This window comes from Mytilus edulis, chromosome 3 (assembly GCF_963676685.1).
Source record: "Mytilus edulis chromosome 3, xbMytEdul2.2, whole genome shotgun sequence".
Taxonomy (NCBI): Eukaryota; Metazoa; Mollusca; class Bivalvia; order Mytilida; family Mytilidae; genus Mytilus; species Mytilus edulis.
This window is the reverse complement of record NC_092346.1, coordinates 1137397-1258723: the sequence shown is the minus strand read 5'-3', so window position 1 is coordinate 1258723 and position 121327 is coordinate 1137397. Positions and strand designations below refer to the sequence as shown.

The 121327-nt window shown below is 31.9% G+C and overlaps 7 protein-coding genes across 18 annotated transcripts; 4 read left to right on the top strand and 3 right to left on the bottom strand.

Annotated features, from left to right (window-relative positions):
• The first annotated feature begins 2419 nt into the window (after positions 1–2419).
• Positions 2420–9609, top strand: LOC139514757 (iron-sulfur cluster assembly 2 homolog, mitochondrial-like). Its single transcript, XM_071304397.1, has 4 exons — positions 2420–2553; positions 7856–7958; positions 8599–8717; positions 9367–9609. The coding sequence occupies exons 1-4, from the start codon at positions 2480–2482 to the stop codon at positions 9539–9541; spliced, it is 471 nt and encodes a 156-aa protein (XP_071160498.1). The 5' UTR covers positions 2420–2479; the 3' UTR covers positions 9542–9609.
• A 2694-nt stretch (positions 9610–12303) lies between these two features.
• LOC139515599 (centrosomal protein of 128 kDa-like) lies at positions 12304–44571 on the bottom strand. Of its 11 annotated transcripts, XM_071305205.1 has the most exons (32): positions 44501–44548; positions 44100–44212; positions 42430–42497; positions 38234–38320; positions 35514–35591; positions 34760–34774; positions 33173–33357; positions 32555–32627; positions 32004–32123; positions 30665–30754; positions 29704–29778; positions 29319–29436; positions 28560–28723; positions 27795–28060; positions 27280–27454; positions 25498–25617; positions 25081–25212; positions 24442–24516; positions 23335–23421; positions 22772–22918; positions 22205–22302; positions 21625–21691; positions 21052–21117; positions 19746–19774; positions 19246–19315; positions 18641–18718; positions 18224–18274; positions 17491–17662; positions 17020–17069; positions 16664–16780; positions 14855–14962; positions 12304–14506 (listed from the first exon to the last, which is right to left on the bottom strand). In XM_071305205.1, the coding sequence occupies exons 3-32, from the start codon at positions 42466–42468 to the stop codon at positions 14357–14359; spliced, it is 3102 nt and encodes a 1033-aa protein (XP_071161306.1). In that variant the 5' UTR covers positions 42469–42497; positions 44100–44212; positions 44501–44548; the 3' UTR covers positions 12304–14356. The 11 variants fall into 11 exon arrangements, with proteins under 11 accessions (XP_071161306.1, XP_071161305.1, XP_071161312.1 ...); XM_071305204.1 differs by lacking the exon at positions 44501–44548 and having other exon boundaries at positions 43960–44129; XM_071305211.1 differs by lacking the exons at positions 21052–21117; positions 34760–34774 and having other exon boundaries at positions 43960–44212; positions 44501–44571.
• A 5517-nt stretch (positions 44572–50088) lies between these two features.
• LOC139515584 (uncharacterized) lies at positions 50089–60050 on the top strand. Its single transcript, XM_071305164.1, has 6 exons — positions 50089–50190; positions 50661–50693; positions 53354–53384; positions 54149–54292; positions 55051–55293; positions 59846–60050. Exons 2-6 carry the CDS (start codon positions 50691–50693, stop codon positions 59872–59874), a joined length of 450 nt encoding a protein of 149 aa, XP_071161265.1. The 5' UTR covers positions 50089–50190; positions 50661–50690; the 3' UTR covers positions 59875–60050.
• Positions 60051–61693: 1643 nt separating this feature from the next.
• LOC139515583 (uncharacterized) lies at positions 61694–77071 on the bottom strand. Its single transcript, XM_071305163.1, has 11 exons — positions 77003–77071; positions 73019–73108; positions 72551–72638; positions 71826–71912; positions 69991–70082; positions 69304–69482; positions 67204–68754; positions 66687–66771; positions 64224–64272; positions 63430–63530; positions 61694–62970 (listed from the first exon to the last, which is right to left on the bottom strand). The coding sequence occupies exons 1-11, from the start codon at positions 77033–77035 to the stop codon at positions 62833–62835; spliced, it is 2493 nt and encodes an 830-aa protein (XP_071161264.1). The 5' UTR covers positions 77036–77071; the 3' UTR covers positions 61694–62832.
• A 73-nt stretch (positions 77072–77144) lies between these two features.
• Positions 77145–92606, top strand: LOC139515582 (molecular chaperone MKKS-like). The gene is made up of 7 exons (XM_071305161.1): positions 77145–77237; positions 82959–83063; positions 84320–84540; positions 85523–86495; positions 87147–87319; positions 89865–89975; positions 90377–92606. The coding sequence occupies exons 4-7, from the start codon at positions 85529–85531 to the stop codon at positions 90797–90799; spliced, it is 1674 nt and encodes a 557-aa protein (XP_071161262.1). The 5' UTR covers positions 77145–77237; positions 82959–83063; positions 84320–84540; positions 85523–85528; the 3' UTR covers positions 90800–92606.
• A 3551-nt stretch (positions 92607–96157) lies between these two features.
• LOC139515603 (DNA polymerase epsilon subunit 4-like) lies at positions 96158–96861 on the bottom strand. Its single transcript, XM_071305219.1, has one exon. The coding sequence runs from the start codon at positions 96831–96833 to the stop codon at positions 96297–96299; it is 537 nt and encodes a 178-aa protein (XP_071161320.1). The 5' UTR covers positions 96834–96861; the 3' UTR covers positions 96158–96296.
• Positions 96862–97064: 203 nt separating this feature from the next.
• LOC139515600 (lysophosphatidylserine lipase ABHD12-like) lies at positions 97065–110611 on the top strand. 2 transcript variants are annotated; one of them, XM_071305217.1, is made up of 12 exons: positions 97065–97127; positions 100330–100460; positions 101367–101472; positions 101793–101888; positions 104176–104252; positions 105187–105316; positions 105889–105926; positions 107651–107730; positions 108092–108171; positions 108608–108686; positions 108941–109065; positions 110300–110611. In XM_071305217.1, coding segments are annotated over exons 1-12 (978 nt in total). In that variant the 5' UTR covers positions 97065–97125; the 3' UTR covers positions 110334–110611. The 2 variants fall into 2 exon arrangements, with proteins under 2 accessions (XP_071161318.1, XP_071161317.1); XM_071305216.1 differs by lacking the exon at positions 101793–101888 and adding an exon at positions 101925–102023 and having other exon boundaries at positions 110300–110610.
• The last annotated feature ends 10716 nt before the right edge of the window (positions 110612–121327 follow it).

Genomic DNA, 121327 nt, shown 5'->3' with positions numbered 1-121327 from the left:
TTCCCAAATTACAGGGCGCATAAAGGGCATAAAATCCGATACAATTGATTTACATAATTGGTTAACAACAACAATAATAGAGGCATATACATATATATTTGGAATATAAGCAATTGGTCATAATCAAGCTAAAAACCACATATATATGGGAATAGAAGAATAATAAACTTATATTATATATGAATTTATTCTCAAATTATTTACTTAACTTAGTGTCAGTGTTCATACCTGATCTCTTTATCTTAAAAAAATAACTCATTTTTGCTCTTTTTTTTTTTCGTCCATTACTTACCATTATTCTCTATTGTGTACCAGTAACACTTGAAGATTGGGGACTAACAATTTATGATTTAAAATATTGCCTTTTAAATCTCAATATATATATATACTTTGCGATCCCCTGGTGCTGTTGAATATAATAGTACACGCACTATTCTCAATTAAAGGGTTCATATAGAGCATAATTATATCTACAAAGTTCATGCAATATACATCATCATCATGCACTAATATTTGCTGCATTTTATTCTCATTCATTGATGTATTTTCCTGCTCTGGACTAGAAAAAAGTGAATGTTTTAAAATCCCGTTTTAGAAGAATAATAAAATATTTCAACGATAATAGTTCTTGTAAAAAATATTACTTTATATTTTCCCTGACAGTCATAACTTTTAAATCTGACAAGACATACCATTTCATATTGAAAGTTATCGTGTTCTTATGGACGACATCAAAACATGCAAAAGATCGATGTAGGATAACAAACTTAAATCAAATAGTTTGGGGTGGGGGTTAACATTGCTGCAAGTTTTGTTAATTTAAAATCGATTTTACATATATCCATATAGGTAAATCAATTTTTCCCAAATTAAGTTAAGAGGGGGGTGGGGGCAGGGGGTCAGTGAAAAAACTATGTGAATTAAGTTTTTTTTTATCCTTCATTGAACTTTTGATGTCGTCCCTTAGCATACCAGAAAACTTACTTGCGGAAATTAAAATTTGAGCGGGACCTTAAATTAATTTATGACAATATGGCCCTTCCTTCGAGTACTATATGAAACGGTTTTCAACAACAAATATGTACAGAATAATCTTTTTAATAAAAATCTGCAACTTTAGTTTCAACATGTGCGTGTCGAGCTATCTGAAAAACCATTTCTTAAGCCTGGCAATCACAATCAATGGAAGCTTGGACCAATATGAATATTATCATGTATTAATGTATCATGTATTTAGTCCGAGATAGAACTGAGGAAAGTTAACAATACGAAAAGTACAATTCAGTATGCAATAATATTTAGTTTATGAAATTCCGATCGAAAAAAAAGCACAAAAAAAGAATCCAACATTGTTTTGCGACTTTGCCAGTCCAGAAAATTTAGTACATTTAGTGTTTTAATATAAAAAAAAAAGTAAAAACATAAAAATACTGAACTCTGAGGAAAATTCAAAAGGAAAATTCAAAATCAAAAGGCAAAATCAAAAGTCCAAACACATCAAACGAATGGATAACAACTGTCATATTGCTGACTTGGTACAGGCATTCTCTAATGTAGAAAATGGTGGATTGAACCTGGTTTTATAGCTAGAAGTTTGATGCAAAATTTAGAAATAGAAAGGTTACTTTTAAACTGTAAGTCTAGTGATAAGAGAATTAACACAACAAAGATGAGAATAATTTATTAAATAAAGTATTTATCATAATTAGTGCAGACCATAATTTATTGAAAGAAAAAGGAAAACATTTAAAAATACCTAGAAAAAGACTATGACCATCCTGCAATACATTGGAGGATGAAGCTCATTTCATTTTATACTGTAACAAAAATCTAAACTAAGAGATAACTTTTTAGGAAATGTAGTTAAACCTGGCACTATAATGTGTTATATATATATAGTAGTCTCAGGTTAAATACATGCCAGATTTTCATGATGTCCTCACGGTGTAGAAAATTGAATATTTTCCCCCATCAACTTCAAAACGGAATTTTAATATCCTTTTAAAACTTAAAACAGGTATTAGAATGAGGACATGAGCTCTTTGATTGATTTATCATAAAATATATATATGACTTAGTAGATCGTTAGATTTTTACTTGTGTATGTTTTTATTGGGATATGAAATATATCTGATATGACTTAGTAGATCCTGAGACTACTATAAAAATGTGTTATAGTACTCTCAGGTAGATCGTTAGATTTTTACTTGTGTATGTTTTAATAGGATATGGATTTCTATGGCTTTCATTTTAAAAATGTGTTTGGTGTTTGTTTGCATTCATGTAATTTGTCACAAACTTATATATGTTTAGAGTTAGTTAGTTTATATGACAAACTTTTTGAATAATTTGACTGATCATATATAAAATTTATGACCGTTATGTTCCTGTGTTGTATGCATCACTGTCTTTCGGTATTAAGCCTAAGTAAGAGCTAAAGGGATACAACTCTTGATGGAATGAAGTAAACAAAAACGAAATGACATCTCTTCTGAAAAAAGTGTCATATACGGCTTTCTGCGCAATTAGAAGACAAAATCTTACAAAATACAAGTATAAACAAGAACCTCATAACATCTTGAAGTTTAAAATGTTGCCTTGCTTTTATATATGACATTTTAGCTTATGCAACATTTTAAACTAACAATTTAACAATTTTCAACTTGAAAGACTTAGTAAACATGTTCCCTATGATTCAGTATGATATGATCTTTCTAATTTTAATGCCAAATAAGAGTTTTCCCCCAATTTCCTGGTCCACTGAACATAGAAAATGATAGTGTGAATGGGCCATCTGTGTACATGTACCATGAACGAATCCGGGTCCGTTCGCGCCCATTCACGTTCGCACCCACTCATGTTCGCCCCCTTTCACTTTCGCACCCAAAGTCCGTTCGCACCCTACATGTTCGCGCCCAATTTCAACTTTGTAATCAAGTAGTATTCTTATAAGTATTATTGTTTTCATTGTCTGAAAATAAAGTGATACAGCATTTTTTTGTGTTGAATAAATCTTAATCATGTTTTGGATAGTGTATTTAAAAAAAAAAAAATATTCCTTTCTATTTCTAAATAAAGTGGGATTCTGTCAACGTTTTATTTTGTGTTGAATAACTCTTTATCATGTTTTGGTTAGTGTATTACTATAACATGTATAACTTTGTTTCATATTGACTTGTTTCAAAATGAAGTGAGATTCTGACTACGTTTTTTTTTTTTTTTTGAGTCTTGAATAAATTTTATCATGTTTTGGTTATAATAGTGTATTGCTATATTTTATTGTTTCTTTGTTTCAGCATGTTCAGATCAAAGGGACCAAGCTGTTAAAAACAATTATCTTTTGTGTTTTTCATTTATAATCTTGAATCTTTTACTCATACCAAGCTATAAATACATTCATTATTTACACGAAAGCAATTAAAAACAACAATGATGATTTTCCAACTATTCAACTGGAATTTGAATTAAAATTGGGCGCGAACGTGTAGAGTGCGAACGTGCGAGGTGCAAACGTGTAGGGTGCGAAAGTATATTGGGCGTGAACGGACCTGATACCTACCATGAACACATTCTTATTCACCATGACGTCCATCTACATATTTTTTCTATAAAATTAGTTCTATGTCTAGATTATGTCTTCAAAAAAAATTTTTTTTTTTTAACTTGTACCTAAATGTTGCAGACCGTATGCATACTTTTTCAAAATACCCATATGGTCGGACCTTACGCATACGAAGAAAAGACATGAAAGTAAAAACATGGTATTCAGTTTGACTTTCACATTGGTATCACATCATCAATACATGGTATAAGTGTGAACCAATTGTCACTGGACATTAAGCCAGCAACAATCTATCAACCCACACTGGTATGAAGATATAAAAAAGAAGATGTAGTATCATTGCCAATGAGACAACTGTCCACAAGAGACCAAAATGACACAGAAATTAACAACTATAGGTCACCGTACAGCCTTCAACAATCATGACAATGAGAAAAGCCCATACCGCATAGTCAGCTATAAAAGGCCAGAAAAGATCTTTCAGTTATTACATGTGTGATTCTATGATGACTAGGCTCAGTTTAACAAACTTATACAATACAATACAATACAATATTTTTATTTTCAAATTTTAAAGGGCCCATTAAGAGCATAACATTAATTACAACTTATTACCTTAGAAAACTTGGCCTATAAGAAAGCTTAACCCCTTAAAATAAATAAGATTAACTTTGTTAGTTAGTGAGATGATGGTTGCATAATTTTAGATATTTCTTCTTCTTCTTCTTCCAAGTAAGGAACCGTATTCATCCTGAATGTTTTTGGTCCCGCGAAAAACTTGGCGCATTGCCGGGCAAGGCAGCAAGTCCTCTCAAAGTTATATACATTTAAAACATTCGCCAATTTACAATTAAAATTATGTACACTCTATGCTGTTCATTTCCTTCCAGAGCCTGCTTTCAGAGCAGCTCTGAAACCCTCTATCGAGTCGGCTGATGTTGTTTTAGCTGGTAGTTGATTCCAATCCCTGATGGTCTTTGGGAAGAATGACTGTCCATAGGTTTCAGATTTTGTTCTTTCTTGGTAAAAGCGGCCTATACCTCTGGTCCAGCTGTCATTGGATATTGTTGTCTATCTATATCAATAAGCCCATGCTGGATTTTAAATAGCATACATAGTCTGTTGGTTTTTCTACGTTCTTCCAGGCTTTTCCACTGTAATTGTTTAACCATGTGTGTTACACATCCAGGTGTTCGGTCTTAGTAGTTATTATGAACAAATCTTGCTGCTCTTTTTATACGACTGCAAAAATTTTAATTTTTCGTCGTATATTGCTATTACGTTGGCGTCGTCATCCTGCGTCGTCGTCCGAATACTTTTAGTTTTCGCACTCTAACTTTAGTAAAAGTGAATAGAAATCGATGAAATTTTCACGCAAGGTTTATGACCACAAAAGGAAGGTTGGGATTGATTTTGGGAGTTTTGGTCCCAACATTTTAAGAATTAGGGGCCAAAAAGGGCCCAAATAAGCATTTTCTTGGTTTTCGCACTATAACTTTAGTATAAGTAAATAGAAATCAGTGAAATTTAAACACAAGGTTTATGACCACAAAAGGAAGGTTGGGATTGATTTTGGGAGTTGAGGTCCCAACAGTTTAGGAATTAGGGGCCAAAAAGGGGCCCAAATAAGCATTATTCTTGGTTTTCGCACCATAACTTAAGTATAAGTAAATAGAAATCTATGAAATTTAAACACAAGGTTTATGACCATAAAAGTTTTGGTCCCAACAGTTTAGGAATAAGGGGCCCAAAAGGGTCCAAAATTGAACTTTGTTTGATTTCATCAAAAATTGAATAATTGGGGTTCTTTGATATACTAAATCTAACTGTGTATGTAGATTCTTAATTTTTGGTCCTGTTTTCAAATTGGTCTACATTAAAGTCCAAAGGGTCCAAAATTAAACTAAATTTGATTTTAACAAAAATTGAATTATTGGGCTTTTTTGATATGCTGAATCTAAACATGTACTTAGATTTTTGTTTATGGGCCCAGTTTTCAAGTTGTTTCAAATCAGGATCCAAAATTATTAGGGCCCCGCCAAAGGCGGGTCCCCTATAGTGATCAGTCTGTCCGTCCATAACACTTTGTGTCCGCTTCATATCTAGAGAACCATTATGATTTCATACTTTATACTTTACATGTTTATTAACCACCACCAGAGGGTGTGTCATGATATATGTACAACTTCCTAGGTCAAAGGTCAAGGTAAAAAAACTTTGGTTTCAGTTGACAACCCTTTGTCCTGTTGTGAAGATCATGTCCGCTCTATATATTGAAAACCGATATGATTTCAAAGTTTATACTTGACATGTATATGAACCAACACCAGAGGGTGTGTCATAATTTATGAACGACTGCCTAGGGCAAAGTTCAAGGATCAAAAACTTTGGTTTCAGTTGACAACCCCATGTCCTATGGTAAAGATTGTGTCCGCTCTAGATCTTGAGAGCCGTTATCATTTCAAAGTTTATACTTGACATGTATATAAACCAACACCAAAGGGTGTGTCATAGTTTATGTGCAACTTCCTAGGTCAAAGGTCAAGGTCAAAAACTTTGATTTCAGTTGACAACCCCATGTCCTATGGTAAAGATCGTGTCCGCTCTATATCTTGAGAACCGTTATCATTTCAAAGTTTCTACTTGACATGTTTATAAACCAACACCAAAGGGTGTGTCATAATTTATGTACAACTTCCTAGGTCAAAGGTCAAGGTCAAAAACTTTGATTTCAGTTGACAAACCCATGTCCTATGGTAAAGATACAATTTTTTAATGCACATTATTCACAGCGGGGCCCACAGAGATGACTCCCATCTCAATGATATCTAGTCATTTTAAGTATTGTGCAATAGCAAGAAATTTTCAATTGCACAGTATTCAGCAATAGCAAGAAATCTTCAATTGCACAGTACTGTGCAATAGCAAGAAATTTTCAATTGCTCAGTATTGTGCAATATCAAGAAATCTTCAATTGCACAGTATTGTGCAATAGCAAATATTTTCAATTGCACAGTATTGCGCAATAGCCAGAAATATCTAATTGCACAATATTGTGCAATAGCAAGAAATTTTCAATTGATTGGAGTTATCTTTCTTTGTCCAGCATAGTAGTTGAGTCAACTTAAATCATTGTTTTATACAATATAAAATTGAGAAAGGAAATGGTGAATATGTCAAAGCGACAACCACCCGACCATAGAGCAAACAACAGCCGAAGGCAACCAATGGGTCTTCAATGTAGCGAGAATTCCCGCACCCGTAGGTGTCCTTCAGCTGGCCCCTAAAATATGCATAATAGTACAGTGATAATAATATACAATGTATATTCACTTTTACTACCAACTGATAAATTAAAACAATCTTTACCATTCAGTGGGGGGGGGGGGGTTAAATTTTTCTCATTTCAGATTTCATAAAAAAAAGAAAATTTCTTCAAACATTTTTTTGAGAGGATTAATATTCAACAGCAAAGTGAATTGCTCAAAGGCAAAAAAAATATTTTAAGTTCATTAGACCACATTCATTCTGTGTCAGAAACCTATGCTTTGTCAACTATTTAATCACAATCCAAATTTAGAGCTGTATCCATCTTGAATGTTGTGTCCATACTTGCCCAACTGTTCAGGGTTCAACCTCTGCGGTCGTATAAAGCTGCGCCCTGCGGAGCATCTGGTTTGAACTTGTTCCAATGATTTAATCTTTTTTTGGCTTGATGGATCCCAAACTGTGCAGGCATATTCCACTGAAGGTCTTACCATGGCTGTATATGCTGCTGCTTTTACTGGTTTTGTGCAGTCTTTTAGATTTCTTCGGATAAATCCCAATGTTTTATTTTCTTTGCCCACAATATTGTCAATGTGTCTATTCCAAGATAGGTTGTTGCTGATTGTTACGCCTAAGTATTTGCTTTCATCAACATTGTCTTGTGTATGTCCGTCGAGTTTATATGATGTATCTCTCACTTCTTTGTTCTTCTGAGTTATTTTTATAACTATGCATTTTTTGGCGTTAAAACTCATTTGCCATTTATTCTCCCATTCTTCCAATGATGTTAAGTCTTTTTGTAAAAGGTCGCTAAGAATGAGTCATAAACTCTTTCTCTATACATCCATATCTTCATTTCTATACATTGTATTAGTTTGTTGATTTGCACAGGCACTTAGAATAAGAAAAACTTACGCAGAAAGTGTCTGTTGTTCTGTGAGAATATGGAAACATCACCTTTTTTACTTTGAAAGTTAAAAGGAATATGATTTGATTATTTTACTTATGGTATTTTCTCATTTTCAGAAATTTGTCTGGAATAAGATATGCATCAACTAAGAATCAGACTGAACAAGTTGAGAGTGAATCATCGAGTGAAGCCCTCCGTCTTAGCCAAAGTGCAATAAATGTGAGTTTTTGATAATTTAAATAAATTGCAAAAAGTTATTTTGTTGTGGAGATGTATTTTACTAGTAAAATTAATGTGAGTTATTGATTTGGTTTCACATCATTTATTCTGCAATGTGTTTTTGATATTTGGTACTGTGTATATATATCAGTTTTAGTGGATTGCCAAAGTCTGCATACAAACTGATTTAAATTTATGGTTAACCTGTACCCATAGTAACCATGAATAATAATGAATCCACAGTAATCATCAGTTTTTATTTGTGTGTTAACAGGAAAAGTATAAAACATTTATACATCTATAGACATGATAGAGCAGAACATTTTGCACTTTTCAGAATACCTTCTTATTCATCCAAGTTTTCTGGTAGATTATATATATTATTCTTTATTCATCCAAGTTTTCTGGTAGACTATATAGTTTATTCTTTATTCCTCCAAGTTTTCTGGTAGACTATATAGTTTATTCTTTATTCCTCCAAGTTTTCTGGTAGACTATATAGTTTATTCTTTATTCCTCCAAGTTTTCTGGTAGACTATATAGTTTATTCTTTATTCATCCAAGTTTTTTTATGGTAGACTATATAGTTTATTCATCCAAGTTTTCTGGTAGACTATATAGTTTATTCTTTATTCTCCAGAGACTGAAGAGAATCCGTGAAGATGATGGCACTTTTCTTAGAGTTGTGGTAGAAGGTGGTGGCTGTTCTGGTTTTCAGACAAAGTTTGAGTTCGATACAAAAGTAGATAAAGATGATATGTAAGTTTTATAGTTAATGAAGTTAAAAGTAAATAGTATATCTTGGATAAGAAAGAAAAAAAATGTCTTCATGTTCTATGTTTAGAAAGATATAAATAGTTCAGTCAGGGGAGGTAAATAAGTATTATTTTATACATGTTTAAAATCCAAATCAAGATATTGAATTATCTCCCTTACAAATTATGAATTTAATTTAAAAGATGCACAAACAGTCAAAGTGTTTGAATATAGATTATACTTATGGTTTGAAGCTCATTTTTTTTTAAATAATAACACTGAAGTATGTACATTGACAATGAAAAAGGCATGTTTGTACATTAATATTGGATTAAATAAATAGTTCATGGGTAAGTGACAAAATAAAATATATGAACAGATGAAAATTTGATGTACACTACAAGATTTTGTTCATATTTTGAGGAAAAATATTATTTAGATATGCTTGAATCTAGAACGTAAGGAAAGGGGGCCATAATTGTCCAACATGGTTAAAATACAGGTGAGCACAACAATTGTTTTAGACAATTTTTTTTTTTTCAGATCCAGGAGTTTGGGGGTTGGTACTCCCTTCAAGCCCATCTGAATCTGTCACTAGATTGTAGTACATGTACCAAACACTGATAAAATGGCATGCTATTTCTTTTTTCAGTTTAATAGAGAAAGATGGAGTTAAAGTAGCAATAGACAATGATTCGTTGGAATTTGTTCGAGGTTCCACTGTAGATTTCCAGGAAGAACTGATCAGGAGTGCATTCGCTATAGTGAACAATCCACAGGCTGAGCAAGGGTGCTCATGTGGTGCCTCATTTGCTTTAAAATTGTGATATTTTATTGTTTTATTTTAATGTTTGTCTATTACCTTGTTGTTAGAAATAAATAACTTATTAATTTTGTTTGTGTAGGAAATTAAGATCTTCAGGACATACATTAACATATGATACAATGAAACTCCATTTGAAATTCTGTTGTAGAAAGCTTGACATAGGAATCTGGCCGCGAAATTAACACAGCTTGATATTTTGGAAGGTAGAAGAACTATATCCTTCATACTTTGTGTATATATGCATTATGTTTTGAAGTTTCCATCCGTCATATTTCCATTGTCCTTGACCTTATTTTCCTGGTTCAGTAACTACTTGAAAAAAGTTAAGATTTTCAGTATTCATAATTTCTCCCTTATTATGAGTTATAGAATAAATATATTTTGTATGTGCATACCTTGTAAGGTCCTCATGTTGTCAGACAGTTTTCACCTGACCTCAACGTCAAACTGGCAGGTGTCATGTCAATTTGACCTCATTTTCTTGGTTCAATGGTTTTAAGTTTAGTTTTTATATGACAGCAAACATTTTTGGGTTTGATAATGCTAAGATGTCATCGTCATTGTCTGTGTTGTCCACAGACACATTTCATTTTCAAACAATAACTTACATGACTTCAAAGTTTTAGTGAATGGATCTTCAAGAAATATTACAAGATGGTTCAATATCACAAAAGGATTGTTGGGATTGATTTTTGGGATTATGGTACCAACAGTTTAGGAATTAAGGACCAAAAAGGGGCCAATACGAAGCATTTAACAATAACTTGTGTGTAATTGTCAAGATCTCTCTGACTTTGTATTAGATGTTCCATATCACAAAGGGAAGGCTGGGATTAAGTTTTAGGGTAATTGCTGGAATCATTCAGGAGAAAAGGGCCAAAAACAAGCTAGTGGTGTAGTTTCTAGACAATAATTTGTGTTTAAGTGTATGGATCTCTAAAACTGTACTACAAGGTACCATACTACAAAGGGAAGTCTGGGATTGAGTTTGGGGGTTATTGATCCAAAGGGGTTCAAAAAGTTTGGGGGTATTTTTTTAAAGGGTTTCAAGATTTTTCAAATTTCAAAAAAAAAAAGTTTAAGTATTGCGCAATAGATTTAAAAAAAAAATAATGTTAAAAATTTGATAACAATCCAAATTCAGACAGTATCAAGCTTGAATATTGTGTCCAAATTTGCCCCAACTTTTCAGGGATTGACCTCTGCCGTCGATCAAGCTGCGCTCAGCGAAACGTTTTATTTTTGTGTTTTGGTCAGTTTTTCTAATACTTTGTGCAATATATGTCAACTATAATTTACGACATGCATATCAGTCTTGCATGTATCATTTGACCCCTCCTCATTTTTATGGTTCGTTGGTCATTAAGTGGTTTTTAGTTTTTTGGTGGCTGTTTTTATGTTACTACAAAGAATAAGTCAACCATATTTGGTATATGGAATTATTGTAAGGTGTATAAATCGTTTTTGCAATTATCATCTGACCATGACTTCATTTCCATGGTTCATTTGTCAATCTTAATTTTTTTTCTCAGTCACTATATGCAATGGGTCAACTCAATTTAAAACAGGTAATGATGGTAAGGTGAACATATCTGTCTGGTAGGGTTCTTCTGACCTTGACCTGAATTTCCTGGTTCATTGATCAATGAAAAATTTTTCCTGGTTCAGTTTCTTTCTTTTCGATACTATGTGCAATAGGTCAACTATATTTAAAGCATATTTGAGGTGGGGAATGATTGTAAGGTGTACATATACATGTATTTCTAGTTTGGTTTATCTGACCTTGACCTCATTTTCTTTGATCATTTTAAGCTTATGTGATATTTGAGGTAGAGCTTTATATTTAAAACTATCAACATAAAATGATTGGTAATAAAAGAAGGCAACACATTTCAGCGTGTGCACTCATGTTTAAAAATTGCAACTACCCCAAGTTTAAAAGGTGGTGATTGTGGAAAGAAAAAAAAATAACATTAATACCAGACTCCAAGGAAAATTCAAAAACAAAAAGTCCTTCATCAAAGGACAAATGCATTAAACATTTTTGCGCCTGTCCCAAGTCAGGAGCCTTTGGCCTTTGTTAGTCTTGTATGATTTTTAATTTTAGTTTCTTGTGTATAATTTGGAGTTTAGTATGACGTCCATTATCATTGAACTAGTATATATATTTGTTTAGGGGCCAGCTGATGGACGCCTCTGGGTGCGGGAGTTTATCGCATTGAAGACCTATTGGTGACCTCTGCTGTTGTCTGTTTTATGGTCGGGTTGTTGTCTCTTTGGCACATTCCCCATTTCCATTCTCAATTTTATTTAACAAAAAAACATATTCCAGACTTTTTTTGTTGTTGTACTGGTTCCTAGATATGATCTCTATGTATCTTCTCAAAGTGACAGAACTTGGGAATGTCACCAGTGTAACATCCTGGTCGCCTTGAATTCTGAGGAATACAGAATGTGAAGGTAGTGGTAGTGGAGAATTTTCTTATAAGTTTAAACTCTTAGAAGTATTGGGCATATTAACAATGAAAATATGCTGCACAGCCCTATATTCTGAACTTTGAAAAAAATAATAGTGCATATGAGATTTCCATTTTAGGATATAGGTAATTTAATCGAAACTTCGTAGTAAAAGTGATACAGTTTTAGCAGTAAAATGAGTTCCTATGTTTACTAGTCCTTTCAGTATTTTTGGTCGTTGGATACTGTATCATTAATATATACCTCGTATCTTTTCATTCATTGCGTTGGTAACAAATACAGTTATTTTATTTCATTTTTATTTCTCAGACTTGTAAAACACTCTCACATGTAAACATTCATAACATTGTAAACTTTTGTTCCTGTATGTATAATTACAACCTTTAGATATAAAATTATTATGTTCAGCTCTTTAACAACAGATATAAAAGCTTAATTAAATTCTCAATAGTGTTTTAAAAAAATATATCAATACTACTGTATTCCAAGCTAACATTTGTTGCCTAGCTAAAATCTTTCCTTTAAAAAATAGTTTTTAAAACATTTTAATTTTGAAGCTGATGTCTCTGTTAAATGTTACTTTTAAAAAAACATTGTGATTAGAATTTATTCATTTGAACTGACAATTAATATTCCATTAAAAAAAAATGAAATTAAAATACATTTTATTTAATAAATTACAGAAATTACTTTAAAATATTCTCATAAATTGTACAGAAATATATGTTATGAACCATAAACACTTGGACAACATTCATCCACCCTGATAAATAAATTAAATGCTGTATCTACCGTAAAAAATATAAAATATCCAGCACTAGGGGACAAGGCAATGTATACTTAATGTCTAACATTTAAAATCTACCATAAATAAAATCAAATATTATAAATAGTTATACGGTATTTGTTTGATTTTGTTCTTCATGTATGTTATTTTAAAAATCTAAATCATAAAAATTGTGTTATATATATATATACAATATCTACATAAATACAAAAACAAATACTGGTATGGTTCTACATGTATATATCACAGATAATGTTGCTAGATGTTAATGCATGCCCCTAAATCTTGACATGTTTACGAAACGAGGGCTTGGCAAAATATACCATTTTATTCTTTGTAAGGTTGAAGAAGAGATCAGATTTCTACTCTTGTGTTGTCTTGAGGAGACTTGTTGGAATTCTGGCATTTATTAGAATTCTGAATTTGCAAACAAAATTTCATTTTGGTTCTTAACAGACCTGCCAATTTTTTCTATACATGTGGGACTTTCCCCTATTAAGATACTCTTAAAAATCTTGCTTAATAAAACTAATTTCCTAAAACCAGGCATTTAAATGATATTTAAGCACAAATTTATCCAGACAAAGCAATAGTATATTAGATTAAACAATTATGATATGTTTATAAAGTGATGCAACAGGTTCTCATGCTTAAAATCCCCCATCATTATATTAAGTAGTTTTAAGGTCTGGGTATACTTGCCCTTCGAAATTGTCAAGATATAGAGGATGCAAATTAACACTAGCCTTAAATAAAACCATGTATGACCTACCAGATATCCTATCATGATTGTTAGGAACATAACAAACATCCTTGACTCAATCCAAACAAACAAACAATTTTATCAAAATAACATTCATTTCTTAATTTCTGTTTGTCACTTAACTTCGGGAAAAGGGAGATAAAAACCCTCAAGGCAATAATAAACAATATAACAAAGTATGGAAAACTGTCAAGTAGAAGAAATTCATTAATTTTAAATGTTGGAATGTAGAAAAAATCAATGGAATGAGATTTCTATAAATATTAAACTTTACAAACATTTATTAAAAAAAATTTCAAATATAAAAAATGCACTAACAACCATTAATACTATAATCAAAGTTCAAAGTTCATTTGCTATTATTGGAATGATGGGATACATTATATATAACAACAGAAAAAATGGACGGAATTACAAGGTAAAGTCATTTGACCTTTGTCAGAAACTACATGTTCTTTAGATTTCATATGGTACATGTATTTATATGATTATTTTCTGCATTCCTTGCGTCAGATTTCATATGAAAATATTCGTCTTCTTGGTCATGTGATACTTCACAATATTGGATGTGACAATTGGTTATAAAGTTTGGTTTAAGTGTATGACAAAACTTAACAGTTCCATCAACGTTTATCCACTGCAACATAAATGCAAAGTTGAAACAACCATCTATTTTCATACAATTACTCATAGTAATTAGCCTAAAAAATAAATAATGGCAAATACTTGACAATAAACAAGCTGCCATGGTCTCTATCAAGTTATATTGCTATCAATAAATAATATCACTAGACTAACGGGGACTTTGGTCGTAGAGGTGACTTGGCTCGACTGAGTGGAGATTTTGATCGGCTACGAGACGTATCCTGTATTCTGACTCTTTTCTTCTTAGGTGTGGCTTTCCGTAAATTGTGCATATTATTTTCTATTTCTGTTATCTAAAATATATTAAAAAAAGAATGTTCAAATAAATTAAATGGAGGTTTAACAGTAATTTTCATACAGCATTGTACAGACAGATATGGTTAATATTATAATAATTTTTTATACATTTCCACATTACATAAAGTTGTTAATTCATTTCTTTTTTTTTATTCAAAAATATATTCATATGCTAAATTCAATAAAGCTACATGTATTTATTTTTATAATTTAGAAAATCTTAATTTCATAAACTTTCCCCAAAGAAGAGTTGCAGAGTTGAATTCAATTGAATAACAAAAAATGTGCAACGGATACACATTCAAAATAAAACAGCTGCATTACAGAGATACCCATTCTCATACCTTTGCACCACAGAAGTTAGCTGACTGAATTTCATCTTGTAGTGCTCTCATTGTATCCTGTAACTTGAGGTATCTGTTCTCAATCCGGGCCTTCTCTTCTTGTACATGCTGGGGAAAATAAGAAAAATATGAATATTGTATCATGCTCTCTGGGTATTCACATAATAATAGGTAAATAATTGTAAATTTTATAAAAAATACACTTTCAGTTGAAGAAAAAAACCTTTGTTACTCTGATAAAATAATAGTAACAAAATGATGGTGCATATATTAATGTTTATTTGAACACAACTAAATAGATATAGGAAGATTAAGTATGAGTGCCAATGAGACAACTCTCCATCCAAATAACAATTTATATAAGTAAACCATTATAGGTCACGCAGGCCGAAACCCGGTTGAAATAGAACAAAAGAATCGAAGCTCTTTGTTAGAGAGGGCGATAAATGCTTACTGTAATGTGAACTACAGTAACAAAAAAAATAAAAGTTAATAGAAACAAATAAAATTACAATTTTCTTCTCAATTATGAAGTGTTCTATTATAAAAACACCATTTGCATAAGGTTTCAATTTATCTATTACATAGTTTAGCAGAACAATTAGATATCAAGTCGACGACATGGGTATCTATCAAGTTGGAGGTGGTAAATGCATAACCTCCGATTTAAAAAAAAAATTACCACGGACGGATAACATATCAATCTAATAGTTCAGTAATTTTCGTGTCTGCCCTTCCATTATGTGACTCAAGAAAAAATTCTAAAAAACTGAGTAACAAATGTATCGAAAAGAGAAAATCGAGTGCACCTTTTTATGTTAGGGCATGTTTGAGTTGAATATTTTGTCTAGAAAAAGTACAAAGCAAGAATATTTGATACATCATCTCTCTTCAGATTCTATCATTTTTATATATCAAACCTACAGGTTGACTTTATTACATATAAAAATCACAGTACTAAAAGATGAAATATATGGGTCAAGTGAAATACCTATCGAATGAATCATAAAAACAGAGTTGGTGTGTTCGAATAGCTATTTTTTTTAACTAAAAGTACTTGACGACAGTCTTTCAAGTTGCATGTTGAAAATGCATATCTTCGAAAAAAATATTTTTTTGTGTGTGATAATTAAAGGTTTATAGTCTTCAACCACTAAAAAAATCTAGTCTGCCCTTCCACGGAATATTTAATTAGAATTTTTTTAAATGTTTATGAATTTTCAAAAATTCCACCTGACAACCGATTAGACAATAGTTTTAAGTTGAATCAATGCAGACATGATCATTAACTGATGCTCATTAGCTAGTAGATAAATTTGTCTTTTAAAATACAACTTACATATAAGGATCGTAATGGTGCTATGCAGACAAATTTATCGGTAATCAAGAGCAAAATTCAGCGCGTCATCCCTACAATGGCTTCCATTTTTACGATTGTATAAATGAACTGGCGTTATGGGGAGATAATTTTGACGAAGTAGAATCCTGACTGCACAGTACGGCCTTCAACACATATTCTATCAAATATTACATTTATGTGTCTATTAAAATACTTGAAAACAAATTTGAGGGTCATACTAAATTAATTTGTATTTCTCTGTGTACTTGATGGCTTGTGAAATGCCTTGATTAAAAAGTACTTTCAATCAGAAGCACTTTAATTCTAATCTGACTTGTAAGGTTTCTGATCAATTTTCAAAACATAAATTCCTAGAGAGCAGTTGTATGTGACCTTCCAACTGAGCTTTACCACCTAAAATATTCAAAATCTATGTCACACACAACGTTGCATTATAATTTATTACTTACCTTCAAATCGTCCATTTCATCAATGATGTGTTTTTTATCCATCACATGAGATCGTATAATTTCTTCTTCTCGTATTTTACGAAGTTCTATTTCATCTGTTAGATCTAATATATGATCCTGTAACAATGAAAAATATATCGTAAAAAATCAAACAACAAAACTCATATAATGGAGAATTCAATGAGGATTAAAAGTATTTTTAAACACTTTTGGTTTTAGAAGAATAAAAATCACTTCAATTGTTCAAATGAACAAAAAAAATATAAAAACAAACAACTTAAAAAAAGGAAAGTATTCCAGAATCCATGTAAAAAGCTGCTTTTCCTTTCAATATATTTTTTCTTTAGATTACATACCTTTAAGTTTTCTACAGCACTTTGACTATCAAATTCTCTCTTGGATAATTCTGTAAACATAAAAAAGCAGGTGTTAAATTTTCTGTGTATGTGAATTATACAAGGCAGTCCGTTATGAATGGGGAAAATCCAACAGATTCATGGTAAAAAAAAATATTATTTGAAGGTAAAACTTGAAAAGTCATAGCAAATAGATCTTCCTTGGTTTTTACAATTGTAAAGAAACCCTAAAAAACCTGTTATCAAATTTTTATTGAAATTATTTTCATCAAGTATTCATAGAAAATCTCTCCAATTATTTCAACTTAAATTTCAAGTAAAAGAAAAAAAATATTTAAACTTTAAAACCAATTGGTGTTGTAAAAAAAAAATCATCTTTTTTCATTTATAAAGGTTTCTGTGCATTTCTGACAAAATCATTAATCGGTATGCACATTTCAGTATGCACCTTTTGGGGTTAACTACACCTACCATGTTTGACTACAGATAATTCATCCAGGACATCTTCACGCTTGGCTAGTTCTGACAGTAAATACTGTCGATCATTCTCGTTAGCATTAATGGCCTCACGTAAATCATTCCGTAACTTTTGTTCTCTCGTTAATCTATTCCTCATGTCACTTCTTAACCATTTCATTTTAGTCTGAAAGTTAAATATATAGAAATCTGATCAATTTTAAAACATCTTATTAGGTTGCACATAGTGATTTTTTTTTTCAGGGCCAAATTCTCCTTTTGCCATCGACTTTCCACAGTACAAAAACACAAAGAACAAATAACAAAAAAAGGATTACTGATTTCAATCTATAAATACAATGAAGAAAATGCATGCACGGCATATCAACAACTGATCATAAGATAGAAGTGAATTACTTCCCCTTAATCTGTTATTACTTCGCAAATACTAAAATAACATTTAAAACAATTATGTGTCCATAGTACATGGATGCCCCACTTACAGTTTCATTTTCTGTGTTCAGTGGACAGAAAAATGGGGCAAAAGTTCTAATTTGGTAAAATCATATCATAGGAAACATGTGTACTAAGTTTCAAGTTGATTGGACTTCAACGTCATTAAAAACTACCTTGACATAAAACTTTAACCTGTAACAGGACAGACTGACAAAGGAACATACAGAAGGATAAACATGATGTCCCTAGCTATATCGTTTAGGCATAAAATTTGACCACATGTTTAACATACCTTTGCTTCAGCAATAGTTGCATTTGGTCCATCTGTTGATGTGGCTACAGGCTAAAAAATAAAAAGAATCAATTGTTAATCAAAGATGTGTTTTGCTTATGTTACTGAAAGAGTGATATATTAGTATTTTCTTGTTTCCTTATCTTTTTTGTTTCTGTTGTAAGTTTGTCATTTGTGCACATTTGCTAACTATTTTTAAACCGTCCCACCCCGTACACTGTATGTAGGCAAGACAAACAGTTATTGTTCAAATTTCAACAATTCTTCATTAAAAGGAAAGTAACTTTACAAAATTAAGAAGAAAAAAATCAATTGCTATAGTTTTCATCTTTGTTTTTACCCAAATCAAGCTGCCATTATGCTATAACCACTATAGGACACCAGCACATCAGAATCTATAAAGTAAACCTAACTCACCTGATATGGATTTCTAGTGCCAACAGCTGTAATCTCCATTAATGAATCAATTTCTGCCACCATGTCATGCAATAAACCCTGAAAACAAGGTCAAAAATCAATATTTGTATTTCACAAATGTACTACAAAACAAATACTTTAAACTAAAGTGAGCATTAAATAAAAGTAGATATGGTATGATCTTTAAAGACACAACTTTTCACCAGAGACTAAAGAACAAGAGTGTAAAGATTGTTAATCATCTATTAATTGTCCAAAGTACCGGAGACTATCCCCTGTTTTGGTTGGGTTCCTGAGACTATCCCCTGTTTTTGGTTGGGTTCCTGAGACTATCCCCTGTTTTGGTTGGGTTCCTGAGACTATCCCCTGTTTTGGTTGGGTTCCTGATGTTCTGTTTTTAGTTTTCTGTGTTGTGTTTTGTATTATGTTGTTTGTTTTTTTGTTTTTTTTTGGTCTTTTTCTTTTTTTGTCAATAGTTAGTTTGAATATCACTTTGATATCTTTCATTTCTCTTTGTCAGAAATTTTTTAATCAGTTTAAACTTTCATGAAAATAACATTTTTTTTTTTCAATTTTCATTTTTTGTCATTTAATATCATATTTACCTCGAAATTTGCCTGGAATCTCTTAGCATCATTCTGTACTGAAAACAATTCTTCCTCCACTCTTTTCACCCTGTATAAACAATATAAGTTTTCAAATAAGTTAATCATTTGTTATATAAATCATCATGTGTAAAATAATACAAATGTGCATGATGACATGTCTCACTTGATTTACTTATCATGATTGAGTTGTATGTTGAAAGTTTTAAAGTAAACAAAAGTTGTCCTTCAGGTAACACATAAACAAAACATTATAAATAAATCGTGAAACCAGAGATCAAGGTCAGATTTTTGAAACCTGTTGGATTATTATCTAAATCTTAATTTTAATAAATACTGTTTAATTTACCGTTTTTTGTTTGTCTTTTTTTTATTTTTTTATCAATGTTTAAGTATTCTTCGAAAAATAATCATAGAAAGTTGTATATCATGAGTTATGATACCTCTATTGTAAAATATTTTCTTTATATTTACTCTGAAATCAAATACAAGTAATTTACCTTGAAATGTCACTTTCTGCCATTTGAGTCTGAAAAGAAGAGAAACATAATTTTATATGGCTTTTAAAGAATATACATCAGTCTTAATCAAAAATGAAAAAAAGAAACAATATTTACAATTCAAAACATTTATGGATCTCAGACACAAGATAACATATAAATTTTAAGGGAAAACAAATCCCATCTTCTATTACTTACATATTCCACTGTTCTCAGTTTAATTATTTTAATTTACTTGAGGGTCTGGATGGCTTTACAGAATGAAGAATAGTGGGCAAAAATAAAAAATAAAGGGTGTTAAAATTGAAGAGAAGAGAATAATTGGCCATATACAGGAAGAAAAAATGGCAGAAAAAAATTTAGAATACAGAAATTTAGACCCCCATCCTCCATCCAAACCCTCTAAACATCCATTCAACTATTTTTGAACAGCCCTAATCATGGTGTTCATTATACAGCAGGAAAAATAAAAATTGAACAAACTGCATACCTATACCGTCTCAGCTTTAGCTGACTAACAAATATTTATGAAGTGTTGCCACACATGACCATTAACGAATGCATTTTCTATTCCACAATATTGAGCTAATCTTATGATAAAGTGTGTTGTCAAACATGTGCATGAACAAAGCATTTCCTTTCCCACAATTATGTGTGAACCTTGTACCATTTCTTTGCATAGCGTTTATATGGTTTCACACAATGAATTCTAAACTGAGATCATCATCGCTCATCCATATATGACAGACATTTTTTTCTAAATTCATAGAAGAAAAGGCTCTTCCAATTAAATGAATGTGGGAGTAAGATAAAAAAAAAAAGGACTTCCAAAATCCTCCCTCAGCCAACAAACCATCTTTCAGTGATTTCACATATATCAAATGGACATTCAACACCAAATGGCCCATGTCCAAAATAAACAGTCCATCCCTTCCCTCCCACATTCATTTAATGGACAAGTCTGAACTATAATTCTATTCTACATTAAAACTGACTTTACTAGCAACACTATTTATTCTTTTATCTGTAATTGCCACTACTTCCAAAATTCAATACACTGCTTTCTATTGGTGTATTGTTCTCTTTAACTTTTTATCAAATTAGATTAAAAAATAACAAACTACATGAACATGAATCACATGTCACATCAATCAGTCATGCAGACTCTAAACATGCAGTTATTTTGCCGCCATTTTATTTTATTTCTTCAATCGTTATTAGTAATGACTGTTGCTATGACAACAAGGATGATGGGATGATGATGCAACAAAGCAGACGACAGCACTAAAATATGGTTTATACTGACTAGGCATCCTCGTTTCCGCCGGGGACGGAGATGTGGCGACATTGTAAGTTTACCAGAATTACTTCCCTAAAATTCACAAAACTTAACTCATGTATATACTACTAAAGATAAGGCCAAGAAATCATTTTCCTTTAAACTCTAATGCATTTTGTTTTAAAGAATAAAGAAAATTTGATTTACATTAAATGCTTTTCAAAAATTGAAAGTTGAATGATAAAAATGACTATACACAACCTATAACAATGAAAATAACTGTTTCTTGCAGTTTTTTACATTTTCATTTATCATATCAATATTTTTTTTTAATTTAATATGTAATTAGGATGAAAATATAACTGAATAAAATAAAAAGACCAACATATCTTCCATTAATAAAAAAAAAATATTGTCACTTAAAAAAGATATTTATTGTCCAAAAACTCAATGCACAAACTGATGGAAAAAAACAATGAAAGGAAAAAGCAAACTAAGCAAGTTTTACATTTAATATTTCATTTTCACTTTATTTATTTTTTCCTAGCAATATGATAAGATGATATTGACTGGTATACACACACTATGATATAAACTTACCTGGGTTTCATATTCTTGACGAATCTTCTCTAATTTTCTCATCAATCGGCCATTCTCCTCTTCATATCTATTAAATATATATTAAAAAAATACTAAAATTTTATGACCACCAATCATTTCCTCTAATTTCTGAAATAACAGCTAATTCAAGATTTGTATTTAACACTTGTATAATACCCAAATTTTCTTATAAATTTATTCTAATATCTAGTTAATCAACTTTTACTTAATGATGCGATGATGATGATGTAGCCTGTTCTATTTAAGGGGATAAACCTTGGTTCAGGGAGATAACTCTCCAAATCAGTTATGCGTTTGTAAAATATAAGATTCATCAATGTATTTTCAACATTTACCTGAAACAGATTGGAAATAATCTGTATAGCCTGGAAGCTTAGAATATATTCATGAAAATGGTTGACACAAACGTACTGATGATTTTAAGAGTTGTTTTCTTAACATGGTATCCAGGGAAGGTACCTTGAAAATGAGGTAACCAGTCCCTGAGTTCCTCCAATACTATGTATGGAACAGCCCTAATTTGAATCCTAAACAATAGTGTGTATATTAGTATACTAACCTGACCATTTCTATGGTTAGTTTCTCACTTTCCAGACGATTCTTCTCTTCATTTCTCTTTGAGATTTTATGTGCAGATTTTTCTTCTGATAGCTCCATCTATCAAATAGTGAAAATTTGGTTCAACTTATGTATGGTCAAAATCATTTGTATATGGAAATATCTAATTCAGTCATATTCTGTTTTGCACATCCATTTTCTTTTTATGTTTTGTTATTAAAAGACCTTTTTTTTATTTTCTAATACTGTGGATTCAGCCTTATTTGTTACTATACATATACTCTATGTTGGTCACATGAAGCAAACTGGTTCACAAGACTAATACAATGTTTAGAAATTCCAACTGAACTGATCAGTTTTCAGAAAATTGACAATTTTCCAGCTAGCAAAAATTAGTTAGTTTTTAGTATTTCAAAATGATAACATTACTTTGTAGATCTTATTAAAATTTTCCCAAAACAAGAAGATTTGCACTCAAGTATACCTACCCCACTCATTACTAAACATTGAGGAAAAACTCAAGGTCAGTGGGTATAAAAAAACAAGCAAACCCCCTGATTTACTTTACCTTCAATGTTTGTATCGTAGCTTCATACTCAGCATGACCTCTCTTCATCTTCCTCTGAATATCCTGCATAACATGTGCTTCACGAACTTTAACCTCACTCAGTTCTTGTTTGACAGACTCTATTTGTTCTTGGTGATTTTCTCTTTCCTAGAAATAATAAATAAACAGTTGACACCAGAGACATGTCCTGTTGAAGTTTAAATAGTAACTCTTGATCTTTAACACATAAAATATGCAAAGATTCAAAGTCAGTGAACCATGACTGTAGGGCCATATTCCCTTCATGGAAACAAAATGTGCATATGTTGACAATATTGCTGCCACTTGTGGAAACAGCAAGCTAAAGTCATGCCTCAACAATTTGGTGTACATGAGCAAAAGCCTAATGCTTAAATATATTTACTTTTAATACATTTAAGTTTCACAAGTATGAAGTAACAGCTGAATCATATCGAAAATAAGTTACATGGATGTGAGGGTATGTCAAGGGGTTTAAATGCAACTTCACTTTACATGAACAAATATATATTATGATTTCCTTTCAACTCTTCCAATTGTTTTACCTCATGCAGTTGTCTCTGGTAAAGTTTAGCCTCGTCTCTGGCTGCCTTCTCTCTATGCTGCATCTCTATATAATTCTGTTTCAAATCCTATAAAAGTCAAGTTTATCTATGATTGTATGAACATGATAATTACCAATTGATTTTAAATTAAGATAACAAATATTAAAGTGATTTACTGTTAAATGATTGAAGTCGTGATTATGATAATATTATCATTTTATGAATAAGAGTTGATTTAATTTATAAAACAAAATTACTGAAAATGTGAATGTAAATTAATTAAATTTTATGAAATTATATATTTAGACAGCTTTTGAAAGAAAAAAAAAATCAAAATAATGTTTGTGTGATAACAAGAAATATAAACATAAGGAAAGAAAGCATATATAAAGAGTGGAGAAATAAAAAAATATAGTTTATGCACTTGAAAATTGAAGGATTTTTTCCCCTGAATACAGACATTGATAACACGAGCAAGCAACTCTACATGAAAAGAAAACAGTTTCAAAGAGTATATACTGTCCAAAACAAACAGATTTGTTAGTGAAAATTCAAAATAATGACATCATGCAAAGGTAATACCAAGAAATCTAAATAAAAACAACAGAAATAACGAATATTAGACGAAAATTCTGATTATAACAGGAATAAAACATGCAGGGTTTTCTACTATATACTAATTAGCATGCTAAAAAAAATAAGACAAGTCAAACTATATTGATTTCTTAACCATATAATCTGCTTTTTGTTCATGCTCTAAAATTTCCATGAATCATAGGCATGATTTGTCCAAAAGAAATTTTGGGTCTTGTGTAGGAGCTAAGAAATAATGAACTTCCTTGACCACCAAATATTCTAATTAATTGTTACATTGTGATATTGGATTGATTGATTAATTGATTTTTGTTGTTTTAACACCACTTTTTGGGCTATTTTGTGGTGGCCAGTTTTTATTGGTGGAGAAAGCAGAAGTACCAAGAGAAAAACACTGAATTTTGGAAAATTGATTGTGATATGGGAATAGCCATCTTTATTTTCTATGATGAATTTTTCAATACAGTTTGAACGTGTCTTGACTACGTATGCTGCGAGTTTTGCAGCACATACATGTAATTTTCCATTAGATTCTGACAACTTAGCCGCTATCTCTGCCTTTATAGAACTCAATTCTTTTATTTCATGCTGAAAATGAATCAGTTTTAATATTAAGCTTTCATTCTGAAAATTGTTAATTTTAATTGCTAGAAATGTGAAGACTGAACGTAAGCAATAACAAAACAAATGCCTTGAGTCTTTGTGAATTGTGAAAATGAATATGAAATTACAGATTATTCCCCTTCAATTTCTTTCAATTCACAAATTTTATTTAACAGTTGCCATGGAAATGTGAACAACTAACAGTGAAACAATACCACAACAATACTATGTGACTTTGTGAATTGTGAAAATGAAACTAGTTTTAACTCCATTATTTTCTGTTTCAATTTTTGTTTGAAATGTATCAAATGTTTAGTTTTATTTAGTCATGTGAAATGTGAAATATTTAGTCAAACAGTGAAAAAAAAATATCAATGTGTGTATTTGTGAATTCTGTTTGTGACCATGTTTTAAAAACTTTGAATTTAGCATGCCACCATTTACTCATTCTTTTTTTTTATTATAAATTTTGAGTGAAAAGTGATTGTGTAGACCTTCTAGCCAAATTCAAATCAAACAATGCTATTTCCATAGTAACAGACTATATACCTGTAGTTGATTGGCCTGATCCTGGGCCAATAAATGTGCTGCCTCTAGAGAAGACATTCTGTCTTCTATTCTATTTCTTTCTTCTGTTACAGTTGCTAACTTGGCAGCATTGTTGTTTAATTCATTCTCCATCTAATAATGTGAAAATACATGCATATTTGTATATGATAGATAAATATTATTTTAAGGCAGGATGACACTATTAAATAAAGTGTCTATATACCTCAAGTTAATAATAAAATGTCATCAAAGATAAAAAAAAAAAAAATTTCATTCATATATTATGGTCATACCATATATTTCAATTATGCATTTGAACTATGAAAATATATATTTCCAAATCATTCATAAATTTCCTACTACACATGCAAACATGATGTACAATGATAATATTCTACAAACAGAAACTATATTTACCCTTTCAACAATTGTTCTGGAGTCTCTGACCTCCCTGTCCATATCTATTCTTACAGATTTAAGTTCATTAAGTTCCACGTCTTTGACTCTGATTTGTTCATCCTGAGCAGCTCGTACAGCCTGGAAAAAATCAAATAACTTAACTGATTACTTTTATACTTGAAATACAGTGTCAATTCTAATGCATTTGTAATGCACCAGATGAGAATTTGACAATTCATGTCACTTAGAACAACATATAATGAGAGCACAACATATGTATCCTATATTTGCTGAAATGTTTTCTTTATTTCAATGTCTAAACTAATTATGCTTAAAATGAAAACTGTTACATATCTACTGGAATTTGATAAATGAAAAAAATATATTTTCATTGCAGCAATGCAGTCCCAACCCCCACATAAAAGTGAGAGATTAATTTTAATACTATGTTTTGCAAAGATGTTTTGATGGAAAAACTAGAAATGCCAATTTTTGTTAGTTACCGTGATTTATATCTATGTATTAAACTTATGAGATTTGAACAGTGGTGAACTATTACTATCTCTAAATCCAATACTATGGAACAGTGGTGAACTATTATTGTCTCTTAATCCAATACTATGGAACAGTGGTGAACTATTATTGTCTCTCAATTCAATACTATGGAACAGTGGTGAACTATTATTGTCTCTCAATCCAATACTATGGAACAGTGGTGAACTATTATTGTCTCTCAATCCAATACTATGGAACAGTGGTGAACTATTATTGTCTCTCAATTCAATACTATGGAACAGTGGTGAACTATTATTGTCTCTCAATCCAATACTATGGAACAGTGGTGAACTATTATTGTCTCTCAATTCCATACTATGGAACAGTGGTGAACTATTATTGTCTCTCAATTCCATACTATGGAACAGTGGTGAACTATTATTGTCTCTAAATCCAATACTATGGAACAGTGGTGAACTATTATTGTCTCTCAATTCAATACTATGGAACAGTGGTGAACTATTATTGTCTCTCAATTCCATACTATGGAACAGTGGTGAACTATTATTGTCTCTCAATTCCATACTATGGAACAGTGGTGAACTATTATTGTCTCTCAATTCCATACTATGGAACAGTGGTGAACTATTATTGTCTCTCAATTCCATACTATGGAACAGTGGTGAACTATTATTGTCTCTCAATTCCATACTATGGAACAGTGGTGAACTATTATTGTCTCTAAATTCCATACTATGGAACAGTGGTGAACTATTATTGTCTCTAAATTCAATACTATGGAACAGTGGTGAACTATTATTGTCTCTAAATTCAATACTATGGAACAGTGGTGAACTAAACTATTATTGTCTCTAAATTCAATACTATAGAACAGTGGTGAACTATTATTGTCTCTAAATTCAATACTGTGGAACAGTGGTGAACTATTATTGTCTCTAAATTCAATACTATGGAACAGTGGTAAACTATTATTGTCCAGTGGTGAACTATTATTGTCCAGTGGAGAACTATTATTGTCCAGTGGTGAACTATTATTGTCCAGTGGTGAACTATTATTGTCTCTAAATTCAATACTATGGAACTAATTTTTACAGGTTTCATGTGTATAGGTGAACACAAATTGAAAGGTTCAATGTAATAACAAATTTCCGTAATCTTATATGCAGTTTTTTCCAAAACCAAATCCAGATTCTAATACCCACAAAAATCTTTTATTTTTCTTGGTGTTCATCCACTCAAATTGATACCCACGATAACAATGAAGTATTCTTGCTTACAACTTACCAATGCATCCCCTAGCTCTCGTTTCATATTTTCCATCTGCATCCCATTATGATGAAGCTGGTGGCGATGACTTTCCAGATCTTTGACTAGCTGTTCATTTCTCTGTATTAACTGATTAGCACCATGTTTATGTCTGTCAACTTCACGCTCTAATTGTTTTACTTTCATTTTCCATCTAAAAATAGAACAAGTACAGATTAGTTTCATTTTCCATCTAAAATTTGATCAAGTTAAGATTACAATCATTTTCATTTTTGTTAGTTTCATAATTAAGTTATTACCATTTTCCTAAAAAAAAAAAAAAAAGGAAACACATTTTAAAATCCATACTTATTCCTGTTAATTCTTGGCTCCAAATGATTTTGCCTTCTTTTAGCAGAGAAAAAACCACAGAAAACTGACTAATTATCGCTATGCCAATAAAGTCATGTTCCAGATATTTACTCCCTATTTTTTAACAAACGCTCACAAATGTTATTTTTTCTGGAATATTCAATATATATAATTCTACTTACTGTCTGACAGTTTCCTGAGCTCGAGCTTTGAATTCATCTTTCTTTTTCTCCGACTCATGTAAAGATAACTGTGTATTACGCAATTCATTAGTTGTTTTTTCTAAGTCTTTAGTAACTTCTTTCACTTTATTAGAAGTATCGTCATAATTAGTTTGTAACTGATTCTTCTGCCGATCAGAAGCTTCAAACTTGTCTGACATTTCTTTTAATTGTGTAATAAGCTTGGCAGCCTGTTTTTCTCTGTTATCTAAATCCTTCGTCAAAGTCTACAAAAAATTAAATATATGTAATAAATAACTTATAAGATTCTAAAAATTTAGAGACACAACCTTTCATCATATTTCCATTATGTTAAACACGTTTCCATTTTTGTAGCTATACATTTCACAGATTGACGAAAAGTTGCATTTTCTAGGACAATCAATTTTGGAATAAACAAATTCTGAAAAGGCCAAAGAAAATTTGTTAGTTAAAACTTCACCCAAACTTGTATCCCAGGAATAAAAATCATTATATCAAGTATATACCAATGAGACAGAAACCAAGCAACTAAAAACCCACACAGAAATATTACGATCATAGATATATAGCCATTAAATACAAAATACCAACTACTTTTAACAACTGACCTCTACAAAATACCAACTACTTTTAACAACTGACCTCTACAAAATACCAACTACTTTTAACAACTGACCTCTACAAAATACCAACTACTTTTAACAACTGACCTCTACAAAATACCAACTACTTTTAACAACTGACCTCTATATGATCTGAAAGTTGAACTCTCTGTCGCTCACTGCGTTCAATCCCTCGCCTTAATTCCTCCATTTCACTTGAAGCACTAATTGATCGAGTTAACTGTCCACGTAACTCCTGTAATTCTCTCTCCATCAATCTCCTGTCTCTGTCCTTTTCCTCTTCAGCTAAAAATGAAAATATTATTTTATTGCATATAAACAATTCGTTTTCTAAATTGAATTGCTTCATATTTTTCATGTCAGGGCCTTTTATAGCCGACCATACGATATTGGTTTTTTCTCATTGTTGAAGGATGTACAGTTGTCTATAATTGCTTACGTCAACTTCATTTTTCCTTCAGTGGGTAGACACTTGTTGTCTCATTGGGAATGATACTACATCTCCTTAATTTAAAATGTATCCATCACAAATATATTGAAACTTTATGGAAATAAATACACCATCAAGAAATTGAGTGTATATTAAATATCGGACTCAGATTTAATGAATAAGATTAAAAAGAATTTTGAAGGGAACATACAGATTTTCAAATCACTGTAAACAGGAATCATTTCAGATAACAACATGAAGTTGACATTTAATTTAATAGTTGAATCAATATAATAATGTCTTTGTTTTCCTATTGGAAACCCAAAAATCAGTTGGATTTTAAAATGAAATATGAGTGCAATATCGTAGAAATATGAATACAGCAAAAAGTGGAAAATTATGAAATTTCAAAATGTAAAGTTATGAACACATATTCTCCATTATACTAACCTGATCTCCTTTTCCTTCTGTCTCTCACTTCATCTTCATATCGACTGTCGTCCATTTGTTGTTTCAGACGACCTTTTTCATTGTCTATTCTGTGTAGCTGTGACCTTAATTCATCAACCTAAATAAATAACATGATTCATAAACATGTTAAACAATATCAGGTATTTGTCTAGTTTACATTATTTTAAAAAGATACTGTGCTCCAAGTAATACAAGTGTGTGTTTATTTGTTAAGACCTTTTACACTTTCTTTTCTGAGTTTCAAACTTCGAATAGTTTTTATAACTTAGTTTTTTAATCTTTAGGCCTTGACAATATAGATGAAGATTGCTTCTTTACACCAAATCAGCTTTTACCTGATGTTTACAATATAACTGGTACCTACCTGTGCTTGAAGAGCTACTTTGCCTCCTTCACTCTGGTCCAGTTTTCTCTTTAGGTTATCTAAATCTGACTCAACCTACAATATCATAGTATTTATTAAACATTTCTTCATTGGTAAATGTGGAACAGTAATTTATTGAGGATTTACCAAATAAAATTTCAAATTACGGGCTTTACTACTAAAAATATTCCTGAACAAAGTTTCTTTAAATATTTTTTTCTTACTTTTAAAAGATGATATTTTTTGTTAGAAAATTGTAAAAGAAGAAGTTATTCTTTCTTTACTAAATAACTTTTTTTTTCTTCATATTTATGGAAGTTAATGTAATTTCATGAAAATAACCTTGAACTGGAGATTAAGTGAAAGTTCAAAATTGTACCAGATGGAAATATGGCCGAGACCTCAATGGGTGATTTTGATGTCATATTCTAACTCATGAATATATGTAAACAAACAAACATCGTCTAAACTAGAATACTGCCACAAATACAATGAAAGTATATATGACAGTTTTTCAAAGCAGCAGACATGCATTTACATGGAAATTTGAATAATTAAAGAGACAAAAATACAGGCCCTTGTATGTACATATACAAGATTTCAAAAAAAATTTGACAACCAGTCATTGCAAAATTGACTTAGTCATAAACGCCTGTTGTCCTTAAAAATCATAAAAATTCTTACTTAAAACATTTCAATGATCTATGGTATTTATAATTTGTTCACTAAATATTAACTTTTAAACAAATATAGATGAAAGTAAGACTTATGTTCAATCGGCCTTTTCCACCTAGTAATTATAAAAAAAAAACAGATTTGTTTAGACAAAGGATTGATCAACCAAAAATACATTTGTAGTCCAAAATATGACTGATTGACTTCTTAATGTACAGTTGCAATTATTTCATGCCCGTTCAGGACCAGCCGTTATCTGTCATAAATAAAATATTGAAGAACCTACTCTGATTTTATTGGCTTCTGATTGTAAATACTGATTCCTGACTCGTTCATCTGATGCTTGTTGTGCATAATGTTGATTTTGATTTATTGCCTGAAATGATATGATATCTTCTACCAGTGTGCAAATGATATATATAACCTTTAAATATCAGACCAAACTTAAGGAAGCTGGCTTGTCATGTTTTAGATTTTTTGTCAGATTTTTGGAATACTCTGGTTTTATCCATTCAAATGCCTTGAAAAAAAATTGCCCAGTGACCCCCATTTTTTTGTTGTAAATCTTTTACATGTATAATAATATGCCATCTGTAAAAGTCTTATAAAATTTTAATTACTTTTTAACAGTTTTTGAGAACTTCAACTTGTCAATGATAAAGCTATGAAAAGTCTAGAGAGAATATTTTCCCACCAAAATTTCAATGGCTAATATCTCGAAAACAAGCATGGTGACCTATATATTTTTTTTGCTCTTTGGATTCCTTTATTAATCCCCTATCTATATAAACTGGTGTTTTGAAAAGTTAATTACTTTGAAAATGAGAAGCGAACTCCCTTAATTATGTATATTGCGTTTTTTTCTTATTATTTGAGGGATATCAATTTTCATGGATTTTGTGGGAATATATAAATATCTAAATTTAAATGTTCAACAAAGCAAACATTTTCTATAGGCTTGTATGCAGACTGCAGCAAAACCATGAGATAAAACATCCATGAAAATGACAGTTTTCAATAATCTCTGAAAATTAGTATCCAGGGAAAATAAATGAGTCCACAGAAATATTTTTTTTAAATAAAAAATCAAACTCCAACAAATAAGTATCAAACAATTTTAACTACTTTCAAATTGAACCAGTTTTATCAAAATGTACATTTTGGTTTCTTATGAATTGATTAAGATAGATTTGGTCTGATATTTAATCCCACTGTTCAAACTGCAAATAAATCATTCAAAACAAAACTAGTATATAATTAAACAAGACTAATATAATTACAATTATTGTTGGTGCGCTAAAATGCTGAAAATGGAAAATTTAAGTTTAATTCAATAACAATTACTTGAAATATAATAATTTTGACATATTTTGACATATTTTTAATAACTTTAAAATACTTATCAGTTGATGCCATTAACTATCTGCAATATTTTGTTCATAGAAATAATTTTTATGGGTAAAATACTTAAACATGTACTTGAAGCTCCTGTTCATTAAAGGAACATTATAATATTTAAGGGGAAATACCAGTTTACTTTATGTAAAAATTCCAAAACATTATTTTTCTAAAATATTATAAATTAAAACCTTTTTTTGAAAAATATCAGGAAAGCTTTCTCTCACCTGTCGTAAATCAGTTGATAAATTCAATAGTTCATCGTAACGATCATAAGCATGTCGATCCCTATCTCCTCGTAACTCGTTCTGTATAGCATTTAACCTTCTTTCTACTCTAGATGCAACCTTCAAACATAAACGTAGGCATGTATCAACTTTTGTTAAATTAATTTTTATCAACATTAACTTTATTTGCAGCTAATATCATTCTCAAAACTGTCAATTGTACCGATAGTAAAGTCAGGAAATCTCATGACAATAAAAAAGTTCAATTGAAATAATATTTATCAAATACAAAAAATAGGCTCAATGCACCAATTTAAGAAAGAAAATATCTATTATTTTAATTCATAATGTGGATGCCAAATGTGTAGTATTTATGATATGTTACACATGATCCATTATACCAGACCAAATATAAAAAGAATATGTGGTATGATTGTCAATGAGACAATTCTCCACCAAACAACACAGAAATAAACAGCTATAGATCACCATATGGCCTTCAACTATGAGCAAAGCCCATACCTCAGCAAAGTGCCTATGTATTTACTTACAGGGTCTTCGTGTGGCATTTTCTTCAGGGTTTCAGATATATCTTTCATAGTCCTTCTGGCTTCATATTCCCCCCTACAAATAAAAATAAATCTTTATTCATTTTGTGCATCCAGAGCACTCACATCAAAACATTTGAAAGTCAAGGACCAAGATTAAATATAATATTTTTACAAATATGTAATTTTATTATTCAATTACTTGACAAAAACATCTATTCTTAAATAATTGAACCTGTATAATTAAACCAATCTTAATTGTCATAGCCTACCCTAAACATTTTTCATTTTTCACCAAGCACTATAAATGTAAATTTCTCCCTGTGAAAACCAGCTCAAACTTTGAAAAAATAAATTATATGATTACCTCCCATCCCTAACTTTTTTCCAGCATTTTAGCGAAAACACATGTAATACTATGCATGGTGTTATTGGCTTGTGCACATGAAAAAGATGTTTCTATATCACATAATTCTGTGGTCAATTGGAGAAGGCAGTAACTACAAGATTTTCCAGTAAATTGCAAGGGATTTGCGTGAAACATTTGGTGCTGAAGGCTAAAGAGTCAACAATAAATTAATCAACTTGAGAGCACTTTAATATATTTGTTTTATAAATTACCTTTCCCTCCGTCCAACTTCTGATTGAAACTGATGGCCTAAATCTATATGGTCATTGGATAAATCTCGTAATGAATTATTTAAAGTGTGAAGTTCTCTGTTCATATCATCTGCGAACCGTACAGTAGAACTTCTCTTCCTTCGTCGTCTGGTCACAGTCGGAGAACCTTCAAATTCACTATCACTCTACAAAAAAAAACCAAAAACGGTTGAAATAGATTATAACACTGAAATTTAATTCATAACGGCAAAATGATTTTTTTGTTGTTTCATAAATGATTTTTTAGCTGTTCAAAGTGCTCCAGAAATGAAAATTGATAGTGTAGTGCTTATGAATTTCTCTTGTTTTTGGTAGAACTTACTTTTCAATGTGCTTATAAAACAAAAGTGTGTGTGCTTGTTAAATTATGATTGTGATATCAATCAAAACTAATCCATGATAGCAACAAAAATTATTAATAATGATTTATTGATTGATATAAAAATAAGAAAATGAGGTATGAATGTCAATAAGACAACTATCCAGCAAAGTAAAAATGAAGTGGATGCTTGCTTAATGTCAACTGAGCTCAAAAGAGCATATTATGGTGATGTTGATAATGAATTTGTTTCAATTATATTAAGGTATCCAACCTTTCAACATTTTTTTCAGAATAAATTGTGAATTATCATCAGAAATGTCTTATAATAAATGCATTTGTAATGTAAAGAAAAGTTAGCTGGTGAATGTCAAACAAAATAAATTTATAAAGTGATTTAAAACGTATATGATGTAATGTGATAAAAAATAAAAACTGTGAAGTGCATTAAACAGTGTTAGTTATCCTCCACCCGTCTGATCAGTGTAGTACAATATTCAGGGGATGCAGTACTTAATTTAGTCTAAATAAATTTGATATTTGACCTTAGTAAATATGAACTATAAATACAGAGAAAAATAACCACCAACAAGAACTGTGTTGCGGGGGCATGAAAAAAAAAATGCTATAAATATAATGAAAGAAATAAATTTGAATGAGAAACAAATAATAAATTCTTTGTTACAGAAAAAATAATTGTAATGCATGTTGTTGGAAATAGTTTAAAAACTTCCAAAGAGGAAAAAAAATTATAGTTCAATAATCTAGTTCAAAATAGTAAAGCAGCCATGAGAATTTTACGAGTTATACCATTAAATGGAAAAGAAGAACATGAATTTTCATTTTCTGAACTTGTTTGAGTGGGATGTTCGGAAGTCCAAATCTTACCCTCTAGCATTTTTAATCATATAATCATAAGCATAAAATTTTGTTTTCCACCCTGATATTACAGATAACTTATTTTAAAGATTTATTAGCAGTATTCACATTTTCCTTACATTAGCTTACTACTGCCTTCTACATATTTAACAAGTACCATATCAACTAGCAGTTTCGTCACATGTAAATAATATGACAAATTATTCAAGGTCACAACAACACTGACACACACAACAATTGAATTTAAGATGTCAGAAAGTCTTCTCATTAAAATCCCCTATCATTAAAGATTATATTGTATACAACTGAGCTCGTCTAAACAAATTATAACATAACAATATTACGTGTACCTGTCCTCCACTGTCCTGGGGATTAAAATAATCAGTGATGTACAGACGTGTTACTACACTTATAAAAGAAACGTGTTAATCCTCTTAATCTGCCAAAATCACACAAATATAATAATCATATAAAAAGTATTTGAAACTTTGGTAAATAGAAAGTTAAGGATTATAGAAATGATGTAAATGATAAATTTCATTTATGATAGAATTAGTACTTTATAGCCTCAAAGCCACTAACCGGTTCTCATTTATCATTATCTTTGAGGATTTTTAAAGAAATGAGCTATTTAATTTCATTCTAAAAAGGGTAAAAGCATTCATCTAGGCTATAGCAGAAATATTTTTTCTTGTAATATCTTTTGGTTAGGATCAAAAAAGGACCTGACATTTTGTGTAATTTCCATAGGTTGAAATGTCAGGGAGGCCATTAGACAACATGCCTCTTTTTCATTAAGACTCCAACTCAAAATGTTAGTACTCAGCTATCTGAAACATTGTTGAATTGTATCTTTGTCCATTGGATGTATCAATAAATACATATCAGGTTACCAACAAATAAAATATACTTGAACATAAATATGCATCCAGAAAAATGCATGAGATTAAAACTTTAACAAAAGAACAGATAGGAAAAAGAATTGATGAAAAGATACCAAAAGCCTGTGCTATATCATAGTGAGTGATATAAAGCCTTTACCAGAAAGATTTCCCTTTAACCAGTAAAGCATAATGACATCATTTGTTCTTATAAGAACCTTACCCCATAATCTCTGTATGATGGACTTCTTGCTCTTTCTCGTCTAACCTGATCGTTTGTTCTCGATACCTCATCACGTAACTGTCAAAACAATGTTTTTCATTATAATAGATATTAGAAGATGTGGTATGAGTGCCAATGAGACAACTCTACTACATTCAAGTAAAAAGTTATAAAATTAAACCATTAGAGGTCAAAACGCCTTCAACACAGAGCCTGGGTTATATATTCAATCTAATATTTGGATTACTTTTTGAACACTTACAATAACATAAGTTTATATTCAAAACCAGATGCTCCGCAGGGTGTAGCTTTATACGACCGCAGAGGTTGAACCCTGAACGGTTGGGGCAAGTATGGACACAACATTCAAGCTGGATTCAGCTCTAAATTTGGATTGTGATTAAATAGTTGACACAGCATAGGTTTCTGACACAGAATGAATGTGTTCTAATGAACTTAAAATTTTTGTTTTCTCTTAGAGCAATTCACTATGTTGTTGAATATTAATCCTCTCAAAAAAATGTTTGAAGAAATTTTCTTTTTTATTTATGAAATTTCAAATGAGAAAAATTGAACCCAATTTTTTTAATCACATCCCCCTTTCCCTTATTCCAAAACTAATCTCAATTAAAATTTCTAATGGAGTTTGCAACAATAACTACTCATTTAAATACATCATAAAATATTAAGATGTAAAAAAACTGCTTGTTTTCACTGAATGGTAAAGATTATTTTAATTTATCAGTTGGTAGTAAAAAGTGAATATACATTGTATATTGTATATAACAAAGATTTAAGTTGATTCTGGACAAAGAAAGATAACTCCAATTAAAAAAAAATCTTGCTATTGCACAATATTTTGCAATTAGATATTTCTTGCTTACTATTCTGGACAAAGAAAGATAACTCTAATTAAAAAAAAATTTGCTATTTCACAATATTGTGCAATTAGATATTTCTTGCCATTGCGCAATACTGTGCAATTGAAAAGACTTGCTATTGCACAATACTTAATATAATAATTTTAGATCCTGATTTGGACCAACTTGAAAACTGGGCCCATAATAAAAAATCTAAGTACATTTTTGGATTCAGCATATCAAAGAACCCCAAGATTTCAATTTTTGTTAAAATCAGACTAAGTTTAATTTTTGACCCTTTGGACTTTAGTGTAGACCAATTTGAAAACAGGACCAAAAATGAAGAATCTACATACACAGTTAGATTTGGTATATCAAAGAACCCCATTTATTCAATTTTTGATGAAATCAAACAAAGTTTAATTTTGGACCCCGAAACAAAGTTTAATTTTGGACCCCGATTTGGACCAACTTGAAAACTGGGCCAATAATCAAGAATCTAAGTACATATTTAGATTCAGCATATCAAAGAACCTAACTGATTCATTTTTTTTCAAAATCAAACTAAGTTTAATTTTGGACCCTTTGGACCTTAATGTAGACCAATTTGAAAACGGGACCAAAAGTTAAGAATCTACATACACAGTCATGACAGTTAGATTCGGCATATCAAAGAACCCCAATTATTCAATTTGGATGAAATCAAACAAAGTTTAATTTTGGACCCTTTGGGCCCCTTATTCTGTTGGGACCAAAACTCCCAAAATCAATACCAACCTTCCTTTTATGGTCATAAACCTTGTGTTTAAATTTCATAGATTTCTATTTACTTATACTAACGTTATGGTGTGAAAACCAAGAAAAATGCTTATTTGGGTCCCTTTTTGGCCCATAATTCCTAAACTGTTGGGACCTAAACTCCCAAAATCAATACCAACCTTCCTTTTGTAGTCATTAACATTGTGTTTAAATTTCATTGATTTCTATTTACTTAAACTAAAGTTATTGTGCGAAAACCAAGAATAATGCTTATTTGGGCCCTTTTTTGGCCCCTAATTCCTAAACTGTTGAACCAAAACTCCCAAAATCAATCCCAACCGTTCTTTTGTGGTCATAAACCTTGTGTCAAAATTTCATAGATTTCTATTAACTTAAACTAAAGTTATAGTGCGAAAACCAAGAAAATGCTTATTTGGGCCCTTTTTGGCCCCTAATTCCTAAAATGTTAGGACCAAAACTCCCAAAATCAATACCAACCTTCCTTTTGTGGTCATAAACCTTGTGTTAAAATTTCATAGATTTCCATTCACTTTTACTAAAGTTAGAGTGCGAAAACTAAAAGTATTCGGACGACGACGCAGACGACGACGCCAACGTGATAGCAATATATGACGAAAATTTTTTCAAATTTTGCGGTCGTATAAAAACTGAGTGAAAAACAAACCAAGTGTACTGTAAAAATTACATGGTTAACAATTGTCATTGCTGGTTTTTTGTCCTTTTCAATCAAATCTCTTTATTTCTATGTAACAGATTAATTCATCGACATCGTGTGATAAAAAATGCAAATAGTTTAAGATAAATGTGAAAAAATGTTCACATATAATTTTTTCTAAATTTTCCTTGATTTTTCTTAATTCTGAAAGATAATTTTCAATCTCACAATAGTTGATTGAGATCGTTTTATCTCAAACGAGGAAAGAGAATGGGATGTCATCATGAGCAATATATCATTGATGTTGCATAGGAAAAATGACAACTCAACTTTACATTATCAAAAATTTTAACTTTGATTTTAGTCACTTTTCTTAAATCCTGATTACAATGAGTTTTAAGAAGACTAAATACTTCGTTACTTACTCTATCGACTGAGCTTCTCTGTTCTCTCGTCACATCACGATAAGAATCTAACATGCGATCTAACGAACGCAGGTTTCTTGTCGTTCCCTACAGTGTGAAAATGAAAAACTTGTATAGTTATGTGGAAAAAACATCAGAAAATGGTAATTTTTACTTCCATCTCATTTGGTGGTATAGATTTGTTACTATACAAAATTGATAAGGCAGAAATAATTTATTTTTCATCCAATATTTTGCTATGAATAGCAAATATATTTCACATACAAATGAAAGTAAAGTTTTTATTGATAACATATTTAACGCTTGGAGAGAATTCAGTAAAGACCTATTACTGAAACGATTATTTAAATTCTATACACCACTACATTGTATAGTTCAAACATCTTTAACATCTTCATGGTCCAATGAACATACTTTTACAGACTCATTTTAGTTCTAATCTAATATCATGATCCAGCAAAACATTCAGACTGTGTTTGACAAGTGTAAAGAACTTAAAATTTGATTTTCTAAATCTTTCACTTAAATACGACAACATGTGTGTCTCAATTCTTTTGCATATTTTAACAAATGAAATATGTTTAAACCAAACAAAAAAGTAAGGAATTTTAGGTGATATTTTTGGTCTTAGCAGATAAGCAACTTTATGTTACATCTCTCTTCTGACAATATTTAGCCAATGTTTTTGCAGTTGAAAATGGTTAATTGAAATGTTTTGTCAGAGAAGACTTTAAGAAGTAGCAATTTAATGTATTTCCACTACTAATGTCAAATACATGGAGCAAATTTAGATAATTTTGAATATGAAATAATTCAGATGGCTTTTAAAAGGCATCTTTTGACTATCTTTAATGATGAATAAATACTTCAAATTTGTTAACCATCCAGAAATAAATGTATGGGGAGGGAGTTTGACGGCACTTTTTACCTCACTGTGCAGAGGCCTGCACACATTTTTTGGGGGATTATTTCCAGAGGTTCTTCAGTATACCTTCCTGAATAAACGATGAAAAATGATGTTTGATTATAATTGCATTCATCCCTGTCCAACCTTAAACTCCCCATACAATATTATCAATTCTGGAACATCCATATAATGAATAATAGAAGATGAAATTTGTTATATCTCATGTTAATTGATGCTATGAATTAACATACAACAAGGACATATCTCAGATTCCTTTAAATCTCTATAGTACTTTTACTATTCATTATTTATATTGATTCCTTAGGTAAGGATAACAAAGCAGATTTATAAATCTTTAATGAATTCAAGTAAATGATCCTTAGCCATGCATACAATTTTAATAAGGTTTAAGATTAGACAATCTCTAGTCATTAAATTTCTATTTAAATTTCCATTGATTTAAACTGAAAAGAAATAAACATGATTTTTAACTTCAATCACTCTGTATACTAAATACTGCATTGATTAAAAGGACTTGTTTTGACAAACATTTAACAGTTCTGGCATTTAATGTTTATCTATTCATTTTATATGGTTGAAGAATCATATCAAGATGGAAAAATCCTGTCGACATTTACAATGATTTAGTGGCCTAATATGAAATATTGGACAAAAGACAAAGTGCCTGTTATAACTGCCCTATCACATTAATGACTTAACTAGGGGCATTTGATGAAATAATTTATAAATTTAACGTTATACAATATAAATGTCCCTTTTTACAGTTTGAAATAGAATTTAAAATAGCTTTAAACTATATTAGAAAACACAATTTATTCAATTTAATTCAAAATGTTCCTCACACGTATTGTGTGTTCTTGAGAGGTTCAGAGCTATATACCATATATATTTATATTGGCAAAAAATTAAATAAGTTCTCAGATTATTTCAGAGTTTCTGAAATAAATATCTAATATTAAAGTTTTATCTCTTCCCATAAATTAAAGACAGGTATGTATGATCAATAGATGCACTTTATTTAATTTAAGTTAAAAGCTAGTTTTAAAGGGAAACTCTTACTGAAAATAATCTTTGAAAAATATATTCAATCCAGTATATAATCATGATATTAGAAGAAACATTTAGTTGCATTCATAACTCATTAAAATTGAGAATGGAATGGGGAATGTGCCAAAGAGACTACCCGACCATAGAAAAAAACAACAGCAGAAGGTCACCAACAGGTCTTCAATGTAGCGAGAAATTCCCGCACCCGGAGGCGTCCTTCAGCTGGCCCCTAAACAAATATATGCTAGTTCAGTGTCAGATAATGAACGCCATACTAATTTCCAAATTGTACACAAGAAACTAAAATTAAAATAATACAAGACTAACAAAGGCCAGAGGCTCCTGACTTGGGACAGGCGCAAAAATGCGGCAGGGTTAAACATGTTTGTGAGATCTCAACCCTCCCCCTATACCTCTAGCCAATGTAGAAAAGTAAACGCATAACAATACGCACATTAAAATTCAGTTCAAGAGAAGTCCGAGTCTGATGTCAGAAGATGTAACCAAAGAAAATAAACAAAATGACAATAATACATAAATAACAACAGACTACTAGCAGTTAACTGACATGCCAGCTCCAGACTTCAATTAAACTGATTGAAAGATTATGATTTCATCATATGAACATCAGGCACAATATCCTTCCCGTTACTGGTTTAGTATCATACCATGATAACATATATGAGAAGAACATAACTCATACATATACATTGTATGTAGTAGCAATGCAATTCTGTCAAGGTGAGAAAGCAATCTAAACCTGTCATATATTAAATTCTAATTGTTTTTCTTTTCTGTTGGGGGTTGGCATGGAGGATTTTACTTGTCACACTTGTTCAGACAAAAATGAAATTCTTAAAAAGAGAGGTGGAAGATATCATCACAACAATCAACTTATAAACTAACTGACAACCTTGGCAACAAAGGAATAACAACAATGAACAACAAAGAGACAAACAAGTCTAAAAAACACAACAGAGAGAAAACTAAAGACCGAGAAACATGAACCCAAAAATATGCAGGGGTGATCTCAGGTGGTCCTTAAGGATAAGCAGATCTTCCTCTATATGTGGCACCTGACTTGGTGATAATGTCTGACAATGTACATGTAAGTACAAACCTGGGTATAAGTCTAATTTGGTTGGTAACATTCAAGGAAAAAGTACTATAAATGGTAAATAATTGCACATATGTTCGCCTATAATTTATAACTTGTGTATGTGGCTATATGATGCTTAAATATCATAAACAGAAATTAATTCTGTTGTAAGTAGGGAACCAATGAAACAAAAAATAGACGCAGATGTGAGGTCTGTGGTGGTCCATTTTTGTGTCAGTACTACCAGTGAAACATCTATTAAAAAGTGATCCCATTTTTCAAAATTTCTAAATAAACTGATATCAAAGAATTGACCTACAAGTGAGAGGTTTAGCTAAATGTAGCTATAAAACCAGGTTAAACCGACAATTTTCTTTCTCAGGAATATGACAATTGTTTTCCACTCGTTTTTTTGGTGGATTAAAAATTTACATTGGGGGTTAGGGATTTTTGTTATACTTTTTTACATCTAACACCAAATCTCACTGATTTAAAGTAGAATTGGGCAAAACAATGGATTCAATCACCCTACCTAAATGACCTAACTTACAAGTAGCTGTGAGAGAAAAGAAATTCATGTTACTTTTATGCAGAAAATTTGTCCAAAAAGTACTGGGGAAAAAGCGTATCTACATTGTTGTACATGTACATGTATAAATGTATTAAATGCTGCATCGCTTTCATAATTTCATTGTTATTATGTATCATAAAAGTTACAGGAAGGTCTTTAAAATGATTTAAAATCCTTATTTCTTAATTCTTTGTAAGTTTGAGTTGGAGTAACTTTAACTTAATTGAGGTTCTTCTGAATCCAGGTTATAAATCAAAGCTGTCATGAACAGAGTGAAATATTATTATCTTTATTCTACCATTTTTTTTTTCTTTTTATGGATATTACAAAAGCACATGTATCTTGCATTCCTTATCAAATCCACATAGGACATTGTAGGAACACCAATTTAATATGTACTGAAGTTTTTGTTGAAACAATTCTTAGATATAGGAAGATGTGGTATGAGTGCCAATTGCTTGTTCCTTTATCTAATTATATGTTTCTATATGTATATTTAGTAATATGTACATTTTGTACCTGTATCTTTATGAAAATGACCTAGATTATACCTGTAAATTATCTGTTAATCTGTGAACTCTGTCATCCATTTTATGTCATTCTGTGGTTCATATCAAATCTGTAAACAAAACAATAATGTAAATTATGTATTAGGTCTTAAATATACATGTACAAATGTATATTGTAGCAATTAGCATGTAATGTATTTAGACAAATATTACTGTTGACATATTTTTTGTTGATAAAACCATCAACAATGTCTGAATGAGAAACATAGTTTTTCAACTTAGCGAGATTTGCTTCTAAAATATCATGTGAACATCATGAACATTATTCAAATTAAATTTATAACAACTAATACTTTAGAGCAAGGAGAGAATATTATTCGTCAAGACAGAGGAATCTGCAGTGTACTAATAAACCTCTTCACAAGATATTTTTAAACAAGAAGTATCGCTACTCTACATACATGACATATTTAATTATGCTTGCCAAAATCCAGAAATCACAAATTTTGTGGATATATCTTTCTTTTATTTTTGGTGTAAATGTTTCAATATCAGTATTATGTTTTTGGTATTCATAAATTGATTATTACATATTTTATGTCTTATCTAAATGGTCTTTTAATACACTCTTATACATGTTAGAAAATGTACACGTATCAAGGCTATATGGAGCCATCTTGCGTCTAACTTTATAAAGGGTCATCACCAAGCTCTACTTGCAAAGATGTTTGGTTTTTTTTTCTTTCTACTTGGATTTATGAGTTCTTGTTTCATACATGTAGTCATGTACATCTACACAAACATGTACTTTGTATCTTGCATTTGCAGTACAAAGTTTACAAAGAACAAATTTTGAAATTCAAACAGTGAATAGTGGAGGAACACCTTTTTGTCCATCTTTCCTTTTTAATTAGATAGATTCAGGACTAGAAATACCACAACTAAATAATAAACATATACATGCAGTCCTTGAGATCAGAATGAAAAAAAAAATGAAAGCCTTTAAACTGTTATTATCAGTTTTCATGGAACTAAACAATGTATTTCTACTAACATACATATTTGCACTATTACTAAAGACCGAATATGTCCTATTATTGACTGTTTACAAATTTCAGATGGAAAATATGTATCAACTACTGACTACTGGACATGTGAAATTTAATCAGGTCAACTTTTACGTGTTTACTATTGCATGTACATGTTTCAACCATCTCCAATATTTAAAAATAATTTAATACTGTGATGTTTTGCATACATGTATCATGTTTTTTAAAACATAATTCCACCTAGAAAACCAAAGTTTCATTCAAAACCATCACCAAGACATAGTAAGGCATTCCAATTATGGGTCAATGCATGGTAACATTCTTTTGTTTACATTCCAAGCTAGCCATTCCTGGATATCCATTATACTAGAAAATGTAGACAGAATTTAGTTGTGTTTATTTTACAGCTTTAAAATCTAAAATATAAACTATGGTTTGCATCATGTGCATATAAAATACATTATATAAAATTAATATACATCATCAAATACAATGTTGCACTACCATATTTTCCTTTCCTTACCTATGTATTTCATATATTTTCTGCAAATTAAGCACCAGAAAACAGCAAAATTGTATCCAAAGTCAACTAAATGCAACAAACATGATAACTACATCCCAAAATCAGTATATGTTCATAGATAATAATATTCTAAATCCCACCTTCAATTTTGTACACCGTCTCGTCACTACAAATTGTTGAATCTTGCATGCCCGATCTTGTTCACGTATGGTGGCAGTTCGGTCACAAACACAGATCAGATAGTTGTCATAAACTTAATTAACAATCAATAGGATTAATTAAATATACAATTCACACCTTACTCTCTAATTAATTAATCTAATTACAGACTATAGGTAATGTCATTAATTATATCTATATCTTAATTAGAAATTTATATCCATGACAGTAAAAATTTAAAATTTGAAAAGTCCGTATTTAATTCATTTAAACACAGACATGAGTAAAGTTTAAATTTATCATAGATAAAAATAAAATTTCAATTTAAGATTCATATTTTAATATGTTTAGTTGGGACAAGGGTTTTTAGGATGCTACGGACAAAAGATTATTGTCGATCGATCAGTTCAGGCATGTTTTGTTTACATCGGAGACCGCCATCGAGCACCTGCCGTCGATTTTGTAAACTTAACCATGATTGGCCAAACGACAGTTTCATCATGAACCGAAAAAAAGTTAAATTAAGATACAAATACAAAGGTCTCTTATTGACGGGATTTGTGATAATTCTTTTGCAAATTTTAACATGGGAAGCAAGCTGCATTATATTTGTCAATATACTTAATTTAAGGGGGCTCGCGGGTCTAAATGAAATTTTTTATTTAATATAGGATTTCTCTATATTTTTCTATAAATGAACTTTATCTTATACTTAATAGAAAAATGAAATAAAAAAATGGGGTCACCGTTCATTTACGCTCACAATCTGCCTTCGAAAGGAGCATACATTTTTGTTAATGTCCTTTTTTCTGTTGAACTAATAGGAGAAATAGCGGCAATATCGAAATAAAAAAAGAACTAAATTACAGAAATCGCTAAAATTTTACAATTATTTAGTCTATGTACAGCTTATTCGAAAACAACAATAAAAAATATAGGTCACCGATGAGTTAAAAAAGATATTTCAATTTTTATGCCAAAAAATGGCATTTTTGCACCAAAGGGAGATAATTTGAAGCTTTTTCAATGACATCTACATTTTAAAAGTCCGCTGGGGCCAACACGAATTGATTTTTTGGAATGCTTTTTGTACCATATGATAAAGTAACAGCTACTTAAGGTAATCAATAAAATTTGTAATGAAAAATTAATTTTAAATTTTTTTCTGAAAATCTTATACCCGCGAGCCTCCTTAAAACGATATAAAGCTAGGTGTAAAATGGTGACACATTTCAGTAATGTTCCCCAAGTGAAATAAGAATGTCATAATTATAATTGACTGTTATAGACTTGAAATATTAAAAGCAATTGAAAAGCCGATGTCAATTTGTTAATAACGATATATATAAAACTGAAGATGTGTGTCCATCTTTTATTTTCGGACATTTCTCCTACATATTTTTGTGAAAGTTTTATGTGATTAATTTTAATTCATACTATAGTAAGCAGTTACGAATCAAATCAGGTCGGTCAAGTCGTTCGTCTTGCAGATGCAAAACGTCCTCTCTCCTTCTCATATAACCTCCTTGGGTCACCATACGTTAGAAAACAAAACAAGTAGGATCTTGGTCGGTTTATAACATTTCGGGTGTTTCCGTTTTTACTCGGATGTGTAATTAGGACATATATATATACTCTTGATAGATCCGTGTTTTACTTGCTCGGATACTAATAAATAATAACTATATTTTTGTAACTATTTTCTATTTTCAAAACTACATATGTACAGTTATGCTACAAATCTACAACTCTCAGTTTTTGGCTACACGTGCTGATCTTATCTATAAAGTCATGAATATGTATTATCTATGTAGGCGTGTCAAAAGCGTAGCATACGCGATAATGACCAGCCAGTACACACTGTAATGATTTCATTAACCAGTATTAAAAAGATAAACATAACATCCCCGCCCACAAATTAGAAATTTCTAAAAATTTCTTACTGGTCAATGAAATCGATTTATATAAAATAATAATAATAAAAAATAAAAAATAAATTGAAACAATCTCTCAGAAAATACTAATTGTACTTTAATATACACACATTTAAAACTTGAAAAAAAAATTTCATAAGTTCTCATAAAATAATAATTCTATATGTTAAATTAAATAACTGCAAAATTTGTAGTCTATAAAAATAAAAACAGAAAGTTTTAAAATATCTATAATAAAAGGTTTCTTTTTCTTCGTTGAAATATACAGTAAAAAAAAATATTATGTCGAAATGTATATGAAAACAGAAAACAATAAAACATTTAAATCAATGATCATAGTTTAAACTTAGTTCCCAGTGTAATTAATGTGCAGTCTTGAAACGAAAATTCTGTTTATCTGATCTGTCAAAATGACAAGTGTGTAGAAAATTTATAGTTACAAATCAACTAATCTAACCACTAAATCTCATTAAAACTCATTATGTAAAAACCACAACACCATTAATATCTTTCTGTGAAATCCCAGACACAGATGTTCGATACCATAGGTCGTAAAATCTTGACCATTAAACTCTCACTTGTTAAATTATTGTTTAAATACGGAATTTCGTCAATTTTCGACAATTGTTTGCGTATGTTATTCATGTAAACATTTAAAATTAAAGTCACAATATTAATAAATATAATTTGAGTCCTCCACCATGATAGATCCGTGTTTTACTTGCTCGGATACTAATAAATAATAACTATATTTTTGTAACTATTTTCTATTTTCAAAACTACATATGTACAGTTATGCTACAAATCTACAACTCTCAGTTTTTGGCTACACGTGCTGATCTTATCTATAAAGTCATGAATATGTATTATCTATGTAGGCGTGTCAAAATCGTAGCATACGCGATAATGACCAGCCAGTACACACTGTAATGATTTCATTAACCAGTATTAAAAAGATAAACATAACACTCTCCCTCTGCGACCGAATCGGTCTCAACTAATTAACACACACTTTAAGAAAAGGCGGTAACATTTTATGTGTAATTATCGTCTTTCGTTCTCTCTCCTTCTCATATAACCTCCTTGGGTCACCATACGTTAGAAAACAAAATTGCAAAATTCCATGTAGATTCCTTCAGAAAATGCACTATTTCAGAGTTACCTCCCCTTAAAATGCCAGTTTCAAAAAATTAAGAATCAAGTAAAAATAATCTACACTTTTACCAGCATTAATATTTACAAGTTATAATAATACATATTTTGTTCTTTTAAATGATATTCACATTAGTCATCTGCATTCCTGCATGCAAATTTTGCTAACTCAATTGAAAATCTGGACCTTAGGTTCTCTGTTTTTTTTACAATCCAAGATGGCGAAAGACACCCATACCGCCTTAAACATCATCTTCGTATATTACCATCTTATATTAGTACCGTTGTGCAAATCTTTAGACTTACATATTGTTTTCCTTGTCTGCGCTGTACATGATATACGAGGTTAGTAAATGTCCTTTACCGGCAGGCGTCATTTCGAGGGGGAATTTTCGGCTACCGTTAGCGTCAAATTGGTTTAAATTTTACCGTGATTCGTCAAAATATCCTTATCGTGATTCGTCAGAGGTCTCAAATAATCATCGTTACCGTCTTTTTTTGGAAATGATTTAACGTGATTCGTCAAAATTTGTCGATTTTTTTTATCTTCTAAAAGAAAGCGTACATTTTATCGTCATCCACTAAAAATTGTCGTTAACGTCATTTGCCAAGAAAAGTCGCACGATACTGGTGTTATTTTGGTGAAATCGTGGACGAGACACATTCATGCCACTAATTTATAAACAATAAAAAATATATTCTAAAGTGTTATATATCATTTTAAAGCTTTTAAAGTCTGCTTTCAGAATATTGCAATTTTGTAAATGTAACAGACTATTTTCATTAAGTAAAAATCAATATAACCTTCATTTTTGAATATTTTTTCCTTGTCCCGCGTTACACTTTAATTTTTTGAAATTCTTAATATTGTAAAAAAAAACATATAAAACATTCCACCAACCATAATAAAACATTTGTCTCAAACAAACACGTCATTATTGGTCGATGATGTAATGTCGGTTTCTTTCTTCGAAAAGACTGAATTTTTAAAAACGGGATGAATATGATAGAAATTAAGTGTCCCATGCACGAACAATTGCCGTCATTTTTCTAAATTGTCCCCAAAAAGCGGAATAACGGAGCAATCACCGTGTCGTAAGTAAATAATTTTTATACTAGTATTTTGTACAAAGCTTACACTTTCGCCTCATGCAACTATATGTTTTTTTTTAAATAATTTCTTTTTATTCGAGTTGAATAACTATGTCCGACATTTTGTCCCCTTCAAACCCAATTGATATGGGGTTACGTTTTTAAGTTTTTTTCATGATATTTATTACAGTGCTATTCGCTATCTAAAAAAAGTAAAGAGGATGAAAGTACAAATAATTCTCTCTATTTTGATATTAAAATCTCATTAGTTTAATCTAAAATACAAGATATAAGATTAAACTATAATATCCGATAAAATGTCCCCACATACGATGTTGACGTTATGTACGCGTAGCTATGTAACAAATTATACGAATGTTACGTCTAATTGTCATTATTGCGGTATTCACATACAATTTGAAATACAGCAATTTTTTGGTTGCTCGTGAAGAAAACTTTAAATGTTTTAGATAAAAGCTCTACCAATCCATTGGAGGGGCAAGATTTCCTCGCGGAACTGAAGTGGATTCCGGACTTTGTTATTATGACCGACAGACTCATCCGCTACAATGCAAATTAATAGAAAGGAAAACAGCTATTATTCCCGCTGATTCCCTTGTACATATTTGTGCAGAACTCAATGACACTGGCATGCTAACTATACTGTAGTCCATTCGCCTCGACATTCTGGATTGTATAAACTGAGTGCATTTGAAGTGCGCTGTGTATTAACAAGAAATTCATTGCTTTTGTAATTAAAATGTGTATTATTCAAATGATTGCAAGTTAATTTACATTTTTTAATTTTAATTTGCTGATAAAAAGCTTAGTATCTAATATCTAAGAAAAACACGAATCTAAAGTTCTTTAGGTATTTCAGTAATAAAATCCGTTAAAATTTACTTTAGAACTTGATCCATCGTAAAAACGTGCATTCTAACGTTTTTGTTTTGGCGAACGTCTTCAAGTGTGTAACGTTAGGTGACGCCAGTATCGTGCGACGTTTCCAAGTATTTTTACCGTTGTTCGTCATGAAAATAACCCGATTACCACCCGCATATATCGTTTATTCTAGACGAGCCGGTATATATATAAAATTTGCTTACTGGTCCTTTTTATAAACTTCTATTACCTCTGGTGACCATGGATGCAATGTATGGATTTGTCGTAGAGTAGATACTTGTTTAGACGAACTTATTTTTTTTATCAAATAATTATTCAGTCTGTTACTGCATCTTATTTTTTTTTACGATAAATCACAAATTTTACGATAGATAATATAGCTAATCTGCAATCTATTCCATCTTCATGCCTAATATAGTATGTACTGTGTTACAAATCTAGATTCTAATGACGAGGAAAGGTAACACTAGGGTTCATAAAGCTGAACTTTTAGTTCAGTCTGGGCAGAGACATATATATGTCTCTGGTCTAGGCGGTCGAGTGGTGTACAGCGCTGGACACAGCGGAGATGTCTCGATATCCCATTACATTAGTTCGAATCCCGTCGAGGGAAGAACCCATCTTCCACAAATTTGCAGATTTCACATTATTGTGTTGAAGGGAAAAAAGGGTCCATTTTACCAGACGGCAACTGGGACTAGAATTATACGGAGTTTTTCAAAGGACACTCCATCTTCAATATATATAACGATTGTGACACGGAATTATTTTTCTGTGCAGTGTCCCCAACACCCAGCAAAACCATTAGCTTTAGTATCAGATGTGTTTCTATGTAAAAATCAAACAAAATATAGAGAAGGAAATTGATAAAACTGTTACACATTACAGTTTTACATCCCTGTATCAGTTAATGAACTTTGACCATGGCTATCTGTCTCTGGTTATCATTGTCAAGATATTAATGGATAAAGCTCTGCTCTAAGTCGAACAGGTAAGATTTCCTTTTTTTCATTGTACAATAAATACTTAATATAACTATTATTCATTTATATGAACTCCTATTTCAAAAGGAATACCTACAATCATAAATAATGTTAATGTACTACGGAAAGTAAAAACGAAGACAATATTAGATATAAGCTATCTGTAATTTATACATGGCTTCAATCGTTTACACCCAATCGTATGCATCTGCAGGTTATCTAAATGTTATTGCCCACTGGTACAGCATTTCAATCCATATTTTGCAATAAACTATTTAGTTCATGGAAAAGTGCTTCTAAGGTATACACGAGCAATGCTGATTACAAAAACTGGTCATCGAAATCCTGTAGCAAAATTAGTTATCTCCTGTGTAAGTTTATAGGTATACATATATTGTTTAACTGACTCATTGCCTGATATGAATATCACAATGCACATTTTAATTGTGTGGAATTCACCCGGTGTGTTTCGTTACAGGATCAAATATATGTAGACAGACCAGGTGTCATGGTAAGTATATTTTCAATTTTCATACAAGCGTCGAATCCTTATTTTCAAAAAGAGAAAGCCCTTTAAATATAAGCGAAGGGCCCACCAAAAAATGGGTGTGACTCGACGTTCACTTTGGAAGAAGAGGGCTCAAATCCTTCCATGTTTGTAAGATAGTTAGAATACAAGAAAATCTACGGAATATGGAGAGAACAAAACGTTAGTTTTGACGCAAAGGAAATCCTAACATAATGAATGAGAATAATGGACCAATGCTACATATAGTAGGCCATCAACATAGAAAAGCGGGCCACACCATAGAAAAAGAGAATAATGGACAAAACATATATAGAATTGAGGGATATTGCTTCAGAAAATAAAGAATACAGAATTTAAGACCATTATAAATGTCTAGTGAAACCCAAAAATGATATACGTGACAAGGTATCATGTAAGTTCTCCACTTCAAAAGGGGTAGACATAATTTATGATAGCTAATTAACTTTTAACCGATCAAGAATGCAAAATATATAGGGTCCTATCATAGCACACCTATTCACCTGATAAAGATTCTATATTAAAAAATGTTGGTATTTATCACTTACATACATATATGATTGTTATGTCAATATACAGTATCCGTTTTATCTTAAATGTTCTTGATACACTGATGTCCTTATATATAAAATATTCGTACAGTGTCGGAATATTGTAGTCAATTTATTTGACGAGCTTTAGAAACAGCCTTAGAAAAACGAGGCTGTCCGAGCTTTCCATTCTCCTGTTTCGTAGCAAGTACAAATACATTTTATATTTTCGATATATATATATTCAATTGCAGAATATATAACAAGCCAAAAAGGGTACAACATCACCATTAAATAACTATAAAATATACAAATATTAGATATTTCGGATAACAGATATCCTTCTTCAATAATAGCACGATGTCAAATGAATCATGTCAATATATTCAAACTGAGATACTTTTTCTAAATCTTGAATTTATACAATTTAAGCGAACACCACAGACGCTGATACAATTTTAAAATTTCCAAACACGGCGCAAAGATTACTAAAATATGCCAAATGAAAGTAGTTATTTTCGTTGTGAACTGGCACAACTCTAGATTTCCAAAGGTTGTGACAGTTGAGATGTTATAACTGCATTGAGGGCAGTCCTCAAACAAAAAGATCAAAAATGTCCTAACCGATCCAGGATGGTATAAATTAGACAACGGTAGGGCAATTACAACAGAAACTACATATTTAAGCCTCCCAAACGAATAGCAGTCTAATAATGATTGAAAAAATAAGTTTTATATAATGAGGTAAAATAATTGAACGTGGCAACGTACTTATACATCATCCCGAATCAATGGAAACCTGTAATTTAAACTGTTATTTTTAAAAATAATTTCGAACTGTAAGGCCAGTACTAAATCCGGCGTTGTTTGAAACAGGTGGTCACAGGAAAATGAAGGACTCGTTCTATGTTTTTTCATTTATGCCCTCTGGGGAAACTGTCCGTAACTTTCTTATCCAAAATCTTTCCCGAGCGACTCTGTCGACCTTCGACCAACCCTCGTTGTGGTCTATGATTGTGATGGTTCCTGTAACCGTTTCGTGACAGCCTCCTCAGAGGAGTAAATCCGCTGGACTCTGAGAGCTTGACCGTACGGGATACTTTTTGTACAGTGTTTGGGGTGACAGCTTTGGGGAGAAAGGTATTGATGTTTATCTGTGGGTTTACAATAGAGGTCTGTTGATATGACACAGTCCTTTATAGATGTGGTTGTGTCTAAGAAAGATATCTTAGAGTCGGAAATTTCATACGTAAATTTAATTGAATGGTGGGCATTGTTTGCATGTCTGATGAAATCGCAGAATAGATATACATAAAAGTTCAGTAGAACAAGCTGGGCATACATTGATCCGGGAAAAAATCCATAGAAAAATACCTGAAGGATAAAATGATATAAGAACAATTTCCCCTGTATTTGCATGTTTCACTCAGAGAGAAAAAAAGGTGAAATTCTACCGAAATAAATTCGACACAAGAGCATGCAACATTCTATGATCGAGGAATGTCTTAATTCAGTTAAAACACACTCTTGTTGATATAGACCGTACAATTTGAGGGCAACCATTTATTAATACACTTGATATTGGTTATAAAACAGGCACCAAAGTGTTTATTGCACACTGCAAATTCAAAAACAACTTAAAGATTAGACCGTTGGTTTTCCCGTTTGAATGGTTTTACACTAGTAATTTTGGGGCCCTTTATAGCTTGTTGTTCGGTGTGAGCCAAGGCTCCGTGTTGAAGGCCGTACTTTAACCTATAATGGTTTACTTTTTAAATTGTTATTTGTATGGAGAGTTGTCTCATTGGCACTAACACCACATCTTCCTATATCTAAGTATGAATAAAACAAAATACCACACACACACAAATCAGCTTTCACATGTTTTAGATACTCCCCAAATTTAAATATACAGATCGCAATTACTATCTAGCAATGGTATAGTCACATTGTTTCCCTCTCTCTTACTTTTAACACTTGGCCCCAAATTACCAATGGCTCTTACGTCAATGTTATGTATTTTTTACTTAATTTTCAATGTATCATTCTAAAATTGAGGAAAGTACAAGTATATCAAAATCTTTACTTTTTCAGGGTGATAAACTTTCCGATGAACAATTAAAAGGTAGGAATTTAAAACAGCGATAGTTTTATCAACCCACTATATATATACATGTTCGAACCCGGGTTCATCCGCGAAACCACTTTCTCAAATAAAGTGCCATATATATCCTATCTTGAATTTGATGAAGCCTTTTTCATATGTTCTATTTCTTCCACTAATTTGAACTTTTTCTGGAGTTTCGTGCATTTCTTTATCAAGTTCTCTTTACAAATAAATACATATCCTAGCTGTTTCATTTCGTTTATATTAGTTATAAATGGTTTTGACTAAACAATCAAATAGAGACTGAAAGGTTTCTTAGTTGCATACCAGCCTGACCGTGAGCGCGAGATGAGAAAAGGGAGAGGATGGGTGGCCCTGTCTAACCAAATACTTCAAAATTAGTATTTTCTGTATTACCGTGCATGTAAGCGTAAATGCTGCATGCTTTGCTAAAAATTAGAAAGAAAACAATCTGTCCCGTAAGATGGCATGTTTAATTTCCTGCGCAGTGGTACCTTGTTATATATCAACACTGCTTGATAGTCTATAACAACACAGGATATCTTCAATTGTAGTTCTGAAGATCATGTAATATTTGCCGCTGATAATTAATAGAATAAATAAAATAAATTCGGCAGCGGCATTGGAATCATTTGCATATTTATTTTCACTTTTATAGATGTATTTAACATAATTAATTAATTTATATTTAAGAAATGAAGGTTAGAGTCACAATGAAAAACTCTAAACTTTTTCAAAGTTGCAATGACCTTTGTTTTCAGAGGTTCGTGAAGCCTTCACACTATTTGATCTGAAAAATGAAGGTAAAATTGCAAATGATAAAGTTGGACAGGCAGTACGATCACTAGGCCTTAATCCTTCGGAGGAAGAAGTACAACTGATGATTCGGGAGGTTGATGTCAGAGGTACGCTAAACTCTTTTAACCAGGGGTTACTTGAAAACTATAATTTTTTTTGGTGATTTTCTGTATAGAAAAAGCTAATTGATGCAAATACACCCGAAACACTCAATTATTTCAGTATCAGAAACTAACCTATTTATCCGTGAATTGGCCGCGCTTTTTAAAACTGCTCTCGTTGGCAGTTGCCGCAAGTTTGTTCTACAAAGTTGATTTTTAAACGCAATATTGTTGTTACTTCTGGTTTTTCTCTCACAAAATATCTATAAGAAAATGAATTATGAGAACGTTTTCTTTACGATACAATATAATGATAAGGAGACGTGATATGATTACCAATGCTACAACTATCCACCAAAGTTCAAATGAAGTGAATGTAAGCAATTATATGCAACCATACGGCCTTCAACAACGAGAAAAACAATAACCGTATGGTCGGTTAAACAGCCCTGACGTAAAAAATATGAAACGTTACAATTAAATTCTAATTTATAACAAAACAGATTACGAAAAACAAATAGGACAATCATGAACCAACGACAAACACTGAAATATAGGCTCATGACTTGGGACAGACACCTTAATTATGTGCGTGATTAAACAAGTTTGTCTAGATTTTAATATTGTCATCCAGGATTTGCAAGATTTCCCTATATAGCTTGATCTTGCGATACTCCTATTGTAGATTAAATGGAATAAGATGTAAATGTTTATATGAACAACTTCTAAATGTTGATTTGAAATAATCAAATTTACATCATTAGGCACAGGTTTTGCAGTATATGCAGAATTTCTCGCCATGTTTAAACGCCATCAACGTGATATCAGCAGTGAAGACGAAATAAAAGATGCATTCCGAGTGTTTGACAAAGAAGGCAATGGGTATATCAGTGCGGCAGAGCTCCGGCATGTTCTCACTAACCTCGGAGAGAGGCTACGAGATGAGGAGGTTGACGAGATGATACGAGAGGCAGATCTGACGGGAGACGGACAAATCAATTATGAAGGTAAGGGTCGGACAAGTAGGTTCGTAAAGGAAAGTATTTAGATTTGACATGGAAAGGTAAGTGATATATTTGATAATACACTGAAAACAAGACAACTGTACTAACAACACCCAAACAATACATTTCTACAAACAAGACTATAAATAAAACAGATGTACTAACAAAATCAAAAAACACATACTGAAAACTCCGCAATAAAGCCAGATTAACAAGACAAATGTATAAACAACGTAAACAAAAGGAGCTCTGCAAACGCCGAAATGAAAACTAACGCCGAAAATAAGACAGATGTACAAACAACAATACAGTCATTAAAACACCGACCACCAGACAAATATCCAAACAACACCATACCAAGACTAACAAACAACACTTTCAACAAGACAGATTTACAACATAAAACCAGGTGCTTCACAGGGCGCAGCTTTATACGACCCCAGTGGTCGAACCCTGAACAGTTGGAGCAAATTTGTTCACAATATTCAAACTTGATACTGTCTGAAGTAGGATTGTGATAAAAATTTTGACATAATATAGGTTTTTGTCACAAAATAAATGTGGTCAAAGATCTAACAAATCTATTGCACAATACTGTGCAATTGAAGATTTCTTCGTGAAACTTTTCAAAATTCGAAATTTGAAATTTTTTGAAAAAAAAAGGAATCCCTTAAAAAAATGGTAAACAAAAAATCCCCCCCCCCCCCCAAACCCAACTTATTGAATTCCCCTTGGAGCAATAACCCTTAAACTCATTCCCATGCTGTCCTATGTAGTATTGAACCTTGTAGTACAATTTCACAGAGATCCATACACTTATACACAAATTATTGTCATGATTGTTTTGGAACTAGAAACATGCTTCTTTTTTGGCCCCTAATTTCTACATATTTTTGGCAATTAACCCAAAACTTAATCCCAGCTTCCCCTTTGTTATATGGTAAATTGTGGTATAATTTAGGAGAGATCCATACAATTAAACACAAGGTATTGGCTGAAACTAGAAAAATGCTTGTTTTGGCCCCCTTTTTGGCCCTTAATTCCTAAACTTTGGTCCCATAATTAACCCCTAAAATAATCCAAACCTTCTACTTGTGGTTTTTAACATTGTGGTATAATTTCAGAGCAATTGAAATACTTGTACACAAGTTATTATCCTGAAGCTAGAAAAATGTTTGTTTTAGGCCCCTTTTGGGCCCCTAATTCCTAAACGGTTGGAACCATCATCCCCAAAATCGATCCCAACCTTTCTTTTGTGGTATTGAACCTTTTGAAAAAATTTCATAAAGATCTATTCACTTAAACTAAAATTATTATCCGGAAACCAATGTGTCTTCAGACGACGACGACGACAACATCATACCACTATACGATCCCAAAATTTTTTTGGGGTCGTATAAAAAGCAACCCTACAAACAACACTGAAAACAAAGCATAAAAACAAACAAGACATCCGTTCACACAACACCAAAAACAAGACAGTCCTCAAACAACACTGAAAACAAAACATCAAAAGAAACAACTAAGAAATCAAGCCAGTTGCACACACAACACTAAAAACAAGTCAGTTGCGCAAACAACACTGAAAACAAGCCAGTTGCACACACAACACTGAAAACAAGCCAGTTGCACACACATCACTGAAAACAAACCAGTTGCACAAACAACACTTAAAACAAGCCAGTTGCACAAACAACATCGAAAACAAGCCAGTTGCACAAACAACACTTAAAACAAGAAAGTTATACACACAATACTGAAAACAAGCCAGTTGCACACACAACACTGAAAACAAGCCAGTTGCACACACAACACTGAAAACAAACCAGATGCACACACAACACTGAAAACAAACCAGATGCACAAACAACACTTAAAACAAGCCAGTTGAACAAACAAAATCAAAACAAGCCAGTTGCACACACAACACTGAAAACAAACCAGATGCACACACAACACTGAAAACAAACCAGATGCACAAACAACACTTAAAACAAGCCAGTTGAACAAACAAAATCAAAACAAGCCAGTTGCACACACAACACTGAAAACAAGCCAGTTGCACAAACAACACTGAAAACAAGCCAGTTGCACAGACAACACTGAAAACAAGCCAGTTGCACACACAACACTGAAAACAAGCCAGTTGTACACACAACACTGAAAACAAACCAGATGCACAAACAACACTAAAAACAAGCAAGTTTCACACACATTCCTGAAAACAAGCCAGTTGCACAAACAACATCGAAAAAAGGGCAACTGCACACACAACACTAACAACAAGCCAGTTGCACAAACACCACTTAAAACAAACAAGTTGCACACACAATACTGAAAACAAGCCAGTTGCACACACAATATTGAAAACAAGCCAGTTGCACTACCAACACTGAAAACACGCCAGTTGCACACATACCACAAACACAACACTGAAAACAAGTCAGTTGCACACACAACACTGAAAACAAGCCAGTTGCACAAACAACACCGAAAACAAGCAGCCATACACACAACACTGAAAACAAGCCAGTTGCACACACAACACTGAAAACAAGCCAGTCGCACAAACAACACTGAAAACAAGCCAGTTGCACAAACAATAAACTGTTATCACAGAGATATGTCTCACCTTTTTGTAATTTTGATTATGCAAATGTTGAAATCAAAATAGCAATATGTACCTTAACATCTTAAACAAGTTATAAATGCAAACATTCAAAGTCAATGAACCATGACTGAGTTACATGGCTAAACAATCTCCATATAAATGAGATGTGCCAATGCTAATACAACTGCATACCAAATACCATTGACTTTCTATAAGTCGTTCCCAAATCTAAATACAATAACTAACCTGTAAGCTATGTAAAAGTTTCAAAGTCAATGAAGCATGAAGAGGGGGTGGGGCTATATAATCTCCATGGAAACAATACTTGCAAATTTGCATACCAAATATCATTGATTTAACATTTATTAGCAGTTCATCTTAAACTGATCTAATGACAAACTAATACATGTAAACTAAGATAAGTTTCAAAGTCATTAGACTGTGACTGAGGGGGGAGGCCAAATATTCTCTATGGAAATGAGATGTGCCAATGCTTATACAACTGAATATCAATTAACATTGGCCTACCACTAATGATTCCCCTTGAGCTGACCTAATCACAAACTAATACATGAAAAACTACAAAAAATTTCAAAGTCAATAGACCATGACTAAGGGGGCGGAGCCAAATTATCTCTATGGAAATAAAATATGCCAATGCTTATACAACTGCATACCAAATATCATTGACCTACCACTTGTGGTTCCCCATAAACTGACCTAATCACAAACGAATACATGATAACTTACAAACATTTTCAAAACCAATAGACCATGTCTAAGGGGGCGGAGCCAAAATATCTCCATGGAAATGAGATATGCCTATGCTTATACAACTGCATACCAAATATCATTGACCTACCACTAATGGTTCCCCATAAACTGACCTAATCACAAACTAATACATGTAAAATAATCAAAAGTTTCGAAGTCAATACACCATGACTGAGGGGGCAGGGCTAAATAATCTCCATGGAAATGAGATGTGCCAATGCTTATACAACTGCATACCAAATATAATTGACCTACCACTTATAGTTCCCCATAAACTAGACCTAATCACCAACTAATACATTGTTGACGCCATCCCCGTTGCCAGCATACCTATGTCTTGCTTTTTGACTCTGACAAGGCGAGACAAAAATAAAAACAAAACAGCCAATTATACAACACAGAAAACAAGCTAGTTGCACAAACAACACTGAAAACAAAACAGCCGTATAAACAACACTAAAACAAATCAAGACAGTCATACAAACACCCATAACATGACAGCTGCACAAACAACAACAAGAACTAAACAGCTGCACAAAAAACATCATACAAACAACACAGAAAAGAAGCCAGATGCACAAACATCAAAACAAGACAGTCCTACAAACAACCAAAACAAACAAAACAGATGCATGTACTATCAACATTCAAAAACACTTGAACCAGAACATCAATACAAACTAGTCAATTGATACACATTACTGGAAATATAACAGATGTAAACACAAACAATGCTATGAAATACTGTTATGTTACCAAACAATGCTGACAATCAGACAGATATTAGGCAATAACAAAATGGTAAAAAAATATTCATCATTTAAGAGTATTAACTCATATAAAAGGTTGTCTCACAGTTTTGGTCTTAATGAAGGGTAGGTAGATCTAGTCATTTCATATTTTTCTATCTATAATGGTTTCAAAGATCAAAGACAACACACAAAGTTACAAATGTACAAATGTTACACATGTTTCTTAGGGAACAAAATCAACAAACAAAACAGAGGAGAGGGAAGAATAGGGAAAATAAGTGTCAATACTAATCACATTTTGTATTTTTTTTAACGAAAATGAGAAGCATTAGAACAGTTGAACTAAATTTACCAGCAACAGAATTCTCCTTGCACAGTTGAATGCAGTATAGAATGATAGTAACAATTTCTTTTTCAGAGTTTGCACATGTCCTTGTGGGAAAATGAAAAGTGCCCACAGGAACAGCAGGAAATAATTGTCACAGAACAGAAGAACCACAGCTCAATTCAACCAAAAAGACAAATAATATTCTAGTGCAATATTTAACATTGTTGTCATTTAATTTTGTATATATTTTAAATGTTATTTAAATGTTATTCAAAATATATGAGTATCTTATAAATTTCTTTATTTTTTCAATATTAGGATCAGTTATGCATTACGCCAATTCCCATTTTTGCAATTCTGATTGGTCCAAGCATCATTTCAGGAGAATTAAAGTTGAGTTCCTGAATTTTCTGTTTCAAAATCTCAAGGATTATTGGTAATATTTATTGTGGTACACAAGATTGATTGGTTGATTGGTGTTTAACACCACTTTCAATAGACCTTAGGTAGGAAAACTGACAATCCTGGTCAATTAAGATAGGAGTAGAGTGCACCTTCCCAATACAGGATTTGAACTCACAACCTCAGTGTTGACTGGCTAGTGATACAGAAGTTTGACTACTTAGACCACGGTCACCAAGACTCATGGTACAAAAGAAAACAATAAAATGTGATTGGTTAGATATCAATTTCTTAGTGTTAACTGGCTAGTGATACAGAAGTTTGACTACTAAGACCACTGGGCCACCAAGACTCATGGTACAAAAGAAAACAATAAAATGTGATTGGTTAGATATCAATTACTAAGAAGGTTGTAAACCAATGACAACAATTTGGTGCATGATTTAACATAAAATTATCTATGGGAAATTTAGATCTTGCTTTACAGTGGAAGCATTTGTCCATCAGTAAGGAAACCACATTTGATCTTATTTTGATAAACTGCAGTTTTAGTGGATTGACCTTTACCCTAATGTGTTTTCATCCACAAACATGTAAATATAGATTAGACCATTGGTTTTCCTGTCTGAATTGTATTACACTAGGGAATTTGGGGCCCTTTATAGCTTGCAGTTTTTCAGTGTGAGACAAGGGCTCAGTGTTGAAGGCTATACTTTGACCTAAAATTGTTTACTTTTTACACTTTGAGTTGTCTCATTGGCATTTATACTACATCTTCTTATTTCTATATACAATTTACTAAGCTTGTGACTGGACTGAAAAAATTATCTAGGTAAGTGTTGTCAAATCTTAACAGACCAGCACAGGACATGAAAAATGTTTTCAAGTCAAGTGCAGGTGCTTCTGGAGGGCAAAGAATCGTGACCTATACTACTAAAATGATTACTTAGAGCTATCTTTTAATTAAATGATATATGGTGAGCATGACAACACATTCATTCTTGTAGTGAGCATTGATTTCTTCAGACCTTAATATATAATGCTGTATCATTCAACCTGTAAATATGTTTTTGTTACATGTGATATAAACACGATAGGGGGAAGTGGTTTTTTTCTGAACTGGTTTTTATTGAGCCTTCGAGTATCTCTACATTTCTGCATAACAGTAGAAAAGTTGAATACTCCAATAGATAGTTAAACCTTGTCACATGTTTAATGTGCTCATCCAAAGTCAGAAACATTGTCAATGGCTTTTTGTGTTTTGTATGCTGTTGTATTTTGTGTTGATGACAGATCTTTGGTAGGTTTTGTTAATTCTGAATCTGAAGACAACTTTTCTAAACTGTCCACATTTTTAAAGTTTGAAATTATGTACAGACATTTGATGATTGTTGAAGACCTTCAATTGACCTCTATATTACTGTCTTGTCTGTGTAGTTTAGTTACTGTTTCACTGACTTAAAACCATTATTTCCGTTTATTCACAAGGAAAAGTTTCCCCTTCTTTTACTGATGCAAATAATCATTCACAAATCATTCTTTTTCAAATTGTTTATTTCCATATAAATGGTAGACTACCCGATGTATCTATGACTAGAAAAAGATATTCAAATATAAACCAAAATGAAAATGCATAACAAATAGGAAACAATTTGCTTCCTTTAAACAAACAAAATAACAAATATGTATAAGGTTGCTTTTTACAAATTAAGTCACAAAGTCTAAAGACGAAATATGCAATGTTGTATATTTTTTTTCTTTCCAAGTTAAAAATCCATACATTTATATAAAACCAACTGTAGAAGTCTTTATGACATAAGAGGCTACTCATTTACTATTAAGGGTTCAATTGTATTTGATTTGACAGAGAAGCTTTCTAAAGATTGATTAGAAATTAAGTTTTTTGGTTAAATAAGAATCTGTTACAAGCTACTGTGGATCATCAATTTTAGTGGATCACGGAATGTGGCATCTTTGTGGACATTCAGTTTATGGTTTCAGCAACTTCTGTCTCTTTTACATAATAATTATATTTAGTTGAAAACTTTAATGCATTGTTCACCTAATACCCAATGAAAAATAATGAATCCATTGTTAATAGCCCAGTTGTAAAAAAATAATTTCAACTTTCAACCACACAACCAAAATATACACATCAACTTTCAACCGCACAGCCAAAATATAATTTCAACTTTCAACAATACAGACAAATAAAATGCCCAATTTATATAGTGTTTTACTGTAAGAACATGTACAGTAGAATTCTAGGGATGACCATATTTCTATACTGAGGTCTACCCTTGAGGTAAATATTGTTTTCTCTTGCAGAATAAAAATAAACTTGTACAAAATTACTTAAATATTCTAATAAGGAATTTTAACTGTAAAAATGCAAAATGGATTGAGATCTTTACTCCTATGTAAGTTTGATTCCGTCAGATATTAATATTCATTTACTCTTTACAATTATGTTTTACACATGCATAGGTTTTTATATGTGTTGTTTGAATTGCACATTTTCAACAAAGGATATCTATAAGCCTTTAAAGTGAATTAGTATTTGCCTCAAGGTTCCTGAGAAAAATGACTCTTCTTCACATGTCATACAACCTTTCAAACATAATGGAAGGAATATAGATAAATATGCAAGGGCCACGAGTGGTAAAGCAATTTTTTCAAATGTAGACACCTCCTGGTTTGGACAAGGCTTCCATCATCATGACCTCTGATTCTCTATGACTGACACTGTTAACGGCCATGTGGATCTTTATCAACATTTCAGGTAACAAAACTTTCATCACATATTCCATAAACTGAAAACACATATCATAAATAATTACCATAGCATCAGAAAATAAAAATTCTGTTTGTATTTACTGTCCTTTAAAGATGTATTTTTATTTAATTATTTTTTTACACATAGATGCATTTTAAAAATTTTATCAAACAAATTAAACTCGTAAAATTGCTTTAACTTAAGGAGAGAAAAATATTCTAGACTATTATGTTGCCCTTGATAAATTATTTAATTATGTTTGTCCTTGGGTTGCTGTCTTATTGAAATATACCCTCTAAATCTTCTTTATACAGACAGTATACACATTTGATAAACATAAGATGTATCCAAACAAAAGTGCACTTTTTGTGATATCAAAGGGCCTTTTAAGTGTCAATAGTAATATACTATTCTCATAACATAAAACTTTTATCATAATATCTTCATTACTAGTCTTTTCTTGCAATATTTAATGTTCAAACAGCATAATCATTACCTTATGATGTTTCTTACAGAAAATGGACATTAATGTTTCCATGACGATATCTTGTTGTTCTTCTGTAAACAATCCCAGGTGTACTTGATGGTTTAGCAACTCTGTAAATACATAAAATCATAAAATAACCCAAAATAACTATATTGTTAAAATAATTTCATATATATTCAGAGTTTAAAAATGTAGATGATAATGATGGTTGGTTGGCTGTATAACTTTCAACCCCAAATTAAATGCTTATTAGAAATGAGAAAATATTAATGCACTACAAATATCAATTCTGCTTTATGCTAAAAAAAATTGAGAATGGAAATGGGGAATATGTCAAAGAGACAACAACCTGACCAAAGAGTAGACGACAGCAGAAGGCCACTAACATGACTAATGGGTCTTCAATGCAGTGAGAAACTTCCCCACCGGAGGCATGCTTCAGCTGGCCCCTAAACAAAATGTACCTTGGTGAGTTGGATTTTTAAATTGTTAGTTCACATTTCCACAAGCCTCAGGAAGACATGTCACTATACAAGGACACACTATTCTGACTTCAAGCCAACCAACTTCCATTTTTAAACAAAGACCACTGCATTCAAGGAAAATACCTACCACAAGACCACTGAGGTGGTTTTAAAAGTAGGTTTACAAAAAGTATAAACTTGAATATAAATGATGAGACCTTTATCCTCAAATCTTAAACTGAAGAAAAGGTAAAGCGAATTGATGTCAAATACTCATCTAAATTTCATATTTATGTTAAGAATAAAAAATAAACTCAAACTGTTGCGTTACAAACATACTTCTTGATCTTCCTCCTTTCTTATAATCAAGGTGGCGCCATGACTCAGTCTAAAACACAAAATAAGATCTTATTATTCAATGAAATTCTTCTTTTTTGTATTAAGAAAAATAGTAAACCATGACAATAACAATAACTTGATATGATATCTATTCACACACAGGACATACACATCTGCTATGTTTCTTGTATCAAAAGGTACAAATTCTAATAAAAACATACAAGATAAGCAAAAAATAATCAGTAGCTAGTAATCACCGTGTATTTCATTTTTAGGCCACACCAATTTAATTTCTTGTTCTACGGAGTTTTGGACTCCAAAATTTGGAGCGAGCGAGCGATTTGAAAATTTTAATAAAAAAATATTTAATTTGCAAATTTTTGAGGCGAAGCTTGAAAAGTAAAGGCGAGCGATTATAATTTTTTTTTGTAAACATAAAATAGTAGGTTTTGACAGTATTAAATCTTGATTTATCACTTGTACTTTGATATTTCTTTAATTTCTGAAGTATTTTTCCCTGTTCACCAAGAAATAATTAAATCTGGTCTATGTATGTGTGACTGACAATGAGACAATTCTCCATCCAAGTCATAATCAGTTTGGGGACAACCCCTTAATGTTATAAACATCCCTTTTACATGTTTTATGAGGGATCAATATAAGTTATAATATATTTGTTTGTACAAAAGGGTTCATATTTTCTCAAAGAACTATACATCTATCTGGTATTAAATGGTCAAAACATGTCCAAGAATTTTGTAATATTCCTGGACTTTAACCATGCTAACACATTTACTTTAACAGTTTAATATTATTCAAAATAAGTGGACCCCTCTTTTAGAAAAAGTTGCTTAAAGTATGATGTAACTCTCCTCTTTATGAGTACAAAATTCAAGTTTTCAAAGGTTTTGTATAGAAGAACTATACAAATCCTTGGTATTTCTATTTTCTTTTCTACATCAGTAAAATGACCCCTTGTCTGAGGGAGGGTTGTTCTCAACCTGATAATAACAAACACAGGTCAAAGTACTGCCTTTTACACAGGGCTTTGATACAGACCAAACAGCAGGCTATAAAGGACCCCAAAATTATTAGCGTACACAATTCGAACAGGAAAACCAGCAATCTAATTTATATATCATGTATATCCAAACGGGAAAATACCAATGAATAACATCAACAAACGATAACTGCTGAACGAAAGGCCCCTCAATCAATCAGGACAGGTGCATACACATGCAGCGGCTATGGATAGTTTTGTTTTGCCAACATACAATATAATTGCAGTTGAAGGCAAATCCTTCAGAAGTTCTTTGTACTCCTTTATTCTAACAACGAACATTTTTTGATAGGGAATATAAGTAAGGGGGAAAGTAACCAATTTTTTGTTCTTTACAGGTATTTCCGCTGTTATAAATTTATATCGGAGCACTCCCGCTTTGGATAAATAGGTTTCATGCTGAAACAAATATTCTCACAGATATTTACAAAGTGTGGTGGGGTGCTTTTATTTTTAAAATCGTTATATACAGGTTAGACTGTGATTATTAAAACAAATGTTGATATCTTTTTATAATATTTAAAAAAAAAACGGTGCAGGAAATGGACATGATTACATTTTCGGATGCGGGAAGCGGGAATATAAAAAAATTCTGTTTTAAAAAAAATAGGTGCGGGCGGGTCCGTCGAACAAGGAATCAAATTGGTGTGGCCTTATTGAACATTTGAAAATTGAACATTTTGCTTACCCTCCCAAAACACCTGAGATTACACCTTGTTATTGTCTTACCCTCCCAAAACACCTGAGATTACACTTTGTTATTAGAGGGGTTCCTGTTGCTGAGTCTTACCCTCCCAAAACACCTGAGATTACACCTTGTTATTAGAGGGGTTCCTGTTGCTGAGTCTTACCCTCCAAAAACACCTGAGATTACACCTTGTTATTAGAGGGGTTCCTGTTGCCGAGTCTTACCCTCCAAAAACACCTGAGATTACACCTTGTTATTAGAGGGGTTCCTGTTGCTGAGTCTTACCCTCCAAAAACACCTGAGATTACACCTTGTTATTAGAGGGGTTCCTGTTGCTGAGTCTTACCCTCCAAAAACACCTGAGATTACACCTTGTTATTAGAGGGGTTCCTGTTGCCGAGTCTTACCCTCCCAAAACACCTGAGATTACACCTTGTTATGAGAGGGGTTCCTGTTGCCGAGTCTTACCCTACCATAACACCTGAGATTACACCTTGTTATTAGAGGGGTTCCTGTTGCCGAGTCTTACCCTCCCAAAACACCTGAGATTACACCTTGTTATTAGAGGGGTTCCTGTTGCTGAGTCTTACCCTCCCAAAACACCTGAGATTACACCTTGTTATTGTCTTACCCTCCCAAAACACCTGAGATTACACTTTGTTATAAGAGGGGTTCCTGTTGTTGAGTCTTACATTTTCCTTGTGTACATACTTACATTTCCTTGAAAGATGGACTTTAGATACACCTTATTCTGCAGCACCAAATACTTTAACTGGTCTTCTGTTAAATTACAAACAGTTCTACAATGTAAAGAGTTTTCCATATTACTTAAGTTGACTTTACCATGTTTATATACAGTAGAAGAGTCATTTATTACATTGATCCTAGTTTTCAATCTGTCCCCTGATTTGTATGACTATGAATATCTGTATGTTCATGTAGACCATTTATCAGTAAATAACACATACATGAATTTTTAGTTTCAAAATATGATTCAGACATAATCTCTTATTCATAAAAAGGTTTCTACATAAGTTTCATAAAATTCTTTAACCTCTGACTGTATCTAAATGTTCACTGCAATTAAGAGTTTTTAATAAGAAATACAGGGATAAAATAATAAGTTTCAAAAATTGGGTGTGGATACTGTATTTTGATTCACATTAATAACTTACGAAGGAAAGATATGCAAACATTCTAAGCTCTGTATTAATATAACATGTATAACCTACCCAGAATTTTTAATTTTGTTGTCCATGTCATTGCCAGATTCGTCCACTGATAAAATGAAACATTCCGCTTCTTCATCGCTCACTTCGTTCATATTGTCATCAAAATTGAAACCGTTCACATCACCATCAGTCTTGGCTACTTTTGGTGGATTTAACTCATCCTCTGAGGTCGAAGGTGAAAAACTTGGAAGATGACGCTTTCTTCTTTTTCTCTTGTTTTTTTCATTTTTTATTATGTCTTTGTTGGGGGAAGTTGTCACATGCCGATTATCCTTGTTAGCTTTAATGACTTGACAAATATCAATTGCCCGTTGAAAAATTGAAGTTCGTCTTCTTGATTTATATGCTATGAAGTCACAATCAGGCAATTCAGAATCACTTGAATCGCTGTCACTCAAAACATTTGTTTCTACCATATTTGTAGACGGCTGATTAACCTCCTTATCGATACGTCCTCTTCCTCTCTGGAAATTTTCAACATCATCATTTTTCAAATTTTCCGTCTGCCGGTTAATCTTATAATCAAGATCAACCAGACCATTTACAACATTACCCCCTGTTTGAATGTCATTTTCCTCCAGTCTTTCATCTGTATCAGAATTACATAGATCAGTTATCTGACAATCACCTTCATTGTCATAAATGTCAGCATTTGTATAGATTACATCCTCCTCCATTTTGTTATCAGTTACCATGGGAACTTGAAGAAGATTTTCAGCCATATCTAAGCAATCTGAGATCACATCTACCTCATCATTTTCTGCAGGATCATAATTGGCACCAAGATTATCATCTTCCAAGCAGAATTCAAATGAAGAATGTTCGTTAATTATATCCGGCATATCTTCGGGTGGTTCTGTGAGATCTAATGAACAATCCGATACAATGTCAGGCATGTCGTCAGGAAATCCATCTTCAACAGTATCTGAGGTAATAGTCTTTTCAATGTCAGGCATGTCGTCTGGAACTCCATGGTCAACAGTATCCGAGGTTGTAGTTACATCTTTGAGTATATTGTAGTTTGACTGCTGACTAGATTTTGATTTAGTTGTTCTTATATAGTCTGTTTCAATACAAGTTGAATCTGACCCAGAATCACAGCCATTTTGAATTTTAGGAGGCACTGGACTATATTTTGGAACAATAGTGGAATGGCAGTCTATTTCTATATCAATATAATCTATTTCCGACTGACAGGAATCTATGTATGGAGGATAATTTGATCCATATTTTGTTCCCCGGTAATTGATACACATGTCATTTTGACCAGACTCTGAAGATGAGTTACTGGTTTCCTGTTGTGAGCTTACTGAGCTAACCAAGGATGAACAGTTTGTTGATACAGTTTCCTGTTCTATGCTGCACAGTCCAGTGATGAATGGTTTGCTGTCTTGTACTAGATTTTTAGTCAGATGAGATTCAGTGGAGGAAGAGACAGTATTGGAAGCACAGTCTGGTTCTTCGCCTTCTATTTTCTTAAAGTTCTGTAAGATTTTTGCTATTCTCTTTTCTTTCTTGACCTTAGAAATAGCTTTGTTAGTCCTTCCGACACTGAAAATAGGAGATTAAATCTATGTTGAAAAGGCTTTTCATATTTCAGAATGGGTTTTGCTCATTGTTGACAGCTAAAAAGTGCCATAAATTTTTTTACTTCTACATCATTTGATCTCTGGTGGAGTGTTATCATATTGGCAATTATATTGATATTGGTCAGTAGTTTCTGAGAAAAATGTGACAAAAGAATTAGTTGGATGAATGGACAGATGAACAGACAAACAAGGTGACTACAATATAGACCCTAGGATGGGTTTTTGGTGTTGTAGTCTTTGACTAAGGAGTTTGAATATACTTTAAGCATATTTTGTCTACTTTTAAAAAGTGTGCAACTTCCAGTAAAAATAGATCACAAGAAAAAATATGACTCTTCTGCTTATGAAACAAATGATCCAACAGACTCTAATCCTCCAGCAAGTAACTCTGAAGACTCATTTCGTATTACCTTATGCACATCCTTATCAACAACTAAAGCAGCCTATGTCGTAGATTTATTTTTCATGAATATGAAATGGTAACCTTTGCCCTTAGGAATATCAAACCTACAGATTTTTAATAGCTTTTCTTTTTCCCTCATTGGAAGATACACCATTTTCTGTGTTTCCATTCTGTTTGATGTTACCATGACTACCATTTTGACTTGTGGATGATTGTTTGGTAAAGTAATTACTTATGCTGACTGAACTAGTCTGTGATTGGCTACAGTCATGGAGGACTTTTGCAAGCTACAATTACATAAAATAAAATATTTCTACAAATTCATAACATTATATATAGGAGCCTACAATTCAATTTTTATTGTTAGTTACTGTATATCATATTTGTTTTTTTGTTTTTGTACCAAAATGAGGCTGTTGGTTTCCTGGTTTGAATTATTTTACATATTTCATTTCTAGGATTTCTATATTTGTTCATTACTAACAAGAATGCGATCATAGTGCATAGATGCATCGCTTGCATTATCATTTTCTATGTTCAGTGGACCATAACATTGGGGTCAAAACTCTAATGTGGCATTAAAATTAGAAATATCATATCATAGTGAACATGTGTACTAAGTTTTAAGTTGATTAGAATCAAACTTCATCAAAAACTACTGTGACCAAAACCTTTAACCTGAAGCGGGACAGATAAACAGACGAATGAATAGACCAACAGACCAAAAACATAATATCCCTAAGTAAGGCATAATAAATATCACACATGTATTATTAATCACTGTTAATTCCCTACCTTTGTTACACTTTTAGTATCTTGAGATTCTAATGAAGTGACAAACACAACCACTTTCTCTCTGAACACTGTGTGAGCAGTACTGTAAAAATCTGAAAGTAAACATATTAAAGTGACAAACACGACCACTTTCTCTCTAAACACAGTGTGGGCAGTACTGTAAAGACCTGAAAGTAAACATACTAAAGATGTGCTAATCAAGGTTTACAGGAAGCAGCAAGTAAATTGCTTCACAAATAATAAATGCAATCTAAGAAACGCAATCCTGAGATTGCAACAGAAGAGAATTTTTGTTGTCATTTGTCCTGTGTAGAAATTAAGTCTGAATGTTAAATAGTTGACGATTTTCCAAAGTATAATTTCTTGAGAAAAGTGAAGCTTCTGATCAGAAAAAGAAAGCTAAGCTTTAAAAGACATCCAAGTTATACAGGTATTTAGCCTATGTAAACAAGAATGTGTCCAAAGTACACGGATGCCCCACTCGCACTATCCTTTACCATGTTCCATGGACCGTGAAATTAGGTAATAATCTAATTTGACATTAAAATTAGAAAGATTATACTATAGGGAACATATGTACTAAGTTTCAAGTTGATTGGACTTCAATTTTATCAAAAACTACCTTGACCAAAAACTTTAACCTGAAACTCCCACTTTCATTTTCTATGTTCAGTGGACCGTGAAATTGGGGTCAAAAGTCTAATTTGGCTTTAAAATTAGTAAGATCATATCAAAAGCAACAAGTGTACTAAGTTTCAAGTTGATTGGACTTCAGCTTCATCAAAAACTACCTTGACCAAAAACTTTAACCTGAAACTCCCACTTTCATTTTCTATGTTCAGTGGACCGTGAAATTGGGGTCAAAAGTCTAATTTGGCTTTAAATTAAAAAGATCATATCATAAGCAACAAGTGTACTAAGTTTCAAGTTGATTGGACTTCAGCTTCATCAAAAACTACCTAGACCAAAAACTTTAACCTGAACGGACAGACGAACGGAGCCACAGACCAGAAAACATAATGCCCCTCTACTATCGTAGGTTGGGCATAAAAATACATTATAATGTGTCAAGTTGACAGGTTCTACGTCCCTAAACAAATTGTTTGGTTGCTGTCTTCATTGATTTTTAACAGTCCTCTCCATATATTCATTACTTCTTTGTTAAAATCACTGACTGATTTCTTATGCTATCTTGAGCAAATTGTTTGAATTGTTCAGTACCACTCCTACTAAAATTCATCCAAAAGATGATTCATGAAAGCCTGAATTTAAATGTTTTTTTAGAATGCAAGTTTATATCTAAAGCTAATTTTAACTTCTACCTTAACTTGAGTTTATAAAAAATTTATAACTTATATGGAATGCATAATGAAAGTTATTTAATGGGAGATAACTCTATGATCCCCAATGCATTTTATGAAACTTTGTCAATTTTCTTCCATGAACAGGTACCTATACATACAGTATTGAGCAGACTGATGTGTATCAAACAGTTGAATGAATTAGGAACATTTACAAGTGTCAATCAGTAACTCAATTTTTATGCAATGTAAAAGCCAAACCATAATAGAAATTAATTAAAATTCATGCAGAATTTTCATCTCCTGAAATTTTCATTCCCAATGCATACAAAATTATATCAAAATTTCCCAATTTGGCACAGGCCCCAAAAATCAGAGGTTGAATTACCCCTGTAAAGTAAACATATTTATTTCAACGCTTCATTCGTGTAAATTCTCTTTTTCAAAATTTCATTTTCAAATTATAGACTGGTACTTAATATACAGTTATTCAAATTATAGACTGGTACTTAAAAATACAGTATCAATATATACCCTCCTCTCCTGATTCTTCTTCACCAAGTAACAAAGTATGATGGAGTGATTTCTTTTTGAACACATAACCAAGCCTCACTGTATTTCCTATAAATATGTAAAATTGTAAATATAACATGCATAATAAATACAAATTCTCTTATAAATGTACCAGTATGATTGATACATTTACACAAAGCACTTCACACAAGCTTGTTAAGTCAGTGGTATAGTCCTAATTATTTTGATTAATCTTACTTTGCTGCTAGCTTGATCCTTAAAGTGGAATTTGGAATAAAAAAATCTATAACTTTTCATCTGATCTCTAGTTTTATAATATATAGAAAGTCGTTGTCACATAAATTAACATACTAGATCATTTAAAATATTTAGAGTTTGCCGAGAAAAAAAAAGTTTGCAAACTTGTCCTTTATTATCAGCAAATCAGCTTATAAAAAACAAATAATCATTGTATGGTCTCAAGTCTTTAGCTAATTTCAAGAAGATTAAAGCAGTTATATATTTTTCATTATTTCAAATATATCTCTTTCTGTTTGGAAAATGTCACACTCATATAAATCATAAAAAATGTCCTCAATCTACTAATTGGCACCTTCAAAAATAATTAATCCACTAATTGGCACCTTCAAAAATAATTAATCCACAATTATAACAGAAAAAATCTGTCAGTTTTGGTTCTGAATCAATATTTAGTTTCATTTTTGTTGTTGTGATTTTTAGTTTACCTGTTAAAATATTCTGTGATCTGATGTCACTTTTGTCTCTTTCTTCTATCTTTGCTCTTACTGGAACTTTAAGTAACTTTTCAATTTCCTATAAAATAAAATCTATTCTGAAGTGATTCATACTATAATCAAAGGTCTGGATTGGGAGGCAGGTTGTTGATTGTGTATTCTAGATTTTTGTAAGGTATTTTCCCCATATTTCTAAATTTTATTTAGATTGTTTTTGCTATTAATTTTCCTTTCCGTTAACCCCATCTAGAGTGAAGAAGAATATTACTTGTGGGGTTGAATGAGCAACACTTTCCTATCATTAAACACAGAAATGGATTTTTTTTAATGAATTGTTGGGATGCTGTCTTCCCTTTTTCAAATAAATTTAATAAATTAAGATAATGTATAGTTATTTTATTTAATGTGTGTACATTAATTATACAAGTACTGCACTTAATGCTTTGAATATCCACCAACCTTTAGTTGATGTCGCTGAAGCCATCTTTTGTTGGACTTTTTCTCATCCAAAGAATGAATTTCTATTTGACAGACCAATCTTGCACCAACCTGAAATAACCTCACCATAATGATTGATTGTTCCTATTTAATACTAATTTTGTACTATTAGAATAGTGGCCAGTTTTTACGAATCCAGGTCCGTTCGCGCCCAATCATGTTCACGCCTATTCACGTTCCCCCCCTATCACACTCCCACCCTACACGTTCAAGCCCAATTTTTATTGGTTTTTGTCGAGCCTTCGACTTTAGTCGAAAAAGCGAGACTAAGCGATCCTTCATTCCGTCGTCGTCGGCGTCCACAAATATTCACTCTGTGGTTAAAGTTTTTGAAATTTTAATAACTTTCTTAAACTATACTGAATTTCTACCTAACTTGGACAGAAGCTTGTTTATGATCACAAGAAAGTATCCAGAAGTAAATTTTGAAAAAATAAAATTCCATTTTTTCCGTATTTTACTTATAAATGGACTTAGTTTTTCTGCCAGGAAACATTACATTCACTCTGTGGTTAAAGTTTTTAAAATTTTAATAACTTTCATAAACTATCCTTGATTTGTACCAAACTTGGACAGAAGCTTGTTTATGATCATGAGATAGTATCAAGAAGAAAATTTTGTAAAAATAAATTTCCACTTTTCCGTATTTTACTAATAAATGGACTTAGTTTTTTTGCCAGAAACAAAACATTCACTCTGTGGTTTAAGTTTTTAAAATTTTTATAATGTTCTTAAACTATCCTGGATTTCTACCAAACTTAGACAAAAGCTTGTTTCTGATCATAAGATTTTATTCAGAAGTAAATTTTGTAAAAAAAAAAATCACTTTTTCCGTATTTTACTTATAAATGGACTTAGTTTTTCTTCCAGTTAACATTACATACAGTCTGCAGTTAAAGTTTATAAAACATTTATTAGATTCATAAACTATCCTGGATTTTTTACCAAACTTGGAAGCTTCTTTCAATCAAAAGACAGTATCGAGAGGGAAATTTTTATTGATGTTTTTCCTCATTTTTGTCGAGTCTGCGATTAACAGCAAAAGTAGGCGAGACACTGGGTTCCGTGGAACCCTTACAAATTTTTTGTTTAATAATTTGTAATCATGTTTTTTAAATATAGTCAGATTCTGACAACTAGTATTTTATTTTTGTGTTATATATATTTCATTTTTTCATTGGTTCTAGTAAAAAATTATCGATTTTGGCAACATTTTTTTTGGTGTTAAATAAATGGTAAGCATGATAAGTGTACTGCTTTAAATATATTTTTTTTCATTGTTTCTTAATATAGTGAGATTCTTAAGCTTTACTCATACCAAGCTAAATACATGACTTTTGTAGTATTTACATAAAAGCAAGTCAGTGATGTCGTTAGAAGCCGGCAGCCGGCGATTTTCGCCGGTTATTGTCCTTTTCCCCCGGCTATTTTTGCATGGGTAAAAAAATAATAATAAGATAAAAAAGATAATCAGTGTTAACAAGTTAACAAATAATTGTTCAATGCATCAGCTTCCACAATTAAAGTCGCGATAAACAAGGATGTAAATCAGTGTTTACCTTTGACTAAATATAGTTCATGTAAATGCAGTCCGCTGATTGGTCGTCTATTTAAAGTTGGTAAGTATTGTATGTTTGCAAGGATAAAAAGAGAGACGTTCCGATGGACATTATGACCCTGTTTGATTTTGGCTTCAAGAGAAGGAATAAGCCAGAAATGACAACAGCATGTTATGAAAATATATCAGTCAAATAAAAGAAAGTATAATATATATATAATGTTGTCAAGAATCTGGAAAACAGCACCTTTTGTAGTTCACATTTCAAAGCCCACGACCACGTGGTGTCCAGAGAATGAAGGTCAATAACGAAAGTAGAATATAGTCGACCACAAATAATTTTTAAAAATATCTTTAGTTCAAAAGGATTTTAGTTTACTGCTTACTGAACAGTAAACAAATAAGAGAAAATAAAACGACATAGCTTGACAACATGTTTGAAATACGTGTTACTGTACAAGTCTTATGAGAAAAAAGGGGGTCATTTGTCACTAAGTACGTACGCAAATAAATCGATCAAGATATTTAATAAATTCGATTATTATTGAAATAAAATTATAATATTTCACCTATTATTTCACAGGCACTTGCCTGTGTATTATTTACATATATTCAAGAACAGACATCCCAGAAAAAAATCTAATATAGATTAGCCTTGCCAGGACTATACGGATTCTCATTTAAAAAAAAAAAAATCAAATGTGATTGAAGTCAACAACAAAAATAAGACAAAATTAACATTTTCCCCAAGCATCTAAATCACTCCCAGGTATGCTCAGAATGCAGGAATTTTAGTCTAAATTTACAAATCTTTTTGGGGAGAGCATACGATTTTATAAAATATAGTGCCTCTAGCTGTAACAGTTTTAACTTTGAAATCGAAGCTCCAGCTGACTACTAGTCAGTGAATATTGTTTTTAATTTTGTAAAAACAAAACCAACACTTTTTTAATATAAAATTAAAACATAATGTTCTCAATGTCAGAATTACAATTTTCATTTAAAACTAAATTATTCAAGTGATAATTCAAACCAGAGACAATATGTTTCTATTCAAACTAAGATTTTTGGATTCTTTCAGTTCAAAAATATTTACTAGCAGTCAACCTACAGGAAAATGCACAAAAATGTATATTGGTCCATCAAGATGATCAATGATGTGATCACATGTACAGAAAATTTACCCCTCATGTTGCTAATTTTAGTTAATCATTTACATTATCTTCAGTAAAAAATGATGTTTTCAGAGGTCTGAATAAGGGTCTAGGACACCCCCAGAGTGCAGGATTTTGCACCATTTTAAAAAAAAATTTAGTGACATCACTGCAAGTTAAAACAGCAATCATGATTTTTAAAAACTCAACAATAACAGAAAATTTAGCTGTGTATAAATACCAATTAGCAATAGGCCTATCATACATAATCAATATTTAATAATTTTTCATCAAATTAATAAAAAAAAATCTATATACATGATATAATAATCCCTCAAATTTTAATTAAAAAAAAGATTATTTTGTATATATCCATTATTAAGAAAATATCTAATAATTCAACTGAAATTCGAATAATAATTGGGTGCTAACCTGAGGGTGCAAACATGTATTGGGTGCGAACAGACCTGATAGTGATACCAGTTTTTACCGGTAAAGGAAGCCAAAGTACCCAGAGAGAACCACTAACCTTGTCTCATCATAATGAGCATAATATTGGTCAGATTTAAGGTCAATCAGGGACAAAATCCAGCTAAATAACAAAAGTGTAAATACGTTTAGATTTAGTCCAAATAATTATGACATCTAGAACTTATATTTTATTTTTTGGCTTTGACACCTTACAGTCTTAAAACTATATAAGTATAAATGAGGGGGATAGGAGGGGTCCTCATCCCGAAATCCCGGACTTAAAAAAACGAATTCCCGAGGTCCCGAATTTAAATAAAGTAAATCCCGATGTCCCGAAATCCGAAAAAATTGATTCCCGGATCCCGAAAGGGTCAATCCCGAAATCCCGAGCTTAAAAACACCCGATCCCGGAGTCCCGATAAAGGTCCTATCCCCCCTCATAAATGCCTTTCAATAGTCATAATTATTTGGACTAGTTTAGATTTTAAACAAAAATCCCTAGCATGTGCCTTCTTGTAATCTTAAATATATGGCAGCCCAACATATTAAGGAATAACGAAATTAAGAAGTATTGTATAAATTGAGATGTGTCTTGTTTCTAAAAAAAATATTGATGTTAAAAAAAATGGGTATTTTTAGCTGTTTTCGGTAATTGCCTGTTGTTCCCAGCTGTATCGTCCATCGAAACATGATCTAGTGTGTTGCAACAGATCAAGAAACATATTTCACATTGTTTGATAAATACTAGGAATGATATTGTACTTGTAAATACTTTGTGAAGAATTCGCTGCCCATCGAAAAGTGCGGGTAAAATGAGTTATTGCCCCTTAAATACAGGTTTTAGAGTTTTCATTATTTCCAATAAACACTCTAGAGAGGTTCCAATGTTCAGAGTTACTTTTGCGCTTTTCCTAACCGAAAATATACTCTCATCAAAAGTTTGAATAAAACATTGAAGAAATTATTTTGCTGGGGAATTTGCAATCAGGCGACCAAGGTTAACAAATAGTATTTGGGTAGATTTAGCTTTTAATCTTTACTAAGATAAATATTTAGATTAGATGAACTTTGAGTCACTAGGTTACAAATGCATAGGTGTCATAACACAGGAGTTTGAAATCCTATCAATATTAAAGGGGGAACTTTGACCTCCTTGGTAAGAGGAGTTATTTAAGGCAGTGTCTGCGCGTACCTGCATGCGGGTACGAATAGCAAAATTGCCGTTCGTAGGCTACGCGCACCCACATCCGGTTTTATAATAAAATGCCATCGGATCGTGAATTAAACGTGAAATATATATACAGAAATTATCGCAATTAGTGAGGCCAAAATAAAAAGATTGTATGTTTGCCCAAACGCGACCGACACAAAATAAACCCGCCGACTCAAATTCTTTTTTTGACGTTTTTTAGAAGATTTTTTTTTTTTTTGCGGATTTTTTTCGTGTCTGCTCCGTCATCGTATAAAACTTAAAGTTTGTCGTCTTTGCGTTTGAAAGTAACTATGAATAAGATTAAAAGAAAGCGCATAAGAGATGCAGTTAATCGATATTCGATGTTCTCTGTTTTTATGTTCTGACTTAACGAACGTAAAGAAGTGAAACATGTGAAGTGGCACAGTTTTTTTTACGCTCTAGTTGTCTGTACTACCAAACCCTTACCTATATGCTCAATGTTAATTTCATTGTGTAAACGAATATCTGATAAGAATATTCAGGTAGATTTGTTCAAAACCATGTGCAATCGAATATTTTCAATGTTATTCTGACAGGAAATGGATCTGGAAGTTGCGAATATACAATCTTGCAAAAAGATTTTGTTTTTACTGAATAAAAAGGAATTATTTCTTGAGAAATTGTTGTCTTTAACTATAATCTTCCTTTATCATGTGAATTAGATTTTTTTTTCAAATAGTTCAAATTTACAAGTCTTTATAGTTGACAAGATCAGTACGTTGCTGTTTGGGAGAATTTGATAAAACTATAATTGCTCACAGAATCAGAATATAATCTTAACTGAATGTAACTCCTTCTGAATAATTTATTGCAATATAAATATAAATCCCGTTTGACAAGAGAAATCTGGCTTTTGTCAGAAATATTTTTTTCACATGTACAAAAGTAAACACATGTTATGGTGGGATTTTTATACAAATTTGTGAGGAAGCCTCTGGAACCTGATGACCTAAAAATAAAATAGTCTTCATAAAACGTTAACTTTATGCAATTATACTTTATCAATAATGATTATTTTCAAAAATTTGAACTTGATTATTTAAAGAAATAAAATTATAACAAATATGTTTTTAGTTTGGAGATTCTACAGAACATGCTTTGATCTATTTATAGCCAAATTAGTTTACCTGTGTGATAATGTTAAGAATTGAATGCTTCTTTTTGTAAATTTATTTGGGTGTAAAAGCGTTGACCGAAGTACATTTTGTATGAAGCGCGGAAGCGCTTCATTCTAAAAATGTACGCACGGTCAATGCTTTTACAACCCTATAAAGTTACAAAAAGAAGCATTCAATACTTATAATTACATTGTTTAGCTATGATCATGAAAACACGAATTTTATATATTTTATTATTTAATTCACCTGTGCACTTTATTGTTGGAGCACATGTTATCATGAGTGAAAAGTTGTATTGAGCAATGCAACTGCTTATGGAATAACACGTGATGTGCAGTTAAACAATCAGAATAAAATATTATAATGAAACATAGATCTAATGTAATTATTAAAATATAAATTTTCAAAAAAAAAAAAAAGACAAACTATGGATGGTAGATAATAATTCATTTAAAATATTTTAGGACATTTAATCTATTTTAATAGATATAGGGTTTAAAAACTGCAAACAAATTAAATCAATACATAGTCAGCTGATATTTTTTTTTACACAAACATCGTGTTGATGTAACTGTTGAAAATCACTTCATAAATTAAATCCACCAGCCCTTTCACACATGTAGCAATTGTCAGGGTTATAAACATCTCAGGATACAAATCATAAAGTAGACTAATTTATGTATAGAGGTTTTAAATTCATGGCTTTTGGTTGACTCTACAAAGGTTTTGACGAAAAAAACAGATGTACTGTTTAAAGATCTTTAAAAATTTTCATGCAAATTCTGAAAGAAAAAAAAAAGAATTTGCCTACCTACCTACCCACACCCAGTCATCATGGGTCGGGTTTGGGCAAACTGAAATATTTTTAATTGTGGCCTGAATAAAATTGATCAACTACTTAGAAGTTTTGTAAACGTAAGTGAACAGTTTTTCTCGGTTAATAAATATTCTTAAAATGGGAAGAGTTATATACATGTGGGGCAGACATTATAAAGTTATCATGAATTGGAACGATTTGTTCAAAAGTATCAGTCAATTAATTTTATACAATTGTATATAAAAACTGGCAAACTCGGAGTATATTGCAGCTGCAGAGAAAAGAAGAACTGGAAAAACAAAAAAGAAAAAAGAAAGAGGAAATATAGTTTAACAGAATATTTTTTTCCTATATTCACGGAGGTAACAATTCTAAACAAGTTCGACAGGAAAAATTTTAAAAGGCCTAATACATTATTTCTAAAAAAACAAAGGCCGATGTCAATAATCTTCTAAGAAAGCTTCGTTAATTAATAACAAAATATTTGACAGAAATGTAAACCTTCAGCGCATCAAAAAATATTTTACCTCTGAAGCTTGGAAGCAAATTAAATTTAGGATATTATATATTATAGGACTAGTTTACAGAGATTTTCAATCAGTGTGCATTTAATTTGCAAGGTTTATTATGTATTATTAACTAATAAATACAATTCGAACATATTATTTGTCATACTCTTCACTCGTTCTACTCGAAATCCCAATATTATCAATAATTTCTGTATATATTTCACGTTTAATTCACGATCCGATGGCATTTTATTTTAAAACCGGATGTGGGTACGTGTAGCCTACGAATATCAATTTGACTATTCGTACCCGCATGCGGGTACGTGCAGACACTGCCATTATTTAACTTTAAGGATAGCAGTGTCTGCACGACCCCACAGGCAGGGACTAGTAGTCAAATAGGCATTCATAGGCTACACATTCCTGCATACAGTTTTGTCTGCTGTTAACCCTTTTGCTGCCAGTTGTTTTTCAAGGTTGCATTTCCACGGTGTAGACATGGTAGTATGGTTACAGACTTATCAGGTTTTTTCGGCATTTCTGCACTAATCGGGTTCAGCAACAGACTTATCATGTTTTCAGGTGACAACATTTGGCATAAGTGGTTATTTCTTTCAATTTGTATTAAAGCAGAATTGATATTTCCAAATAAGCTTGCTGTCACGGAATGGGGAAATTATTTATTTTGCTGGATATCTAGTCATATACTCATAAGAAGCTACGATTTAGTTTAAATTGTTTCCAACTTGAAAACAAACATTTTTCATGGAAAGATGTCCAATTGAAGCGTATTTTAAGCTTATTGTTTTCTTCTCCAAGTAAATATTTGGTTATTATTCATTAAATTTAGACATTTTCCCTTTCGGAACTGTTTCATGCACTATTAAGGTCTTAAATGATGGTTAATTTGGAAAATTTGTGGCACCAGACTCTGTGTTTTTGGCACCAAACTTTTTGTGCGCAAATGAATATGGAAACTCATATCTTCTCAGTCAGTCTATGTTTTTACTCTGCCTGCATGGTTTTTCAACACTTCTTACTTAATACATTAATCACACATTACTAAATTAAATACTTTATTAATTCACAAGCAAATGTGTGGAATTCTATCAGTATTCGGCCTCATAGCAGGGAGGGTTCTAGTCCAAATAATTATGACGTCTGGGAAAGCTATTCTAAATGCTTACTTTGACGCCCTTCTGCGACGATGTAAGGCATCAAAGAAAGCCTTTCAAGACATGATAGTTATTTGAACTAGTAGGTATAAAAAAGAAGATGTGGTATGATTGCCAATCAGATAACTTTTCACAAGAGACCAAAATGACAGTAATTACCAATTATATGTCACCATACATGTACATCCTTCAACAACTAGCAAGGCCCATACCGCATAGTCAGCTATAACATGTATAAAAGGCCCAGAAATGACAATGTAAAACAATTCAAACGAGAAAATAAACGGCCTTATTTATATATAAAAAAATGAACGAAAAACAAATGTGTAACACATAAACAAACGACAACAACTGAAGTACAGGCTCATGACTTGGGACAGGCATATACATACATAAATAATGTGGCAGGTTAAACATGTTAGTTGGGACAGTGGTATAATAGAACACCATAAGAACGAACTATAAAATTCAGTTGAAAAAGGCTTAACTCATCAGATGGACAAAAATACAAGTGGATGTGGCTGGGTACTTGTACATCCCAACAACAAAAAAACACAAGGAACTGATCTCGACTGTTAATTGACAACTAATTTAAAGTCACTAACAACTAACACAAAATTCATGCATCTAACATGCATCAATAATTGTTTTTTCAGGACTGACACATAAAGCTTCACTCATACATGCATCATTATGAATATTTCTAATACGCCGGAATGAACGTGTCTTTTCGAAACATTCGTCAAAAGACCTTCACATGTTAATCTGGGATAGAGCAGAAATATACCATTTGTGTTTTGTTTGGCATGGCATGTGATATTGCCCCATACCGATGTACTTCTTTATTCAAAGAAAAAAATCAAGATTGCGGAAAAATACTTGTTCGTGAGATGTTCCAGACTTGTATATTCTAGCACACAATGTCAAATACATGGGATTCAAGTTAAAATCTTTTATTTTTCATTTTCCAAACAAACAAAAAAAAAACCGAAAACATCATTTTTTACCCTGGGAAAACAATAAAAACACTATAAGTCCTGTGCTAAATAAACCTCAACAGTTCGGTGCCAAAAAACACGCCATTTTTGGGAAACCCAATTAGTCCGCTGCCAACCAATTTTGATAAAACTTTAATATACGATATTTTAAGTTTTTGAATGCACACAAGTGGTTCTAATATGTATTTTGTATGAAATACCGGAACACAAAAAGTCCACATTCTTATAAATTGTGTATTTGAACAGAAAACACACCATTAGTAGCTGTGTTCGGCCTGTTGTCCTGTTTAGTGTGGAGCTTTTTGAAAAAGCCAAGAGTGGTACTGAAGAACATGATAATATACCGTGATCATATAAACATAAACACTAACGACTTCTTTTCGTCTATTTGGCTCATTTTGTGACACACTGTCTGAAAACAGATAAGTCTGTTGCTGAAACCCGATTAGTGTGGAAAAGCCGACAAAAACCCGTTAAGTCCGTTACCATTCTTCACCCTGATTTCATGTGCCAGAAATACGACAGCTCGACGTCTGGGACGTTAGATGTCCAACAATGACGTCAATGGATATACGACGTCACGTCATGATGACTTACATTTGTAGGCCCATTGAAGAAAAATAAAATACTACACAATTTTTCTTTTATTTGAAACAAATACTGCAATGTGATAAAGCTTGCATACATGTAAATTAAAACATGGACATACATGTACTATGTCTCTCTGGCACAGTCGGTGTGGACACATGTGTCCCTCTGTCAGCATGAGGTTTACATTCAGTTACCTTATTTATTATAAGTTATAACTTTGATTTTCAATTTATCCATTGATTATATTTTTGATTCATATTAGTTATTTATTTTCAGATTTTCCATTAAACTTTTAAGACAAGAGATGGTTGATGACAAACTAAGCACAACATACTTGTAAATTAAGAAGAAGAAAACAGAGATTGTAAAAATGTTTAAAAAGTATGAATAAGCTAGTATACAAGTTGTTTCATAATACAATCTATATAGATACATATCAAGAAGCTTTTTTAATATGATAAAATTCTGTGAACAACTCATCTAAATTAGTATTTCATAAAAATTTGTCTGCAGAGCACAGGACTAAAATTTCGTCATACTACATGTAGAAATTGAATATTTTATATGGGAACTCAAGATGTTTTCAGTAAAGTAATTATTAATTAGCGGTCCTACTAAATAGCGCCCGGGAGCGCCCGGGAAAATAAAAAGCGCCCGGGGAAAAGAAAAAGCGCCCGGAGAAGGAAAATTAGCGCCCTGAGAAGAAAATTAGCGCCCGGGAGAAAAAAAATATAATATTTTATAACAATTTTTTTTTTCCTTAAAAAATAACTAATCATTGCTTGTTAATTTTGTCCTTAATATAAATGGGGATATGTTCGATGACATCATGTTACATCTGAAGTGTTGTTGTACTTTTACATTTTAGATTTCAAAATTATATATAAGTAAGTAAATAGATATAAATAAGAGTATATAGAAGAATCATGAAAGACATTGTCCTCGATCAAAATGTATATTTTGTTACTAAAACTAATCGGTGCCTGAGGTCTAATATTTTCGCAACTGCATGGTGAACACTTTTTTATACAGATGCTGAGATAGATTCATTATATCTTTTTATAAAACTAAAACTGTGAAATTTGAGTTGTCTTATACACTTTTCATTTTGATATCGTTTTTGAAAAATATGTCTTTTGATGTCTTACATGATATAAATCTTCAGCATAAACTGTGATACATTATTATCAGTCTTTCGAAATAGTATTCATATACTGTTGTTAAATTTGAAATATTCATATCGGTTAAATTTGTGCTTTATTACAAATGTCTATTATCTGAATTTTCAAATTACTTGTCCAAAAAAAAAAAAAAATCAATGTCTGTACCTTAACAAAGTTGTCTCATGCCAATAAAATATCTATATATTTTCCCCGGCGCTTTTTCTGTTCCCCGGGCGCTGTATTTTCTTCTCCGGGCGCTTTTTCTTTTCCCCGGGCGCATTTTAGTAGGACCCTTAATTAGACTATTATTGGTTTCTTTCTTTGTTGATAGTTTGAAAATCTCCTTTCTTGAATATTTTCTTATAAGTCTAATAATACTTTTTTCTTTAATATTTTGTAAATTCTTCACATGTATCTGTTATTCCCTCTAGTTGAAAACTATTATTATAAAATTGGTTTTATTTTGTTTTACAGACTTTCAGCATCATTCTGGCAGCTGAGTAATTGGACAAATCAAAACAAAATATTTTCCTTTATTCTAATTGTTGGTGGGGGCTCTATTATAACACTACCATATGCTTATTACAAACACATGCAACTGAGCACTGGACAACAGAGAAGTGCTGAAAGACTAAGGCAAATGAAGAAATTAAATAAAACAAAGAAACAAGAATCAGAGAGTTCAAAATAATAAGGTAATTACTCAAATAAGTTTTGTTATTTTCACCTACCCAAAGGGTCTCGGAAGTTGAGTGGTCTAAGCAGTTCATCTACATGTATTGTATCACTAGCTTGTTCAACCTTAAGTCTTAATTGACCCATTGGTCTATTTTCATCCTCTGTATCACTTGTCAAGATCTATATCTTTATCACTTGGCAAAGTGGGGCTGAGTTGTCTTAGTAGTCTATCTACTGAATCACTAGTCAAGACCTATATCTTTATCTTCCCAAGTTCCTAATAACTTCTGCTCATTCAAATGTATGTTCAAATTTCTTCATTCGTGGCCCATGAACTTAAAATATTATGCATATTTGAAATGTTTAAATATTGCCATTTTAGTTTTAACATTTGCATTTTAATTTCAATTTTACAAAAGCTAGTCATATCTCTGTATAAAAATAAGAAGATGTGGTATGAATATTAATGAGACAACTATCCACAAAAGTTCTAATGAAGCTAATGCTCAATGTGAAATGTTGACAAATATAATGACCCCCCATGTTAAAATGAAAATAGAGCATGTCATGAAAGAGTTATTTCCTAATTTTTCTGTAAACATTTGCTTCTTTGAAAAGAATAAATATCTTTATTTTTCAAAGTGATTGCAAAGTTAAAATTCTGAAAGGCAATACAGTAGACTCAACCTTATCTGATATCGACTAAACAAATATATGGGCTATTGTAATATCATTTCAAACTCCAAACCCTACACTGTATGATTAAAGATAATTTTATCATGTAAAATGTATATCATATTTAAGAATAAATTGGCATATAGGATAAGAACATTTCCGAAATTTTATTCAAAATCATGCACAATCAGATACTTTCAATGTTTTTCTGACAGGAAACTAGTCTAATTAAGAGAAAATTCTAGTTTAACTGCATTCATTGATGTCATTTTAAAGGACTGCTGTTTAATAGAGTTTAATTGACATGTTTTATTGTACATGTAGATAATTATGGACCAATCAGCAGCTGGAACTTTACAGTTACAGAACCTTGTGAGTCCTGATATAGTCAATGCCCTAAATTTACTCCTGAAGGTAACATCATCATGTCGTAAAGGATGTATCCAGATGGTTCAGAATTCAGTTGGAGGTCATCTGACCATGACCTCTACCTCTTGTCGTCTGCTACAATCATTGTCGGTGTCTACACCTGTCATTCGTCTCATTGTAACAGCCGTTCAAGGTCATCTGCAGCACTTTTCTGATGGAGGACATTTTGTTTCTATGTTAACTGTATTATTATCAACTAAGTCTATGAATCTTAATGTTTCCAATTCTTATTTAACAGAGTTATATGACAGATTTTTAACGATTATTGTTGAAGACATTACTGCTGATTCATCAAAAATTTATATAGATATATCCAGTCTTAAACAAATGACTAATTTTGTGAAAACTATAATTGGTAGAAAACCCTTGTGTAAACTTAATCCGTATGATTTAGATAACTTTTCTAAGCTTCTTGTTCAAGTATTTGCAAGTTATCTCCCTTGTGAGGATAGATCTGGTACCTGGGAAGAGAACATATATATAATTCCAGTTGAAGGACTTCCTGTTTCTAATTCTGAATTATATCAAGGATTGCTATTGCAAGGTTATCAACTTCCTCAGACTGCAATGAATAACGTAAGGAAAGTCAACAATCAGATCCCTGTTGCTGTGGTAACCGTTTCCATGACAGGTGATACAGAAGAAATTATGGATGCAGAATATGAAATTTTCAATGATTTGTCAGAAGAAAAAACAGTTTTAAGTAGAATAATGAAATTTTGTGATAGATGTACAGAATTAAATGTTGGGGTCCTTTTCTGTCAGAAAGTTATTCATCCTTCAGTGAAAAGTTACCTGTATAAACAAAATATTTTACCTGTAGAACGTCTTGGCTCACAAATGATTCCATTTATACTGAAATTAACAGGTTGGTAGATAAATTACTGAAGGGTCCATTCACATTACTAAGTACAGTCAAACCTTGTTGTGTCAAACTCGGTTGTGTCAAAAACTGGGACTAAACTTTGACATAACAAGGTCGACTGTTGTTTCCTTTACCAGCCATGTTGGTATCTTCTTATTTACATTAGTTGACATATATACATTTCCTTTCACAGCTATAGAATAATTAGGTAGAATTGTTAGATAAACGAGTTGAATATTTCATGTTTTACGAAAAAGACAAAACTAGGCAAGATACAAAAAGCAAAGACAGAATAAATAACCACATGTTTATAAAATGTAGACAACACTTTTGCAAGAAAAAGAGGAAAAGCAAAACAAAAGTCTGCAAAACAATATAAAGATTGAACAAAATGAACCACATAAAAAATTGAGGGATAAACTCATATAGATAAAAGATTAGGACAAAAAAAAAGACATCTTTCTTCATAAAAAGAATTGCAAACAATGTGTCGAGAATCTAAACTTTTAGTTTCCACTGAATATTTGTTCCATGCTAGCCTATAGTATTAAATCAATAATTATGAATAAGTAGCACCTATGACAAATGTATGATTGCCTGAACTAGAGATTCTAAAAGATTAATTTTAAACAGTACTTTGCATGTTTATTCCAGGAGCACAATCTTTGAGAAGTTTTACTGTATCATTATCAGATATTGGACACCTAGATTCTATAGAACATCAAACTATCAACAAAAAGAGTTATCTTTTCCTGAAGAAACAGGAATCTCCTGTAGCAACATTAATGTTAACCAGTGATCATGGAGAATCAGTACAGGAATTAAAGGTTGGTTTTATGTGGAGGTGATGTATTGATGGTGCACATCTACAGTCATTCCATTAATATTTTTGAAATATTTTATCATTGAGAAAGCGGCGTTAGCTCACTTCTTAAAAGCTTTATATTTTAGAAGGTGGAAGACCTGGATGCTTCATACTTTGTATATAGATGCTTCATGTTACGAAGTTTCCGTCAGTCACATGTCCAATGTCCTTGACCTCATTTTCATGGTTCAGTGACCACTTGAAAAAAAAGTTCAGATTTTTTGTAATGTTGAATTCTCTCTTATTATAAGTAATAGGATAACTATATTTGATATGTGCGTACCTTGAAAGGTCCTCATGTCTGTCAGACAGTTTTCACTTGACCTCGACCTCATTTCATGGATCAGTGAACAAGGTTAAGTTTTGGTGGTCAAGTCCATATCTCAGATACTACAAGCAATAGGGCTAGTATATTTGGTGTATGGAAGGACTGTAAGGTGTACATGTCCAACTGGCAGGTGTCATCTGACCTTGACCTCATTTTTATGGTTCGGTGGTTATAGTTGAATTTTTGTGTTTTGGTCTGTTTTTCTCATACTATATGCAATAGGTCTACTATATTTGTTGTATGGAAGGATTGTAAGGTGTACATGTCTAACGGGTAGATGTCATGTGACCTTGACCTCATTTTCATGGTTCAGTGGTCAAAGTTAAGTTTTTGAGTTTTGGTCTTTTTATCTAATACTATATGCCATAGGTCAACTATATTTGGTGTATGGAAATATTTTAGGATCTTTATGTCAGTCGCACAGGTTTTATTTGACCGTGACCTCATTTTCACGGTTCATTGCACAGTGTTAAGTTTTTGTGTTTTGGTCTATTTTTCTTAAACTATAAGTAATAGGTCAACTATATATGTTGTATAGAAGCATTGTTAGCTGTACATGTCTGCCTGGCATGGTTCATCTGACCTTGACCTCATTTTCAAGGTTCATTGGTCTTTGTTTAGTTATCTTGGTTAATGTTTAGTTTATGCGACAGTTGTATTAAAGCTTAGCTTTATACTTAGGACTATTAACATAATATCAATGATTAGTATAGAAGGCGAGACATTTCAGCGTGTGCACTCTTGTTTTTTTTATAAATAGACATTTATCCAGGATATTGATTTGATATGGATTAAAAAATGAAAAAAAACCATGTTAATATTTACACAACACATAGGAGATGGCAGACATCTTTAAATGGCTGTTCCACAAAAATATACATGGGACCCTGGGAAGGCACATCAAAATCTCAACTAAGGTTGGGTGTCATATATGTTTTTGCATAATGGAAATGTAAGTGTAATTTACATTTATTTACCTCTACAGGTGGTTTCTCCATTTTAAAAATGCCTTTCCTAGGTACTGTGTATGTTGTAATTGAATAGTCTTTAGTAGTTGCCTATGAAATAGAGATCAATAATTCTGAACAGTTTTTGTCGAGCCTGCAACTTTTGTTGCAGAAAGCTCGACATAGGGATAGTGATCCGGCGGCGGCGTTAGCTCACTTCTTAAAAGCTTTATATTTTAGAAGGTGGAAGACCTGGATGCTTCATACTTTGTATATAGATGCTTCATGTTACGAAGTTTCCGTCAGTCACATGTCCAATGTCCTTGACCTCATTTTCATGGTTCAGTGACCACTTGAAAAAAAGTTCAAATTTTTTGTAATGTTGAATTCTCTCTTATTATAAGTAATAGGATAACTATATTTGATATGTGCGTACCTTGCAAGGTCCTCGTGTCTGTCAGACAGTTTTCACTTGACCTCGACCTCATTTCATGGATCAGTGAACAAGGTTAAGTTTTGGTGGTCAAGTCCATATCTCAGATACTATAAGCAATAGTGCTAGTATATTCGGTGTATGGAAGGACTGTAAGGTGTACATGTCCAACTGGCAGGTGTCATCTGACCTTGACCTCATTTTCATGGTTCAGTGGTTATGGTTAAATTTTTGTGTTTTGGTCTGTTTTTCTCATACCATATGCAATAGGTCTACTATATTTGTTGTATGGAATGCTTGTTAAGTGTACCTGTCTACCGGGCAGATGTCATGTGACCTTGACCTCATTTTCATGGTTCAGTGGTCAAAGTTAAGTTTTTGAGTTTTGGTCTTTTTATCTAATGCTATATGCCATAGGTCAACTATATTTGGTGTATGGAAATATTTTATGATCTTTATGTCAGTCGAGCAGGTTTTATTTAACCGTGACCTCATTTTCATGGTTCATTGCACAGTGTTAAGTTGTTGTGTTTTGGTCTATTTTTCTTAAACTATAAGTAATGTGTCAACTATATATGTTGTATAGAAGCATTGTTAGCTGTACCTGTCTGCCTGGCATGGTTCATCTGACCTGGACCTCTTTTTCAAGGTTCATTGGTCTTTGTTTAGTAGTTGTAATAAAGCTTAGCTTTATACTTAGGACTATCAACATAATATCAATGATTATTATAGAAGGCGAGACATTTCAGCATGTGCACTCTTGTTTATAGTTTAAAAATAGATTACTCTTATTTTTCAGACAGTATGTTCAAGTGCACTACATTCCATGGAGAGATTAGCTTTCTCATCATATGTATTTCCTGGAGGAGGATGCTGGGAAATGAAGACATGTTTCAATCTCAGGAAAAAAGTATTACTTCTTTCAAAGATTTTCTACGATATCAATAATTAATTTATTTTTGTGGCAAAAATTCTGTGTGTTCTAGATATATAGTCAATACTTTCTCATACCCAACCTAATATGTACAATGTAAACAGTATCAGTATCAAATCTTTTTGTGTCCCTGTCGTATCTCTCTACCTTTAGTTTTTCTCAACCAATTGTAATGAGACTAGAACACAACGCTTATTACCACAAAACACAGATCAAGTTTGAATTAAGGTGGTGTCATAAGTAGAATACATAAATTTAGTATTTAATCATTAAAAGTTGATAAAACATTTTACTTGTTGGATGGCAAAATTAATATGAATAAAGGTGGATGTTTATATATTTACATTTGTATTTTTTTATATGTTTTGTTTTCACAGGTGCTGTCTGAAATGCCAAGTCTTGTTGAAGAGTTTTATTGTACAAAGTCTGCAATATTATCAGCATTAGATGTGGTTTGTAAAAGTTTACAGAATATTGCAAAAACAGTTGTCAAGGACTCTGAAGAAGGCAAGACTGATTGTACCTACCATCATTTTTGGAGAGTTCCAAAGGAAGTTGAAGAAGGGGAGGTAACTTGCAGTTGTGGTATTTATTGTTTGGAGAATACAGAACTTGTAGATTTAGACTATGTGGATATAGGTAACCCAGTGAATAAAAAACTACAAGAAGATTACAACAGTTCTGTGATGAAGAGAACTATTGTGATAGATCAGTTAGACATGTGTGTCAATGCTGTAAACACTTCTTTCCTCACTGCTAATGCATTACTAACTACAAACTTGTTTATATGTGATGCTTGATACAGGCAGTGGACAATAGTATTCATTCAGATATTATCTGATTATATTTTGTAAAAAATGGTTGTTTTCTTTCTCAAAATAATCACAGAGTTAATCACAAACAAGGTACTCATCTGATTTGCAGACAAGGTAGCCAATTTGAAAAAAAAAAGAATTTTATTGATCAATATTGTTTATACATAAATTTTGTTAAAGAGTACCTTGTTAATGGTGTAATTATGAAGAATTGAAAATTACAAGTTGATAAGAAAATAAGGTTATCATCAGGTTTTATAGAAAATTTAAGATGAAAATAAAATATAATTTCAGAATATTTATGTCCACTCACTGTATTAATGAATGGGTGGTTGAATGTGTTGAATTTATATTTTCAGAAATTATTTCGATGTTTTTATTATTGCCAAAAATGCGACGGTTTTAATCGCAATAATTTTAATTCATATTTTGATTTTTTTTTATATGAATTAAACAGTATTTTTCTCAATATCGCAAAAATCAAAATTGCATTTTAGTCTAAAATGACAAAATTGCAATAAAAAATGCAGGGAATTTCTCGCTACATTGAACCCCTGTTGGTGACCTTCTGCTGTTGTTTTTTCTATGGTCGGGTTGTTGTCTCTTGTTGACACATTCCCCATTTCCATTCTCAATTTTATTATGCATAAATTTCTGAAATTACAAAAGTATTTTGATGAGTGGTTGAATGTGTTATAATTCATATTTTACTTATTTGAAAGGTTATTACACCATATTTTGCTATTAGTTTTAAAAGTAGATGAGTAATATGATATAAATGGTCTCTAAGCAGGTATTGCCAAATAGAATTTTTTATCATTGGAAGTCATATTTATTGTGTGAATCAGCTGAAAAAAATATTTAGCATATAAAATATAGGATATACCTAAATGCATTTTGTGTTCTGTCATATCCTATATTTTATAATGTTAATGTAATAAAAGAGTAATTGTATAATCTATTGTATGTCAAATCAAGATGAATATAGAAAAATAATATGGGAAAATTGGTCAGTCATAAATCTGGATATCCCTAAAGGCTACTTTATAAGTCATCTTTAAATTCATGTCAGGTATACCGGTAACAGATTGTATTATTCAGTACTATCATGAAAGCATCGTGAACAAGTCTTTGTTTTGAAATTTCCTTTTTTTAAAGAGTCATTGAATGTTATACTTTGTACATTTATTGTTTTGTGTTACAGTATTTTTCAGTTATAAAGATGTTTGGTATTTATTGTGTCACATGACAAAGAAGCTGTTGCAACATGTGTATTCAATATTTAAGTTGCTGTTAGTTATTATAGAATAGGATATAAATGTGTAAATAAGCAGTATTACTTGCATTTGAATCCTAGATTTGTTTTTATTTGCAATGGTTTGTGTGTATTTGTTTTAATATTCTGTGTTTAATTATACAAAAAGGTTCAATTATTCTGGCTTGACATTTATCAATTTTTGTTAGAATTTTGTTTTCACGAAAAAGTCAAAAATTAGTAGAAATAAATTCAGCCTTTCTTAAATTATTTCTGCTTTAGTTTGACAGAAATCAAATTTTTACTAAAAAAATTCAAAGGGAGGTAATCACAATTGAGCTTAAATCACCAAATTGAGCTATATAAGCCTGTACTGCTGATTTTCTGCCAATTGTAATGAATTCATTTTCATGCAACTTTACATATATAACTGTAAAACATAATGTTGAGAAAAAAAATTGTTCTACATTGCCACTCTTTTTAGCATCGTTCTGAGATTAATATTGTTAATCTTGAAATAAAATCATATTGATTTAATTACTTGAAGTTGTCTATTTTTTATATGCCTAACAACAATACAACTTTACACTTAGACAAAGTTTAATTTTAAAATATGTTGAGGGTCATGGGCTAGAGGAGAAACCAATTATGTCTCGCTTGACAGAGCCAAAATGCAAGACAAAGGTATGCATTTTCGGCTTTGGCAGCAGCGGCAGTATCAACAATGTATTAGTTTGTGGTGAACCACAAATTGTAGGTCAATCATATTTGGTATGCAGTTGTATTAACATTGGCACATCTCATTTCCATGGAGATTATTTGGCCCTGCCCCCTCAGTCATGGTCTATTGACCTTGAAACTATTGCTTATTAGTCCCCTACTGATTTGTCGATGGGGACTTTAAGTTTGGATTCCGTCTGTTTGTTTGTCCATCTGTCAGTCTGGCAAATCAGTTTTCCACACTTTTTTTCTTCATTCTTGCAGATATTGATTTGATATTTCTTATATTGTTATATCATTACAAGTTACAGATCAAGTTCGAATTTTGTTCTGGTCTGATGATTTGAGCAGAGTTATGGTCCTTGGACTTAAAAAATCACTCAAATAATTCGTTTCTTGCTCTTTTTTTTGGTCATCCTTGAGGATATTAAATTTGATATTTGGCTTATTGTTTTATAATTACAAGTTACAGATCAAGTTCAAATTTTGTTCCGGTCTGATGATTTTTTGCAGAGTTATGGTCTTTTGGCGTCATGCTTGAATATGTTGATTTGAAAACGGGTAAGTAAAAGTCATACAATTTACAAAGATAGCAATTTCATTGTTCATGTGATTCAATATTGCAAAGAAATATGTTCAAAAAGTTTTAAACTTCACCAATTCAATGTCTATACAGGTACAAGCTTAAGATATTATAGTAATAGAAATATTGAAATAAAAATGTACCCAAAACTTTATCTAGCAGATATCATACTTTAAAACATATTGGATGAATCTGACATTGCCCAGATGTCTCCATTGATTGCCTAAATTTGTGACAAAAGGATAAATAAGGAAGGGTGTTAAAAAGGAGGAAAATTTTACCATTGTGAGAAAACTTCAAAATGTATCCAAACAAAAAAATCACCTGTATAGGTACTGTGGTAGAATAACAATGCTTTATGGGAGGAATGCAGTGGAAATATCTAAGACAGTCCTCGGGTATATTAATAAAAGCACCCTATGCTTTGGATTGTCACAAAAAAATCAACTGCATACAGGTTTTATACTATAGTTGATTGTACCTCATCTATTTAAGACAACATTTTTTTTTTCAAATTCTTTTCTGCAGTCCAAAATGTTAACAAAAGTGCACACACTGAAATGTCTCGCCTTCTTTACTACCCATTAATATAATTATGTTGATAGTTCTAAATATAAAGCTTTTCTACAACTTTAAAATAAACTTAACATGATCCAAGAAAAAAGAGCTCAAGATCATATAAACCAAACAAGAAATCATGTAAATCTTAATATAGTTGACCTGTAGATTGCTTATAGTTTCTAAGAAACAGACTTAACCAATAAAATTGAACATTGACCAATGGACCATGAAAATGAGGTCAAGGTCAGGGCAGACATATACAGCTTACAATCCTTCCATACAAATATAATCATCTACTAGCTAAAGTTAGAAAAACTTAACACTGAGCAATGAACCCTGAGAATGAGGTCAAGGTCAAATAAACACTTCGAGACTGATATGTACATCATAAAATATATCCATACACCAAATATAGTTAAACTATTGCATAAAGTACATTCATAAGAAAAAAAGACCAAAACTCAAAAACTTAACTTTGACTACTAAACCATGCAAATGAGGTCAAGGTCAGATGACACCTGCCAGTTGGACGTGTACACCTTACAATCATTTCATATACCAAATACAGTAGACCTTTTGCATACAGTATAAGGAAAACAGACCAAAACACAAAAACTTATCTATAACCACTGAACCATGAAAATGAGATCAAGGTCAGGTGCACCTGCCATGTGAACATGTACACCTTAAAATCTTCCATACACCAAAATACTATTGGTTGTTGTATCTGGGATCTATATACAAAGCATGAAGAATCCAAGTCTTCCACCTTTTAAAACATAAAACTTTATAAAGAAGTTAGTTAAACAGCCTGATTACTATCCCTATGCTTAGCTTTCTGTAACGAAGTCCCAGTCTTGACAAAAATCACTCTCAGAAGAAATATTTTTTCCTCCAGTTCAGATGGTACCAGTCCTACAGATTTGATGATGGACCTGCATATAGCACAATAACATGCTGATGCAATATGAACCTGGCTTGGGACTAGACCAACAAGCTGAACCAGACTTTTTAAATGTGTTACATGTAGTTAACAATTGCAAGGTAACAGTCTTACTAAGGTAAACTTATCGATGCTCTTAAAATGTTACCAATTCAACACTGTAAAAAGATCTTTAAATATTGTTTTTATTGGTATATAATCAATATTGATTTTTGCTACGAGTAAATTAAAACCAAACTAATATGATTGTTTTATATATAATATATACACATTCATGGTTCTACTATCTGTTGGTACCTATAATTTGGCATTGAAAAAGGTCATGTTTTTCTTCGACTGGTAAAGATGTCTTTACACTAGATCCATTGGATGTTAGGTGTATACCGATTGAAAATTTAGTCAGGCACATGATTTGTTTTCTTAGTTGTTCTTTGCTTTGAACTAGCTAACTGTTATACTCTCAGATCTTGGCTTTGTGTCATTTTTGCAGAGGTGATGTACCTTGCAACAACCTATTTGTGTTTTTGATCCTTGTTTTTCTGCTTTAAATTTGTATCTACAAATGTAACTGACATGCCTGATGATGGTTTTTATAGTTTGTTAATATATTGTGATGTTATACCACTGTCTTAGGTTAGGGGAGGGTTGGGCACCTGCAAACATGTTTTACCCTGCCACATTCTGTAGGGAGCTTGTAATTCATTGGTTAACTTGTTGCTGTATTATATAAAAAATAAATCTTTTCAATGTTTTGAACATTAATCAATCTGTTATTTTCATTGTTTTACAATAGTTGACTATACAGTATCAGTTTTGCTAATTGTTGAGGGCACCATACAGTGACCTATAGTTGTAACTTGTTTAGTTGTTACATGTATTTACTTTGTCATTTGGTCTCTGGTGAACAGTTATTGGCAATCATACCCTATTTCATACTTGTTCTTAACATCATTTTTAACTACTGTATGCTCATGATGCTATAAAGCAAAGAAGCAGGAAATGTACCATTTTTTACAAGTCTTTGTTTGGGAATTAAACTCACTCTTGAGACAAGCACCTACCACCAAAACCACAGTTGCAGTACATATATTAAAAAAAAATACAGTTAAAGTATAGATATTATTTATATTACAGCACATGAACCTTGTTACAAATGTATAAACTTAAATTTCAATTAGTAACACATGCACACACATTTTTATTTTGGACTTTTCAGCATCATGAGCATGTTCAGAAGATGTACAAATTTTAGCTTTAATGAATATTGAATTGATACTCATAGCTGTTTGCTAAATGCCCATTCATTAATCACGCAAATCGTCTTTGTACTGTCCTTCACAGATTCATGGAATTAAACTGCGTTGTCAACTTGTCAGTTCATATAATTCTCCTATAATTTCTCTATATGTACAATAACTTGTCAATCTAATGTTCCTTCTAAAAAGGCATAGCCATCTCTTGAATCGAGCACTACATCAAGGTCTTTTCTTTGTAATGTTTTTCGTTTACTGTTTAATGTGGTTACAACTGCGTCTTTAGAAATTGCTCCGATGAAAAGTTCTGTTGCTTTACAAAGTGCGACAACTGCTTCCTGGCTCGCCAAAGTAACATCAGGATCGGTTTTCATTATCACCTTAATGCGGGATAACGGCAGTCTCATTAAACGTTCATTTGAATTAGGTGACTTAGATTCACTAGTCCCTGAAGGTTCAGTTTGATCTTGTGTGCTAGAGCTTTGTTCTAATGTTTCTTCTTGATCTTCATGTGTTTCAGTTTCTTCATGAGTGCCATTCTCGATTGCAGGAATAGTATCTGATTCTTCTTTTTCTGATATAGATTCATTTTCTAAGTTTGTTGTTTTATTTTCATCACTGTTCTTTAAATGACTTATGTCTGTCTCATCTTTTTGTGATATTGTTTCTGTTATGATTTCCACAGTTTCTCCTTCTCCCGCCATTTTATAGAATTTGAGAATCAAATCCGGACCAACTCTGCAATTTACTTCGATTGTTTAAACTTCTACTTGAAAGGCTAAATTTATGGTAATTTATAGATTATTTCTATTTAAATAATAATTGATAATGTAATGAGGTTGCCGGAATATGGTAATTGGTTTTTCAAGTGTCTTTTTTCATCATTAAAGTGTAAAGCTATATCATGTTTATAAACCGGATTTCCTTAGTTTTTCCGACTTCGTAAAAAATTAACATCATTTCCGATCTTCCCGTTTCAAAATCTGGAACGTCAAAATGTAAGGATTTTAAATAGCAAGACTCTTTAGACTAAGAAAGTTTTATATGCTGTAACACTGTATTTGTTATATTTTATCTTTCTTTTTCAAGCCGAAAACATTTGGACTGCTACCATCTGCTACTATGCTAATGTTGAATACTCGTGCCATTGTCATTGGTGACAATACACAGTTTATTAAATAGGAAAAAAAATCAATATTGACACAATTTTGAACCACCCTCTTTCCCTTGTTTTCAAGTAAATTAGGCTTAATGTTCATGAATGAGGATAGTAATGCCTTATACCTGTAACTGGAGAGCATGATTCTTCTTTCAAAGGGTAACAGGTATCAGGTCCGTTCACGCCCAATACACTTTCGCACCCTACACGTTTGCACCTCGCAGGTTCGGGTATCCAGTCGTTCCGGCCCCAAACCGATCCGGCCCCAAGTCAATCCGGCCCAAAGTCAATCCGGCCCAAGTCGATCCGGCCCACGTCGATCCGTCCCCAAGTCGATCCGGCCCATAATAAAATATGAATTAACTAGATTTTGTCACAAACTTTAACAGTATAAATGGAATTTGAAAAAAGTGTCCGATCGATGATGCAACAACATTTCTCAATTTTAGAAATTTTAAGAACTTAAAAAGAAAAACAAATTTATATGTATCAGCTTGGGGATCGGCTTGTACCGTTCATGTATGTAACTATTTGTTATTATATGTTACACAAGATGAAAGACTTGTTAGGATCACAGTCAATTGAAAGAAAATGCTAATTACTGCTGATTAATGTTGATGTCTGAATTCACTGTTTTAATATAATTATACCCAATAATCTTGAAAACTTGTAATAAAGACATAATCAACCTAGTTGTTTTATACTCATCTAATGAAAAATATTTTTCAAAGGCCTTTTTTACTTTTATTACCGTACACCTTTAACATTATAATAAAAATAATAAACATTTATGAATTACAATTAATATATATTTATTTTTATTCCTTAGAAATTTTTTTTTTTTATTGGGGCCGGATCGACTTTACATATGGGCCGGATCGACGTTGGGCCGGATCGACCCGAAAGCGCAGGTTCGCACCCAAGGTCCGTTCGCACTCTACATGTTCGCGCCCAATTTTAATTCAAATTCCAGTTGAATAATTAGAAATTATGATTGTTGTTTTAAATTGCTTTGGTGTAAATATTGAATGTATTTATAGCTTGGTATGAGTAAAACACTGAAGATTTTGAATGAAAAACACAAAAGATAATTGTTTTTGACAGCTTGTTCACTTTGATCTGAAACAATTAAACAATAAGATAAAGCAATACGTATACACTATTATCTGATTATAACCAAAACATGATAAAACTTATTATTCAACACACAAAAAAAAAAAACGTAGTCAGAATCTCATTTAGTTGTTTTGAAACAAGTTATAAAACAAAGTTATAGTAATACAGTAACTAAAACATGATTAAGAGTTATTCAATATAAAATAAAATGTTGACAGAATCCCACTTTATTTATAGAAAGGATTATATTTTTTTTTAACAATACACTATCCAAAACATGATTTAGATTTGTTCAACACAAAGATAAAATGCTGTCTCACTTTATTTTAAGACAATGACAAGAAGAATACTCTTGCCAAAACTTGCATGATTACAAAAAAAAAAACCAATTAAAATTGGGCACGAACATGTAGGGTGCGAACGGACCGGGATTCCTTTCAAAGTCGCATGCCTCCACTGGGACTCGAATCCTTGACCTCTACAATGTATGTTACAAGGCAGCGTGTTAACCAACTGAGCTAAAGAAGTACTTCCTTAGCTCAACCATGTGCACTTATGGCTGACTTAGTATCTACTAAATGTTCTGAAGGAAGCAATCCCATCACATGTACACTTCCCCCCATTAAAATACTCTATAATGATATCTTCATCTTTTTTATATTTATATTTTAACCTGGCTATGTTTTTCTTCTAATTGTGGGATTTTATTGTTGGGCGCCAATCTTAGTGGAGAGCATGATTCTACTTGCAGAATCGCATGTCTTCAACAGGTCTCCAACCCGGGACCTCTGTGTTAAAAGCTATAAGGCAGGGTGTTAACGGACTGAGCTAGAGAAGTAATTCCTTAGCTCAACGGCTTATGGCTGACTAAGTATCTACTAAATGTTCTAAGGGAAGCAATCCCTTCACATATCGTTAGGCGTCAAACAGTAATTTTTGGCTACTGTTAGCGTCAAATTGGTTGAAATTTTACCATCATTCATCAAAATATTCTAATTGTGATTTGACAAAGGTCTTAGACTCAAATAACTTTATTATTACATGTATATCGTCATGCACCAAAATTTGATATTATCATGATTATGGGACATGTATACAATAATTTTTATATTCAGAATTTTACCCTGGTCAAAATAGGAAACTTTTAAAACTCTATAGCTACCTAACACAAATGCAAATAATCCATCCACGATACATATGTACTATTACGAGACTATCTCAATGGAACATGCTTTGTACAGCATCATGAACATGACAATACTGAAGATTGTGCATGGAAATGCCTACATTTTCCTGAAATGGAGTTGTTATGTAATATTTACCTGTAAGGCAAACATTGAAGTCCCCATCTAAACAGTTTTTCAAAATATAAATTTAAATGGTTTCTGGAACATGTTTATTTGAACGTGCTTGCATTTCCTATCATGATTTTCTGGATAGATGGTTGCTGCTCACAAGGAAGCTATTAAACCAAGAGTTCTAAATGGTGAAGTTGAAATTATCCCTTCATAAATTTTACAGATGCCATAACGTCGTAACTACAATCCCCTTCCCTTTCATGAATGTGACCTACCGAATTAGATTATTTACCAGATTTGTTATCACATAAGCAACATGACTGGTGCCACATGTGGAGCAGGATCTGCTTACCCTTCCAGAGCACCTGAGAACACCCCAAGGTTTTGGTGGGGTTCGGGTTGTTTATTCTTTAGTTTTCTATGTTGTGTCATGTGTACTATTGTTTGTCTTTTTCATTTTTAGCCATGGCGTTGTCAGTTTATTTTAGATATTTATGAGTTTGACTGTTCCTTTGGTATCTTTCGTCCCTCTTTTATGTTTTTAAGGGTTTAAGTATCATTGTTGAATTTTGCAGTAAAGACATTCTCTAATCATGCTAATGTCTGTTACATGTATGTTTATTTCAGGTTTTATGTGCCATGGTTAACCTCAGCAGCAAAGACATTCTCTGCTATTCTATTTGTCCTTTATGTAGTGGTGCCAGTACTGGTCAAGACAAATCCTTGGATCTTCTCTAAAATACTCTTCTTACATTTCTGTGAGTATTGTGAAACTAGATATTTGTACATAGAATATAACCAAACTTGCAAGTAATCTGAAAATTAAAATTATAAATTGTATTTTAGGTTTGATAGTGAATTTTATTTCAAAATTATCCATAATGTAGATTTTTGGTATTTTTCATTCTTCTGCAATTCCACTTCCAAATGTAAGCTGTCGAAAAATTTTACATTGGAATTTGCAATAATCTGTCATGATCATGATGATAAAGGCTTTGATAACTGTATATAAGGGTTTTATGACATAATGATTATGAAATTATAGCCTCTACATGCTCTAAATATACCGATTCTACTGTATTTGTAAAGTACCAAAAAAATGTAAATTGACACCCAACTCATGTCCGTATTTCAAAATAGATAGGACTAAAAGCATATTAAATCTGCATCATATTTTTATTAAACAAAAGGCTTGTCATGTCCAGTACCATGTCTGTTTTGTTTAAACATGTTAGATATAAGAGCTAGAAGCCTATAGACAAATCTATTAGTTTCTTTTACAAATAACTAGTACATTGAAATGTTAAAGTCTTAATTCACCTAATAGAAAAAAAACTATATATATACAGGCTTTAACAGTATGCAGGCTATATATTTGCTCAGGCCCACCTGACATAAGATTGTCATTTTGGTTTTCCATACATGTACATATGTGATTTTTTACTTTCCAAAATGTTTAGTCTCACAGTCTATATTATTTTTGAAAATGAAATGAAAACTGAAAATGCATGAACAAGGTGTTTAATAAGAATTGTCACAATTTTACAAGAATATGATGTCAATATCCAAGAAGTAAATGAAAATAAAATTTTAATGTTAAATTGTATGGCTGTTGTTAAGTTTGTTGTTATATATAAATATTATTTTACTTTTTTCTAATTTAGTAAAGTTTCCCTATTTTGTTGACCTGAAACGTCCAGACAAGAGAGGAATCAAAGGCTGTAAGAATTTCTACATCAAAGTCAATGAAAAAGTTACATTAGGTGCTTGGTAAGTTATTGAGAGGACATATTATTGTATATTTATAATCATTTACTTAAAAAAATAAAAACTACTACCAGTATTATCAAAGGTTATTTGACTGGGTTTTTTAACAGTTTAAAAGCATAATACACACATCTGTTGTATAACAAAAGACAAATGAATAACGTTAATTATGGAACAACAAGCTCACTGTAATTGAGATTTTACTTTCAATTAAGTTTTATTCTGAATTTCTTCTGGCCATTGGCATTCAAGAAAATGATGAGAATAAAAATATATTCTTCAGGATTGCTTATCAGTTTGTACTTTATTTTGTTTTATTGAAGGCAAACGTTACCAGTGGATATGTTAGAAAGTGAATCAAGTCAGCTGGATTCAGGACACCCCATTATTTTATACCTCCATGGCAGGGCAGGAACAAGGTGTTATATTATATTGGTTTAAATTTATATCTGTAGGCATACAATACCACAACAGAACAGGGGAGATAACAAAGACTTAAAGTTAAACTCAGGTCATCCAATCGTTCTATATCTGCATGGAAACGCTGCCACAAGGTGGATATATTTGAAATCTTGCAAAGCACATAAACATTTGACCCTTGCTTAGATTACACACTTATAAACCAACTGCTAAATCAACTGCTGCTTATTTAATGCAAACATTGAATTAAAATACAACCTAAGTTTATAAAGGATGTCTGATGTTGAAATTCATTTAAAAACATTTTCATTTTCACTGACCGTGCAAGGGATGTATAGGCAGTCAAGGTTGTTAAAATCTTCCATCATCATAAATGGTGTCTTTTAATGAATAATGTATAATTTGTCAAAATAGAGAAAATTGCAGATAGGTCTACACAATTTTTGAGACAAAAGCATTTGGATAACAGATATATTTCTTTGAAATATATATTGATAAAAATTAGTGTTAAAATGTATGATAAATATGTATAAAAAGGAAATAATAAGAATTTCAAACTATCATATTTTGAGAAAGTTAAAAGATTATTGAAAATTATACAGGTTTCTATAACATCTATTTTAAATGCAAAGACAAGGAAAGACTCGAAGGGATTTCAGATTATAAAAGAAAGGTTTAAAAGGTTTTATAGTGGACATTCTTAATTCTTGTCACCAATTAGTCAAATACGGGGTTATTTTCCTGGGGTGTACATTTTTGCTTATTTTCGAGGATAGAACAAAATCGCCAAAATAAGTTCTGCCAATTTAAAAATCCACATGCAAAGGTATTGATTAAAGGTTTGAATCTGCCCAAATAATAACCTCAAGAATATTTCCTATATGAAAATCCCGAAATATTTCACCCGCAGAAGTAACCCACTATAAGGCATGTCAGTTATTGAATTAAGCACTCGTTATTCAAAGGATTATATTGCTGTTAACATGGTTAATGCTTATGATTATATATGTAAATATGTCATTTTTTGTTTTTGTTTAAGGTTAATCTGCAAATTCAACAACCTTGTGCTTTTAAGAATTTGAAAATTTTCAAAACTATCTTACCAGATGTCATGTTTGACATAACAATCCGTACGAAAATTGGAATATAGTGTTCTTTTTATATGCAATTAGTATTCAATGTCGCCTTAGTAATTCATGCTGTCATATGCATAAAAGCAATAATAAAGAACAGACATTTTTGTAATAAAATAATTGCATTTATAGGGAGATTAATAATGATGTGATGGCAATCAAAATATACGTTGTAAAAAAAAAAAAAAACAATTATTTTAAAGGATTTAAAATTGAATGAAATAGGATATGATTATTATTAGAAATACAACAAAAATGCAATTGTTTATTCCATTTTAGGTTTATTTTTAAAACTATGTTTGGATTGTTGTTAATTTTTTCAATAGATTTAAAGTCTGTTTCTGATATAAAATGCATCATTTTTTTCAATTCAATGTTGTTTTTTTTTAAAATATTTTACAGAGCACAGCCACACAGAATAGAGTTATACAAAGTTTTATATTTTACAGAGCACAGCCACACAGAATAGAGTTATACAAAGTTTTATATTTTACAGAGCACAGCCACACAGAATAAGTTATACAAAGTTTTATATTTTACAGAGCACAGCCACACAGAATAGAGTTATACAAAGTTTTATATTTTACAGAGCACAGCCACACAGAATAGAGTTATACAAAGTTTTATATTTTACAGAGCACAGCCACACAGAATAGAGTTATACAAAGTTTTATATTTTACAGAGCACAGCCACACAGAATAGAGTTATACAAAGTTTTATATTTTACAGAGCACAGCCACACAGAATAGAGCTATACAAAGTTTTATATTTTACAGAGCACAGCCACACAGAATAGAGTTATACAAAGTTTTATATTTTACAGAGCACAGCCACACAGAATAGAGCTATACAAAGTTTTATATTTTACAGAGCACAGCCACACAGAATAGAGCTATACAAAGTTTTATATTTTACAGAGCACAGCCACACAGAATAGAGTTATACAAAGTTTTATATTTTACAGAGCACAGCCACACAGAATAGAGCTATACAAAGTTTTATATTTTACAGAGCACAGCCACACAGAATAGAGCTATACAAAGTTTTATATTTTACAGAGCACAGCCACACAGAATAGAGCTATACAAAGTTTTATATTTTACAGAGCACAGCCACACAGAATAGAGTTATACAAAGTTTTATATTTTACAGAGCACAGCCACACAGAATAGAGCTATACAAAGTTTTATCCTCTATGAACTTTCATGTGATAGCCATAGATTATAGAGGTAATTATATTAAACAAGATATACTGGGAGTTATTTCCCCTGTCTATTCCAAGAAGGTATCACAAACATGTTTAACCCCGCCGCATTTTTGCGCCTGTCCCAAGTCAGGAGCCTCTGGCCTTTGTTAGTCTTGTATTATTTTAATTTTAGTTTCTTGTGTACAATTTGGAAATAAGTATGGCATTCATTATCACTGGACTAGTATATATTTGTTTAGGGGCCAGCTGAGGGACGCCTCCGGGTGCGGGAATTTCTCGCTACATTGAAGACCTGTTGGTGACCCTCTGTTGTTGTTTTTTATTTGGTCGGGTTGTTGTCTCTTTGACACATTCCCCATTTCCATTCTCAATTTTATGACATGCTTGCTCAGAAAAATGTCATGAAAATTTGGTATATGTGCATCACTCTTTTTGTCAAAGAGGAAGTTGAACATAGAAGGAACTAAAACATGCTACATGGAAAGGCATAACTAAATTAAAGTTTTTGGACAATACATTAGTTTGTATATGAAATTTATCAGAAAATCAGTTCACATAAAGCAGGAACTTAAGCACATCACTGAATATGCTACCATTGGAAAAACATTTATTTCAATTAGTTAATAAGATTTGAAAATTTTATGACAAGTTATAATCCATTTCATTACACATTTAGAAATAAATGATTTTTAGATCCATATTTATTTTCTGGAACTGATGTTCTAAAAAGTGATTAAAGGAACAATTTAGAGATTTTGCTAAATCTGGGAAGTCATAATATCTTATATAACAAGTACGCAAAAGACTAGTCAGGTTTAATGGTCCTCTTAGTTGTTAGAATGTTACATTGATTTAGTTGATCGTAACAGTGTGCTTTCTAAAAGAAATCCTGCAATGATCATTTGGGATCAGATTATACACAGACAAAGTAAAAAACAAGTTTGACAATTTTACAGGTTTTGGAGATTCTTCTGGAACCCCAACAGAAGAGGGTGTATTAGAAGATACATATAGAACATATAAATGGATACGTGACAGATCAGATAAAGTTCCACTCTATATATGGGGACATTCTTTAGGATCAGCGTAAGTATATAATTCTTTTTAGAAGATTTTTGTTTTAAGGTTATCTTTTATCTTTACATAATGTGTTTTCTGCTATTATGGAGAATATAGTGTAAATTTTTATTTTTTTTCTCACTTATTTACTACTCTTGGGATGGCTTAGAGCTTAGACATATTATATTTTGACATTGTTAATAAAAATAAGAAGATGTGGTATGATTGCCAATGGGACAACTCTCCACCGAAGACCAAATGAAAAAAGTTTACAACTAAAGGTCAACAATGAGCAAAAACCCATACCGCATAGTCAGCTATAAAAGCCCTGAAATAAGAAATATAAAATCACAACTCGATTGTTGATGTACAAAAAAAATGAAAACATAATTATATAATATACAGCAACAAAAAACAACCATATTTTTAGCTAGCTGTTGCACGCTTGTTTAGTATGTTAATTATAGCTTAGAAATTATAGAATTATAATTATTAGAAAGGTTGTTGTCACAAAAGACTGTACTGTTATAGGGCTGTTCTAATATGCTATCATATTTTCCAAGGTGTGAAACTGGATTTAATAGAATTTCTGTTTTCAGAATAAGTACCAATCTACTGAAGCACTTAAATCAAAAAGGTATGTAAAATTGAGAATGAAAATGGGGAATGTGTCAAAGCGACAACAACCCGACCATAGAGCAGACAACAGCCGAAGGCCACCAATGGGTCTTCAATGTAGCGAGAATTCCAGCACCCATAGGTGTCCTTCAGCTAGCCCCTAAAAATATGTATACTAGTACAGTGATAATGGACGTCATACTAAACTCCGAATTATACACAAGAAACTAAAATTAAAAATTATACAAGACTAACAAAGGCCAGAGGCTCCTGACTTGGTGTATCTACTTTAGCAAACAATATTTAAATTTTAGAGATTGAGTTTGATGAATTATGTTAGTCACTCTTGTTTATGAGTTTGTGAAGGCATTCGAGGTATTTTACATAGGCGGATCCAGGGGGGGGGGGGATTTGGAATGACAAATCTGGAAATCTTTTAAATGTTAAGGTAGCTAGTCTTCATAGATCACCTGGTAAATTTTTTATAATTGATTTCTTAAGCAGGGATAAAAACTGACACATTTTGTTTTAAACAGCTTTGTGACATGGAAAGTATAAATATATTTTTAATAAATAATAAAGACAACATAGACATAAACACCATTGCAACATTAACATTGTAACTTTAATATAATGTTACAAAATTTGACCATGATATTTTTTATATCAATTAATTGTGGTAGTTGACATTTACCTTTTGAATATGAGCCAGTCCATGCGAAAAGGTACAAAAAGTCCTTTTGGTAAACTTTACAGGACACGTTATCAAAGTTTGTTATAGTATTTTTGAAAAACCATTTTATCCAAAAAAAAATAACATTAATGTAAACATTCATAAGATTGTCAATTCTATCCCGAATTTGTCAACTAAAACAGAAAAAGACGTAGAAATATCTGAATTTTTGGTATTTGAGCAAGTGTAAAAAATCATTTGTTCCCCGGACTAATGCTATACCGACCAGAAACTATAAAAATTTATGACTCTACAGAGACAAAAGTCAATAATTTCCGTCAGTTCTACAGGTTTAAAGAAAGTAAGACAACATTAAAACATGAGGGAAAATACAAAAACTATGACATCTTGTGTTTTAGAAATTGAAATTTAAGTTAAGTTAAAGTTATTTAATATTATATAAATCAACCTTAGTTGCACGGGATTTTCGAACCGTTGCCCGGTTTGATTGCATTGATATCCGCATCGTAAGCGCGAGCCTTATCCCCACTGCTACCGGGGTTAACATTATCAACTGGCTAATCAAACCATTTAAACTGTACTTTGAAAATGATTGAAATATATGAAATAATTCACTAAAAATCTTGATGAAACTAAAGGGGGGGGGGGGGGGTCTCAACACTCGCAGGTGCGTGTAGCTCACAGCCTGATGATATGAGGGAAAGTAAATGTGTTTTATAAATCACAAGTCTACTACCAATAATTATGCACACTTTTTAGAATTTCGTAAATTTTTCGTTTTTGTACCTTTTCGCATGGACTGGCTCATATGATAGTCAGTTTAAGACACTTATAAGATTATACAGATAAGTTCTTCTAACAATTTAAATCTCCGTTGTATTAGAGATACAGATAGATTTGAAACTTTGATTTTATAACTGTAAAATAAAACATCAGTAGAAATATAATAAAAACTCTAAAACACTAAAAGCAAAATAAAAAGTTTTTTCTGATTACAACTTTATAAGAAACACATAGGACTTTTTATGTATATTTGATTTAAATTACAGGAGAAAGTGTTGATGGTCTTATTTTAGAATCACCCTTCAACAATTTATGGGATGCCTCAAGACGACACCCAATGTCTTTGGTAGGTAAACTTGGTTCATATAGTATTTGTAAATTAAAGATTTAAAAAAAAAGTGAAAGTCTAAAGGATGTAATGTTTCATAAGTTTATGGTTTCAGATTATTACAAAAAGTCTAAAATTTATATTTTCAATCTTGATATTTTTTTTTAACTGAAAATGCTTAGGGTATGTGTAACCCACCTCCAGATAATGGTCAAGTTGGGCTGACATGAATACTAGTTGAATTATTGACTTGCAAGCCAAAAATACATTTGTGATGTTTTTGATCAAATTAATCCAAACTGACTGCTATTAGGGAAAGATTATTTCAATATTATGCTTTTATAAATAGTCTTGTTAATATATCATGTGTAATTCTCAGCCTTTCAGATTTTTACCATGGTTTGAGTGGGTATTTATAGACTCTATGAAGAAAGTAGTTGATTACTGTACGGAAGATAAGTAAGCATGATAAAATTAACCTGGCATTATCCAACAAACAAAAAAACTTGGCAAAAAAATGTTAAATTCACCAATGTACCAGTGGTTCTATTGCATTGAAACATAAACAAAGTATTTTTAGAATGTCTACTGGAGTAAACCATTTTAGACATGGTGTTTGTTTGCTTTCAAGAATAAACAGATATATTGTTGCGTCCAGTTCTAATGAAAATTTATTGCATCTTTTGAAAGAATTTCAAACTCGCTGCATAATTGATAACAAATTTAACATTTCTTTGGAGAACTCTACAGAGGAATCATTCCTAAATTTCTGATCTTGTCTAATATTCTTCTATATATCAAATCTGTCACGTCAATTATGCAACATAAAAAGAAATAAAATGTCTTTAACCAATAATCATCAGTAAATTATTATTTTCTATTTATATTTTTTCAGTATTATGGAAATAGATGAACCATTACTAATATTACATGCAGCAGACGATCATATAATACCTGTACAATGTGGAAGGGAGGTAAGTCTTATACTTATGTAGCTTCTGTCATATCTTTATACAATAATATATTATCAATATTTTCCCATATTATTGACTGTGTTAAGTAGATTTAAGGTTTGTTTTATGAAAGGGCAAATACATAACCTATCTTCAAATCTGATGAAATATCCAGCATATTGAGGTTGATAATTGCTAATTTATGCATGTTTTAGAAAGTTATATAAAGTACCATTTCAGTATTGTATTTGATATATTATAACTTTTTCTTTCAGTTGCATAATAAAGTAGAACATTATAGAAAAGGAAGATCTTATACTATGTATAAAGAATTTGACAAACATCTGGGATATAGACATTGTGAAATATACAAAGATCCAGAATTACCTTCAATTATTAGGTAGGTAAAATAGATATCATATCCCTGCCTTTTGCAAAGGGCATGCTGCAGTAAGGGAGTCCCCCAAAATAATTGAGATCGAAACAAAACAAAATTGTAGGTTTGTTGTCTCTTTAACATATTCCCCATTGCCATGCTCAATTTTGATAATGTCAGTTTACACTGGCACATTTATAGAGGACCAAAGATTGTTTTGCTCCACTGTAACGCTTTCAATTGAGCATCCATACAATAATTCTTTAACAATGCAGGGGCATTTCCAGCCATTTTAAAAAGTGGGTTCATAACCCAGGACAAAGGGGGTGAGATTCCAACTACATGTCCCCATTCAAATGTATCATCGTCCAAAAAAAGGGGGGCTTCCAGGGTTTTTGGATTCACCACTGCAATGTACTTAGGTGAGGAATTTGTGTCAGATAGACGGACTCCTTGGTTATTTTCCAATGATACAGGGTAAAATATTTTGTCCCATAACACCCAATTTTATTTTCTTATAGGACTTCAATAGCTGATAAAAGGTCATTTACAAAATTTAAGCAGATTCCAGATTTATTTTTATTTTTATTTGAGACCAAAATAATACCAATGCAAGTAATTATAAGGTAAAATTCTGACCAGCCTTTTCCTGCCCTTTTTTTAAAACCATATCTCAAAAAGGAGATCCATAACCTATCAATATTTTTATCTCATTTTGTTCCTTCCAGAATCAGTTTAAATTCCTGATTTTTTAAATGCACGGAAGTACATCATTAAGACACTTCTATTTTGTTTTAAATCAGAATAATTTTTTTTACCAAAGTATGTGCTTTGCCCTTGCCTTATTGAGATGCAATCATCTTTTTCTGCAACTCTTCCTAAACCTCTTACAATTTAATTAAACTTTCCCTAAAGTCATAATCATGCAATGCTTTTTTGCACCACCTATTTTGTTTTTATCTCATTTTTTTTTTTTGGGGGGGGGGGGTTCATTACCACAATATTAAACATGCAAGGTCCAGGGTATAAATTTGTAAGCTTTGCTTACTACATCTCTAGTTTTTATTTGATTTCAAGAAATGTTTTTAAAAACATTCAGGAAATGGATTTTAAAAATGCATTTCTGGTTTTGAATTATCTCCCTTATAACACCAACCTCTCCAGTGGATATAAAGTGCCAATATATTGTTTGTGTTGATCTTCACTGTTTTATTTAAACAAATTATTATGATACAACAATCTTTCTTTTTCTTTTCAGAAATTTCATGAAGATGTGTGTTGAAAAGAAATAAATGTGATGAATATACTCCAAAGAAAACTGTGATATATTTATAACAATACTCTGATGTTTTTGTGTTATGTACTTTTTTTAAATTTTTAAATGTAAATCCTTTTAAAAGATCATTCTTTAGTAAACCATAGTTTTGTGTATCTAGTTTAAAAGAGAGTTGATCTTACTATTGTTGTTTGTTGCTTAGTCCTCTTCTGGTATATGTTTCTCTTTAGGTTTCTACTTGTAGAAACTCATTTTTAATACACATACCAACTTTATATTAATAAAAAAATATCTTATATATCTGGTGTAATTATGAGGACGAGTCCATCATCTTGTAATAGAATGTTGACATTCTCCCATTTAAGGTTGACATTAATTGCAACATCAAAACTACAAATGCACTTTTTATATCCCCACAAAAAATGTTTGGGGGGATATTTATTTACCTCTGTTAGTCAGTATGTCCCTCAGTCCAGATAATGAAACATTGTTTGTCTGGCTATCTCCTCCTACAATTTTTGAAGTACAACTTTAATATTTTTAAGGATGTTCATACACATAGTGAAGGGGTGCATGGCCACAGGATTTTTTTTTTAAATACCGGTATTCTGAAAATGACAGGTTGTTGGACTTGGTCATTTGTTGGTACTAGCTGTATAAAGATATCATGGTTTGTCTGGCTATCTCCTCCTCCTATAGTTACATCATCATACAAAGTGCTAAATTTATAATTTCCTATGGTCAGGCAGTGTCCTACAGACAGCGTTACAATTTCTAGTTGTATGCCAACATCAGTTTGTCAAAGCAAAAATATGTGGAACTTTTCTCATCAATATGGCAGAGCAGAAAAGGTGGGGATGGGGCATTGTCAATATCTAGTTTAAATTGATTTTTTTTCATGAATTTTGGTTTGGCTGTGGTTCAAAAATTAAAATGAATTAAAAAAATCCCAAATGAAATTGAATCATATAAATCTGTAATTTTTGTCTTTTCTTCAAAAATCAGAAATATAAATTTTATGTGCATACAGTTACATATCTGAATTAATAGTACATCATTTATAATTTGTATGTGCATCATTGTATTGATTTATATTGATTGTCAATTTGACTTATAAAAGTGAGAATGGAAATGGGGAATGTGCCAAAGAGACAACAACCCGACCATAGAAAAAAACAACAGCAGAAGGTCACCAACAGGTCTTTAATGTAGCGAGAAATTCCCACACCCGGAGGCGTCCTTCAACTGGCCCCTAAACAAATATATATACTAGTTCAGTGATAATGAACGCCATAAGTATAGATTACTTAGTACATGTATAACATTTGTTTAAAACAGCCTCATCAATTCAAGTAGGTTACTTTTATGCAATCTGTAACACATATAAATTAAAATACCTTAATGAATAAATTGTGTAATTAAAGTGTACAACATACATGAATTATACATCAGGACAAAAAATGTAATACAAAATCAATTAAGACTATTTGTTACCCTTTTGTAGTGTTTGAGCCTTTTATAGCTGACTAAATGGTAAAGTGTTTTCACATCTGGACTCTTTTGAATAGTTGTTTCATTGGCAATCAGACCTGTCAACTTTTCATATTTATGGGGGTCATCCCCCATGAAAGGCATGGCAGGATTTTCATTTTTAAAATTCTTCACTATATAAACTATCTCAAAACAGACATGATAATGGGTTTTAAGAATATCTAATCACATGCATACTCATTTAAACAACATAGTAGTAGATTAAAAGCACTTATGACAATATAAGCTTTGCAGAACTCAGCTGTGGGGTTAGATCAATAATATGTAATAAAGTACAACAATAATCTGACAAAACATTCGTAAAAAATTGTGATAAATAGCAGAAATCTCAACAACATTCAGATGAAATAAAAACATTCAGACAACCACAGAGCAAAAACAAAAAATAACTTTATGTTACTGACATCGGCGGATCTAGTGAGGGCCCGGGCCCCCCCTGTCATGGGAAAAATATGGTTGATTATATAGGGAATCATTGAAGCATGACTGGAGCGGCCCCCCCTTAGGTCAGTCAGCGGGCCCCCCTTAGGAAAAGTTCTGAATCCACTGACTGATAGAGTCTGTTGAGGACTATATAAGAAAAGGTGTTAGTGTGAGCCAGCTGCATCAAATCTAGACATTATATCTCTATGGAAGATCAAAGCTGTATTCGTGCATTCAGAATAACATTCAAATACAAATGTGCCTCTCAGGAACAAATGATATGGCCAAATAAAAATATATGTGTGGTTCCTGTTACCCTACTTAACCAACTTTTATGTCTTTATGATATCCTACCTTAAAGATTTTTTTGTCATTTTTCATTAAGCAGTCAGAATAGACTCAATGTAAAGAAAAAACATAAAATAAAAAAAAATCCCTACATACCTACCCTAACTTTTTTTTAAAGATGTAACTGGAACCACACATACTATTTTACTTAGCCTAAGCTTTGTATGAATTACTATTACCACACAGGTTTCTAATTTTTATACGACCCCCAAAAAAATTTGCGCTCGTATGATGTTGTCGTCTGCGTTCTCGTCCGAAGACAGATTTGGTGTCCAGACAATAACTTTAAATTAAGTGAATGGATCTCTATGAAATTTTATGAAAAGGTTCAATACCTCAAAAGGAAGGTTGTGATTGATTTTTGGGATGATGGTCCTTCTGTTTTGGAATAAGGGGCCCAAAAGGGGCCCAAAACAAGCATTTTTCTACTTTCAGGATATCAACTTGTATGTTAGCGTTTTAATTGCTCTGAAACTGTACCACTATGTTTAATACCACAGGTGGATGGTTTGGATTGATATTGGGGGTTATTCCTAAATGTGTAGGAATTTGGGGCCAAAATTAGCATTTTTATGCAGTTAAGCTGCATTATGCGAGCACCCTAGATTTGTGTTCTACCCAATAAATCCTGAAATACTTGCCATTGTTATTATCTAGCTTGCTACTATGTTATATATAACTAATTGAACACTTTTTTAATACTTTTTATTCTGGATTACAAAAAAAATGACCAGAAAAACCTTAAATGATCGTCGATTTATCCAAAAGTTTTAAAGTTACACATAGGAAGTAGTGCTTATTAAGAATCCTTGTGTAGTTCATTATGACTTGTGCTTTTAGCTAAGATGTCAAAGAACAATTGTATGAAATATTTAATCGCCGAAAATCTCTTAAGACAAGTAGTTTAGATTTCCCAAATGACAAAAGTCGTAGGAATATTGTTTGTCATCAATACGTAGTACAACTACGTCAGTAGTCTATTATATAATAATTTCAACTGTTCATGCTGTTGGCGGCAATTTCAAATTAGTAAAAGAAATTTTTGTAGCTTTTCAATTTGGAGGCAGGTGTGCAAATTAGCAGTGGTCCGAGGTCCGCGACCTTCCACTTTTGCAAGCGGAATTTCGACTAGGATAGTTGGTTTCTAGCTACGCCCGACGTAGTCACCTTACATTTGAAAGAAAATAAGAAATTACTTTGCAAACCTTTTCACCATGTTCACCAAAGTCTCCAATTAAACGAGTTAAAAACTTATTTTTATCATTATTATTCATGACGGCGATGCTCATTTTGTTCAACCGCTAGCTTTATACAGAAAATCGCCGACAAATATTGTATAAATTCGAGTAAAATCGTATCTGATTGACAAAAACAACATTGTAAATACATAACAATGGCGGCCGTGAAGACAAAATTTTACTAAATCGGATCCGATTCCGGAAGCGGATAAGGGTAATTCCGGGTTTGTCGATCATTTTACAAAATAAATCCAAGCAGGTGAAAAAATACATATATGCATGGTAAATGAATATAAACACTAGTATTGTAAACCAAAAGATATATGTAAAAGAAAGAAAAAGCAGAAAAATATTTTATTCAGAAACTCAAAATTACTTTTTGACAAATTTTAATTTAAAAATCCAATACAACGTGACAGCTGGGAACAGTATATCTAACAATATACATGTTCATGGTCACAGTCTAAATTTTCTTTATAAATGATAAATGATGATAATGCATGTGAGATGCTTTTAAAGTGTAAAGTTTACTGCAATTTCCAGGGGTTATTTGTTTTTTCTCAATTTTGAAGGGTCAATTATGGTAGCTGAAAGTTTCATTCTTTTTTTTTTCACTAATAATGCAACTATATTATATATACCTTAATGTAAGTAAATCATATGATATATAGGTGGCATTCTTTGGGCCACTCTACCCCCTCCGGTTTGATAACTTGGAAACGGTCGAGTTCCCCACCCCTAAACCATATGAGGGGGCAGATACAGGATTTTAGGTTAGGAGGGGCGCAAACTTAAATTTTCGCTGAGCAGAGCGAGGCTAAAAAAAAAATTGAGGTAAAATTCTCGGAATATTCTTTATTAAGCTGAGAACGACCCATGCTTTGCAAATTTAAGGGGGTGCAAGCCCGCAACCCTCCCCCGTCTGAGTCCGCCCCAGCATATATTCAAGTATAGGACAATATAATAAATGAAAAATGAAATATAGGGGGAGTCCCTGGAGTTACCCCACCCCCTCCTGTTTGAGAACTTGGAAACAGTCGAGATCCACACCCCTTAACCATATATATTCATGTTTGTGACAATATGAAAAATCAAATGAAATATAGGAAGAGTTGCTAGGGGTCACCCCACCCCTCCTGTTTTAGAATTTAAAAATGGTCGAGATCCCCATCCCTAAACCATATATATTCATGTATGGGACAATATAACAAATCAGATGAAAGATAGGGGGAGTCCCTGAGGTCACTGTTCACCCTCCTGTTTGAGAACTTGGAAATGGTCAAGATCCTTACCCCTAAACCATATATACTCATGTATGGGACAATATAACAAATCAAATGAAATATAGGGGAAGTCCCTGTGGTCATCCCAACCCTCCTGTTTGAGAACTTGGAAACGGTCGAGATCCCCACACCAAAACAATATATATTCATGTATGGATCAATATAACTAATTAAATGAAATATAGGGGGAGTCCCTTGGGTCACCCTACCCCTTCTGTTTGAGAACTTGGAAACCAATGAGATCCCCACCCCTAAACCATATATATTTATGTATGGGACAATATAACAAATAAAATGAAATGTAGGGGAAGTCCCTAGGGTCAACCTACCCCCAGTGGCGGATCCAGAAATTTTTATAAGTGGGGCCCACTAACTGACCCAAGAGGGGCCCGCTCCAGTCACGCTTCAGTGATTCCCTATATAAGCAACCAAATTTTTTCCAAAAAAGGGGGGGCCGGGTCCCCTGCCCCCCTAAATCCTCTGCGTACCCCTACCTGTTTGAGAACTTGAAAACCGTTGAGATCCCCACCCCTAAATTATATATATTCATATGTATGGGACAAAATAACAAATCATTTACATTTACTATGGGCAGGTCAGTCAGACCTCACCTTTGATCCCTGTTGTAGTGAACATTTGTCTGATTCGTGTCTCATAACTTTTGTACTATAGAACACAAACTCAGTTTTCTTTCCAGGGAAACCAGTCCATTCATACTATTACATGTTCATACTAGTAAGTCAAATTGAACTTCTAGCAGTCAAATAAAACCAAGGTTAACTACCAAGTAGAACAACTGCAATCATTGGGAACTTGTACCACTGCAGATTCACCATAAAAAATATACATTGATACCGTATATGCATTGCTTTTGAAACCTTGATAACATATAAATTATTTGCCTTAATAAATAAATCATTAGATAAACATGAATGTACTATATATGAATGTTTAATGTTGAGGCAACATTGCCACAGTTTTCATAATTACGGTTGCCTTGGTTTTTGGTTAACTGCCTTCAGCGCTTACAGCGCTTTGATTTTAGTTTTCAGTCAATAACTTGTGTTTAAGTGTATAAATCTCTCTGAAATTATACCACAAGTTTCCATACTATAAAGGGATGGTTATGGGGGTATGGTTCAATGCATCAAGCAATAAGAAACAAAAAAAGGGGAAAACAAGGGTTTTTCTGGTTAAAGGGCAATTTAGAAAATTTAAAAGCAGTGAAGGGGAGGTAATCCAATTAAAATTTAAAGAACACTGTTGTATATATGGTTGATTACTTGATTACCTCCCTTACACTGCTTGAAAATTATGTATTAAGAAATGATGATTGTAAAGAGATGTGTAGCTGTAAATTAATTTTTAGAAGTCTGTTTATTAATATTAATTTTAACCATGACTATGTCATTTTATATTTTAATATTTTATGATGTATTTAAATGAGTAGTTATTGTTGCTAACTCCATAAGAAGTTTGAATTGAGATTATCTTTTTGATAAGGAAACGGGGGAGGTGAACAAAAATGTGGGAGTGGGCGGGGGTTAGGTGTGTAAATTTTTTCTCATTTCAGATTTCAGAAATTATAACAAATTCTTCTACAAATATTTTTTTTTGAGGGGATTTTCAACAGTATAGTGTATTGCTCAATAGCAAAAAAAATAATTTTTAAGTTCATAAGACCATATTCATTCTGTGTCAGAAACCTATGATGTATCAAGCTTGAATGTTGTGTCCATACTTGCACTAACTGTTAAGGGTTCGGCCACTGCAGTTGTATACAGCTGCGCCCTACGGAGCATCTGGTTAACCCTTACAAGAAGCCTGAAGATGTGGATGCTTTAACTTCTTCATGAAAAATATTTTGCTTTATTTTGAATTAGTTAAAAAAGTTTAAAAAGATTGTAATTGGCGATTTTGGAGTAGATCTTTAGAAATTTTAGGATATCAATTTTGTTGGATTCCCAGTCATGCTATTCTAAATTAATTTGTTAAAATTGAAAAAAACAATTTCAGTCTATACTAAACAGTATAGAAATCCCTGCTCAAAGCTTTGTCTGCTGGACCACAGGCGCATTCAGATTGGAATGGACTCTGTATTCACATATGTAGTTAAAAACAATTATAAATATTTTATTACGAATTTAATTGTGTGGTTTTTTGTCGAGCCTGCAACTTTTGTTGCAGCAAGCTCGACATAGGAATAGTGATCCGGCGACGGTGTTAGCTAACTTCTTAAAAGGTTTATATTTTAGAAGGTTAAAGACCTGGATGCTTCATACTTTGTATATAGATGCCTTTATTTTACGAAGTTTCCGTCAGTCACATGTCCAATGTCCTTAACCTCATTTTCATGGTTCAGTGACCACTTGAAAAAAAAGTTCAGAATTTTTGTAATGATGAATTCTCTCTTATTATAAGTAATAGGATAACTATATTTGGTATGTGCATACCTTGCAAGGTCCTCATGCCCGTCAGACAGTTTTCACTTGACCTCGACCTCATTTCATGGATAAGTGAACAAGGTTAAGTTTTGGTGGTCAAGTCCATATCTCAGATACTATAAGCAATAGGGATAGTATATTTGGTGTATGGAAGGACTGGAAGGTGTACATGTCCAACTGACAGGTGTCATCTGACCTTGACCTCATTTTCATGGTTCAGTGGTTATAGTTAAGTTTTTGTGTTTTGGTCTGTTTTATTCATACTTTATGCAATAGGTCTGCTATATTTGTTGTATGGAATGATTGTAAGGTGTACATGTCTAGCGGGCAGATGTCATCTGACCTTGACCTCATTTTCATGGTTCAGTGGTCAAAGTTAAGTTTTTAAGTTTTGGTCTTTTCATCTAATATTTTATGCCAAAGGTCAACTATATTTGGTGTATGGAAATATATTATGATCTATATGTCAGTCCCGCAGGTTTTATTTGACCATGACCTCAATTGCACGGTTCATTGCACAGTGTTAAGTTTTTGTGTTTTGGTCTATTTTTCTTAAACTATAAGTAGTAGGTCAACTATATTTGTTGTATGAAGCTTTGTTAGCTGTACATATCTGCCTGGCATGGTTCATCTGACCTTGACCTCATTTTTATGGTTCATTGGTCTTTGTTTAGCGATCTTGGTTAATGTTAAGTTTATGTGACAGTTGTAATAAAGCTTTATACTTAGGACTATCAACATAATATCAATGATTAGTAAAGAAGGCGAGACATTTCAGGGTGTGCACTCTTGTTTTTATATATAAAACTTGATTTTGTTGAGAGTAATTTGTTTTAATCTCTAATCTATTGATGTAAATATCATTGACAAATGTGCATGCCTTCAGGACCCTTAATTCGAATAAATTGTTCATTTTTTTTTCGGTCGGCGATACCATAATTTTCGAATTTCGTAGGCGCAAGTTATAGGTTATTGAGTTGGAATTTTTTTGAAAAAAAAGTTTGTTTCCAGTTTCCAGTCTTGTCGCCAAAACAAATAGATTGTTTTTCACCGAAGGCGAAGAAAAATAAGTTTGTCCAGAACACCCCCCCCCCCCCCCTCCTCCCCAGAAAACCAATGGTTGCTGCCTTAGGTCGATGCATTATTTACCACAACAGGAATTGTTCCAACGATGAAAAAAACAAACTATTCAGAGTTGTCCCTCTTTAAGTGTAAAAAGTAAAATCACAAAAATACTAAACACCGAGGAAAATTGCAAACGGAAAGTCCTGTCATATTCCTGACTTGGTACAGGCATTTTCTTATGTAGAGAAACGTTTGAGTAAACCTGGTTTTATAGCTAGCTAAACCTTTCACATGTATGACAGTCGCATCAAATTCCATTATATTGACAACAAACAGTCATAATATATAATACTAGAACACACCCGTGATATCGCGGGTCCGTGACTGAATTAAAGTATATAACTTTGCGTAAGCCTTATTTTAGTATTAGTATTGTCATCTGATAAAGTCATGCCGATTATTAGATGCACAGTTTTGTCTGTTTTCAAATCTTTCTGTTTGAACCCGTCGAACTGGAACTTATCCATTATTGGTAATATCAATTATTTGGAAAACAAAAGGTCCTGGAATGGAGTATTTTTTAATCAACAGCATTGTCCTATATTAGTTATAAATAAAGTTGAATTCTTTGATTCGCTGTTTTACGTCATGCCCGCTAACAAATTGAAAACTGTACCTTTACGCCTTATTTTTAGTCCAGATGTTTAATATTCGTATTGTTATGTTAGAAAGTCTTACTGATTAAAATACTACAATTTAGTAGTGTCAATCCTGTGATTATGACCCGTGTATATAGCATATTAATCCTGAATACACCGCATGGGGCGCCTGTCAGATGCGGAACGTACAGATAAGGTAATATGTAACAGGTGAATATACTATTGGTATCGGTATCGGACTCGACCCGGAACTTCTTAATGATTGGCAATATTAATTACGTGGAAAACAAAAGGGCCTTGAGTGGTGTAATTTTTTATCTACACCTTTGTACTATATTAGTTATATATAAAGTTGAATTCTTTGATTCGTCGTTTTTACGTGATGACGGCTGACAAATTGGACCTCGTAATTTTAGTATTATAGATGTCACAAATAGGGTTACAGTAGTCAACATTGTGTATCTATGGATCACTATAAAATCAAACAAATATGTAATTAAGAAGCACAAAAGGTGTATAGACAAAACACATTATTGCAAAAAGTGAAAAACAATAAAAAAAAAAAAAAAAAAACACAAATATTTACAATAGTACAATAACACAATAACGGGATGCATGATCAAATGATATTTAGTTATTTCTATTTCGATTTGGCTTTGCATACATATGTGATGAGATGTTTTAATTAAGTCACAATGTTTATTTCCGTATTAATTGCTGTTCTCTTCTACATTTTTCATTCAATATTATGACTTCTTCTTTTTATAAATCTTAAACTCGGGTTGTTGGCTTTAAATATCTTACGTTTCAATTTTTACAAATCTCCGCCTATATTTGAGGGTGGAGCTTATCTGTATTTAAATAGTATACTCTTAAATAGTTTTGAACTCTTCGTCAACTCGTCGCATTCGAAGCTAGGTAAGACTATTTTCATTATTCAATAAAAAAAAACAAAAAATCTCCTTCTCTCAAAAACGTTCTTGATTTTATAAGAAGGAAAATTGTCACTCGCATATATTGAATGTCGTTCATTATTTTGTACACATTTTTTTTTATCATGGTTTTATGTCAAATTCGCCACTTACATTATGCATTGATATCAGGGGCGGGACTTGGCATTGGAGTTGAAAAGAATCGCTAAAATCTTTTTTTATTTGTATATATAACATGTTTCATTGAGGTATGTATACACTAAACATTTGCTTTTATTGATATGAGTTACGAACCGAAATCTTCATATATTTTCGAAGTATGATACAATTACGATATTCCTCTTTGTTGCTATGATCTTGAGTTTTTAGTCCCTCCCGGCCTTGACTTCTATCCGAACCAAAATTTTTAGTACTTAAGATCACCTTGCATTGAAATTAATTCCAAAGTGTATTGTCAGACAGAACGAAATAATTATACAGTCGCCAGTTGTCTTCCTACGAATAGTTCTCTCGTGGTTCTTCGGTTTCTCTGCAATGAAATTTGGCCTCCATGATATGCACAAGACTGCTGCAGTACCGCTAAACATCAATCAATCAATCAATAAACCAATCGATCAATCAATCAATCAATTTATTCAGAATCAAATTACAAATATTAGAATAACATGAATAAAGAGTACTGTTATTGCTTGGTTTTTGGTTCGTATAACGTCCAGTGGCAAATATCTCATGTATGTTTAGGACAAAGGGTACTGATAGATATGTAAATAGTTATCGTAATTCTTTATATATTTTAATTATTGAGATTATGTTCCAGTTGACATGATTTTGACCTAACTATACTATTTAAGTCAGAAAAGCGATGGCGTTTAAAAAGGGGTTATCTTAAATTTTGGTGGCTCTTTTAATTAAGAATTTCACCCTAGTACCGTTTTTGCTTTTAAGTCCGCTTTTATATCTTGTTAAAATTTGTTGAATGTTATAGTATATTCTTCAAAATCGACCTTCACCCATGAACAAAAAAGTACACAAGCATTATGCTAATTGGTTGTCATGTACCCTTGCGT

Bases quoted from the DNA above. Each gene is read 5' to 3' on its own strand.
- LOC139514757 (XM_071304397.1), top strand. From the start codon at position 2,480: ATGACATCTCTTCTGAAAAAAGTGTCATATACGGCTTTCTGCGCAATT. The intron at 2,554-7,855 runs GTATAAACAAGA...TCTCATTTTCAG, and splicing joins CAAAATCTTACAAAATACAA to AAATTTGTCTGGAATAAGAT. The intron at 7,959-8,598 runs GTGAGTTTTTGA...TTTATTCTCCAG, and splicing joins TTAGCCAAAGTGCAATAAAT to AGACTGAAGAGAATCCGTGA.
- LOC139515599 (XM_071305205.1), bottom strand. From the start codon at position 42,468: ATGGATGACAGAGTTCACAGATTAACAGATAATTTACAG. The intron at 29,779-30,664 runs GTAGGTTCTTCA...ATGATATTGTAG, and splicing joins CAGAAGCCAATAAAATCAGA to GTTGAGTCAGATTTAGATAA. The intron at 16,781-17,019 runs GTATGTAATCTA...TCATTGTTACAG, and splicing joins GTGCTGTAGAAAACTTAAAG to GATCATATATTAGATCTAAC.
- LOC139515584 (XM_071305164.1), top strand. The intron at 53,385-54,148 runs GTAGGAATTTAA...CTTTGTTTTCAG, and splicing joins TTCCGATGAACAATTAAAAG to AGGTTCGTGAAGCCTTCACA. The intron at 54,293-55,050 runs GTACGCTAAACT...TTACATCATTAG, and splicing joins TCGGGAGGTTGATGTCAGAG to GCACAGGTTTTGCAGTATAT.
- LOC139515583 (XM_071305163.1), bottom strand. From the start codon at position 77,035: ATGGGCAGCGAATTCTTCACAAAGTATTTACAA. The intron at 71,913-72,550 runs GTAAACTAAAAA...ACATATTTATAG, and splicing joins ATCACAGAATATTTTAACAG to GAAATACAGTGAGGCTTGGT. The intron at 70,083-71,825 runs GTATATATTGAT...GTTTACTTTCAG, and splicing joins AGAAGAATCAGGAGAGGAGG to ATTTTTACAGTACTGCTCAC.
- LOC139515582 (XM_071305161.1), top strand. From the start codon at position 85,529: ATGGACCAATCAGCAGCTGGAACTTTACAGTTACAGAACCTTGTGAGT. The intron at 87,320-89,864 runs GTTGGTTTTATG...CTTATTTTTCAG, and splicing joins AATCAGTACAGGAATTAAAG to ACAGTATGTTCAAGTGCACT. The intron at 89,976-90,376 runs GTATTACTTCTT...TTGTTTTCACAG, and splicing joins GTTTCAATCTCAGGAAAAAA to GTGCTGTCTGAAATGCCAAG.
- LOC139515603 (XM_071305219.1), bottom strand. From the start codon at position 96,833: ATGGCGGGAGAAGGAGAAACTGTGGAAATCATAACAGAAACAATATCA.
- LOC139515600 (XM_071305216.1), top strand. The intron at 105,927-107,650 runs GTATGTAAAATT...TTTAAATTACAG, and splicing joins GAAGCACTTAAATCAAAAAG to GAGAAAGTGTTGATGGTCTT. The intron at 108,687-108,940 runs GTAAGTCTTATA...TTTTTCTTTCAG, and splicing joins CTGTACAATGTGGAAGGGAG to TTGCATAATAAAGTAGAACA.